At 57.6% G+C, this 108,165-nt stretch overlaps 8 protein-coding genes and 1 long non-coding RNA gene across 19 annotated transcripts; 4 read left to right on the top strand and 5 right to left on the bottom strand.

Moving 5' to 3' along the window:
• Positions 1–3,154: 3,154 nt before the first annotated feature.
• Upf1 (UPF1 RNA helicase and ATPase) lies at positions 3,155–20,826 on the top strand. 2 transcript variants are annotated; one of them, XM_063228021.1, is made up of 23 exons: positions 3,155–3,624; positions 10,299–10,438; positions 11,265–11,354; positions 12,867–13,034; positions 13,156–13,336; positions 13,896–14,057; positions 14,209–14,293; positions 14,424–14,522; positions 14,690–14,819; positions 14,901–15,179; positions 15,365–15,529; positions 15,610–15,724; positions 16,001–16,144; positions 16,252–16,465; positions 17,601–17,718; positions 17,813–17,969; positions 18,135–18,277; positions 18,437–18,611; positions 18,693–18,774; positions 19,011–19,172; positions 19,255–19,472; positions 19,553–19,675; positions 19,760–20,826. In XM_063228021.1, the coding sequence occupies exons 1-22, from the start codon at positions 3,394–3,396 to the stop codon at positions 19,670–19,672; spliced, it is 3,378 nt and encodes a 1,125-aa protein (XP_063084091.1). In that variant the 5' UTR covers positions 3,155–3,393; the 3' UTR covers positions 19,673–19,675; positions 19,760–20,826. The 2 variants fall into 2 exon arrangements, with proteins under 2 accessions (XP_063084091.1, XP_013002977.2); XM_013147523.2 differs by having other exon boundaries at positions 14,711–14,819.
• Positions 20,765–22,670, bottom strand: Gdf1 (growth differentiation factor 1). The gene is made up of 2 exons (XM_003465105.5): positions 21,986–22,670; positions 20,765–21,713 (listed from the first exon to the last, which is right to left on the bottom strand). Exons 1-2 carry the CDS (start codon positions 22,311–22,313, stop codon positions 20,938–20,940), a joined length of 1,104 nt encoding a protein of 367 aa, XP_003465153.1. The 5' UTR covers positions 22,314–22,670; the 3' UTR covers positions 20,765–20,937.
• Positions 22,671–26,305: 3,635 nt separating this feature from the next.
• Positions 26,306–35,701, bottom strand: Cers1 (ceramide synthase 1). Its single transcript, XM_063228026.1, has 6 exons — positions 35,380–35,701; positions 33,305–33,464; positions 29,431–29,611; positions 27,821–27,982; positions 27,492–27,639; positions 26,306–27,358 (listed from the first exon to the last, which is right to left on the bottom strand). The coding sequence occupies exons 1-6, from the start codon at positions 35,626–35,628 to the stop codon at positions 27,245–27,247; spliced, it is 1,014 nt and encodes a 337-aa protein (XP_063084096.1). The 5' UTR covers positions 35,629–35,701; the 3' UTR covers positions 26,306–27,244.
• A 1,816-nt stretch (positions 35,702–37,517) lies between these two features.
• On the bottom strand, positions 37,518–48,523 carry Cope (COPI coat complex subunit epsilon). Its single transcript, XM_003465106.5, has 10 exons — positions 48,318–48,523; positions 43,782–43,844; positions 43,279–43,379; positions 42,606–42,758; positions 41,275–41,328; positions 41,107–41,188; positions 39,873–40,028; positions 38,868–38,936; positions 37,778–37,852; positions 37,518–37,683 (listed from the first exon to the last, which is right to left on the bottom strand). Exons 1-10 carry the CDS (start codon positions 48,441–48,443, stop codon positions 37,636–37,638), a joined length of 927 nt encoding a protein of 308 aa, XP_003465154.1. The 5' UTR covers positions 48,444–48,523; the 3' UTR covers positions 37,518–37,635.
• Positions 48,524–48,674: 151 nt separating this feature from the next.
• Positions 48,675–55,195, top strand: Ddx49 (DEAD-box helicase 49). Its single transcript, XM_003465107.4, has 13 exons — positions 48,675–48,903; positions 49,573–49,696; positions 50,102–50,187; positions 50,288–50,409; positions 50,602–50,789; positions 50,882–51,022; positions 51,839–51,914; positions 52,497–52,573; positions 52,669–52,766; positions 53,302–53,376; positions 54,535–54,623; positions 54,722–54,793; positions 54,871–55,195. The coding sequence occupies exons 1-13, from the start codon at positions 48,789–48,791 to the stop codon at positions 55,039–55,041; spliced, it is 1,434 nt and encodes a 477-aa protein (XP_003465155.1). The 5' UTR covers positions 48,675–48,788; the 3' UTR covers positions 55,042–55,195.
• On the bottom strand, positions 52,290–62,001 carry Homer3 (homer scaffold protein 3). Of its 3 annotated transcripts, none has more exons than XM_013147525.3 (10): positions 61,794–62,001; positions 59,909–59,988; positions 59,666–59,782; positions 59,357–59,488; positions 57,998–58,105; positions 57,695–57,816; positions 57,196–57,352; positions 56,731–56,832; positions 56,564–56,650; positions 52,290–55,996 (listed from the first exon to the last, which is right to left on the bottom strand). In XM_013147525.3, exons 1-10 carry the CDS (start codon positions 61,987–61,989, stop codon positions 55,805–55,807), a joined length of 1,293 nt encoding a protein of 430 aa, XP_013002979.2. In that variant the 5' UTR covers positions 61,990–62,001; the 3' UTR covers positions 52,290–55,804. The 3 variants fall into 3 exon arrangements, with proteins under 3 accessions (XP_013002979.2, XP_003465248.1, XP_023418827.1); XM_003465200.4 differs by having other exon boundaries at positions 59,666–59,822; positions 61,794–61,930; XM_023563059.2 differs by lacking the exon at positions 61,794–62,001 and adding an exon at positions 61,096–61,593 and having other exon boundaries at positions 59,666–59,822.
• On the top strand, positions 57,707–59,274 carry LOC134470961 (uncharacterized). Its single transcript, XR_010040250.1, has 2 exons — positions 57,707–57,902; positions 58,950–59,274. It is a non-coding gene; the product is annotated as an uncharacterized LOC134470961 (long non-coding RNA).
• Positions 62,002–75,927: 13,926 nt separating the features above from the next.
• On the bottom strand, positions 75,928–94,390 carry Sugp2 (SURP and G-patch domain containing 2). Of its 4 annotated transcripts, none has more exons than XM_013147526.3 (11): positions 94,286–94,390; positions 92,489–92,620; positions 87,671–89,266; positions 85,192–85,309; positions 82,285–82,739; positions 81,771–81,882; positions 79,482–80,008; positions 78,860–78,921; positions 77,872–78,008; positions 77,576–77,696; positions 75,928–76,143 (listed from the first exon to the last, which is right to left on the bottom strand). In XM_013147526.3, the coding sequence occupies exons 1-10, from the start codon at positions 94,296–94,298 to the stop codon at positions 77,576–77,578; spliced, it is 3,273 nt and encodes a 1,090-aa protein (XP_013002980.2). In that variant the 5' UTR covers positions 94,299–94,390; the 3' UTR covers positions 75,928–76,143. The 4 variants fall into 4 exon arrangements, with proteins under 4 accessions (XP_013002980.2, XP_013002982.2, XP_013002983.2 ...); XM_013147528.3 differs by lacking the exon at positions 94,286–94,390 and adding an exon at positions 93,958–94,136; XM_013147529.3 differs by lacking the exon at positions 94,286–94,390 and adding an exon at positions 93,917–94,055.
• On the top strand, positions 94,091–106,226 carry Armc6 (armadillo repeat containing 6). Of its 5 annotated transcripts, none has more exons than XM_013147530.3 (8): positions 94,091–94,218; positions 100,643–100,769; positions 101,357–101,439; positions 102,201–102,774; positions 104,337–104,482; positions 104,841–104,972; positions 105,269–105,406; positions 105,632–106,226. In XM_013147530.3, the coding sequence occupies exons 1-8, from the start codon at positions 94,210–94,212 to the stop codon at positions 105,842–105,844; spliced, it is 1,422 nt and encodes a 473-aa protein (XP_013002984.3). In that variant the 5' UTR covers positions 94,091–94,209; the 3' UTR covers positions 105,845–106,226. The 5 variants fall into 5 exon arrangements, with proteins under 5 accessions (XP_013002984.3, XP_013002985.2, XP_013002986.1 ...); XM_013147532.3 differs by lacking the exon at positions 94,091–94,218 and adding an exon at positions 94,270–94,458; XM_023563061.2 differs by lacking the exon at positions 94,091–94,218 and adding an exon at positions 94,505–94,783.
• The last annotated feature ends 1,939 nt before the right edge of the window (positions 106,227–108,165 follow it).

Genomic DNA, 108,165 nt, shown 5'->3' on the forward strand with positions numbered 1-108,165 from the left:
AGATTTAAAACACATTGAAATCTCTTTTGTCTGATACTAATATGGTCAATCACACTTTTTTTTTCTTTTTGGAGACAGGGTCTCACTATGTAGTTCAGGCTGGTCTTGAGCTCACTTGGTAGCTCAGGTTGGTCTCAAACTCACAACCATTCTCCTGTCTCAGCCTCCTGAGTGCTGGGATTACAGGTGTGAGCCACCATGCCCAGCTCCACTTTCTTGTCACTGTTTACAGAAAGTATGTTTTTTCTATTCTTTTACTTTAGGCCTCTTTGGGTTTTTTTGCCTTTTTGAGACAGAGTATCACTATGTAGTTTGAGCTGGTCTTGAGCTCACTTTGTAACCCAGGCTGGTCTCAAACTCACAATGATCTTCCTGCCTCAGCCTCATTTAAAGCAAATAGTTGGACTATTTTGCATTTAAATCCATTATGACAACTTTACCTTTTTGCTCTTTTTTTTTTTAACTTTTTTATCTGTACCAGGGATTGAACTCACGACTGCCTGCTTGCAAGGCGGTGCTTAATGCCACTGAGCTAAATCCCCAGCCCCACACCTTTACCTTTTAAGCAGAGTTTAATCCAGTTTCATTTAATGTAACTACTAAGGAGTATTTATTTATGCCATTTGTCTATGTCTTACAAGTTGCTCATTTAATTTTTTTATTGACTTCTTTGGCATGAAATAGACATATTGTTTTTTTTTTTCCGATAAAGACTTAGATCCCAGAAATAGACATATTCTAATGTATCATCACACTATCATTTTGCAAATGTGTTTATAGGAAATAAATGAAGATTCTTAGATGTGCAGTTGATGGGTCATATTGAGGGAGGTGCATGCGTAGTTAAAACTCTGATCGATCCAGGCCTGGTGGCACATACCCACCTGCAATCTCAGCATGCTGGGAGGCTGAGGCAGGAGAATTACAAGTTCTAGCCCAGCCCAGACATTTCAATGACTTATCAAGGTCCTGTACCAAAATAACAAAGGGCTGGGGATGTAGATCAGTGTGAAGGCCTTGGGCTCAGTCCCCAGTTACCACCCCCCACCTGAGCGGGTATCACCACCAGATGGATCTTAAATAATTGTGCTATTTCCATCAGATGTTTTCCTTCTAAGAGGACTTTGCACTGTATTAAAACTGTCTGTGGGTTTTCTGGGATTCCCACTTAAACTGTGCCTTTCTGGGGGAGGGACTTAAGTTTGCTTATGTTCTGTTATTTCCCCAGTGCACAGCAGAACCCGAGACAGCCAAGAAAGACAGATCCCATCTTCCTGTCATAAGCAGGAAGCTGGACTAGGGACCATGTCACGGTGAGGAACTGTCCCCTTGGTGCTGAAAGCCGGTAGTCCTAAGGGCTGACTTCAGGTGTCCAGAGAGTCCCAGAATCTTGGATAGAAAGGAAGGTGGGGGAAAGCCATGAACTACTTTATGAAAGTAGGAAACTAAAGCCTCGAGATTCAGTCTCACACACAGCAGATGTCACTGAGTTGAAAGTTCCTACACACTTTTATTGAGGAACTACTGCATGCGGCCCTGGTCTCTGATGTGGAAGGCCATGGTGAAGGATAACCCTTGACCTCAGGAAAGCTTTAGATGCCTACTAATTAAAGGGCTGATTAGCAGCTCATTTGATTCTCATCCCTTCTTAACGACCATTTCCAGGTTCTGCCAAGGAAACTGCAGGCCCAATGGAGTAAAGTCACTTGTGTACGAGTTAGTGGATTTCTTGGGCCCTGTGCTCCTGATGAAACAATTCAGCGAGGACACAAAGAGTGTCGTGAAAGCAAAGCAGGGTTTATTGCAAAGAAAAAAACAAGTGAAAAGCCCTGAGGGAAAGGATGGGCAAAAACTAAGGTGGAACAAACAAAAAGACAAACAAACAAAAAAAACAAAAACTAAGCTAGGTGTGGTGGCGCACACCTGTCATCCCAGCACTCGGGAGGCTGAGGCAGGAGGATCAATGTGAATTCGAGACCAGCCTGGGCTACAACGTGAGCTCAAGGCCAGCCTGAACTGTATAGTGAGATCCTGTCCTTTTCCATATGGGGCAGTCATTCTAGGCTTGAGGAATGACAGTGATTGTCACTGCCCTGTTTCCATGGTGATCATACTCACCCTCCCTCTCTCTGCAAGGTCTTTCACATCCCAGGCCTTCCTTCTGTTTTCCAGGTGGTCCGTGGAGTCCCTGAAGTACACTCCTGTCCCAGGGTACTTAACCGACTCTGGATCAAGCTTTGGCTGATCATGGGTGCCGGGCTCGTTTTGCATTCCTGGGCCACGGGCCAGAGCAGCCAGGTGTGCCGCAGCGTGGCCCTGGCGTCCCCGCTGACCATTCGGTGCACTGTCTGACATTAACATTTCACCGCGCTCTGCAGGGACTTTCGTCTTAGACCTCACAGATGGTTATAAATGCACCGCTCACCCAGGCCTCGATTTCCTTAACTATAATTGGCATGCTGTTTGGATTCCCCTTGTCCCTCAGGCCATCTGATGTCTTACTACCTGCTCCAAACAAGGTCATCGAGGAGGCAGGTCAGGGTTTCACCCAGGAGACTCTGCTTCTGAGTAATCATCACCAGGGGCAGAGCTGAAATACCAGCCTCGGGGACCTGAGGAATGGTGGCACCGCCATCGCGGAGTATCAGGCTCCCCACTAAGAGTGTCCCCGCTCATTTATTGGACCGATGCACCGTGAGTTTCTGCTACGCGCCAACAACCCCAGCTCACAGATGGAGAGACTGAATTCCCGAGGAATGGGCGCATACCGTCCCCGCGCGACCTCTGCATCTGGGCGTCCCTAGTCCGCCGATGGAGGGCGTTTGGCCAGCCCTCCCCGACCGGCGAACGCGGTGGCTCCCCGTGCGGGACCCATCCATGTCCTCCGGCGCCCGCTGCCCCCGCGTCACTGAGGCGCGGCTGGGGCGCGGCCGGGTTCTCTAGCTGTCGCCTCCGCGGCAGTTGGAAGCCCCGCCCCTCTGCGCATGCGCACTGCGCACTCCAGAGTCTCGCTCAGCTGCGGGCTTCGGAGCGCGGTTGGTGGCGCCCGAGAGGAGCGCGCGCGTTTGCGCCGGCGTCGGCCTCGCGCACGCGCACCTGCGCTGGCGTCGGGCCCGCGCACGCGCACGTCGGCGTCGGCGTCGGTTCCTGCCGGGGGCTGCGAGCAGCGGGCAGCTCGGAGGGGAACGGCGGCGCTGAGGGGGTTGACGAAGGCGGCGGCGGCGGCTCGGCGCTCGTGGCTGTCGGCCTAGCTCGCGTCAGGGCGAGCGGTTCGGTTGGAAGCGGGCGCGCGGGGGCGGCGGCGGCAACGCGAGGCCTGCGGCCTAGGCCTCGGCGCGGCGGCGGGCTCGATTGCGGCGCGGAGCCGGCCCCAGGGCCCCTGGCAGGGGCACCATGAGCGTGGAGGCGTACGGACCCAGTTCGCAGACGCTCACTTTCCTGGACACCGAGGAGGCCGAGCTGCTCGGCGCCGACACTCAGGGCTCGGAGTTCGAGTTCACCGACTTCACCCTCCCCAGCCAGACACAGACGCCCCCCGGCGGCCCCGGCGGCCCTGGCGGTGGTGGCGCTGGGGTCCCGGGCGGCGCGGGCGCGGGCGGCGCTGCCGGACAGCTCGACGCACAGGTGAGCGCACATGGCGGCGCCGGAAGCCGCGCTGGTCCCGCCTTTCCCGGCCCGGCCCGCAGCTCGGACCCCGGCCGCCTCTCCGGCGCCCCCTCTCCCGCCGGACCGGACTGACTCGAGGGGCCCTTTCGCCTGCTCCAGCGATCTGTCCCAGTCCCTGGTTTCAGGTGATCTGACCTGGCCCCTTCCGGGTGTGTGCGCGTCGACCTGCCTGGCTGTTCTCCGGCCCGGCCGGGGTGACCTGTCCACGTCCCCGAAGGTCTGCTGTTGGCGCCGGGCTGCTCCAGCCGGGTCACCCCTCCGTCCAGGCCGGGCCGGGCCGGGTCACCTGCCTTCCTCTCTGCGATCGCAGTCTCCGCGCGTCCCCGAACCTGCTTTGAGGCACTGGAGGCGCTCAAGGTTCCATCCCCTTGGCGCGGGGACCCTGGTACACAGAGTGCTGCTAGGCTCTGGCGGCAGAGAGGAGATCTTTGCCTCCCTTAGGGGGAGGTCCAGGCGCTCGCCGGCTCTCAAGATTATTCCGAGGCAGCTTTCGTTTTGTTTTGCCTCCCTGTGTTGATTGCCTGTTGTTGAAACCGACTTGTTACGTAACTTTCCCGTCGTGTAAAGTTGAGTTTTAGTTTGGCCCTCCAGCGGGGCAGCGACGTGAAAATGAGTGTGCCACGCTGGAAACTTTTATCTGGAATAAGGAGGCTGTCAAGCGAAGGCTGCTGAGGTATTTCAAATCGGGATTCGGGCTGTGAGAATTTCCCAGCGCACTTCTTGGGCCTGAAATTCTGCTTGGGCTGGGAGGGAGGGGGTTGCTGATTGAGGCCTAGATGGGCTGCTGGGGGAGTGTGGCCTCGTCCTTCGGTTCTGCTTGCCCTCACACTGGCGCACAGCTCGCTGGGTGCCTGGCAAAGTTTTTTTGAATTTCCAGTGGAGAGGAGTTGCAGTGTCTCCTGGTGCTCTGGGTTTAGGGGAACCACCCATCCTCAGCAAGTGAGCTCTAGCTCTGTCCCAGCAGGGCGGGGGCTTGCTTACTAGGTGGTTGAGTCACTCCTGTGGGTTGAACACCCCCTTGGGTTCTCCTTTAGCCCCTCTTGGAAGAAGAAGACACTTCACTCACTCTTAACTCCAGGTTCCCTAAGATAATCTGCCGAGTTGGGGCATCGGGTGCACCACTACGAGTTTTCCTTTTTCAGTTTCACTTGTGTTGGGCTACTGGAGATGGGCGAAGAGGAGTTCGCCCAGAGATTGGGGGCAGCTGCAGAGAGCTGTGGTTTCTTGTGGTTCCATTCCCAGTGCCAGTGCAAAGACCACTCTGCTCCTCTTTAAAATCTGGGGGTGGCAGTTACCTTTTTGTGCCCTCTAAGTGTGAGGAAATCTGGCTCCCCAAGCAGATGCGCCTGAAGGCTTTAGGCTGCAGTGCAGGATGAGGGGAGCAAGCATGCAGCTTTCACTGGGTACCCTTTTACCTGCGGCGCACAGGAAACGCCCGACCTGGACACCACCTGGACGGCTTTGCCTTCTGCTGTGTTCTGTTGGCAGTTAACAGGGGCAGGGTCCCTTTCTCTTGAAGGAAAGATAACCCATTGGCTTTCCCATCCCTAACGCTGAGCTGGGGAACACAGTGTGCCAGAGGGGGAGTCCTCCAGAACTTGCAGCTAGTCCTGGGTGCCTACCCACCTGTGGCTTAACCCTAGATTCACATCTAGGGGACTCAGCCATCCCTTGTGTCACAAGAGGAGGACCTGGTGTGAGGGCGCATAGTGGGTGAATACAGCCTGAAAGGGGAAAGAGGTGCTTGTCCTCTGTGCCTGCTGGTGGCACCAGAGAAGTGTTGCTGGTTCGTTCTTAGGGTGGCTGTGTGACCACCAGCAAGGCTCAGCTGCTGCTCTGCCTTTTTTTTTTTTTTTTTTTTTTAAAAATAACTTTTTTTTTTTTTTTTAAATAACTTTCCTGAGCTCCTTAGGCAGCACAGCAGAACTTTCCAGAGGGAAACTTTGCACCTTATAGCCCTTCCTCAGCCCTAGGAAACCACTGCTGTTTAGTTTTCAGTGTATGGATTTGTCTCTTCTGGACATTCCTGTTGAAAGGCTGTGTTGAATGGTGGTGTATACCCAGCTTTAGTGTGTGTCCTCAGGGTGCGTGTGTGCTGTGCTAGGCGATTGTCCTACCAGCGAACTGAGCCCCCAACCCCCATTCGGCTTCTCTCACTCGATAGAATGTTTTTAGAGTTCGTTCACATGGTGGCATGGGTAGGTGTGCTGCATCCTTTTCATGGTGGAGTAATCTTCTATCCTGAAGATGGACCACATTTTGTTCATTAGCCTGTTGATAGCCCCTGGGGCTGCCTGCCGTTTGCCTGTGGTTAAGAGCTGTGCACACAGGTGTCCAAGTGGCTGCGTTAACATGTGTATTAGGTGGTGTCTAAGGGCTTGGGCCACCTCTGCATCTGAGCCTTTAAGAGGACCACACAGCTCTCCAGTGCCAGCCTGTCCCAACACCAGGTCTGCTTTCACATGGCGGATTTTACCTGGTGGGAGGATGCAGCACAGAGAAGGGGATTCCCGTCAGCCCTCAGGGGTTCACAGAGTGCCTGGAGACCTGGGGAGGCCCCAGGCTGTAGCTCAGCAGCACCTGCCTGCCTGGCCAGCACAAGGCCCTGAGTTCCATTGCCAGTGCCAAAGAAAAGAGTGCAGAGACAGTTGTGCTGAGCAGCTCAGCCTTTCCTGGGCCCCTGCTTCCTACTATGAAGGTGCCTGGGCAAAGGTGGCCTGCAGAGCTCCTGGCCTCCCTGTTGAATAGTTCCTCCTGAGCCCGCTCTCGGGTTTCCTCTGCATAGTGGAAGGAGGGTGGCAATACAGAGGAGGAAACACTACCAGTAATGGAGAGGACTGCATTAGCTGTGTGCTCGCCAACTGGGGCGCAGCTCAGAAGATCACAGACCGAGAAGCCTGCTGACAGGGTACCAGCGCCTTGGTCCAGCTCACTTCCTGTTCTGGGGGTGCCAGCTGGCTGCTGCTGGGGAGCAGGCCCTGGGAGCGGGGCGGGGCCGGAGTTGAGTGGTGGCCATCAGTAAGTTGCCTGTGGACCTGCATTGTTGCTCATAGCATTGTCAGTTGTGAGCTTTAAACACTCCCCAGTAGCATGTGTCACTTCATGCCTCAGCAGGACTGTTTTGTTTCATTTTTGCTGTTTTATTTGGAGGCAGGGTCTCACTATGTACTCCAGGCTGGCCTTGAACTTGGGGCGATCCTCCTGCCTCAGTGTTCTGAGTGTTTGGATTCCAGGTGTGGGACACTGTGTTCTGAGATATCTTAGCAGAACTGTTAGAGGGATCCCCAGTGGTTTGGTTTTTATGAAGTCCCAACATGCTGCCCCTGTGTGGACACTTGGCTGGTGGGACAGTCCCACAGCAGAGGCATAAAAGCCCCATCCTTATGGGTGCACGGAGTGAGCCCCAAGCTGGGCGCCCATTGGTCTGCAGGTGAGGGGGCAGATGGGGCTCTCCTGGGGTGGGTGGGGGCCTCTGATCTGGTCAGGTTGGACCTGCTGAGCTCTGGTTGCCTTGTGCCCCGCCTCAGGTCAGGTCCCTGTTGTGCTCCTCCCGGGCATGGGTGCGGGCGCCAGCGCAGACACAGACACTGCTTCGGGGTAAGAGCAGGCTTGCCCCCCATGAGGACAGACGCCTCGCAGTGGCCCCTGGCCAGCCTGATGTCCCTGTGGATCCTCTCAGGGCCACCACACTCTTTACCCTTTTCACTGTACTTCCCCCTGCTCTTCTCTCAGTAGAGTTGGGCTGGCTTTGGCTGTGACGGAACACTTAGGGTGCTGTGCTGGGTGTGCAGGGGCCCAGGCCAACTCTCACTGGGCCTGCTTGGTGCATGGCTGGGGCTGTGGAGTGGCGGCGGGGGAGTGGGGCTGGCAGTGCCCAGTGCTACCTGTGCAGGTCCCTAGCTAGTGGGAGAGAGCTCTTCCTATCCACTGCCCTTGGCAGGTAGAGCAGGTGGCCTGGCCCACCCTGGTCCCAGCTCCATCTCAGCTCTGCACTGTAGGAGCTCCGAGCCCCTAGAACCTTTTGGTCCAGCGTGGTCCTTGCTGTGGCAGGTGGTAGGGAGCAGTGCAACCTCTTCTCTTTGCTTCTCTGAGGTCCCTGCTCATGATACACAACTTATTTATTTAAGTAAATTCCTAGAGTCCTGTGTGCCTTGTGGGCCACCTGCCTGACTACCCTTCCCTCTGCCTTCCTCTTGGTCCTGCTGCTGCGTGATGCAGCCCCTGGATATCCCTCTCTGGTGACTCCATCATTTGCACTGGCCCTGACCCGGGTGTGTTTGGTGGTGCTGGTGGGTGGCAGGGCCTGGGGCACTTCAGAGTCCCAGGTGGCCGGGTACCATGAGTGCCCTCATTGCCTCATCCCAGGTTTGTGCACTGTGGTCCTAGCACTGCTGAGGTGCAAATGCTTGGCAGGGGTGCTGGACCCTGTCGTGGGGAGCTGGGGGAACTTGGAGCAGCGCCCTGGGTTGGCAGGACTGCACTGGGGCCGATCAAGCCCACCAGTCACCAGGGAGGGTGCGGTTGTGCACCCTCTGGATGATCCAGCAGGCAGAGACAGGCTAGCACTTGGGGCAGCTAGGTGGTAGGTGTGACCAGCCCTGGTGCCCTTCACAGCACTGCCCTCACACAGGTCACAGCCTCAGACTTGCAGAGTGCTTTCCTCAGCAGGCTGCATGCACCCCCAGTGCCCCTCTGTGCTGCCCTGGTGGCAGCTGGGAGCTGGCAGCCAGCTGGCCTCAGGACCCTGTGCCAGGCTCCCATGTTGACAGGCAGGTGACCCCCATTGCCTGGTGGGCTTGGGGTGGCTCCTGCTTGGGGTGTCGGGGCTTGAAGTGCACTGAGCACAGTGGCTAGGGATGAACCCAGCCCTCCCTCTGATCAGTGCCGCCTCCTGAGTATATGAGGCCACAATGACCTGGCCCTGGACTGCCCCCGCTTCTCGTGACGACATTGAGGATGGGTCATCTGACTGTGGCACAGACCCCAAGTTCCTCTTCACCCCTGGTGGTCCTGTGCACCAGGCTGTGCCTCCTCCCTTTTTCTTAGTTATTCACTTGGAGATGGGATCACACCAAGTTGCCAGGCTGGGCTTGAGCTTGCCACTCTCCTGCCTCAGCTTCCCAAGTGCTAGGATTGCAGGTGTGCACCAGCATGCCTGCCCTGCAGGGTTTGTAGCATATGTTCTCCGCCGTCCTTAGCGGTGACTTAGGTCACCTTGGACTCGAGTTTCTCTGTGGATAGAAGGGGTCCAGTGTGGCAGGGACCTTGGTCTGCAGATTACTGCACAGCAGCCCCTCCAGGGTTCCTAGGCTGCTGAAGCGAAGGAGGCCTGAGTGGCTGTCCCAGGCATGGTAAGTGGAGTGCAGGGCTTGCGGCCCTGCACAGAGAGGGGTGGGCAACAGGCAGAGCCCAGTTGGGACCCCTGTGGGGCAGGAATATGAGGAGTCTTGTTTGTAGGGCAAAATTGGCCAGAGTCCCAGCGTGACGGTATGTTTCAGAGCGTAGTCATGTGCCAGCTCAGGATTGGTGGAGGAGTGGCCCCGGGCTGCTGAGGGGGCCTGTGTGTACCTAGTTACCTGGTTAGGGCTTTCAGCCTGTCTTGTTGAAGTGTCCCAGAGTGGGAGGAGAGTGCACAGGCCGGCTGTGGGCAGTAGGCAGAGGGCTTGCATGCGTGTGCAGGGAGTGCACTCAGCCTTGAGCCCGAAGGAGCTCAGACTGAGAGCAGACGGAGGTTTCCTACTCTAGGCACCAGCACAGGCTTACTCCTGCTCAGCCCTGGGCAGGTGCCAAACCAGGGTCCTTAAACCCATGAGTAGTGAAATTTTCTGGACAGACGCACCTGTTCGGCTACTGGTGGCTGCTCAACCTGGCTGTCCCCAGACGTGGAAAATGCCACCAGGACATGTATGGTGGTGCACATCTGTAATCCCAGCCATTCGGAGGCTAAGGCAGAAGGGTTGTAACTTGTAGGACAGCCGCCTGCACTACTTAATGGAGGGCTAAGGCATAGCTCATGGCTTCCTGGATTCGGTCTGTGATACTGCCAAAAAAGTCTGAAAGTTAATTTTGGTCTTCCTGCTGGGAAAGAAATTCTGGTGATGTGTGCTGTTAGTCCAGTAGTTGCCAGCTAAGAAATTGTGTTAAAGTGGCTGGCCAGCGAGCAGGTGTCACGGTCAGGCCCCCATGGTATGGACAGGCTTCATGGTATGGACAGGCTTCATGGTCTGAGGTGGAGGCTCTTCTTGCCTACCTGGTCCGTGGGGCAATGAGTCTTTTGTGGGGCAGTGGGTCTCTTGTCCTCGGGCTGGTGGCGTGCATGTTCACAGGGCTCAAGCGGCCTCATGCAGGCTCTCCTGCTGTGTCACCTCCCTTTGGCCCAGGCAGCTTTCGCACCTGTGCTGCTTGGGGTGCTAGGTTCTCCCCTGTCCACAGGGGAATGGCGACATGCCGTGCCATATTCATCAGATCTTCCTGCCACTGTGGCCCTCTGGCACGGGAAGTGAGCGTTTCCTTTGCCACTCTGTCATGGCCAGGGACTGCATACAGGCTTTGTCACTGTGGGGCCAGACCCAGTGCACAGCAGGTGGGGTCGGGGTCCCAGAGCCCCCACCATGACACTGCCGCCTCTCCAGGTGGGACCTGAGGGCATCCTGCAGAATGGGGCTGTGGACGACAGCGTGGCCAAGACCAGCCAGCTGCTGGCCGAGCTGAACTTTGAGGAGGACGAAGAGGACACCTATTACACGAAGGACCTCCCCATCCATGCCTGCAGGTGGGCAGAGGGATGCCGCCAGGGGCCCCAGCCGTAGCCCTTGCCCTTGGGGCTCGTTTGTGTCTATTCCTCAGATGCCAAGGAATCGAGACCAGGGAAATGAAAGGGTTTCTCAGGACTCCCGGCCAGTCAGGGCAGTGGAGGGAGGGCCTGGCCTCAGCGCAGTGGCCCTATGACGTGGTCCCCTCTGGTTGCTCCCTGGCGTGCTGTGCAGGACAGGTGCAGCACTGCCCTGCCTCCAGGGCTACCTGGCATGTTGGGGCTCTGTGGGTTCTGACACCCACACAGAGAGAGAACTGTTAGGGTGTGTGGGGAGCTGAGGGAGGCTGAGCTGTGAAGTGAGGCACCCCTCTTTGGAGTTGGGTCTGGAGCTGGGCTGGGTTGCATTCAGGTGGAGCTGGACCTGACTTTGTTCTGAGGGTGCAGAGCCCTTGGAGAGCCAGTATTCTTGTGGAATTCAGAGAGCCTGGGTGGGTGGGGTGGATCCCCTACTCTGTCCTTGGGAGCATAGTGCCCTCTGCTGGAGGATGCTGCACAGAGGCCCCCTCATTGCTGAGAGCCTTGGGGCCTGGAGCCATGTAGGGCCTGTAGTTCACCCTGGGGTGCAGATATCCAGCCTCCCCCACCACCCTGACCTGGCCAGCAGGGCCTCTCCACCCAGTGCCCGGGCTGTCCGACTTTAGAGTGAGTCGGCTCTTCCGGGGCTTGAGAATGTGTTTAATGAAAAACTTACAAATGTTGTAAGAGGGAGGAATTTTACATTCTGCCAAATTAAAACCAGTGCGGCTCCAGCTTGGCTCTAACCCCTGGTGTCCGCACTCTTTAGTTACTGTGGCATCCATGACCCTGCCTGCGTGGTCTACTGCAACACCAGCAAGAAGTGGTTCTGCAATGGCCGCGGGAACACCTCTGGCAGGTAGGGCCGCTGTGGGGCGCTGTGGGCCACGCGGGAGTGGGGTGCAGTCAGGCTGGGGGTTTGGCCTCTCCTCTGCCATGACTGACTTAAGCTGAAACAGATGGTGGCGTGCGGATGCTGTCGTGTATTTACCCTTGATTTACTCTGTGGCTCTTTTATTATGCAGGAGGCTTGGCCAGTTTCTCTTTCCCACTGTTTATTTCTCTGAGTGAGATGAGTGCAGCTCTGGGCCCTGGGGAACCGTCTGGGAAGGGTTTCCCTGGCCCGGCCCTGGCTCATGCCACCTTGTTCCTGAGTCACTCAGGCACACAAAGGGTCACCTGGTGTCCTTGAGGGCTTCAATCACCTGCTGCTGACCCCAGCACTGTGGCAGTGTGGTCTTGGATCTGGGGTGCGATGAGTGTCTTCCCAAGGGGGTCCAGAAGGGGCACACCTGGCTGTCCCTGATGGCTGGTGAGTCCCGTGGGCTGTAGGGACAGGCAGAGTCCCTCCATGGCTGTGGAGCCAGTGGGGTCTGCAGGTCCCAGGCTCTCTGTGGCCAGCAAGGAGCAGCCTCTTGTGAGGATAGAAAGCTCCCCGTGCGCGTGCAGAGGGAAGGGCACAGAGGGCAGCGCTCACATCGTCTCAGCAGGTGGGGGTTGAGGGCTGGATGCCTTCAAGGGGGCTGGGGATTTAGCTCAGTGGCATAAGCACCTGCCTTGCAAGCAGGTGGTCGTGAGTTCGATCCCTGGTACTGATAAAAGTTAAAAGTGTAAAAAAAAAAAAAAGTAACCAGGGCTCTGGTGACCATTCAGAATGTTCTAGACAACTTAAATGTTGCTCTGTTGGCATGCGTTCCTCTCGTGCAGGAAAAGCAATTAAGTCATACTCTTTAGCTGGCAGCCCTTTCTTCCAGTCAGCACAGCCAAGAGCAGGGAAGTAAGCAGGACCTCTGAGCAGAGCCTGGGGAGCAGGTGGTAGGGATGGAGGCTTCCCACTGGGCAGAGGGGGAGCACAAGGCAGAGTGGGGCAGCTGGCAGCCCAGGCTCAGTGTGACCCCAGGGGGGCCCAGTCCCTTGGCACTCTGCTGGCCTCTAATTTCCCCTGGTGCAATTAGCAGGCAGGTTCTGATGCCCGGTGAGCAAGGGGGGCTGCGGCTCCCAGGGTTAGCAATGGCTTTGAAAGACCGAAGCCTGTGGGGGACAGGAACCCTGCCGACCTGGGCAGCCTGGGCAGCACTGGGAGCGGGCTGAAAAGCCAACTGGGAGGGCACCGGGTTGGGAGGTGCCCCCAGGAGCTCAGCACACCAGGCTTAGGAAGTTTCCCTTGCAAAGGCTGGAGCCAGAGCCAGCTCTGTGCTCAGGGGGATGCCGCCCATGGGGCTGTGGGGCTCAGGACAGCAGATGGATGAGGTGTGACTGCCACTGCTAATGGACCGTGAATGGAACCGGGACTTCTGACAGGGGCCCGGAGATTGCAAGTGGTGAAAAGCCAGACTTTAGGTGTTAACTGTTTGTCATTTCCTGGTTTCAGCCACATTGTAAATCACCTTGTGAGGGCAAAATGCAAGGAGGTGACCCTGCACAAGGACGGGCCGCTAGGGGAGACAGTACTGGAGTGCTACAACTGCGGCTGCCGCAATGTCTTCCTGCTCGGCTTCATCCCTGCCAAGGCCGACTCGGTCGTGGTGCTGCTGTGCCGGTGAGCGGGCTCTGCTCAGGGCTCTGCGGGGTGTGCTCTGCTGGGGCTCTGAGGTCCCCAGACACTGTCGGTTCGGAGGTATGAGGGCTGTCACAGATGGCCCCATCCACTGCCCTTGCAGGCAGCCCTGCGCGAGTCAGAGTAGCCTCAAGGACATCAACTGGGACAGCTCACAGTGGCAGCCCCTGATCCAGGACCGCTGCTTCCTCTCCTGGCTGGTCAAGATCCCTTCGGAGCAGGAGCAGCTGCGGGCACGGCAGATAACGGCCCAGCAGATCAACAAACTGGAGGAGCTCTGGAAGGTGGGTGCAGCTGGGCCCCTGCATGCACCCACCGAGGCCCTGGCCTGGCCGGGCCGGGCCCACGCGGCTCTGCATGCCTCAGGCTTTGTTTTCTTGCTGGGAGAGGGTGTGGGGTACAGGCAGAGTTTGGGCCAGGGCCCAGTCGGGCAAGTCCATGGGTGGCAGTGAGAACTCTGGGAGCACATTACGGGGTAGCCCTTAGGAGGCTGAGGCAAGAGGATCCCAGCCAAGGTCAAGGCCAGCAGGGAAGCTCAGTAAAATGAGTCTCAGAGTAAAACCTCAGAAGGTTCTGCGCAGCACCTACCTGCATGCGTGGGTAAGCTGTGGACGTTGGGAGGAGGGCTGGCCAGTGGGGGAAGAGGATAGGCCCTGGGCAGGGGCAGTGTCACCCAGGTGCTGGGGCCATTACCACAGTGCAGGCATGTCAAAGCTGGTAGGGGACACCAGGGGGGCTGATCTCGGGCAGGTGGCATACTCTGTCCCTCGGGTGCCTGCTGGGCTCCTGCTGCCTGTGTGTGGGTAGGAAGGGCCTGAGCTTGGCACTGCTCCTGCCGTGTAGGAAAACCCCTCAGCCACCCTGGAAGACCTGGAGAAGCCAGGTGTGGACGAGGAGCCACAACATGTGCTTCTGCGCTATGAGGACGCCTACCAGTACCAGAATATTTTTGGGCCACTGGTCAAGCTGGAGGCAGACTATGACAAGAAGCTGAAGGAGTCACAGGTGATGTGGCCCACACAGGGTCTGGCATGATCCTCCAGAACATCCAGCCTGGGTGGCTCCCACCATGCCTCAGGGCCCGGGCCACCCTACCCACACCCCTGTGTGGGCCCCGGTGACTAGCTGACCTGGTCCTTGTCTTCCATGTGTTCAGACACAGGACAACATCACAGTCAGGTGGGACCTGGGCCTTAACAAGAAGAGAATCGCCTATTTCACCTTGCCCAAGACTGACTCTGGTGAGGAGGGTGTAGTCCTAGTGTGGTTGAGAGGTAACTGTAACACTTAAGTTCGTGCGGCCACACAGAACATGAGGCCGGGCCTAGCCGGGTGGCATCGCAGGACACTGAGCCCCACTCTCTCCTGCAGACATGCGGCTCATGCAGGGGGATGAGATCTGCCTGCGCTACAAAGGGGACCTTGCACCCCTGTGGAAGGGCATCGGCCATGTCATCAAGGTCCCCGACAGTATCCTTCGCGCGCAGTGGGGCTAAGCCGCAGGCTTGGCAAGGCCTCCGCCCTGGGGAAGCCCGGTGCACAGGCTCCACTCGGCCCGGGGGGGAGGGGGTGGCGGTGGTGGAAGGCAGGCAGACACAGGGCCGCCAGACAGGGCGTGTGGGCTTTGAACAAGGAAGCAAACTTAACTCAGCGCCCAGATTATGGTGATGAGATCGCCATTGAGCTCCGAAGCAGTGTGGGAGCACCTGTGGAGGTGACGCACAACTTCCAGGTGGACTTTGTGTGGAAGTCCACCTCCTTCGACAGGTGCGGTGACGGCCTCACTTAAGGGGCCCGGGGTGGGCTCAGGGTCTGGCAGGCAGCTTCTCTGACCATAGCTTCCCCCAGGATGCAGAGCGCGCTAAAGACCTTCGCCGTGGATGAGACCTCCGTGTCTGGCTACATCTACCACAAGCTGCTGGGCCATGAGGTGGAGGACGTGATTGTCAAGTGTCAGCTGCCCAAGCGCTTTACGGCTCAAGGGCTCCCCGATCTCAACCACTCCCAGGTGTACGCCGTTAAGACTGTGCTGCAGCGGCCACTGAGCCTCATCCAAGGCCCACCTGGCACAGGCAAGACGGTGACCTCTGCCACCATCGTGTACCACCTGGCCCGGCAGGGCAACGGGTAGGCACCGGGGCCTGAGGTGAGGGGGGACCCATGGTCCATGTGTCCTGTACTCTGTCCTGCCTCTGTGTCTTGCGATTCTCATCGCTGTTGTGCAGATGGGAGGCTGAGGCTGTGGAGGACAGAGCCAGCTGGGAGCCGGGCCTGGCTCCTCCACACACACTTGAGTGGTGGTCTCACCACAGGCCTGTGCTCGTGTGTGCGCCAAGCAACATTGCCGTGGATCAGCTGACGGAGAAGATCCACCAGACGGGGCTCAAGGTCGTGCGTCTCTGTGCCAAGAGCCGTGAGGCCATCGACTCACCCGTGTCCTTCCTGGCCCTGCACAACCAGATCAGGAACATGGACAGGTGCGCATGGGTTGGGCCCGGGGCCCCCAGCCCCCAGGCCCAAGCCAGGCTGCTAACCCACGCTCTGGCTGTGCCCGCAGCATGCCGGAACTGCAGAAGCTACAGCAGCTGAAGGATGAGACTGGAGAGCTGTCATCTGCCGACGAGAAGCGGTACCGGGCCCTCAAGCGCACAGCCGAGAGGGAGCTGCTCATGGTGAGCCCTGGGGCAATGCCGCCCATCGCATCCCGGGCCACGTCCCCTCCTGCTGTCCTTGCTGCTCCTGCCAGCTCTCAGGGACTGGGCCTGTGTGCCCAGGTCAGGAGGGAGGGCCAGCTGCTGCCGTGGCGCAGGTGCTCCAGTGTGGTTTGCCGGCCCAGGCGGGGCTCTGAGGCTTCTGACTAGAGGACAGCCTGTAGGAGATGTTTCGGGGGGTGTGGGAACAACCTGGAATGTGGCTGCATGGCACCTGATGCCTCTGTCACCCCCCAGAATGCTGATGTCATCTGTTGCACCTGCGTGGGTGCGGGCGACCCACGGCTTGCCAAGATGCAGTTTCGTTCCATCCTGATTGATGAGAGTACCCAGGCCACGGAGCCTGAGTGCATGGTTCCCGTGGTGCTGGGGGCCAAGCAGGTGGGCCTGGCACAGTGGGTGGAGGCATGGGGCCTGGTCAGTGGATGCGGGGGGGGGGGGCCCTGTTGCATGCTTGAGGTTCCCAACCTCATGGGTCCCTCCCACAGCTCATCCTGGTGGGTGACCACTGCCAGCTGGGCCCAGTGGTGATGTGCAAGAAGGCAGCCAAGGCTGGGCTATCGCAGTCCCTGTTCGAGCGCCTGGTGGTGCTGGGCATCCGCCCCATCCGCCTGCAGGTCCAGTACCGCATGCACCCCGCACTCAGCGCCTTCCCCTCCAACATCTTCTACGAGGGCTCGCTGCAGAATGGCGTCACTGCAGGTGACGGGCTTAGGGCTGGGGGTGGCTTGGCGTGGAAGGCAGAGTCCCTGAGGGGTGTCCCAGACTGTGGGCCTATAGGGTACTTCCTGAGGAGCCACCCCACTCGGCTTCTTTCTGGGCAGTGGCACAGTGGTTCTGGAGCTTCAAAGTCCCCTGAGGTCGGCAGTGCTCTGATGACCCTGCCCACCTCCCACTGCTGGTGAGGGGCTGGGACAGACTCCCAGGGCCGTGGTGAGAAACCAGCCCTAAGCAGCCATCCTCCTTGCCAGGTGATGGGTGGGGTGCTCGGCACACACGTGCCTCAAGTTTTCCGGGTCAAGGAGGCTGAGGCAGGAAGCATGCAGCTGATCATGAGGGCTGGTCTCAGAGCACAGCACAGAGAAAGCTCTAAAGATGGAAGTGGAAGGGGGCGTTTATGGGATACCCACAGTGCCTGGGCAAGTTTGCTGTCCTGGGCCTGACTGGTCTTTGTCGAGGGCTGGCGGCATGTGTTTACTGTTAACTGTAAAAGCAGTCCCCACGGGAAGATCTGTGAGACTGGGACAGACACTCCCCACTCCACCAGTGCAGGCTGTCGCAGTTGTGTGAAGGCCACAGACCTGTCCTGCCTACCGGCAGGATCTAGGTGTGGATAACTGCACTCGGTGGACAAGAGTGGCATCCAGCCCCGTCACCAGCAGGCTCTGCGGCCTCCCCTCCTGTTCTTGGGAAACAGTTAGTTTTTGGGAAACCGTGTTTCTCATAATGGGTCTGTGTGGGTACCCCACTAGGGTTGAGCCCTTTTTATTTTGAGACGGGCTCAGTGGGTCTTGCCTTAGTTGCCCACATTGGCCTTGAGCCTGTGACTGTCCTGCCTCTAGCTCCCGAAGGGCCTGGGGTTACAGGCATGCACCTCTGTTTCTGGCCAGGTTTATTTCTAAACTAATTAACAGGTCCTATAGGTTTCTGGCTTAGAGACACAGTGATTGCTATAAACACAGGCTCGGCCTCTCCAGAGCAGGGACTGCTGCTGAGCACTCATCCAGGGCCCTCCGGAGCCCATCCCAGCCCCATGTGGGGCCGCTGCCTCTACGGGGTCTCTGGGAAGACCATGACTTTGTCCCCGAGGTGACACATTGCCTTTCTCTGGTGGCAGCCGACCGGGTGAAGAAGGGTTTTGACTTCCAGTGGCCCCAACCTGACAAGCCCATGTTCTTCTACGTGACCCAGGGCCAGGAAGAGATCGCCAGCTCGGGCACGTCCTACCTGAACAGGTGAGCAGGGGCTCTGTATGCTCCTGGGCACCTTGGCCTGGCCAGCACTGCCCTGCTTGCCCCTGCCCCGCTCAGCCCTGCCTTGCCTTCACAGGACAGAGGCTGCCAATGTGGAGAAGATCACCACGAAGCTGCTCAAGGCTGGTGCTAAGCCCGACCAAATCGGTATCATCACACCCTATGAGGGCCAGCGCTCCTACCTGGTGCAGTACATGCAGTTCAGCGGCTCACTGCACACCAAGCTCTACCAGGTGGGCGGCACGAGGGCTCTGGGGGTGTTGGGGTCACTGCCGGGTTTTGGGGAGGAGGGGTGGTGGTTGTACCAGAAGCAGAGTGGGACCTGAGACGACAGCTGCATGCGGGAGTCAGGTCCCCTGCTCCCCACAGCCCATACTCACGGCTGCCCGGGCCTACAGGAGGTGGAGATTGCCAGCGTGGACGCCTTCCAGGGCCGCGAGAAGGACTTCATCATCCTGTCTTGTGTGCGGGCCAATGAGCACCAGGGCATTGGCTTCCTCAATGACCCCCGGCGGCTCAATGTGGCCCTGACCAGAGCTCGGTAGGCAGTGCGGCCTCCCACTGCGGATCCCCTTGGACTGGGCCCTGATGGAGTGTGACTCTCAGGTGCACGTGGTCTCCGGATCCTCATTGCCACCCCAAGGGAGGCTGCAGCCCAGCCCCAGCCCACTGTTCCCAGTGCCCTGCCCTCCCCCCCCAGGTACGGCGTGATCATCGTGGGCAACCCGAAGGCACTGTCAAAGCAGCCGCTATGGAATCACCTGCTCAACTACTACAAGGAGCAGAAGGTGCTAGTGGAGGGGCCGCTCAACAACCTGCGCGAGAGCCTCATGCAGTTTAGCAAGCCACGCAAGCTGGTCAACACCATCAACCCGGTGAGCTGTGCTCTGCCCTGCTCTGCCCCAGGAGGTGTCCCTGCCAGGTGACACATTCCTCATGGACCTGCCACTCCGCAGGGCGCCCGCTTCATGACAACAGCTATGTATGACGCACGCGAAGCTATCATCCCTGGCTCCGTGTATGATCGCAGCAGCCAGGGTGAGTCCCCGTGGGGCGTGGCCTTCTCATGCCTGGGTGGCCTCACCCAGCAGCCTGTGTAGCTGGGGCCACAGCTCTGTGATACTGCTGGGGGCTGGGCTCTGCTGGCTCTTGGGCCTTCCTCTAGCTGTTCCCCTCCTCTGACCCCTGCAGCGTGGTCCCACCCCCACCCCCGGGCCAGCATCTTGGCTCAGGTTAGTGGGGCCAGACTGATACCCCTGCCTGCCCGCCCCCAGGCCGGCCGTCCAGCATGTACTTCCAGACCCACGACCAGATTGGGATGATCAGCGCAGGCCCGAGCCACGTGGCCGCCATGAACATCCCCATTCCCTTCAACCTGGTTATGCCGCCCATGCCGCCACCTGGCTACTTTGGACAGGCCAACGGGCCAGCTGCAGGTAAGCCCGCACCCTGCCCTAGCCGCAGCCCTGACCCTGGGCCCACACCCTGCCACTCACCCTGTCACCGATGCCCTTTTAGGCCGGGGTGCCCCGAAGAGCAAGGCCGGCCGGGGTGGGCGTCAGAAGAACCGCTTTGGGCTGCCAGGACCCAGTCAGGGCACTCTGCCCAGCAGCCAGGCCAGCCAGGACGTGTCGTCACAGCCCTTCTCCCAGGGCGCGCTCACACAGGGCTACATCTCCATGAGCCAGCCGTCGCAGATGAGCCAGCCTGGCCTGTCACAGCCCGAGCTGTCGCAGGTATGTGCTGGGAGGGCCAGGGCAGGGATGTGAGCCAGAGCTGTAGGCCACACCCCTCACCCCACCTGCCCTATTTTCAGGACAGTTACCTGGGTGACGAGTTTAAGTCCCAGATCGATGTGGCGCTGTCGCAGGACTCCACGTACCAGGGGGAGCGAGCCTACCAGCACGGCGGTGTGACAGGGCTATCCCAGTACTAGAAGGCGAGCATCTCCACCAGCGGGGTGGGGGTGGGGGTGGGGGTGTCCCCCTATCCCTGCCCCTGACACACTCAATGCCCTCTGCAGGTGGCGGCGGGAGAGCTAAGCGCCGTGGCTTAGTGCGTCAGCGTCCTACTCTGGGTAATAAAAATAAAAATAAAGGATACCTGTTTTCCACTGCTAAAACTGAGGCACCACTGTGTGAGCGGCAGGAGGGGCAGCAGCCAAGGGAGAGCCGGCAGCGAGGCCCCTGCGGGCACGCGGCAGCGGCGGCGAAGGCGACGGCGACGGTGGCACGAGGAGGAGAAGGGAGAGGCGACGGAGGTGGCGGCCAGGAGCCCCACCTGGAGGCCCGGCTTGCTGCGCCCCGGGCCGCGGCTGGCGGAGGCGAAGACCCTGTCTCAGAGTAGCCCTGCCCCGGTTCCTTCTCTCTCTTACCGAAGGGGACTACGTTTCCCAGGGGACATCGTGGCGGCTCCGGACTGGCCGGGCCGGCCTGCGTCCCTAGGTTTCACTTAAAGAAAACATGGTGTTTTGGGTTTTTCTGGTTTTTTTTTTTTTTTTGGTTTTTTTTTTTTTTAAAGATTTTTTCAAAGAAGTACTGAGAAATACTTTTCTAAGTTTGTCTCTAAGATCCTAGCGGCAGACCTGGGAGCGGCTGGCAGCCTTGCATCCCAGGCCCGGCACTGGAGCACGGAGGAGGAGCGCGGATGGGGCGCTGCCCGAGGACTCAGAAGCCGTGGACACTGCGCACCCTGGGCCGGGATCCGCAGGGCAGGAGGGCATGGCCCGGACGGCTCTGTTCGCAGGAGGCAGACAAAGCTGGTGGTGGAGCAGGGCTGCCCGTCCCGCAGGCACCTAGAAGGAAGCGGGCAGGGCCAGCGGCACGGCCCTGCCTCCCCACCCTGCAGCCTCCATCAGGCTGACTTGGACGCCAGGCCAGGGCGCGGCGCCCCCATCGCAGGCTTCAGCCCCAAGTTCTTCAGGGGCCAGCAGTGGCCAAACTGCCCGCCTACCCGCTTTGCCTCTGCTTGGCCCTGTGCTTTGCCCCCCACCGTCCGGCAGCAGTCAAGCATCCATACCAAGGCAATGTAATTTGATTTTTGGTCAATATGTTTTAAGCTCTTTTGTCACCAATAAAATCTTAATAAACAGTTCTGCCTTTATATGATACTGGCTGGACTGCCTGGGCAGCAGAGTGAGGAGGGGCATGAGTGGGGATCCCCGCAGGGCGCCCCGACACGTGGAAGTGGGTGCTGCTTCCATCAGCGGCAGCCGCACTTGTCCACCACCATGTCCTCGTAGTGCCGCAGGACCACGTTGTCGCTGTTATCGAAGAAGAGCACGGAGATAGGTGACAGGCGTGCGGGCACGCAGCAAGGCAGGCCGCCAGGACCCGGCGCTGCCGCGTGCATGAGCGCACGCAACACAGCGTGGTTGAGCGCAGGCGGTGCTCCGGGCCCGGGCAACGCGGCGGGCAGCGTGCAGTGTCCTTGGCAGTAGTTGGCCAGAAAGCCGCGCGGCGCAATGACCCAGCGGTGCCAGCCCACCTCACGGAAGCTCACGTACAGCCGCCGCGCGCGACATGCACCTCCGGGGATGCCGCCCGCCGCGGGCTCGGCCTCACGCCTCAGTCGCACCAGAGGGTGGCACAGGCGCGGGTCCAAGGTCACCAGCAGCAGCGCGGCTTCGGCCAGGCGAGCGCAGGCGGCAGCAGGCGCTTGGGGCCGCAGTGACAGCACCAGGCGGAGGCTGCTCGGGGCCGACGCGTGCCCTGCCCACAGGACTCCTGGCAGCTCGACGCGCACCGGTGGCCCCAGGGCGCGCACCTCCTGGCGGAGCAGCACCGGCCCGGGCTCCGCGGGCGCCACGCTCAGCTCCCAGCCGTCCGCGGGCGCTGCCTCCGCCGCCGCGAAGCGCACCTCCAGGCGAGCGAGGCTTGCGCGCTCCACGGGCTCCACAGCTGACAGGTCGAAGTCCACGGTCCACTCGGGACACGGCGCCGAGGCCGAGGAGGGCTCCGGGGGACGGGCGCGCGCACCTGAGAGGCCACAGGGAAGGAAGGTGAGCGTGGGTCCTCGCTGGGCGCTCCCCGCCGCGGGACAGCTGCAAGGAAGGGGCGCTGCAGGGGGTGGGCGCAGGGACTTCTCCCGGGCGGCTGGGGCTGTGTGAAAGGCGGGGGCGGGAGTCGGGGTCCTCACCAGCAGGGGGAGGAGGAGGAAGGAGGGGCGCAGCAGGGGGCTCAGGTCACTGGGGGCTGCCTCCTCCTCACCATGCAGGAGGTCCGGGCCCCAGCCACCCTCTGGCACTCACCACGATCCGGGATGTGTCGCACGATATTCCCGGCGACCCCCAGCTCCTCCACATGGCACGGTCGCGGAGTGGCCCACGGGGAGGTCCGCCGCTGGCCGGCCCTGGCCTCCTGGGGGTTGCTGCGGCGGAACAGTCGCCACATGAGCGGAGGCACGGGCCGGGCCTTGGGGGCTCCCTGGGGCGCATCCCGCAGCCCAAGCGCTTGCAGCAGGGCAGCGGCGGGGTCCGGGGGCGCGCGGCCTTGAGCCGCTGTCACCGAGGGCAGCAGTGGCGCCAGGAACAGGAGCAGAAGGAGGTGGCAGCGGGAACCACGTCGTGGCGGTAGCATCTTCGAGGGAATGGCCGGAGGACGGGGGTCGCCGAGTCCAGACAGGGCCGGGGGCGGGGTCAGGATCTGGTTGCTCGGGTGGGCGGGTTTTGAGGGGCGTGGCGGCTCCGGGAGGTGGGGCTGAGTCTACTAGGGGCTCAGGGGCGCTTGTCCACCAGGCCGTTCTGCAGTGGCTGCCTGGGGACCACAGTGCAGCGCAGCTTAGCTTGGCCCTGCGCTTTGCGCAGGATCCGGATTCTTCCACTGTTCCCGCTACCCACAGTCCCGTCCCTAGTCCCTTCTGGCCTGGCCGTGGCTCTGTCTATGGGCGCATTGTCCTTGCACCTCGCCCCAATACCTTTCCCCTGTACCTGCCCCAATCCTCCTCCCGGTGTCCCCCCCATCCTCCTCCCTCTGCCCCCTCCCCAGTCGTCCCCCGCACCCCTGGCCTAACCCACAGAGCAACCTGGGCCTGACACCTCGCCGGGTTTCCCAGCCGCGTGGTGCAGAGCCCAGCTCAGGCAAGTTCTGCAAACGCGCACCATCCCCAGGTGATGTCCACCTTGGGCTCCTGGCAGGAGCGCCCCATTGCCTGCGCGACAGGGATGTGGCTGCCCGGGACTGCGGAAAGGTGTGGCCCCACCTGTGCCCTCTTCCACCAGCAGAGCCCATGTCCTATAGTGGTGGCCCAGCTGCACATGACAGAAGCTCTATCCCTGGTCCTTGCTGCAGTGCCCTCAAGGACCGATGTCCCCTCATTGCAGGCCCTGCCCCGGGGTCACGGCAGTCAGCCCCATGCAGACACATGAAGGCTGGGGACAGGCCTCACCCGTAGGCGTCAACACTGCATGAGGCACTGTCACAGCGCACCAACACCACCTGCGTGCTGCCCCCTGTGCCCACTGTCCTTGTGGGATTCCCAGACTGACAGCCCTGGAGGGGTCTTCAGGCTTTTACAGTCTCCCCATGTCCTCCAGGCTTAAACTCTTGGTCTCAAGTAGACCTCCTGCTTCAGCCTCCTGAGGTGGTGATACCACAGGTGTGTGTCATGGATTACTTTTGTTTTTGTGGTACTGGAGACTGAGCCCCAGGCCCTTCCACTGAGCTACAGCCCTAGACCTTTATGGAGTCTTGCAGAGTTGCAAGGTTGAGCTCAAACTTGTAACCCTCCCGCCTCAGCCTCCTGAGTGTGGGGATGGCAGGCTGTCTAGTTGGCCGGGACTTAAGTCTCTGAGCCCAGGACTTTCTCCCTTTCAGTTCTGGGAGACTCTGCAGCTCCTCTTGGACTGGTGTCTTCAGGGTTTGGAGACGGGGGTCTCATTGAGTCATCAGGCTGCTCTGGGCCCTCCTGCCCCATGCTGGCTTCCTGCCTCAGCTTCCGGAGTAGCTGGGACCACAGGTGTTTTGTAGCGCTCCCAGCTTGTTATGCTTGTTTGTGAGACTGGGGACCAAAACCAGACCTCATTTGTGCTAAGGCAAGCCCTCAGCACTGAACTGCACCCCTGGCCTTTGTATTTTGAGATGGGGGGGTCTCACTAAACTGCCCAGGCTAGCTTGGAACTGCAGTCCTCCTGCCTCAGCCTTGTGAGTAGCCGCGATTATAAGGGTGTGTGACTGAGCCTGGCTCCCTGCACTGTTTTGATTCCTATACATTGATTTCTTTTTAAAGAGAGTTCCCTATATGGCCTAGGCTGGCCTCCTAATCTTGGGGTCACATGATCCTCCCTTTCCCAGCCTCCCAAGCAGCTGGGACCCAGGCCTGTGACTCCTGGGTCTACAGCAGGGAAGCCTGAGGCAGGAAGGTGAGACATCCGAATGGGAATTCCCAGGGGAAGGTGAGGGGGATTGACTGGACTTCCTGGGGCTCCCAAGACCTCCCCCTAGGTGCAGGCAGCATGTCCCGGAGGAATGTGGGAGAAAAGGGGTACCCAGGTGCTGGACAGCCAGCCTCGGCAGGAGAGGAGACCCATGCTGGCCCATGCTGATCAGGCTGCTGGGGAGCAGTGAGACCAAGCAAGACAGCTGGGGGAAAGGGACCCACAAAGGATTTTGGGGGCAGCTCGCCTGTGATCCCAGCACTCAGGAGGCTGAGGCAAGAGGAGCGCTGTGAGGTCGAAGTTGGGAGCTCAGTGCCAGTCTGGACTACAAAGTGAGACCCTGTCTTAAAAAAAGAAAAAAACAAAGAAAGAAAGAAAGAAAAACTGGGGGTGGGTGCTGGGAATGCAGCTCAGTGCAAAGGGCCTGGGGTTAGCTCCTAGTGCTGCAAAAATAAAAATAAAATAAATAAATAACAAATATAAATTAGACACTTAAAACACAACAGGGCCACAAATCCATGGACTCAGGTGACCCTCCTACCTCATCCCCCTGGTGGCCGGGGCTCCAGGCTGCACGAGCAAGCCTGGCCTTGTCCCCAAGCTTCTGACCCACAGAGGTCCGAGTGTTTCTCCCCCGCTCTGTATTTTAGGGTGCTTTTCCTACTTGCTGCCAATTGCTAAGATCTGGAGACTGGGCGGCAAATTCCCTTCTTCCTGCTCGTTCTCCCTCCCATCTTTGCAGGATTTCCGGTTGTCACTTTCATCCCACTGTCCCCTGGTTCTCCCACTTGTGTGGGAGTGGCTGGGGGTGATGCCCTGGGCGGGAGGATGGTGTGGGGCCCAGAGGCCTCAAGGCTCATCCTGCCAAGGATTTGTGTTGTCACACTGTCTCGTCTTGTCATCTGGTCCTCTGCTGGAACTCCAGCCATTGGCTGATCCCTGCCATCCCAGCTTCCCCCCATCACAGACATCCGAGCTGTATTCAAGTCATTCATTCTCAGTGCTCAACACATTGCTTCTCTTCCTGCGTATCTGAGACTCCAATGGGCAGTAGGTTGAATGGCAGCCCCGAAAGAAAGCCTGCTAAGGAGGCTGAGGCAGGAGGATCTCAAGTAGGAGCGTATGGAGGGAAAGCAGGTCCACTGACACACACACACACACACACACACACACGCACACACACGCCCAGTCTCAGCCCTCCATGCAGAACTTGGTTTTCTTGATTTAAAACGACTACTCAGTGTGAGGTTCTTCGTTACAACAGCCAAAGGAAGAACTACAGTATCAATTCCATTTTTTATGGTGTTTCCTGCTTTTTATTATTTATTTTTTGAGACAAGGTCTCTGTGCAACGCAGGCTGGCCTGGAACTCACTGTGTAGCCCAAACTGGCTTTGAACTGCAGGTGGTCCTCCTGCCTCAGCCTCCCAGCCCTGGCGTTATGGGCGTGGGCCACCACAGCCAGCTCCTCAGCCTTTTATTTTGGAAGAATTCCAGTTTTGACAGCCCCTCCCTTTCATTCCCCCCTCCCTCTCTCCGTCCCCACCCCGTGTTTTTCTCTTTTTTCTTTTTGGTTTTGGAGACTGGGTCTTGCTCTGTAACACAGGCTGACCCTGAAGTCATGGTGCCTCCGGAGCACTGGGGTGACAGGCATCACCACCACGTCCGGCTCCTGTTTCCATCTGCATAGTCTGGAAGGGAGGCTGAGCTCTCTAGAACTCGGGGGCAGCATCCCGGCCCCTGATGGTGACTGTTCTAGGAAGTCCTGAGATGTCCCTGGGCCTCATGGGTTCCACCCTGCCCCACTAACTCTGCCCACCCTCCAACAGGTGCCCTGGGCCGGCCCAGCAAAGTGTCAAATACCATTGGCCCCAGGGACATTCCAGCTGTTTGGTGCCCCACCCGCCGCCACCTGTCCTGACCTGATGTCTGTCTCTGAGACAGTGCAGGCACGGGCGGGAGGCCTGGCTCCAGCGTCACATTCTATGGCACGAGTACCTTGCCAGGACAGATCTTTTCAGTCTGGGTCCCCTGCCCCATATGCTAGCTGCTGGAAGCCTCTGGAATCTTCTGGAAGGTCCCTCGGTGAGGCTGCACTGAGCTCACCTCATGAGAAATGCAACACCCTGCCAGCAGATACACGGGCCCTGCCCCGGCGCCAGGGCCACGAGGAGCATTTTGAGGCAAAAGTCTTAAGTTGTCTTTGATTCTTTTATTTCCACTTCACCCACATCCAAAGCAAGACAGGCTGGCTCTGCTTTCTGCACAGCCCTGTCTGCTTGCTGCCCGCCCGGCAGGGATGGACCTGGGGCCAGCTGGGGCCAGGACAGGACGTCACCATCGCCCAGCCCTGTCTGGGAGTCACCCCGTCCCCACACTCTATCCTGGACCTCTCTGAGGCCCTGAACCCTGCATCAGTAAGCCCAAGATGCTTCTAGTCAGGCATGGGGGCACACACCTATTATCCCAGCACTCTGGGAGGCTGAAGCAGGAGGATCACAGTTTGAGCTCAGCCTGGGCAATGTAGTGACTTAGCAAGACCCTGTCTCAAAATTTAAAAATTTAAAAAGGAGCTAAGGGTATGGGTCAGGGTGGAAGCCCTAGGTTCAATCCCTAATATCAAGACAATTTCCCCCTCCGGCCAAATAAGAGGGCCGGGCCGCCTGCCACCTTTCAGAACCATCTACAGCCTGCTGCCTGGGGGGACACTGCTGTCACCCAATCCTGCCCCTCTGCAAGTAGGTTCTCAGGTCCGACCGTGGGAGCCGCTAGGCTCCTGCCTGCACTTCAGGAAGGCTGCTGGGGGTCCCTCGCCTCCTACAGGGCCGCCGCACCCCTGGGAGGGCTTGCCATGGATGAGCATGGTCCTGTCCCCTGGCCTGGATCGCTGTCCCCTGGCGTGGATTGGGATGGAGTCAGAGTTCACTGTCAGCAGTGAGTCCCATGACCCACGGCTCCGCCCCCACGCCCCTCCCCAGACCACTCTGCCCCTAAGGCGCCGCCAGATCACCACTTCTGCAGCCTCCTCGTTGGACGCAGGCTAGGGGACAACGTCAGCATTGCCTCATCCGCTGCCCACAGAGCCTGCTGGGACTGATGTCGCTCAAGGAAGGAACTCGGGTGCCGAGCCCCGCACTCACTCGGCTTTGCTGGGCTTGGGGCTGTGGGCTTCGGCCCAGTCGTACTCCCGCAGATCGCTCACCTCGCGCATCTGGCCCGTCAGCACCTTCACCGCCAGGGCCACGATGTACTGTGGGGGGAAGCAGGCAGTGTGGCCACAGGCCCTTTATGCATGCTCCTGCTCTGGCCCTGACCTGTGGGAGCACAGCTGCCCGACGGTAGGGACAGATTGGGACTGCCTGGCCAGCCCGGAAGCCACTCACCAGGAACCAGTACAAGTTCATCACCGTGAGCAGTAGCAGGAGCGCGTTGAAGAAGAAGTAGAAGGGTATGTCAGGCACCGATATGAGACTGGTGTGCAGTGTGGCATATAGGACCTTGAGTGGGAACCAGTACAGCCGGAACCAGAACCTGGGGGGCATACAGGAGGATGCAGGAAGAAGGGGGCCAGCAGCCCCCCCCAGGACCCTCGACGCCAGCCTCGTCTGGCCCCGCCCACAACCAGGCACCACCCCTTCAGCCTGACCACGCCCCTCAGCCCATCCCTTCCCAGCATAGCCCCACCCCTCCCCTGGAGGCCCCGCCCACTGACCAGCTGACACAGAAGCACAGGCAGCCCAGGTCCGCCAGCAGCCCATGCAGCCGATGGTAGGTGCCGCCCGCGGCCTTGAAGTAGGTGTTGAGCTTGGTGAACTCCAGCTGCACGTCGGTGATGTCGTGCAGGAAGAACACCAAGAGGCCCACGTTGTGGTACCTGGGGGGGCAAGACGTGGCTTGCACTGCACCCCACATGCCTTGGCCTCCTTGTCCCCATCCCCACATGGCTGGGGCTACCCGGTCCCCTCTCCATGACCTCTGAATTCCATGACCCAGACTCTGGGGGGCCTGGACTACACGGAGTCCACATCTCTTATTGAACCATCAGGCCACGCTCTTGATCCCAGCTCCGTGCACTGCCCGGGAACGGCTGCCAGTCCCGCTTGGGTTGTGGGGTGTCAGTGTGTCCCCAACAGCACACTTGCTCCTGCCACAGGCCCTTTGCATGGCACTCCATCCCCATCTGTCACCTGATTATAACCTCAAGTGCCACCGTCTCTGAACCGTCCTTGAACTTTCCAGCATTGCAGGAATGTTCTACATCCCTACTGTTGCCCAAAGCAGCTGCCAGCCTTACCAGGCTACCCAGCTCTACCACTGTGGCCACTGCAGCTGAGAAACAGCTGGGCCTTAATTTAAGTTGGGTTAAAGTGGATACAAGACAGATGGCCCAGGCCTGTGGCCTCAACTGTTCAGGAGGCTGAGGCAGGAAGACTGCTTGAATTCATGGCCAATGTGGGCAACACATGGAGAAACCACCTCAAAAATACATGCATGGACTGATGAACCCAGTGTGTGCAAAACTCTGTCATTTCATGGATAATCAAGCAGGGCATGGTGGTGCACACCTGTCATCCTAGCATTCAGGAGGTTCACTGCAAGTTCAAGACCAGCCTGGGCTACAAAGTGAGCTCAAGGCCAGCTTGAACTGCACAGCAAGACAAAAAAGACAAGCAAGCCTCAAAAGACAGAAAATACACACACACACATATTATACACATATTATATGGCATAGTAGCCCACACCTGTAATCCTAGCACTCAGGAGGCTGAAGCAGGAGGATGGCTTTGAGTTCAGGGCCAGTCTGGACTATACAACCAGACCCTGTCTCAAAATACTAGAAAAAAGAAATGGAGCCATCACATGGACTGACAAGAATATACTTTTCACCTTGGTTTGAAATGGGTTGTTTTTTTTTACTTGCATATGAACAGAGAGCATAGCAGATGGGGGGTGAGGGCCACACTGAAGGCGGAATGCAGGGGGCGCTGCGCTAAACCCCAGCTCCCTGCATTTCACTCTGAGAAAGGATCTCAGTAAGTTACCCAGGTTGGGCTCAAATTTATGACCTGCCTGCCTCAGCCTCCTGGGAAACTGGGATTAAGGCATGCCCCACTGTGCCCAGTCACTGCTGTAGGTTCCAGAATACCAGGGTGCCTGGTGTCCATGGCCAGGCCTCCAGTGACGCCTTCAGGGCTTGGGCATCACCCAGATCGGGGTGGGCGGGGTGCTGCCCTCTGGGCCCGACCCCAGTCCTTCCAGGGCCCCAGGCTCCCAGCCCTCCCCAGCAGCCCTGGCTGTGCCCACCCAGCACTCCGCACTCACCTAAAGGCGTAGGAGCAGATGATGAGGGCCAGTGTGACCACGTGGTGGGCGAGCATGACCACCGAGTCCCTGCGCCAGGTGTCCATGTAGAGCGTGGCATAGACGGAATGCCCATAGAAGCTGCCCTGCAGCAGGTACTCGGCTGCAATGTCCTGGGGCACCGCCATGCCCGGCATCCAGTCTGGGGACAGCAGCGCCATGGTCAGGAAACTCTGGGGCCTCCCTGGCAGCCCAGCACTGGGAGACCACAGTGCCCCCAAGTGCGGAGGAGAAATGACACTGGTTTTCTTCTGCTTTTGTTCTTTTGAGACAGAGTCAAATGTGCAGCCCAGGCCGGCCTCACACTTGTGATCACACTTGTCCTGCCTCAGCCTCTCGAGTGCAGGGATCACAGGTGAGCACCACTGTACCCAGCCTGACCACTGATTTTCTATTCCCAAATCCTCCTTTGTAGCCCAGGCTGGTCTTGAACTTACAATGATCCTCTTGCCTCAGCCTCCTGAGTGCTGAGATGACTGCTACCAAGCCCAGATTCTATCCATCTTTTTTTTTTTTTTTTGTCGTTTTTGTTTTTATCGGTACCAGGGATTGGACTCACAACTGCCTGCTTGCAAGGCTGGCGCTTATGCCACTAAGCTAAATCCCCAGCCCCTACCCATCATTTATTAATAGCCCCCAGCCCCACCCAGAACCCCCATGCTGGAGCTCAGTGTTTTCCTTTTTTAATTTTTTATTCTGAGACAGGGTCTCACTGAGCCATTGTTACCTAGACTGTGCTCAAACTTGGGATCCCCCTGCCTCAGCCTCCCACATTGCTGGGATGACAGGTAAACACCTCTAACAGGCCTTTTTTTTTTTTTCTTTTGAGCAGGTTCAGATTTCTAGAAATTTCCAGCAGGTGGCAGAAGGGCTCACACTCTGCCACCTCTGCAGTACACAGGGGTTGCTATTAGGGAGCCTACAGGTACACACATTTTCTGTAAACGATGAGGTGTCCCTGTGTTCTTTTTTTTTTTTTAGCCCAGGCTGGCCTCAAACTCACCGTGACCCTGCCTCAGCCTCCAAGTACTGGAATGACAGGCATGCACTGCCATGCCCAGCTCCTTGCTTTCCTCTTAAACCAATCCTGGGCTCTGCCCTCCAGAACCGAAGTCCCTCTCCACTGTGGCCCCAGCTTGGTCCCCATGGAAGCCAGGCTGGTCTCTCACCCCGGGCTCCCCACATCTGTGCATGGGGCCCCCGCTGTCACCTGAGCTACCCCATTCCATCCTTGGCCACCATCAATGAGACACACAGATGTGCAGACCCCAACCCCGTGGTGTCCCTGCCCTCACCTCAGCAACAGCCCCGCTTCATCAGTGACCCAGGCCTGCGCCCCCATCATCCTGCTGGTCGGCCTCCCCTGGCCACCTGGCACATTCGAGGCCAGATCTGTGCCCCAGGGGACTGGATGGGCTTCAGCTGGGTGTGGAGCTGCACACTCGACTAACAGTCCAGCTATTTGTGAGGCTGAGGAAGGAAGATCACAGCTAGACCTGTCCCTATTAAGAAGATGGAAAGGGTGGGGGCGTGACTGGTGACGAGCACTGGGCAGTGTCCCAGCCCTTTGGCAAAAATAAGGAGGAACCACAGACACACAGGACCTGGGCATGTCCTCCCTGTCCACAGCAGCGCGACTGCCACCGCCAAAGGCAGAGGAGCCGCAGCACCTCAGGCCCAAGCAGCAGCAGGGAGGGGTACAGCAAGCCTCACTCGGCCTTGGCAAGGGGATAGGGTGCTGACTCCCCACAGCCCCTGAAAACGTGAGGTGAAGTCACACACTCCAGACAGGAAAAGTCGCATGGTATGTGGTGCCATTGATGGAAGTGTCCCGAGCACAGCAGGGCTGTGTGTGTACATGTGCACACCACACATGTATGATCCAGCACTCTGGGAGGCTGAGGCAGGAGGATGGTGAATCTGAGTCCAGTCTAGACGAATTAGTGACATAGCGAGACACCATCTCAAGATAAAAAAAAAAAGGGTAGGTGTGATGGCACCTGCGGGTCATCCCAGCACTCTGGAGGCTGAGGCAGGAGGATCTCTGTACCTAAGATTATGTACCTTGGATACATAATGAGCTCTAGACCAGCCTGTCATAGCGAAACCCTGTCTCAAAAAGACAAACAGAGGCCAGGCGTGGTGGCTCATGCCTATAATCTCAGCACTTGGGAGGCTGAGGCAGGAGGATCATTGCAAGTTTGAGACCAGCCTGGGCTACAAATTGAGTTCAAAGCCAGTCTTGACTGCATAGAGAGATCCTGTCTCAAAAACACAAGAAAAGAAAATAAAAGAATCAGAATAAAAAATATAAAGGGCAAGGGCTGCAGTTTCTGTGTGAAGGCCCTGGGTTCAGTCCTGAGTACTCCAAAACCTAACAAAAACTGGACCACATCAAGTAAAGGGCTTCTTCACAGTGAGGAAATGGTTGGTGGCTGAGGACAGCTTACCCTGTGGGAGGGAGCACTGTCCTTTACATGCAACTATTTAGTGAAACTGGCCAATGTTCACATTTCTCAAACAAAGTATCCAACCGAGGACACGCTGACTGCTATGAACCCCCAAGCCCTCAGCCACTGGGAACACACTCTCCCCTCACTCCTGCCACTTCTTGCCAAAGCTCAGGGTCTTCTTTAGTTTTTTTGAGACAGGGTCCTGCCATTAGTGCAGGCTGGCCTTGACCTCACTGTGTAGCCCAGGCTTGCTTTGAACATGCAGGGATTCTCCTGCCTCAGCCTCTTGAGTACAAGGATTCTAGGTGTGCACCATCATTCCTGGCTGTAATAAAAATTTTTAAATGGAAGCTGTTACTGTATCTTTCCATTCTGTATTAGGAGCTCAAAAATCTTAAGGAAAACACCAAGTAATACAATTACAAACTGGACAAATTGTTGTCCCATGAGTGCAGGTTTATAACCCTGACTACTTAGGAGGCCGGGGAAGGAGGGTCACAACTTTGAGGCCAGCCCAGGAAATAAGATAATTAATTCAATAAAAGTAATCAATGAGTCCATGGCTGATTTGTTTTTGAACCCCAGTGTGACGTATTCACCATAGACCAAGCGCCTGAGCCAGCTATAGGTTTGGCAGTGTGTGGCTGTCGCTGCCACTGTCTCTGAGGGCTCTGTTCCTAGGGACGCACCACTGGCAGGGACCTCGTGGGAGATAGTCCACGTTTTCCTGCCTGGCTGGGAAGCTGTCGGGAGCTTCACTTGTACTCACTCCCGATCCCGGTACCTAGTAGTCCTGGGGCTCTGGCCCGGCCCTTCTATTATTATTAATTACTATTATAATTAGGTGCCTGCTGTGTGGTGCCTCTGTGTCCTGCACAAGGCCTGGAATACTCTATAAACGCTTGATAAACACATATGTAAAGACACGGCTCTCTGCTGGGAGTGATGGAGTACATGCCATGCGCCTGTGATCCTAGCACTTGAGAGGCTGAGGCAGGAAGATCACTGTGAGTTCAAGGCCAGCCTGAACTGCACAGCAAGCACCTGACTCAAAAAAACAAAACAACAACAACAACAACAAAACACTCTGCAAAATAAAGTAAAAATAAGGGAACAAAAACAAATGAATAAATTTTTTTTAAAAAAGGGCTACAGGCAAAGCTGGAGGTGCTGAGCTCCTGGGGATGAGGTAGTCCGCCTCTGCCTGCATACACCTGGGGGCCTTGGCGTGAGCCGCCCTGGCACCTCTGCTGGCTGGGTTGGCCAAGTCCCCTCCTCCTCCTGGAGGCCAGGTGCCCCTTCTTGCCTCCAGAGTCCCGCATAGGGTTCCTTGCCCTGCGGGGCTTGCACACACACACCCCCCCCCCGTGCCCCAGGCCTACCATAGAAGACGGAGGGTGGATCGTGGAAGAAGGGGTAGTCGGTGCCCAGGAGCAGGTAGGCGCTGTAGCTCCAGCAGCCCAAGTAGACCAGAAACTTCCAGGCGCTCTCTGGCATCTTGGCAGCATCGCGGGGCAGAAGGTGGCAGCGCTTGGCCAGGGGCTGCGAGGGAGAAGGCCGAGCAGTTGGTGCGGCTCAGGCCAGCAGGGGACGCCAGGCAGGCAGGGGACGCCAGGCAGCCTGCGGGCAGCAGTGCACAGCGCCCGTCTGTGCTGGTTTTGCCAAGGCCCAAACCAACTGCCAGGGACTAAATTTAGCACTCAGCTGTCGATCGCCTCGGAGAGGGGGACACGGGACCTGAGGAGAGGGAGGCCCTGGGGTGAGCCTCGAGGAGCCGGGGGCTAGGGGTTGCAGGACAGAAGGTCTGAGAGAAGAGACAGGGTTTTGTCAGAAAGGGAAATGTGGGGTTACCTGGGGAACACAAGGCTGGCAAAGCCAAAGCACTCTATGCAGGTGCCAGAGATGTGGGGAGAAGTGACTGCAGGGGTAGCTGGGGTAACAGCAGAGAACTAGAGTGCCTGCCGCGTCCAGGCGAAAAGGGGGGGGACAGGGGGATGTGTGCCTGTGTCCCATCGGGAGCCCCGGTGGGAGAATGACGTGGTGCAGGAGGCAGTGGGGAGGCCAGCTGAGTCTGGCAGGACACCTGAGGGTTGCAGGGGTGCACAGCGACACAAAGGCAAAGCCAACAGAAAAAAAGGCCTGGGAGGAAGAATATGATGGGTGGGCGGGGTCTACGGCCTGGAGGCGGGGCCCCCATGCAGGATAAGCCCCGCCCCTTCCCCCACGCGGGCCAAGGGGGCTGAGGAGCCCGAAGTGGTTGTCATGGAGATAGCCAGCCCCCCCTACGGTAACCCTTGGCAACCAGGCTGCTGCCAAGATGAGTTTGGAAAAGGGGCGAGCTCTCTACCCACCTCTTGGAAAAGACGAGGCTGGAAACAGGGAGGGGCCCCCCCCCAGGCCCGGCCAGCTCCAAGGCGGAGGTGTCCCGGGCCTCACCAGCCTTGGGTCCCCTAGGCACGTGGGGATGGCTCTATCTGCCAGCCCTCATCTCCACGGCCTCCGGCTTCCTGGCTGCCATCTGGGATGGTCATACCCCGTCACACCGCCCCCCTCAGCGTGCAAGGTGGCGGCCAGGGTCTCTCTGCGCCCAGGGTGGGCACAGCGCGTCCAGACGACACCCCGGCTCCTCCTAGGCCTAACAAGGGCCGGCCTCTTTCTGGCCAGCAGAGAAAGGCCCCTTTGTTGGCGCTGGCCGCTGTGTCCCCGATCCCTCTCCCACTTGCAGTCGGCCTCGGGCGGGGCAACTCTGCCATCCACGGGGAGGGGGGGGTCATAGTCATGCTCGTGGTGACCCCAACCCTTCCACTAGCTCCTGCCAGAGGAAGATGACGGTGTCAAGAACCAATGTCATCATCGTGATCACTCTCCTCGGCCTCCCAGATTTGGAGCTCTTCCTTGGTTGCCCCCGGAGAGGGCACCGTCCAGGGCAGAGACTGCACCCCTTTCATCTCCAATGGAGGGGCCAAAGTGCGGTGCCCTGAGACCCAGGCCTTTGCGGCGCCGGACCGGAGGGGGGCGCTGACCAGGGGAGCGCAAGGCGGCAGCCGGGCGGACCCCGCACTGTCCTGGGCGCACCGCCAGAGTGCGTGGCGCAGGCGCCCTGTGCGCAGCCAGGCCCCCAACCAAGGTGCTGGGCGCCGGATCCCCAGCATCGCACGCAGCGGCTGAGCCCCCACACAGCAAGGGGTCTCACGTGCAGAACGCTCGACCCGCGCACCCCTCCCCCGGACCACACCTCTGCACCACCCCGCCCTCCACCCCGTGGGATGGAAAGGGGCCTCCGGCACTCCGACCTCTCCCGCTCGAGGCCCCGCGTTCTGCTGCCCCCAACGAGGCCCGCACCGACAATTAAGCGACGTGGCCCTGGGCCCTGAATCCCCCGGCCGAACCGCCCACCCCCCACTGCCACGCCCGGGGTCCCCAACCCCCGCCTCCAGCCCTGGGCGGGCGCACTGACCCGAAAGAGGCGCGCTGTGGCTGCGGAGCGCAGCGCGGTCCAGCCGATCGCACACAGCGCCAGCAGCAGCAGTTCGGGCGGCGCCAGGTGCGCGTGCTCGGCCAGGCCGCGGCGCGCCAGCCCCCAGCCGCAGTCCGCGCAACCCCGCGCGGCCGCCAGCGCGCTGCCCCAGCCCCGCGTCACCAGCTGTGCGTAGCTCGGCATCGGTTCGGGTGCAGCGGGCCCCGCCACCGCCGCTGCCGCCGCCATGCTGTCCCCGCAGCCCGCCCCGGTGGCCGCCGGATCCCAGCGCCTAGCGTCACGCGCCGCCGCCGGGCCGGGGGCGCGCGGCCCCGGCACCAAGGACGGAGGGGCGGAGCCTGCTCGAGCTCCGCCCCGGCGGGGGCGTGCCGCGGCGCACCCCTCTTCCAGCTGAGCAAACCAGGGGAGCAACGGGACCCCTGCGGACCCGGAGCGTGGAAGCATCACTCCTCGCCGATCCTGGGGCCCTCACACCTCCTAGACATGAGGCCAGGCGCTCATCGCAGTCCTGGTTCACCCGATGGCCTCTCCACATCAGGAGTGTGGGATACACGAAGGCTCCCCCGCAGGAGTTGCAGGATGCGGCCCAGGGGACCTGCGACATTTCCTGGTCCCGCTCTGCTCTTCAGTCTGGGGCAGGCTGCTGCGGCTGAGTGACTGAGATTGGAGTGGTGAGGCTGGGCCAGGCCGGGTCACTATGGCCCAGATGGGAGTCAGGGGCTGGGGCACAGCAGGGAGCAGGGTAAACAGCAGGATCCTGATCACCATGGTAGCCAGGGGTGGCGGCAGGCCTACGACCCCAGAATTCTGGGAGTCCAAGGCAGGGGATTGCAAGTTTGAGTTCAGTCTGAAAAATTCAGAAAGACCCTGTCTCAAAAAGTAAAGGGACCAGGGACACAGCCCAGTGCAGAGGCCCCGGATGATGTCTCTAATGCCACTTGCAGGGCACTTCACTGAGAACCCCTCAAGTGACTGTCTACTGCCCAGGCCCAATGCCCTCCCTCCTTGCAGTGATCCCAGCCCACCCGCCTTAGCACGTGGTGGTTCTCGGTCTTGGCCTGTGACCCTGGCTCCACCCTCCCCCACCCCTTTGTAAGACACTGGTCACCGACTAGGGATTTAGCTCAGGGGCATAAGCACCTGCCTGGCAAGCACAAGGTCATGAGTTCTATCCCAGTACCAAAAAAAAAAAAAAAAAAAAAAAACGTGGACATTGCTATCTACAGGGCTCTGGGCCTCAGTGCTGCCCAACGCCACCTGACCCATTTAAATCCCACCCTGCCTGGCCTCATCACAGCCCACACAGGTCATCAGCCCACTGCCTGTGTACCCTCGTAGGGGCTGAGGAACAGGCTCTAAGGCCTGGCTGGAGGCCACCACACTATCTGGTAGCCATGGTCCCTGGGGTAATTGGAGAGCCTGCCCTGTGCCCAGCTCGGTTTCTCTCCTGTGGCAGATGTGGTGGGGTTCCAAGGCTGGCATAACCACCCCCTCAACGCCCCAGAGCTTATCTGGGACCAGCCTGGGGTGCTACTGCCCAGGGAGGCCATTGGGCCACGAGGTCCCACCACCCTGCCCCATGCTGGCTGCCAGGGAGGCCTTGGCTGGAAGGCAGGTGCCCAAGGAAGGCAAAGGCAGCACAATTGCAGGCCACCTTATCTCCTCGACAACAGCTAACAGGCCCCAGTCCAGACCAGGTGGGTGGCTGGGGGGGGACAGGCCAGCCAGTACAGGCGGCTCTTGGCCCCAGACCAGTGTGGCTGGCAGCCAGGGCTCGGGAGCTTGGGTCTCGGAGCATCTTTGTTCCACTGGCAACACTGGCAGCTGCTAAGATGAGGGGCCTGAGGCTAATGTGTCCCCAGCCCCTGCCACCTGGAACCAAGGCCAGGAGGCTCCCACTGAGGGCCCAGGCTGGAACCCTGACACAGGTCACCAGGGTACAGGATGGATGGGGCCTCAGTTTCCCTTGGTGCCAACCTAGGGTCACTGTGGGGCCAGGGCAAGGATGAGGGGCCCACAGTTCTCCCGCCTGCAGCTCAGGGGCACAAGTGGGGATCCCTTGGAACCTTGGTCTCCCTGCCCATTTGCCCATACACCTGGCAAGGTGCAGACACAGGGACAAAGACAGCAGGGTGACATTTATTGGAAGAGGAGGGCTTAGGTAAGGAGAGGGAGAGAGAGGTGGGCAGGGTCAGGCCGGCGAGGTGGGGCATGGGCCTAGGTGTCCTGTAAGCTTCAGGCGCTAGGTGTGTATTGCAGTGCCAGGCGGTCGAAGTCATTCTCCTTCAGCAAGAAAGGATGAGGACAGCGACAGGGAGGATACATAAGCTGGTACCTGCGCCATGGCCCATCCCTGGGGCCATGGCACAGCTCTCACCTTGGCCTGGTACTCCTTGATAAAGGGGTGAGATCCGTGGGCATCCTTCAGCTGGGACAAGTATCGGTTTGTCACCTGCAGGGAGGGGGCCAGGTCAGCCACATGGGGATCTGCAGGTAAGAACCAGGTGGGCCAGGACACAGGAGCAGACAGTGGCCAGGGTGGTGGGGACGAGTGCAGCTCTGGGTACATGAGCTCGAGGAGGCACCAGCCGCCCTGCCTTTGGCCCCAGGCTGGCTTCTCTGTCCCACAGCTGCCCCCACCCTAATGGGCATGGAGTCCACTCCCCCATTGGAAGCAGCCGCCTACCACCCCTGCCTGTGACACAAACAGAGACCACTGCAGGGACTCTGCAGCCAAGCACTGCACAAGCCCAAAACCTTGGTACTCAGGGTGGCCGAAGCAGGGTGACTGCAAAAGTCCAAGCTCGGCCCAAGCAAGTTATCGAGACCTTGTTTCATAAGGAAAATAAGGAGGGCTGAGGCTGTAACTCCATGCAATGGCCCTGCACTGCAAAGACTAAAACCGCAGGTAAAAACCCAGGAAGTCAGTGTGTCTGTCAGCATCCTGGACGCTAGACAGAACTCCTGCAGAGCAGCAGTGTGGGGTCCTGGGAGCATCTGGGAGGCCTCAGGGCAGCCCTTGGCTACTATCCTGCCCTTACCACTCCTCCCCACCACTGTCCTACTGCTCAGCTTCCTGGTCACTGCGACTGAATGGCTCTGCACTGCAAGACCCTGCGGCCTTAGCCTGAACTTCGCCCCAGCCTTCAAGCTTGTGGCCAGGGAATTGTGTGCCTGCAGGGGGCACTGGCGAGGACAGTAACCTTTTACTGGTTGAGGTGCGTCTGACTGAAGAGTGGTGACACCAGGCCAGGACGCCACAGTACACTGTCCAACTGTGCTCAGAGGTCTGAGCTGCCTGGCTCGACCATGGTCACCTGGGATCCAGGGCCAGCGGTACCTCATGAGTCAGGAGCCACCATGGATGCATGCAGTCCTCTCGCGGGACCAGGACAACCTGTGGACCCTGCTCCCTGCACAGTGAGCCAGGGACCCCACGCCCTTGCCTTGGTGTTGGCCACACCTACCTCGGGGGACTTGCCCAGGTGCTGCGACAGGACCACAAGGTTGACCAACGTCTCAGGGTGGCTGCTGTCCTGCAGCAGAAGAGGAGGGGGCACGTGAGGGACCCATGGTCCTGAGCTCAGCCTGGGTATCAGTGCACAGGGCATCTCCTGACTGTGCCCAGGGGAATACAGGGTGGGAGACACCACCTTGGGGGGTCATCCTGGGGGGGTCATGTCTTAGCTGCTGCTGGCTTTATCACCTGCCAACTGCAGGAAGCCCAGGACGATCCTGGTGCCACAAGCTCCAGATCTAGGGAACACGGTACGCAGGTGACCCTGAGGGTTGTTGAGCTGCAGCAGCCACCTGTTGGGGCTGGGGTGACGGTCAGTTTGCTTATTACTTCTTGAGAGTGCTGGTATGTAGCTCAGGCTGGCCTTGAACAAGAGATGATCCTTCTGCCTGTCTCCCGAGTGCCAAAATTACTGAGGCCTTTGAATTTCTCATCTTGAGACAGGGCACTGCTAAAAGGCCGAGTCTGAACTCCAAACTTACAATGCTCCTGCCTCTGCCTCCACTGACGCTGGGTAACACATGGCTTTGGGCACCTCGTCAGGGAACCAAATGCTTGGTGCCTTGGTGTCCTTGGAATGAGACCATGTGTGCAGATGCCCCACTGAGGCAGTGCTCCGGGGTGGGGCACAGGGAAAGAGGCAGGACGGGCTAGGGTACATGGCATGAGGCCCAGGGACCATTTGTGGGTATGGACAGGTGCAAGCCAACTGTCCAAGTAGCCAAGCAAGGTGACTATCACCTGGGGGCATGATGAGAGCCCCAGGATGTGGCCACAGAAGCCCCTGCTGTTCTCAGGAAAGGTGGGGCCGTGCACTATGTGGATGGCAGGGAAACAGCCTCAAAGTAAAACCTCAGTGCCTTGTCATGCACATGGAGGACCTCTGTAGCCCTCCTGGGCTGCCCAGAATCCAGGAAGGGGTGTGGCCTCGGCTGCCCCCCATCGCTCCACCCACCTTGTCCAGCGCCTCCTGCAGCACCGCCTCAGCTGCCTCCCAGCGGCCTTGTGCCATGTGGCAGGCCGCCTGGCCCATAAGCAGCAGCAGTGTGGATGAGCACTTGTCCGCCAGCTCCTGGAAGGTGTAATAGGCATCCTGCAGCTTCTCGCCACCCTGCGAACATAGCCTTGGTCATGGAGGGCCAGCCCTGTGTCCCTGGAACATTCCTGCCCGGGTGCCCTTCTGCACTGCAGAGGCAGAAGCTCAGTGCACGATAGCAGGGATGGGGCTGTGTGTCGGACCATGGGGTCACAGGGCCTGGCCTATTCCCTTGATCCCTTGATCATGAGAGTGTGGTACTTGTCAGGGAACCCGCGTCCAAGAAAGGCTCGAAAATCAAATGACAACATGAAGCCAGGGGTGACGGAGCACCTGGAAGCATCAGCTACTCAGGAGGCTGAGGCAGGAGAACCACTCCAGCCCTGGGGTTACTTTTCTTTTTTTTTAATTTTTTATCGGTACCAGGGATCGAACTCATGACCACACGCTTGCAAGGCAGGTGCTTATGCCACTGAGCTAAATCCCCAGCCCCAAGCCCTGGGGTTTCTTTCTTTTTTTCTTTTTTTTTTTTTTTTTTTTTGTCTTTTTCCTTTTTATCGGTACCAGGGATCGAACTCATGACCGCCTGCTTGCAAGGCAGGTACTTATGCTAAATCCCCAGCCCCTAGCCCTGGGGTTTCTAACCCAGCACTGCCACAAAGTACAAAAAGCTGCTGCAGTGATGTAGGCCTATTATCCCAGCACTCAGGAGGCTGAGGCAGGAGGATCAAGGTCAGCCTGCCTTAGGGAGTTCAAGGCAAGCTCAAAATATATAGCAAGATCCTGTCTCAGAAAAACCAAAATATAACAAGTAATTTAAAAAAACACTCAAAAAGAAACACAAGGCTCACTCGGGAGGCTTTGGCCCTGGCTCCTCTGCCTGAGGCTGAGGCACCAGCCCCCGCGAGCAGACACTGGGCGCATCTGAAAGGACTGGGACAAAGACAGGCCTGAAAGAAGGCCAAGTCCCAGGGACCAGAAGGGGCGGCTGCTGGGGGCGGGGGCGTTCGTGGGAACAGCCAGCCTTTACCGCTGGGACTGGGCACAGCGCCAGGCTGCCGGCATGGGGTGTCCTGTCCCTGATGGCACTGGCATCCGCAGACCCCATCCAGGAGGAAGGCCAGGGGAAGAGCGGGGGAGGAGCGCAGCTCACCGCGGCCAGGTGGACCCAGGCAGCGGCCAGCTGGGTGAGCGTGGCGTCCTCATCCTGGTCCTGCATCTTCTTCAGCTCCTTCCTGGGGACACAGAGACTGCTCTGTGACTGGGCTGGGAGCCTTCCACAGAGAAACTGAGGCACAGAGCGGGTGGGGGTGCAGCTCACCGGGCTAGGTCCAGGCGGTCCAGCTTCAGCAGGATCTGCACAGTCATGGCCATGCTGTGGACAGGCAGGGCGTCAGCAGGCAGCTGGATGCTGGGTTACCCTTCCTGAACATTCCTGCTCCCCCACAGCCTGCCTGGCACCACTAGGGATGGGGGCGACCATGAGCTGTGTGTAGATGGGGGTCCATGACAGGAGCAACTGCCCACCCACCTCCTCCTCAGATGCCTCGCACGCCCCTTGTTTCCAATTTTCTGCCAGGCAGGGGCCAACAGCTGACACCTGAGCCCCTGCTTCTGGGTTTTTTTTCCATTTTTGTTCTTTGGGATAGGACCTCACTCTGCAGCCCAGGCTGGGACCAAAACCAAGACAATCCTACCTCAGCCTCCAGAGTGTGGATGACAGTGTTTATGTGTTCCACTGAGACTTAGACGGCCTGGGGCCTCTTGGGCTGAGGCACAGACGCATCCTTGTATCCTGTGTCCCCACTCTGCCTGTACAGGGCAAGGGATGCCCACCATGTCCCCAGGAGGTGTGTGGCCCAGCGCACAGAAAGGTGCCTGGGGCAGTAGAGGTGGCAGCTCTCTGCTCTGCCCATAGTTGCCAGGCCTTGCAGATGGGAATGTCCTTGCCCCAGAGGTACTAATCCCATTCACCCACCCACTACAACGGCTGGCAGGGGGCACTTGCCACCCTCACACCCCTAAAGGTCCCTTCCAAGACTCCTGCCGAAGCCCATCTTGTCCCCCTTTGTTTTTTTTGGGTGCTGGGGATCAAACTCACAACCTCGAGTTTGCCAAGCAGACACTTCTGCCGCTGAGCTAAACCCCTGGCTACCCTCCCGCCACCTAGTCTTGATCTTTCTGGGTCTTGGTTCCGGCAGTTTTGGGGCATCTTCTGGTCCATAAGCTATGGCCTTGCCCTTTAGATTCTGAGGCAGAGTCCCACTGTGTAGCCTGCACTGGGCTCAAACGTGCAATCCTCCTGCCTCAGCCTCTAGGGACCAGGGAATTGGCCCCCAAACGTCAAGTGGACCAGACTTTCTGTGGAAGTCAGCAGGTACCTGAAGAAGAGGAGTGCACACATGACAGCTTGAGGCCTGCCCTTCCACCTGCAGTGGCCCTCCGGACCCATATCTGCTCCCCCTTCCCCACCTGGCAGCAGTCACACAGGGAAATGCACCAAGATCATCCCCATAGTCGGGCCACATGTGTGCATCTGCGGCTCGGCTCCTGGGGAGGTTGAGGCAGGAGAGCTGCTTGAGCCCAGGAGGTCAGGTGTGGCCTGCATGGCAAGCAGAAGAACCAGGCACGTGAGCATGGGGTGGCACTCACCATTCCAGGCTGTCACCCTGGTGAAGGGTACGCAGGGCCGCATCCAGGTTCTGGTCGTGGAAATAGATGGACGCAGCCATGAGTAGGAAGGTGGTGTTGGTCACGTCCACACTCCTGCTCATCTCCCGGTCCAGCTCAGCCACAATGGCATCCCTGTGAGACACGGCCACTCGGGAGTGTCCTGCCCCCCACCCTGCATCCACTGGTTACCTACCCAGCAGGGACAGAGACAGGGTTGTGCAGGGTCCCTGCAGCCCGACCCCTGCTGACCCCGAGGCCTGGGGCTTGGGACAGGGCCTTTCGAGGGCCTGCAGCAGCCTCTGGGCTGGTAGGACTAGAGGCTGACTCCTAGCTATCCTTGTGGGTATCAGGCAAGGCCTGCTGGCCACGCGGGGCACTGAGCAGCACCCAATGTTTCCAGTGGGGATGAAGACAGTGCCTCAAGGCTGCAGGGGGCCTGACACGCTCGGTCTCCGTCCCCCGAGCACCACCAATGCATGCTACTTCTGTGGTGGATGGAAACCAAGACTGTGTACACTCACACACACCTCACAGGTGAGAGAAGCTAAGGTACAGGAAAGAGGGAGCAGAGAGGAGGGAGGGGGAAGGGAAGAAGCAGAGGCAAGAAGGAGGAGAGAAGGAGGAGGGAGGGCCCAACCACCGGTGGTCTCACCTGCGGGCCTCGTGGGCCAGGTACTCTGCAAACATGCGTACGGCCTGCAGCTCAGGGGCCGAGGAGGGCCTGATCTCATCCAGGACCACACCATACTTCCTCTGTGAGGTACACACATGCAGTCAGCCCTGCTTGGCCTCTGATTAGAGACCAGACCTTGTTAGGTCACCCAGGCTTGCCCCCAACTTGAAACCCTCCTTCCTCAGCCTTCTGAGTAGAAATCCCAGGTGGATGTCTATGTTCCTGGCGCAGTTGCCAGCATGAAATCAGGGTCCTGCCCTGCCCAGAAACCTCTAGCCCCAGCTTGGGTGACACCCTTGGCAGTACCCCAGAGAGGCCAGCAAGGGTCACCTATCAGAGGTGGGCAGCGCCTCACTGGTCAGCCCTCATGCCCTTCTCCCTCCTCCAGGGTGGAAGCCCACCCATCCTGGCTGCCTCCCCTGGTGCTGAGGGGACAACAGCTGCCGGCCACCCCTGCCTAGGCTCTTGCCGCCCACACTCACCTGTGCAAGGTACGCTCTATACAGGAAGACGTCCCGCTCCACCTCCCGCTCTGTGCTGGTCAGCTACAGGGACACAGACACACAGGTCAGAAGCTGCTCCTTTCCCGCCTCCAGGGAGGCCATGTGTCCCATCCCAGGCGGAGGAGGCCTGACCCTAGGGACTCAGCTCGGGGTCAACCAAGAGTCCCAGTCACAAGGCTGGGGATTTAGCTCAGCGGCATAAGCACCTGCCTTGCAAGCAGGCAGTCGTGAGTTTGATCCCTGGTACTGATAAATGAGGTCACCAGGGCCAAGGGAAGGTCAGGTCTGCATGGCTTCCCTGGTGTTCACACTGCAGGAGTCTCGTGAACCAAGAAGAAAGCCCATGTCCTCTGCAGCCAGACAACGGGAGCCTGGAGACAGCTTCAAAAGAAGCGAGGCCATCTCAGCACTCAGGAGGCTGAGGCAGGAGGATAAGTGTGAACTTAGCGAGATTCTGACTGAAAATAAAAAAGTACAATATGCATGAGGCTGAGGCAGGAGATCTCTGCAAGTTCAAGACCAGTCTGGGCTACAAAATGAGCTCAAGGCCAGCCTGAACTGCATAATAAGACCATCTCAAAAAGACCAAAATAAATAAGTTAATAAAAATTAAAAAATGAGAAGGGCTAAGGATACAGCTCAGGTAAGGCCTTGGGTTCAGCCCTTCCTAGTGCAAAAACCACAGGGAACATGAAATAGGGCAAGAGGCAAGTGTTAAAGCACCAGGCTCAGGACCTGTGCATTCCAAGAGGTCAGAGTGTCCATGGGCTGGGCCTGGGTCACCATGACTAGGGACACTGTGACCAATTATGATGAAAAACATGGTTACAAAGAGTGGAACCAGCATCACCTGGGAGGTGAAAACCTGCTGAAGCTTCTTGGCAGGGACACAGGGCAGCTGCACACACAAGTGGCCAAGGAGACCCTGCACACATGGAATTGGGGGCCACCCTTAGCTAGGGCTCCTAGTGAGCCAGGCTCCGGACCTAGTAGTGACAGACAAGCTCCACTCTTCCCTTCATCCCAAGCACAGGTCTGGCCACCAACCTGGGCCCTGAGACAGAGCCAGGCCCACCCCAGTCCCAGCAGGAGACCCATCAGGCATCAGCCCTTTGGTGCCTGGGGAGAGGCCTTGCCTCGAATGGACAGCAGACCCAAGGCAATGCCCACCAGGGCAGAGAGGAGGTTGTAGGCCCACGCAGTAGCACTGTCCCCACCTGTCCTGGTCCCAGCCCTAACCACTCCATTGCATGTGGTCCCCTCGGGTCAGGTCCCATTTGCACCTGGGGAGGCTTGGCCATGGGGGCAGGGACTGCAGCCAGAATCCCCAGGGGCTATTCTCAATGCCCTACGCTTAATGGGTCACCAGAGCCACTTCAGAGGTCACCACAGCCATGGACCACAGGACTCTGATGCCCAGGCAGTGCTACAATCTGCTGGATGCTTGATACATATCTGCCAATGCAGGAAGCAGCACCAGGGTGACAAACAGGACCGACCTAGTGTCTCCTGGGGTGTCCTAGCTGGGGCTAGGGCTACTGGGTGGCAGACTCAGTTTACAGAAAATGGAGATCTATTCTCCCAGGGTCCTGGAGGCCAGAGGTTCAAAATCAAGTAGCCACCGGCTAGAGTCCCTCCCAAGGTTGGGTGGGGGGTGTCTCCCTGTGCTTCGTCTAGTTCTGGGGCTCCTGTGGGGCTGCATCTCCATCCCCGTGTCCCTTTGCTTCCTCCCAGGAGACACTCAGCATCATCCAGGGATCCTTCACATTCTCAAAGACCTCTTCCCAAAGAGACCCACTACCTGGCCAAGGTCAGACCCAGCTTCAGGGACACCACTGAACCAGTGCTGCTGGCTTGTGGCCTCGATGACATCAAGCCACACAGCTCACTAGGGACGATGCCACACTACCACGGTGCCAGGCACGTGACAACATCTCAGCTGGGTGATGGGGTCCCCAAGACAGGGCAATGGGTCCTGGGTCCACCCTGAGTGACTAGCACTCCACTGCCTACGTCTCTAGTCTGGGTGACGTGGCACCTAGGAGTCCCCATCTTATAAGGTGGGACGGTTCCAGCTGCGTGTTGCTGCAATGCAAACTTCAGGCAGAAGCCCAAAGCAGACGCTGCACAAAGCGCAGCCACTTGCCATGACCCCACTTATGGGTGGCATCATTCACGTGTGACAGAAGGGGAAACAGGCATGGTGACACAGAGCTGAGTTTTTAGTGCAGGTGGCAGGCTGGCCTTGGTCCTAGTGCTTAACCCTGCCTCAGAGCAGCTCCAAGGAGCTCCAAGCGACCCCCTGGCTGATGCAACAGGCACATACCAGACCAGCTGGCAAGAAGCCCTGGGAGACACAGCCTGGCCACCAATCAGCTCAGCCCAGGGAGGCACAAGGGCTGCTGGCCTGTACAAGCTGGGAGGTAAGGAATCCTGAGGTCTCCATAGTCACTGTTGTCCCCCACGTGTTCCACATCTATAAGGTCAACAGCTGGCAGCAGGAGGTCAAAGGTGTTCAAAACAAAAACTGCATGTGGCCGGGCATGGAAGCACACACCTGTCATCCCGACACGGGGGAAGCTGAGGCAGGAGGCTCGCTGTGAGTGTGAGGCCAACCTGGCTGACATAGTAAGACACTGTCCCAAAATGCCAAAAACAAAAACCCTGCTTCTGCAGTGAAGAGGTACAGGTTTCTTTCTCCTGCCATTATTCACTAAATAACATACGAGACATCTATTCGGGTAGTATTTAAATTGTATTAGGTATTTTCAGTCACACAGAGATGATTTCAAAGCTATGAAAGAACAAGAGTAGATTACATGCAAATATTATGTCTTTGTCTTTTGTTTGTGACACAGCATCTTGCTATGTAGTCCAGGATGACCTAGAAGTCTTGGCAATCCTCCTGCCTCAGCTTCCCCCATGCTGGGATAATAGGCCAGCACGACCACCCTGGCTAAGATAAAATAAACACAGAAAATATATGGAAACAGTGTTTCAACATACCCTAACAGCTTCCTGAAATCTGCCTGAGGTTTCATCTTGGGGGCTGCGTGTATGCACATATATGTGTGCGTGTGTGGGAATGAACCCAGGCCTTATACATGCTAAGCACAAGTTCCACAGAGCTACCCCACCCCTTTTATGCTGGGGCATCCTGAGCTCATCCCAGCCTTGGCCCAGCTGTGGGAATTTACAAGGTCATACTGCAGTGTCAAGGTCAAAGGCGCCCAGAAAGGCCTGGCCTGCTATGCCCACATGAAGCATGGTGGGTTCTCCTATCAGTCCTTGGCCCCTCACCCCATGGTGCCCATCTCAAGCTGTAATTCCATAATCACACCCCACTTTGCTCACTTTTATTTTTATTTGCTTTTACTTATATTTTTTTGATGCTGGATACCAAACCCAAGGCCTCACACATGCTAGGCAAGCACTCACCACTAAGCTGCACCCTCCCCCGCCCTGCCTGTTTTAGGACCTTAGACCATGACAGCAAGCAAAGACCCTGCCACACACATTTGTGCCCTGTCACAATTTTCAACAGCTCAACCTCAAGATAACAGAAACAAGCTGGGCACAGTGGCACACACCTATAATTTCAGTAATTTGGGAGGTTGAGGCAGGAAGATTGCCAGTTCCAGGCTAGCACAGGCAACTTGGGCAGAGACCTTGTCTCAAACTGAAAACTTCTAGGGCTGGGGATGCGGCTCAGCAACAACACCACATTCCCTTCTAAGAGATCTGGCAAGAAACATCTCCTGCTGATCTTCCTATTAATGCCAGCCCTCAAATGGCCAGGCGTTACCCAACTCACTATCTCTTCTCGTTTCCTGACTTCTTTATTTTCTTGTTCACGGTTTGTCTCCGCTGCTAGGCTGACTTTCTAAGCGAGCTGCGATTTTGCCTATTTTGTTTCTAAGTCTAGGAGAAATGGTGTCCAATTCATATAAACATCAAACATGAATGAATGAGCGAGGTTTGGGAGAAATATCCAGAACAGCCTAGAACAGTAACATCGGGAAAGCCATTTTCCATACTGAAAACTTGGTGTTCTCATCAGAAAATAAAAATAAGCAAACGTTCCTGTCTTAAGGGTACTGAGGTTAAGGTGGGATATATTATCATAAACATCATTAACCAGGGCAGCGGCACACTTTAATTCTCAGTTACTTGAGATGCTGGTAGGCTGAGGCAGGAGGACCGCTTGGAGTTAGGAGTTCAAGGCCAGCCTGGGCAACCCTGCAGGACCCCAATTCAAAAAGTTTTTTTTTTACATTATGGTGACATAAGTACCAAGCTAATTCAAATATCGTTCAGGACGTCCAGGAAACAACTTTTATCGGAAAAAATAATACTTTCCCTGCTTTGCTCGGGAAAGTGACTTTCTCACTCACTGTGGAGAGGTGTGTGGAGAAGACTGAGCAAGGGAACAGGTTTTATAAACTGAGAGCGGCAGGAGCCCGGCCACCAGGAAGCCTCCCCGCCTCCACCGGCCCCGCCCCGGCGCGCCCGCACCTTCACCCGCTGCGCCTCGTTGATACATTGCTGGTAGCTGCCAATGTAGAAGGAGTTCTTCACGTCGAACAACTCGTCCACCTCCCCAGAGGTGCCGGAGGCCGTGCCGGGGGCTGGAGGGGCCATACCTCAGTCCCCTTAACCGCTGTTCTTCCTGAGAGACACGTCGACCGGAAACAGAAGTCCCACCACAGAGCACTGTGGGAAATGTAGTTTACTCGTTTCCAGTGGCATCGAATGAGCCAATGGGAGGCTATTATATGACACTAAGGGGGAGGAAGACGCAAGCGCGTCTCGCAAGGCACTGCGGGAATTATAGTTTCATTCGGTCCTAAGAGTGTGGAATTCGGGGAAATACGAAGTGGGTAGGACCACGCAAGAAGCGGACCCAATAAACGGGGACTAGTTCGACAACGCCACAGATACGCGCCGGAAGCACTACTCCTAAGGCTTTCAGAAGTGCCGGCGAGGATGGGAGGCTTCGCGGAGCTTGGACTATCATCCTGGCTGGTGGAACAATGTCGGCAGCTCGGCTTGAAACAGCCCACACCCGTGCAGCTCGGCTGCATTCCAGCTATTCTGGAAGGTGAGTGTGGCCCAATTTCACCTTGTAGCGTCTTGTTCTTTTCGCCTTCTTTTCCTCCTCGAAGCCTTTGCCCAGACAGGTCCCAGGAGGCTAGGGGCACCCTCGTGTGTCACGGGCCAACCCGGACTCCTGAGGCCGAGCAGGCATTGATGGCATTTATTCTGCACCGCTGACTCGCCACGTGGAGGTGATGTCATCTCCGAAATTTTCTTAGATTCTCAGCTCGAGGAAGTTTCGCAATAGCACTGCGAAAAATCCACAGAACCGATCACTTGACAAATAGGAATGGGGGCTGTCAGAACTGTGCCTGCCAGCTGGATGTGAGTTCCATTCGAACCTGCTGCTCATCAGTTGCGTGTCTTGGGCGAGCCTTTGAGCCTCGGTTTCCCCTTTTATCAATGGGGACGATAACAGCCTCTCTCTCCTCACTAGAATTTGTGAGTTGCCCCCAGTGGAAAGCTATCAATAACAGAACAGGAAAGGCATTGTACGGGGCTGGGTACCGAGCAGCTGTCGTGGGCTGGGGCTTAGTGGCAGAGCTCCGAACACGAAGTGCTGGCTGGATCGCCAGCATCAATCAATCAATTGATCATCAGCATGGGACATCGTGTTCAGGGGACCAGCTGTCTGTGCCTGGCATGTGTTGACATGGCTTTGCCCACTGTGCAGGTCGGGATTGCTTGGGCTGTGCCAAGACAGGCAGTGGCAAGACGGCAGCTTTTGTCCTGCCCATCTTGCAGAAGTTGTCAGAGGATCCCTATGGTATCTTCTGCCTGGTCCTAACCCCCACCAGGTAAGCCTCGCACTGTCCCCCAGGAATGGGTTAACCTGTGTTCTCGCAGGCCAACACTTTGAGCTCTTTGAACCACACTTTCCCCATGAAAGGAAAATCAGGCCCTGCCGCTTTGGGGCGCTGCAGAATTGAACAAGGTGGCATAAGTGGAAAGCAGTCAGGGTGCATGCTGGCCAGACAACCAGGCAGAGGGACCTGCATCAAAGCATCAGAAAGGCATGGAGCACAGAGGTCTCCAGGACCTGGCACAGTGCTGCTGACTTGTGCAGGGCCTCGATGCCAGGTGGAGGGTTAGCTCTGACCCTGAGGGTGCACACAAGAGAAGCTGGGGCTCAGGAAGGAGCCCTGGGATGGAGCTGACAGAAGCAAGCAGGCGCAGCACTGGCACCCTGCTCCCGCCCACAGGGAGCTGGCTTACCAGATCGCAGAGCAATTCCGGGTGCTGGGGAAGCCGCTGGGCCTCAAAGACTGTATCATCGTCGGTGGCATGGGTATGGCTAGGGGCTGGGGACCAGGGTAGGCCCTGGGCATGGGACTCCCATGACTTCAGCAACCCCAGCCAAGCTACTTTCCGCCCACCCTTCACCCCAGATATGGTGGCCCAGGCCCTGGAGCTCTCCCGGAAACCGCATGTGGTAATCGCCACACCGGGGCGCCTGGCTGACCACCTCCGAAGCTCAAACACTTTCCACATCAAGAAGATCCGTTTCCTGGTCAGTCAGCGGCCATGAGGCATGGGGTGGGGCCTGGGGCACCCCGTCATTCATTCAGGAACCATGGGTCCCCCAGTTTGTCCAGGGAGGAGCTAGAAGTAGTAACAAGGCCAGTTCAGGGACCAACCCAACCCTTGAGCCTCCTTGCTCTGGCCTCCCAGCTCTACCACCCCTACCCCCCACCCGCCTCAGGTGATGGATGAGGCAGACCGGCTACTGGAGCAGGGCTGCACCGACTTCACGGCAGACCTGGAAACTATCCTGGCAGCCGTGCCCGCACAGAGGCAGACACTGCTCTTCAGTGCCACGCTCACAGACACGCTCCGGGAACTGCAGGGTCTGGCCACCAACCAGCCTTTCTTCTGGGAGGCGCAGGCCCCGTGAGTCCCTGGGCAACAGCATAGTGGGCCAGGGCACGCTAGGGGCTTCTGGTGATTAGAGGGGAAACTGAGGCTTGCCCCAACTTCCTCAGTGTCCGCACTGTGGAGCAGCTGGACCAGCGCTATCTGCTGGTCCCTGAGAAGGTCAAAGACGCCTACCTGGTGCATTTGGTGCAGAGCTTCCAGGACAAGCATGAGGACTGGTCCATCATCATCTTCACCAACACTTGCAAGTGAGCACAGAGTGACGCCGCCACTTGGGTGCCCTTGGGCTTGCTTAGGCCTCCAGGGCGTAGTGATGATGCACTATGGGCTACCCTTTGTGCCTCTGCCACATGCAGAGACCACAAGGGTGGCCCGCACAGCCCCCCTGCTCCGGCCATGGAGGGTGACTGTCAGGTAGAAGAGAGGAAGCCAGGCTCCTAGGAGAGAAGAGCTTGGGTGCAGGATGGCTTCCGGCCTGGCAGGCTCCAGCAGCTTTCAGGCGTATGCTTTTGGTGGAGTCTGGGGGGTCTGGGGTATGCTGAGGATTGAACCCCAGGACTGCGTGCATGCTGGGCACAGCTCTTACTACTGGGACCCACCCTGGCCCGGTACCAGTTTTATGTGGGAATTCTGCGTGCTAGGGGGAACTTGGGCCACGTGCGTGCTCAGCAAGGGCGCTACCCCCAGGACTGAGGCTTATGTCCCTCAGGTCTGGGGAGGGGACAGCAGAGCTCCCAGAGCCCCACGCAGTTTCTCATGGTTTTCATTTGGGATTTTTGGTGTTGTTGCTTGTGTTTTGGTGTGGGGTTCTTTTTGGTGCCAGGTGTCAAACTCAGGACCTTGCGCTTGCCAGGCAGGTGCCGTTGGTATGGATTTTTGGGGGCAGTGTATCATCATGTAGTTCAGGCTGGGCTCACGCAAGGATGTTTCCACCTCAGCTTCCTGAATGCTGGGATTAGAGGCATACGCTCCTGCGTTCTGTACTCCTTCTCATTTCTAAGCTGCACAGGGCCATTGTGCTTGGTGTGGCAGGGACAGGTCAGCAATCACCTCTGTCCCTCTAGAACCTGCCAGATCCTGTGTATGATGTTACGCAAGTTCAACTTCCCCACTGTGGCACTACACTCCATGATGAAGCAGGTGAGGGCCGCCCGGGTGCTCCTGGCCTAGAGCCTTGGTACAGACCCCTGCATCTGTCTGGGCCTGTCTGGTTTGGTTTGGTCTTTTGGTTCTTTGAGACAGGCTCTCGGGCTGGGCTGGAAGGTATGATCCTCCCGCCTCAGCCTCGAAGAGTGCTGGGATCACAGCAGGGGTCCTTTTTGTCTCCAGCATCCCTGCTGGGCACAGCCTTCTCCCTGTGTGTCTCCCGTCCTGCAGTGTCCAGGCTGGTTCCAGGCCCAGCTTCACTAGGAAGCTAGTGAAGCCTAGTGAAGCTTAAACCAGGAAGGTGGGGACTGTCCCGGGTTTGGTGGTTACTTTTCCAGCGATAGGACAAAACACCCAACATCCACAATGTAGAGGAAGAGGGGTTTATTTTGGCTCACAACTTAAAGGACTCAGTCTATGGGCAGCCATCCCCAGGTGGCCAGGAAATGGGGAGAAGAGAGGAGTGGGGACAAGAATGCCCTTCCAGGGCACAGCCTGTGATCCTGGATCCCCCCACACACACACAAGGCCTGAGGACACCACCACTCTGACCCTGATGCCTTCTCGGTCCCACAGAAAGAACGCTTCTCAGCCCTAGCCAAATTCAAGTCCAGCATCTACCGGATCCTGATTGCAACAGATGTAGCTTCTCGGTGAGTGGCACTGGTCAGGCAGCCCCTGTGCCACTGCCAAGTCAACCCCGGGGAGCCACAGCCTAGTTTCCCCACTGAGCAGTCTCTGCCTACAGGGGCCTGGACATACCCACGGTGCAGGTGGTCATCAACCACAATACCCCCGGGCTCCCTAAGATCTACATCCACCGTGTCGGCCGCACTGCCCGAGCAGGTGAGCCCGTGTGGGTCCAGGGGTGCTAGGGTGGGATGCAGCCCATGACACCAGGCGCCCTGGCCAGTGGGGGTTAGTGGACTCCTTCAGGAGCAGAGGGGAGTTGGTGCATGCTCACCTAGCAGACAGGTCCTGGGTTCTACCCCAGTATCCTCAAAACACCAAAGGCCAAACCCAGCCTTCCATCCTGACGCTGGGGTCATGGGTCGGCCACATGCCCCCATCCCAAGCCTCGTCTCATGATGGGTGATAGGCTTGGCGACTGTCCTAGAAGTGCAGGGCAGAGAAATGGGTGTAGAGATCCAGGCCGAGGCCTCTTGGCTCCTGTCTGATGTCACTTAGCCTGTGCTCCCTGGCTGCCAAGCCGTAAAGAGAAAGCAGCCCCATCTCTGTCTTTCTCACATACACCTGTGGGTACAGCTATCCCACACCAGGCCCCACAGCCCCCTGGGCACAGAGCCACTGTCCTGTTACAGGTCCTTCCTCCACATAGCTCCAGGCCCCATAATCACCATGTGACCTCATGTCCCCTCAGGGCGACAGGGCCAGGCCATCACACTGGTGACCCAGTACGACATCCACCTGGTGCACGCCATTGAGGAGCAGATCAGTAAGTGTACAGTCAGCGTGGGCCACCCGGAGCCCAGTTAGGAAAGCAGAGCTCCCCACAGAGACCATGTCTCCCATGCAGGCCCAGGACCACTGCATGCCAGCAGCCACTGGGGCAGGGTAGCCACACACTAGCCCCTGCAGATGGCCTATGTCAGAAAGCACCACTGCTTCTTGGTTTATTTCTTGGGAAGAAGGGATCTTGTGGTGTCTTCCGGTCGGCCTCTAACTTCAAGGCTCAAGCAATCCTTTGCCTCAGCGTCCCCAGTAACAGAGACTGCAGACCCACACCACTGTGCCTGGCTTTCGCTTTAAAAACATCAGTGCCAAGAAACAAATAATTGGCCCCTGGGTTCCTCAGGGAATGTGTTCCAAGATGCCCCCATGAACACTGAAGTCTGGCAACAGGAATTCTTCCTGTGAAGTATTGTGGTGGTCTCGAAGGTGTCAGGCACATCCGCCCATAGGCTCAGTCACTCTGCAATCAGGACTTGGCGATAGGGCAGGGGCGGTGCGATGCAGCAAGCTGGCTGTGATGCCATCTGGGGGAAGATGGCCGAGGGCAGAGGTACCTGGGGTGTGGCTCCCAGAGGAGAAGCCTTTATGTCCAACAGGGGTGCAGTTGGGCTCTTTTTGAGTATTTTCAGCCAGTGTCTGGTTTAGTCATAGACGCAGAACCCAAGACAGAGCCCAGGCAGGTTCTCAGCCCAATACGCAGGGCAGGTTGGTTGTTTTTTCAGGCAGGGTCCCACTATGTAGCCCAAGGTAATAAAGCTGAACTCAGGGTGATCCTCCTGCCTAATCCTCTTGTGTGCTGGGATTACAAGTGTAGGTCAATACACGTGCCTGGCTGTCTTTTTATTTGAGGAATTAGCAAAACTATGCACTGGGGCTGGGTGTGGGGGTGCACACCTGTGATCCCAGCACTGGGGAGGCTGAGGCAGGAGGATTGCAAACTCATACTTGACCCAGACAACTCACCAACACCATGTCCTAACATACAAAGTGGTGGGGATGGGGCACAGCCTGAAGGCCGTTCCATCCCCAGTACTGACAAAACCTAGAAGGCCAGCAGTTGGTACCCCCAGCCCTGCACCCCCTCTCTCCGGGAGCTCAGGACAAAGCTGAGCCTGTCTCTGCCATGTGCCCCCCTCCCCAGAGAAGCAGCTGGAGGAGCTGCCAGTGGAGGAAGCCGAGGTGCTGCAGATCCTCACGCAAGTCAACGTGGTCCGCAGGGAATGCGAGATTGTGAGTGTCTGCAGGGGCACCCGTGTGGGGGTGCAAGGGCGGCATGTTCCCCCCGGGCCCTGGGGACCCTTCTGTGACAGCTCACCCCCATATCCTAGAAATTGGAGGCCGCCCACTTCGATGAGAAGAAGGAAATCAACAAGCGGAAGCAGCTCATCCTGGAGGGGAGGGTGAGTGTGGGGCCAGCCAGGGTGGGCAGTGTGGTCCTGGGCCCGGACACCCGCTCAGCACCCTGCGTGCCTCTCAGGACCCCGACCTGGAGGCCAAGAGAAGGGCAGAGCTGGCTAAGATCAAGCAGAAAAACCGGCGCTTCAAGGAGAAGGTGGGGCAGGCCCTGCAGCGGCAGCAGAAGGCCGGCAGGGCGGGTCGTGGCAGGCAGCTGCCCCAGACTCCAAAGGCGGCCCCAGGCCCAGCCTGAGTGCCCATGGCACCCTGCAGATGGCACCCCACCTCGGCAGGACTGTGGACAGACACACTGGTTGGAGGTGCAAAGGACAGCAGGCCCTGAGCATGGTGTGGGCCCAGGAAGACTGCCTGGGCAAGGCTGCTTAATAAAGGGTCTGTCCACCTGCTGGCTGTGGCTGTGATTTTTAGCACACACCCCTCCCCCTCTCCATCACAAGCCTGAAACTTCACAGATACCACTGGCCTGAATGGCAGTGCCAGCCACTCTAGCCACTGGGCGTTGGGGCACAGCCTTTCCTCTGGGCCTGTTTCCCTGCTCAGAACACAGCTCAGCAGCCACTGTGTTCTCCAAGCCAGCTAGAAGGCGGCAGTGGCAATGCCCTTACCCCTACCAGTGAGCACAGCTATACTCTAGGTGCTTCCCTGCACACCCACAGCCTGGGCTTCACATCAGGCTGAGGAAGTCTCTGAACAGGGTCCACTGGGGAGGCTGAGGCGGGTGGATCTCCATGAGTTCCAGGCCAGCCTGGACTACACAGTGAGATGGTGTCTCAGAAGCACAGAGGCAGGCGCAGGGGCAGCAGGGTTCCAGTGCCCACGCTACACACACAGTCAGACTTGAGAAATGTAATGTGGGCGCAGTGTGTGCCCCAGGATCCTAGAGTCTACACAGTGAAACTGGAGCCCAGCTCCACTACCTCAGCCTGGCATATATGCCCGGCAGGGCCAACTCCTGCAGGACCAGCCCTGAGGGCCCGTGGGACCCAGGCACTGGCTCAGGGTGTAGCCTCGGCCAGCCTGGCCAGGCCTTCCCTAAGCTCACTGAGCTCGAAGAGCCGCACGTCCAGCAGCTGTGCTGCCCTACCCACTTCGGCCCTCGCCCGCTCCCGCTCCAGCCGTGCCTCCTCCAAGCTGCGCTCTGTTGCCTGTAGCTGTTGCTCCAGCTCTGCATTGCGGGCCTCCAGGTCCTGGGGAGGAAGGGACGGGCACAGGTTCAGGGTCATTGGTGCCCAAGTGCCATCCACACAGCCCCAGCCTCTGCTCACTGCTGCAGCAGCCCCCTTGCTCACCCAGCCTTCCTGCAGCTTCTTTTTTTTTTTTGGGGGGGGGGGTCTTTTTCGTTTTTTTATCGATACCAGGGATCAAACTCACGACTGCCCGCTTGCAAGGCAGGCGCTTATGCCGCTGAGCTAAATCCCCAGCCCCCTCCCTGCAGCTTCTTAAACCCTGGTTTCCTCCCACCCCAGGGACTTTGCACATGTGCTGGGATCACAGGTGTACACCCCCACACCCAGCCCCAGTGCATAGTTTTGCTAATTCCTCAAATAAAAAGACAGCCAGGCACGTGTATTGACCTACACTTGTAATCCCAGCACACAAGAGGATCAGGCAGGAGGATCAGCCAATATTTCCAACCTTCTGCCTCAGCCTCCCAGAATATCGGGCTGGCTCAGCTCTGATACCACTTACAATGATGGCAAAAGGGTGGGGTGGCAGGTCCCCTCTCCTATCTCATACCCTCTGCCCACACCCACCTGCACCTTCTGCTCAGTCTCCTCACGTTCCGCAGCGTCTGAGGCCTCTCGGGGTCCCCCAGTTTGATTCTTCAGCGTCTGGATCTCCTATGGCAGAAGAGTTGCTTGGGGGGGTCCCGTGTGGTCCTGTGGCAAGGGCAGGCAGAATCCGGCCACACCCGGCTCACCTGGTCCTTGGTCCTCACCAGCGCCTCCAGCTTCTCCAGCGACTGACCAGGCGCCTCTTCCACGGCCGGCTCTGCAGCCACCTGTGCTTCTAGCTCTGCCACCTGCACCCACAGGACGCTCAGCCCAATCCAGCCCGCAGGCACGCGGCCCACACCGCGCCCTCACTCCGTTATGGGGCAGCTCAAAGTAATTTTTCTCCACTGACCAGTAACTCCAGCTTCCCCCTCCCCCCCAATAAGGGTTTCCAGGTTCCCAGATTGGGCTCAAACTTGTGATCCTCCTGCCCAGCCTCCCAGAGGGGTGGGATGTGAAGCGTGCACAGCAGCTGGCTAGAGCATCAGAGCACGATAACCCTCATAAGGGATCCCAGAGTTCGGGAAGGGACCCGACCGAGAGGAAGGTGGGGCTGCACAGCCCCAGCTCCATGGGCACCACTGCCAGAGGTCTGTGAAGAGCGCCCTCACCCGCTGCCGCAGCCTCTCAGCCTCCGCACGCTGGGCCTCCACCTGATGCCTCCACTGGGTGGCTGCAGCGTTGGCCTCACGCAGAGCGTCCGCCAGTTTATTGTTGCTGTCCTGCAGTGCGAAGAACTCCGCCTCCCACTGCACTTCGCCCACCGAGCTAGGGGAAGGCCAAACACCCCGCCTTCAGGTGCAGAAATAGTGGGGGCGGGGCAACGCGGAGAGGGCGGGGGCTAACCCGTGATGTGGGCGGGGCAGCGCCGGGGGGCGGGCCCATGCCTTCTGTAGGCGGGACAACGCTGGAGGGTAGGCTATGTCGTACTGTGGGTGGGGCAGCGCCGGGGGCGGGCCCATGTCGTGCTGTGGGCGGGGCAGCGCGAAGCTAGGTGGTGCCTGGGCTGGAGCGGTCGGGTTGAGGAAGGGGCGGGGCAATACTGTGGTGGGCGGGGCCACCCCTGCTAGAGGCAGACCAGAGTCAGCGCAGAGGCTGGGCGCCCCTCACCCCTCGGACAGCATCTTCTTGAGCCGCTCGCGCTCCGTGGGGCCAGGGGCGTCGGCGCTCTGGCTGCGGAACAGCTTCTCCTCGCCAGGGCCGTTGGCGCTGACCAGCGGGCTCGGGGGCACCTGTGGATGGGAGCAGCATCCCGTGGGGGCACACCTTAGAAGGTCCCCACGCGGTCTGGGCGGAGCTCACCAGGGTCGTAACTCCGGTAGGTTGGGGCTGGAGGGCGTCCCTCAAGGCTGTCATTTCAGCCACCTGTCAGTCCCGACATCAGCCCGGTGTCCCCGACATCAGGGTGCTGACCTGGTGGGACAGGAGTCCCAGGGCCGGGCTGGTAAACTCCCCTCCATCCTGAGATTTCTCCCGGGCCAACCGAGCTGCCTCTTTGACCTCCTGGAACTTCTCAGCAAACTGCATGTACAGAGGGCAGCAAGCAGTCAACAAACCCTGTAGCCCCCTCTCAGCCTCCACCAGTCCTTGGCCCAGACCCTGCCATGTTAGCTCGGAAGGGACTCTGGGAACAATGTACATTCTTGGAAGTCAGAAACCAGAAGGGGGAAAAGGTTTAGACAAGGATGTCCCACGGGCAGCATGAGTACAGGTGTCCTTTAGGCAGCTGGGACAGTCACAGAGGTGGCCTTAAATACAAAGAGGCACAGCCAGGGCCTAGTGGTGCACACCCATAACTCCAGCACTCTGGGAGGCTGAGACAGGAGAGTCCCAAGTTCCACTATAGCCTGAGCAAGTTGGTGAGACTCTGTCTCAAATAAAAAAATTTTAAAAGGGAGGCTTGAAGTGTAGGTCGGTGCAAAAGCTTTGGCTTCAATCCCTAGTACCACAAAAAGAACAACAAAACCAAAAACAAAATCTTAACAGGCATATACCACTTGATTCACACAAAGGCAAGGTAAATCACTGCAGGAAAACAATCTTTTTAAAACAACCCCATGGGGGGCTGGGGATTTAGCTCAGTGGCATAACCACCTGCCTGGCAAGCATGAGGTCGTGAGTTTGTTCCCCGGTAGTACCACAAAAAAAAAAAAAAAAAAAAATTGGTTCAATCCCCAGCGCCACAAAACAAGCAAACAAACAAAAACAGCCCCCAAACAACTCAGTACTCATGCTGTGCTTAAACAAACAAACAAAAAAACCTCAAATCCTACCTTGTACCACCCACAGAAATTAATTCAAGATCTAGCGTTGAAAGGAAAATTATAAAACTTCTAGAGTTAAACGGAGGACAAAATCTTTGCAGAATGGAAGCACGAATCATCCAAAGAAACAATGGATACAGACTCCCCTCCCCTCCTGGAGATGGAACCCAGGGACAGGAACAGACACACACACATACAAGGCAAGTGTTCACAACTGAAATGCTTCCCTAACCAGCTCTTTATATACATTTTATTTGGAGACAACGTCTTGTTAAGCTGCCCAAAGTGGCCTTGATCCTCCTGCCTCAGCCTGCTGAAGCACCAGGATTAACAGGCGTGTGCCACCCCTTACAGGCTCAGGCCATATGGAAGTAGGCAGCAGACGGTGGGGAGTGGGGGTGACAGAAACCCAAGTGGCTGACAGAAGCAGAGTAGCAAGGGCTCCTGGCTCATCCAAGTCCCATGCCCATCCGGGTCCCAGCCCCACCCCCTCCCTTCCAGGCCCCACCTGGGTCAGATGTTGCTCAGAAGCAAAACCTAGGCCGTAGACTGTGTTGGCACGGCTGTCCGCCCACTGCCCGAACTTCTGTGAGGTTTTGGTGAAGGTCATGTTGGGAGTGACAGTACTGTTGATGATGGCCTGAGGGAGAGGGCAAAATTCAAGGTCAGCAGCCCCAAGTGTGCTGAACACGTTCCCGGTGACAGAACAGGGCCTTGCATTAGGGCCTCAGGGGCCCCTGCTACGGTCACTTGAGGAGCATATTAACACTCGAGGTTCCTTGGTCACCAGGGCCCCCCACCCCAGACCTGGCCTGACCTTGGTGCCCCCAATGCTGATGATGCGGTAGACGTTGCGGGTGGCATCGTAGAAGTAGGAGACGGTGAGTGCGTGCTTGCCTGCAGGGATCCAGTTCCTCTTGGTGGCTGGATCGATCTGGAACACGTGTGCCCGAGTGCTGAAGATCGGCTGCTCCCTGCGGGGACAGGATGTCAGGGGAAACCACCCCTATCCCGGGATACAAGGAGGCACCATGTGGGGAAAGACCCACTGAGAGCTCACCTGGCTGTGGACATTGATCAGCCCAGGCTGGACAGGCTCCCAGGGGGACCCGAGGGTGACGAGAGTGGCCAGTGTGGGCCCTGGGGAGAGAGTGTCTCTGTGAGTGTGTCCCCAGGCTGGGCTGAGGGGCCAGGCAGGTCCCATCCAGCCAGCTGCACTGTCCCCAGGGCTTCAGTCAGAAAGACAATCAGTGTAAGTCACTCAGCAAGGTGACCCCATCCTTCTCTGACTGGAGGGAGCCCCCATTGCACTCCCAAGTGGAGCCACTGGAGCCTCACACTAGAACTGGGCTACATAGGGCTGGGTGTGCCCCCCTTAACCACCCTGTGCATCCCTAGCCCCAGAAAACCAACATCATCAACATCATCATCATCATCATCATAATAAAAGCCTGGCATTGCCAAATGCCTGCGAGGAGACCAGCGCCCACTCACTGTACCCACAGAGACCCCTGAGCACCCACCCTTGGGCAGAACTGCACCTTGGAATTACAATCCAAACCCTCAGGCAAACCCCCAGCCCACCTAAAAAGACAAGTGATTGGGTCAGGGATTTAGCTCAGGGGCTTAAAGGTTCGCCTGGCAAGCTCGAGGTCTTGAGTTCGATTCCCTGTACCAAAAAAAAAAAAAAAAAAAAAAAAAAAAAAAAAAAAAACACAAGCAATCCCTGGGGACGTCGAGGCACGATGATCGATTGAGCCCTGGAGTTCAAGTCTAGCTGTGGACAGAGATCCCAGTTCAAAAAATTAAACCAAAAGATTAAAGAGAGGTAATGCAGGTGGGGTGTGATGGCACACGCCTGTCATCCCAACACTCAGGGAGGCTGAGGCAGGAGGATCGCTGTGAGTTTGAGATCAGCCTGGGCTACGAAGTGCACCGAACTGCAGAGTGAGACCCTGTCTCTAAACAAATAAATAAAGAGAGGTGATGCAGCTGCCGGTCCATCAAGGGTGGCCGCGGCAAGCACGGGAAAACAGGAAATTAGGAAAACAGTTAGTTCCCCACCTCCTACTGCCGGGGGTGCTGCAAAGCCACCAGCCCAAGATGCCAGCAAAGCTGCTTCTACACTTCCTGATGCGACCTCTGTGTCCCCAACTGCACCCAGGGTACCCGCAAAAGACCCAGGAAGGGCTTGGAAGAATGGGGTGGGGGCTCCCGACAGGCCGCATGGGGCTGGAGGGTCCCCACCTTGTCCTGGGCAGCTGTTGTCCGGGTCCCAGAGTCTGGAGCCTGAGCCCGGGATAGGGAAGGTCCTGGGCCTGGCTGGGGTTGGGGACGCGGGGATCCCCAGAACCCAGGTCCTTCTGGCCAAGTCGCTCCTGCCGGGACTATGGCGGCGGCGCCGGGAAAGTTACCGACTCCGCGAGTCACGCGCCCGAGAGGGCGTGGGGCTGGGAGAAGACGCCCCGAATGTCCAGGACCCCTCGGGCCCGAGCCGGGGCCGGCGGCGAGGCCTCCTCCCCGGCGTCCCAGCCAGGGGCCCGGGATCTACGCGGGCTTCGCCCCCTCCTCGACCGCGGGCTCCGCGCGCCCCAATTTCAGCGCGAGCCGCCAGACTTGGCAAGTTCCAGGAGCCCGCGCCGCCGCCCGGGACATCGGGGTTCCCCCTCCGCGCCCCAGCATGGAACTCCGGGGACCCCCTTCCTTCGCCCGCGGAACTTTGGAGATCTCGGCCCCGACTCCCTTAACCACCCGCAACTTCGGGGACCTGCTTCCCCCTCGGCCACCCCGCACCCCGGCCCGGAACGCGGGGACCTCCCCCCGGCACCTTCACCCCCTCCGGGTCTGGAACGTGCGGCCAGCACGCGCTCCGGGGCTCGGGGCCCTACCGCGGCGAGCGCCGAACTTTGGGGTCCCCGGCCCCGCCCGCCTGCCCGCGCGCTCACCCTGCGCTCCGTGCGGCCCAGCGGCTCCCCGCGCCTTTGTCTGCGCCGCTGCCGCTGCCGCCTCCGGTCCCATCGCGGCGACGGTCCCGACGCGCTGCCGCCCCGCCTCCCGGCCCGAGCGCCGCCACGCGCCCCCTGCCGGCCGGCCGCGGGGGGAGGGGAGGGGGAGGGGAGGAGCCACAGGGTGACGTCCCATGACAGCGACCCGGAGCCCAGCCACACAGGAAGCAGATGGACACACACAGCTGGACACGCGCACGCCCTGGCAGGCCCGGCCCTGACCCCTAGGGTCACCACCCCGCCCTCGCTCCCTCCTTGCCTGGAATGGTGACAGGGACCCTGCGAGGGTCAGGTCCTCCCCACCCCGCACAGGCTGGGGACAAAGTGATGACCTCTCAGGGCAGGTGGACACTGTCCACCTTGTCCCTTCCTCGGAAGCCACGGTGGTCAGCACCCAGTGCTAACGCGGAAGCCCGGAAAGTGCCAGAGCAGAGGATCCCTAGGCCCCGGAGGTCACAGGCTGGGGACCCCACAGGGACTCCGCGGCCCCTCCCCGAGGTTATTCCAGGAGGCAGCCCGGTGGCCCCCACTGTGGGTGAACCTCCAGAGTCAGCCTGCACCTGGGCCGCTGATTCTCTGCTCTCCCCACAAGCCAGGCTGAGCAGTCAGCGGCCTCCCTGCTAGGATCCTGAGTTGAGTGAACTCCAGGCCTCGAGATCTGGAGGGCTTTGTTTTCTGGGGGGTGTTTTGTTTGTTTGTTGAGACAAGGTCTCACAGGGTAGCCCAGGCTGGCCTGGAACTCCTGGGGACCCTCCTGCCTCAGCCTCAAAAAACACCGGGATGACAGGTGTGTCCTTTGGACCCACTCCCTGGTGTCAGGCTCTACACTTCCCTCCCTGCTCTCTGCTTGTGCCTGGGGTGGGGCGCCCTCTTCCACCCAGATGCCACCCGGGCCTAAGGGCAGCTGGTCCGTCAGTGGGGTCCGGGCCTCAACCTCCCCACCATTCCCAGTGTCATTGGCTCCTGCACGGGTGAGCACTTGGCTTCCTCCTCAGGCCCAAAGCCATGCAATGATGCAGCGTAGAGGACAAGGCAAACACCGTCTGTTCCTTCAGAGTGACTTTTTCCACTTAGCGTCATTAAAGGAACAGGAAGTAAGTGGGACAGGTGTCAGCCAGGCTCCTGCCTGGGCCCAGTGCCGGCTGGTGGTGGAGCAGGGCCATGTGGCCATCCTGGGGTGTGGGCAGCAGGCACGGGACCCCTGCCAACTCCTGTGTGGGTGGATGGGTGGATGCATGATGGGCTTTGGCCCCAGCCCACCTAGGGCTTACCTGGAGCACCCTGGACCTGAAGCCTTCTCTGTGTCCTCACCCGCTCCAAGAATGTGCTGATGACCCCGGGCTGACCATGGGGGAAGGCTGGTGAGCTGGTGGCCGTCCACCCAGGGGTGCTGATTCATGGGGCATGGGGCGTTTTCCCTCAGAGACGGAACCCCAGGGCTGAGACCCAAGTTTTCCTCGGGGGTGTCCGGGAGTGAGCTTGATATTCAGGAGAGGTGCAGCAGGGCAGAGCTGTGCCGGCCAGGGAACTTCCTACCTCACTGCAACCCCAAAGAAGCCACTTTCCAGCTTATTGCCTCAGTTTCCCCACCCACACTCAGAAGATGCCTGCTCTAAATGCTTGAAGCTGCAAATGTCATGTTTATTAGAGGTGAGGCAGGCGTGTGGGTGCACACGTGTCATCCCAGTACTTTGGGAGGCTGAGGCAGGAGGATTGCAAATTGCAAACCCAGCCTGGGAAACTGGGTGACGTAGCAAGATCCTATCTCAGAGGACAAAAAGGGCTGAGAGGTAGCTCGGTGTGTGGGTCCAGGGTTCAGTCCCCAGTGCTGCGAGTGACAAAATAACAACAACAATAATAATAATAAATTTGTGAGGTAGATTTTGACCCTGAATCATTTCTAAAGAGCCGGAGATGGAACTCACCACTCTGCCACTGAGCTCCAGCCTGGTTGGTTTCTTCAACCACATTTTTTATTTTGTTTCTTGTTTTTGTTTTTGCTTTTCATAGACAGGCTCTCACTAGGTAGCATAGGCTGCCCTCAAATTTATGTTGATCTTCCTGTATTATCAGCCTTCCTAGTGCTGGGATTATGGACCTATGCCATGATACCTGCCTTTCTGAGCCAAATTCTTAAGATTTTCTTTGTCAAGGATTGAAGTCAGCCATAAGTTCCCAGAAATTGCTTCAACCTGGCATGATATTCTCAATCTTTAGCTTGTGCCCCTCTGCCTACCTTCTTCCTGCTCCCCTTTCCTTTAGCCATAGGTAGTTGGACCAGCTGCCAGATCTTAGCTTCTTGAAAAACTCCTATTCCTCTCTCAGAACCCCATCTGTAATCCCCACCTCTCCGTAAGTACCTATTTTCCTCCCATGGACCTTCCCTGTCTCCTTTCCTTCTGTTCTAGCCCTCTTGTCAAAGGACCAGGAGTGTCTGTGTCCATCTTTGGCTCCCAGAGCCTGAGTGCATCTCAGGGCACAGAGGGTCACAGGAGGGCCCAGGGAAAGACAACCTGGTGACTCAACAGTTCCACTGATTTTGTATCACTCTAGGTGATCTGGCTTGAACTAGAATGTGGCACAAGCAGATTACTTGACTTTGGGGCCCTAGGAAGGAACAGGCTGGGGAGGCGACTGGAGCGGGGTCTGGCTAATCTGCAGATTTGTGTGCCCAGGCTCAGGGGGTTGGGGGGCCAGCAGCCCCTGGCCAGATGGAGCTGAGTTCCCTCGGACCACACTGGCCCAGTTCTCAGAGTGAGCTAATTACCTCTGGGTGCCAGGTGGTAGGGCGGGGCGGCCCATTTCCCGGAGCTAGGTCGCCCAGGTATTTTTGGAACCTCCGTTCTTGAGGGCTCCGATATTCACTGTACCAAGGTCAGAAAGTGGGGCGGAGAAATCACGGCCACATCAGGAGGGACCCAGGTACTGGGGCCCAGGGGACTGGGGACTCTGGGTCCAGGGCCTCCAGGGAGGGTCTTGAGCAGTGACTCTGTGGAGGCCACGAGCCAGCCAGGCACAGAAGCCTGAGACCCCATGGATCTGAAAGTCTATTTTCTATTTATGTTTTTGAGACAGGGTCTCACTGTGTAGCCCAGGCTGGACTCCAGCTTGTAGGGATCCTCCTGCCTCAGCCTCCTGAGTGCTGAGATCACAGGTGTGTGCCACACCACTGGGGATGATGAAATGGGGGGTTTGACTACATCTGGGTGAGAATCCTGTGACCCAGCAGCTTGCTGGGGGACCCTGTGTGTGGAGCCATCAGGAGGGACCCAGATACTGGGGCCCAAGGGAATAGGGACTCTGGGTCCCATTTGTCCTCTATCCTGAGCCATGAAACAGGCTCGTTATTCCTGAGGGTGCCCTGGGCAATGGGGATGGCAGGTGCAAAAGTCCTGAGGTTGGGACAGGTTGGACCTACTGGAGGAACTTGGGAAGGGCAGAGTGGGAAAGGCAGAAGGCAGTGTTCTGCGGCGGGGGCCTGTGGCCACTGCCACATGCATAGTTTGTCCAGTGTTCAAGAGAGCCATGGGGGACTCTGGCTCCCGAGAGGGAGGGATGTGATCAGCTCACCCTGCAGTCCCCAAGCAAAATCTCAGTGAGTAAGGAAACAAGGCATCTACCTGTACCTGTGCAGCCCAGGCACAACCCCCGGCCTTGGCCAGAACCTCAGTTTCCCCACTTGCCCCCCCCCCCGGGAGGCAGAGCCCTCAGCCAGGAGAGCCCACAGCCCACCCAGAAGCTCCCGGATCCGGGCCAGGCTGTGGCAGCAGCCTCCGCCCCTGCACCCTGTGCCTCCCACGCTCCGTCTGTGCCCGGGACAGCCGGGGGCTGGGCTGTTCCACTGCCCACGGCTCCTGCAGCTCTGAACCCCGCATGTGGGATGGGCCGCCTGTCCCCGCCCCCTCCCTGCACCCCGAGGCCACGGCCATTCCCACCCTGACCCTGGCTCACATCTCCCTGACCCCCAGCTGCCCAGATGCCAGCTGCAGGTCCCCACCTCTGTGAAGCCTGCAGGCCTACTGCCCACAGCACTGGCTTCACACCCTGCAGCCTCTGCCTTCTGTCTCCTGGGAGCCTGGGATCCCCGCCTCACCTTCAGACCCCCTCTTTGCCCTTTGTTCCTGTCTTGTCTGTCTCTGTCTTTCAGTACTGGGGATTGAACACAGGGGAGCTACACCCCCAGCCCTTTTTTAATTTTTATTTTGAGGCAGGGTCTCACCAAGTTGTCCAGGCATGGCTATAATTTATGATCCTCCTGCCTCAGCCTCCCCAGTTGCTGGGCTCACAGGCATGCATGGCCACTCTTGGCTTGCACTTACAGAAAAGAAATAGAGGTTAAATCTGTTCTCCCAAATAAATAAGATGAGAGAAGGCGGGGCCCAGGCTGCTGGGGTCTGAGAGACCCACCCTGCTCTCTGTAGCCTTCGGACTAGGATGGCATTAGCAGAGGTGCAAAGGCAGGGGGGGTCCAATTCCCCAGCCATCACCAGGAGTCAAACAAGGGGACACTGTCAGGTCTGCTCCTGAGTGCATAGTAAATACCTGTACTTGTTAGAACCCTGGGGCCAAGGCAGGGACCGAGGATGAGACAGTGGGCCACATCTGCATGGCAGCTGAAGAGGACGGAATCAGGTGTGTATAAAGGTCCTGAGGTCAGTGTGTGCAGGGGCCTTGGCGCTGTGGATGTGCATGTGGCCGATGCAGAAGCAGTTCCCAACGGCACAGGGAGCCACACAGCGACACAGCCATAGGCTGGGCATCAGGTGTCCTTGTGCCCTGGCAGGGAATCCAGACTTTACATTCAGAGCACTGGGGAGCCTAAGAAGGCTCTGGAACAGGAGAGGGAACCTTCTGGCACTGAGTGCATACACAGTGGAGACACAGGGTTGGAGTGCCCCTCTGTATCATTCTAGCTGAGGTGTCCAGGTTTGAGGTGCCTCCCGGCAGGGGCTCCCTGTGGGCTATGTGTGTGCTTGGCCATGGGAGAAATGCTCACATGGGCAGGGTGATGGGGGGGGGTGGTGGTACAGGAGCCAGGGCAGAAGGAAGCCCCGATGGTGATGGTTCCTGCTGAAGACGATAAAGGCCACTGCTGACTCGAGGCTGAGTGGAGGCCGTCTGCACGGCCCAAGTCCTGGGGTCCATCCTAGCGCTGGGAAGAAAGACATTGGCCAGACACAGTGACCCACGATGGGGACCCCAGCTGCTCAGGAGGCTGAGGCAGGAGCATCGCAAGTCCAAGGCCAGTCTGGGCATCTCGGTGAGACCCTGTCTCAAAATAAAATGAGAGCTAGGGTAAGCTGGCAAGCGGGGCCCTTGGGGAGCTGGCTCTACCTTAGGGGACATCACCTTCAGCTGGGAGCCCGAATCCAGGAAAGAGCTCGTGTTTGAACCACAGCCATCCCCCCACCCGCCCACTTGTCTACCCACCCCTGTTGTTCGCCCCTCCAGCGACTCCTATCCATCCAGCTGCCCACCCCTCCATCCTCTCATCATCCCTTTACCCCAGCCCTCTTCACCCCTCCATTTCCTTCCCCATCCTCCCTGCCCTAAGCACCTCTTCGTGTCCCTGATCAGCTCTGCGTGCAGCACCCTCACCCCACCAGGCCAGCAGGCTCCCATCCTGGAGGGCCTTTCTCCTCCTTCCCTCCCAGGCCAGTCCTGAGGCTGGGCTGTCGGCGCACAGGGCTGGTGAGAGGCCAGCAGTGTCTGCCTGGGGCGCGGGGTACTGAGTGACACCCCAGCCCTTTTTATTTTTTTACTTTGAGATAGAGTTGTTCGAAGGTGTAGAAGCTAGATTTGAATCTGAGATCATCCTGTGTCAATCTCCTGCATGGCTGGGATTACACGCCTGAGCCACCACACCCGGCTTCAAATAGCAGTATTTTTACAAGGTTGAGGGTATAGCTTGGAGGGGAGGTCCTGGGTTTAACCCCAGCCCCACCAAGAAGCAGGGAGTGTGAGACAGGGCGCTCTGGGCCGTGGATTGTTGGGTAAGGCCTTGTGGGGGGGGCTTCAGGTTCAGGAATTCTGACCTTGGCTTGCTCCAGCACACAGCTGGAGCTCGATAAATGATTGCTTAGGGGACACTGGTGATGAAAGCCTGGGGAGGAGTTTATTCGGGGTGCATGAGGCCGATTGTATTTCAGTTCCCCGCCCCCGCTGTTGCGCAGGAGGAACCATTTAGCATGGAAGATGCAGTCACAGGAACCAATGAAGAATAAGTGTGATCGCTTTGTGGGCCTAGACCTGTGGGAGGGGCGGGATTATGCTAATACATGGGTGCAACGGGCGGGCCCGCGGCAGAGTTTGGGTTTCATTGGCCAGGAGCTGGGGCCCTAGGACAGGTTAGGGGGAGGCCACGGGGATGCTGGGAGGCTTGGGGGAGGAGGCAGAGGCCGGTGCGTCCCCAGCTAAGAGGGACTGCGGTGGGTCCTGGGATCTTTCTCTGGGTACTTGGGAGGCCGAGGCAGGAGGATCGCAAACTGGACCCCAGTCCCTGGAAACTAAAGAAGACTCTACCTCAAAATGAGAAGGAGCGAGGGCTTTGTGGTTGCCTCCAAAGTGGCCGAGGGAAGGGCTGGAGATTTAGCTCAGTGGCATAAGCGCCTGCCTTGCAAGCAGGCAGTTGTGAGTTCAATCCCCAGTACCGATAAAAAGGAAAAAGACAAAAAAAAAAAAAAAAAAAAAAAAGAAATGGCAAAGTGGCCGAGGGTGTTCTGGGCGAGACGGAACTGGCATGTCAGAGCGCGCTGGCGCTAGGAACAAAGCTGCCCATGTGTTGATTTAGTAATCTGCTAATCCCTTCATCCCCACAAGGATTCACCCATTCATCTGACTCTGCCCTCAAAACCCAACAGGGCCTCACCTCCAAACCCCATGAACCAGGCAGTGCGGGCCTAGTGGTGCAACAAGGGCACGCAGTGTCGGCCCTCCAGGCTGCACCAAGGGCTGCACCCTGAGACAGGCCCCCACACCCTGAGCCCCAGCTACAACAGACATGATGCCTGGGAACCATTCATTCATTTCTTCCAGGTATTTAATCCGGACCCTCCCCGTCTGGCCAAGTGTGGGGGCAAGCGTTTATAATCCCAGCACTCTAGAGGCTGAGGCAGGAGGATCCAAACGTTAAGTCCTCGCTGAGCAATTTAGTGAAGCTCTGTGCCAAAGTGAAAACTAAGAAGGGCTGAGAATGTAGTTCATTGCAAAGGCCCAGCACTCTGTAGGCCAAGGTAGGAGGGTCGCTGTGAGTTCAAGGCCAACCTGCACTGCACTGTGAGACCGCATCCGGCACACAGTGACTGGCGTGGGGCCGAGGGGACCTGTGGAGGTCAGCAACCAGCAGGGTTGCTTAGGCGACTCAGCAGTGACAGTACTGGGAAGACACATTTTTCCGTTTTGTTTTTTGTACTGGGAATCAAACTCAGGGCTCGGGCTTGCCAGGCAGGCGCTGTGCTACTGAGCGACATCCCTGGACCAAGACACTCTTTTAGAAAGGGCCAGTGGTGCTGTCCCAAGACCGAATCTGCCATAGGAGGAAACTGAGGCAGGGGCTGCACATGGCAAGCTTGAGGGGAGCTGTTCCCGCGTCCCCGGCACGGAGTGTGTGTGTGTGTGTGTGTGTGTGTGTGTGTGTGTGTGTGTGTGTGTGTGTGTGTGTGTGTGTGTGTGTGTGTGTGTGTGTGTGTGTGTGTGTGTGTGTGTGTGTGTGTGTGTGGCGCCGGCTGAGCATGCGCGAGGCCCTGGGTTTCCCGCCCTAGCGCTGTGCAGTAAGAGCGCAGCTGAGCAGGGGCCGGGGGCGGTGACATGCTAATATGAGGGCGGGCCCTAGGGGGACGGAGCCTAGTGGGTGGGGCGTGGCTGCTGGTGGGCGGGGCCTTTGGAAGCTTTAGTGCTGGGCGGTACAGGATACAGCCCGCAGAATACAGTGCCAACCTGAGCTCACCCCCCCCCCCGCCCCGTTCACATTAATTCAGGCCGCGTCCCCTCGCCGCACCCTCTCTAGCCTCTTCTGGGGATGCCCGGAGCGAGGGTAAACCGTCTAGGCTCAGGGTTCCAGTCACTTCTCTCTGGTCAAATGTTAGGCATTTTTCTGTTTGTGATGGGGTGGGATTTGTACTTGGTGGGCCCTGCTGCCTCCTCTTCTACTGGGGATTGAACCCTCGAGTGCTCTACCACTGACCTCCAGCTTCAGCCCTTTTTACTTTTTCCTTTGAGACAAAAATCTCTCTAAGTCACTAGGTTGCCCAGGCTGGGTTCTAAGTCTTGACCCTCCTGCCTCAGCCTTCTGAGTGCTGGGACTACAGGCCTGTGCCACTGCACTGGCCGGGACTGTAGATTTAAGCTTGGCCAGACCTTTGAGCCTGTGCAACTGAGATAGGCTGGGGTTTGCAGCACTGGGAGGGGTGAGCAGGAGCTGGTGGCTGTGATTGTGACCTTGAACTTGGCCTGGCTGGAGCCCGCTGCTTAGGCAGCACCCACAGGGCTTCTTCCTTACCAAAAGGTAGAAATAGACAAACTGTGAGGAGGAGCTGGAGAGCAGCGGGCTGGGAGTACTAGTGTCCTGCAGGAAGGAAGTGCGTGGGCCGGCCACCCCACATCCTGGACTGTGGCCTTCATCCTGACCTCACACAGCTGCTTCTGCTGACAGAGCTGTGTGTGTCCTTGTGCAAGGATCAGCTCTTTGGTGGCTTGTCCTGCAGCAAGTGTGTTAACGACTGGACCTCCAAAACAAAGACCAGGGATGGAGGGGCGCAGCTGTCATTCCAGCACTCTGAAGGCTGAGGTGTCACTGTGAGTTCAAGGCCAGCATGAACTACATAGTGAAAGCCTGTCTCAAAAATAAGTAAGTCAGGACTGGGGATTTAGCTCAGTGGCATAAGTGCCTGCCTGGCAAGCACAAGGTCATGAGTTTAATCCCCGGTATCACACACACAAAAAAGATAAAGATACAGGCTGCTGATGGAGAAGCTGCTCGTGGGATAGAACAGGTGTGTCTGACTTTGAGGAAGGGCACCTGTGACCCCTGCAGTCATACCACAGGTGAGGACGCTGGGTGTCTTTAGCTCTTGTAGATGCTATACTCACTATCATTCTACTTGTTGAACTCCTATTCATCCTTCAATGCCCAGCATCATTCCCTCCTCTCTCTCATCCCCCAAGCCACAGCCAGCTTCCCGCTCACACATCCCCTGTGCCTTGCCCCATGGCAGTAGGGTCATCTGTGTTTGGCTCTGCCCCCAAGCTTGGAAAGATGTGAGGACAGATGCTGTCCATGGCTCTGTGCATCCCAGAGCTCCTGTGTCCCTTATAAACTGGTGACACTGTGAGTGCATTTGGCCTGGATTCCAGAAATTCTCTTCCTCTTCCTGGAGAGCTCCTCAGGTCGGTTGTCCTCCCAGGCAGAGGCTCTGACAGGGCCCTGGATGCCACAGTAAAGCTGTGAGGAAAATTGACAAGCACAAATGCTGTGGGAAGGCCAGGGGGAGGCCCTGTCAGAGCCTCTGCCTAGGTCTGCTGTCCCCACGAGGCATCTGACACCTTGCTTGCAGGAGTGGAGGTGGAACCCAGGGCCTCTGCACTGAGCCACATTCCCAGCCATTTTTATTTTGAGATGTGGTCTTTATATAATGTGTTCAGATTGGGATGGAACAGGAGCTCCTCTTGCCTCAGCCTCCCAAAACACTAGGATTACAGATGGAAATCTTTCTAAAACCAGGAAAAACTGAGAGCAGTCGCAGACCCAAGCAGAGAAATCTCATCAGATCAGTGTTCATCTCTCACTCCAGGCAGGGACAGGGAGGGCAGGAAAGGGAACTCCTCGAATCAGCAAAGCCTGTGCCCAAGGCAACAGCTCGGCTCTGGTGACAGCATGACAGAAAGCAAAAGACTTGACAGTGGTGGTCACAGCACCAACCCCAGAGCTTCCCTGATCAGAGGCCACGCAATTGCTTGTCAAAGGAAGACAGAGCCGGGCTTGACAGTGCCCGTCCGCCATTCTAGCTACTCAAGAGGCTGAGGCAGGAGGATCTCAAGGAAGGAAGGGAGGAAGGAAGCCAGACTCCGAACCTTCTCTGAGTGTCCAGAATGCCAGGTGGCTGGGTCCTGGCTCTTCCTCTCTGTGTGGAGGGCCTGGGCCTTCGCGGGTGGTCACAGACAGAGGAGGGAAAGAATGACCTTATTTGAAAGTACACGGACTAGGGGCTGGGGATTTAGCTCAGTGGCATAAGCGCCTGCCTTGCAAGCAGGAAACCGTGAGTTCGATCCCTGGTACCGATAAAAACGAAAAAGACAAAAAAAAAAAAAAAAAGTACATGGACCTTGGTGGAAACTGCGGCAGAAAAGGGGCCATGCTGGGAGGCAGAGGAAGCCTAGAGCCACCACTCGCTGTCATCCCAAAGGTTCCTTCTCATTGTCTTCGACCCCACGGGATCCCCGACTGCTCCCTGAGCTCGTGACGCTCCTGATGACCCACGAGGACAGAGGAGACTGCCGGTGGGCATTCCTCACGTCCATCCATCATCATCGCTGACAGACAGGTCTGTGTAGTAGGAATCAGCTGAAGGGACAGAGCCGCTGGCCAGACCTGGCCTCTGATTATTGGCTCCAATCCACCCAGGTTTGCCCACCGTTGATGTCTTTGAGCCACTATGATTGGTTCAGAGCTGGGTATCTGCATGAAACTGGGCCAATCAGAGGCCACCTGGTGCTTCCGCTGCAGCCATTGGACAGCAGAGCTCTGCGCCGGTAGAGAGGTAAGATCCAAGTCGTTAATCTTTCAGAGCTTTCTGGGCCTGTCGGTGGCCTGTAAACTCAGCGCTTCTGCCTCAGTGTCTTCATCTGTAAAATGGGTCTAAGGTCAAGCGCGCCCTCGCCATCCCTGCCTGATGCCAGACTGCCTCCCCAGGGTGCCTGGCCCGACTCCTTGGTTCCTTGAGCTCGGAGAGGTTTTTATCAAGTCGAGGTGGACGCCCCTGCCTATCTGCTGAGAGAGCTGCAGGCTGGAGGGAAAGTGGGGCACAGAGCCTAGGGCTTCTGTGAGAGGCTGGGATGGCACTGGGGACAGGAGACATTTCCAGAAACGGCCGGAGGGCCCCGGATTCTTTGGCCATGACCTTTCTGGGACTCAGGGATGGATGCAGCCTGTGCCTGTCTGAGCCAGCAGACTCACTGTCATCCAAGAGTGCTGCAATGGCCATGGCACCCGCAGCCTCAGTGGGACAGAACGCACGCATGGATGCATTATGGCAGGGAAGACGCCGCAACTGGTTGGGACACAGGGAGGCGTTCCGGGCAGGGTGGGCACGAGGGCCACTGATTCTGGTGGCTCTAGCTATCTGTGGGCCGTCAGGCACTGGACACTGGTAGCACAGAAACTGAGGAGGCTGATGCCACCCAGGAGTGTGGAACCTGCAGCTCCCACCCCCTCACTTCTGGGCCCCCCCTTTTAGTTTTGAGGCAGGGTCTCGCTAAATTGCTCAGGCTGGGCTCCAACTCTTGATCCTGCCTCAGCCTCCTGAGTAGCTGGGACCGCACACAGCGCAGTGGCTTTCAATACGGGGTGGGAAGTTCTCGCGGGAAAGCGCGACTAAAGGCTCCTCAGAAGAGTGGCGCAGGATTGCGGAAGAATGGACCCACAGACGGTGTAGTTGGCCGGGTGGCATCAGGGACGCTGGCGACAGCTGGGGACAATGGCCTGCAGGAAGCGGCTGATGGGCTTTGGATCCGCTTTCTTGTCCCAGCACAGCTGCCAGGAAGCCCAAGCCACGATCCCAGCGCACGTGAGGCGGCGCCCACTTCCTCCAGCGTCTTCTGGGTGGAAAGGCACTCCTCGCGAGTGCGCAGGCGTGGCCCGGCTCCAGGAGGCGCGGCAGGGCCGAACCCCGCCAGGCCGCGCAGTGTGGGGAGCCCTGGCTGGCTGGCGCGGGGCCCCGCCCCGGCTCGGCAAGCGCTCCCCGCCAGCGGCGCCCAGCCACCGAATACAGAAGGGAACCGCACGGCACCTCGCGAGCGTCCCTCACTCTCCGTTGCATTTTATAGCCAGAAGGCTTGGTTTTGTCCCAAGACGGAGTTTCCATGTTCCCCGCGCGGGCCTTTAACTCCTGGGCTCCTGCCAGTTACCGCCGGGAGCTGCATGCCCGCAGGGTCCTCCCGCGCAGCCCTGTGGACAGTCACGCCTTGCCCTGCGTGGTCACCCCGCGGTCTGCCTCCTGGGGCACCTGGCTTCTTTAAAATCAAGCAAGTGGGGGCGGGGTGGTGTGTGCCTGTCATCCCAGCTTTGCAGAGGCTGAGGCAGGAGGATCCCCACAGTGCTCGGCCTGCTGAACTACAGGGCAAGATCCTGTCCCAAAAAAACAAAACAAACACCAACATGAAAATCAAGTGCCTAAGGGTGTGTGTAGGTGTAACCTTGTAGCCCCAGCTACTTAGGAGGCTGAGGCAGGAGGATGGCAAGTTTGTGTACTGCCAGCCAATTTAGGGAGATCCTGTCTCAAAAAAATAAAACAATGGCTGGGAACGTAGCTAAGTGGTAGGGCACCCTAGGTTCAAGCCTTAGTACCCTAAACATAAGCTGATAAAGAGCTGGTGACAAAGCTCCAAGGCAAAGTGCTGACCTAACATGCATGAGGCCCTGGGTTCCATCCCAGCACCATAAACACAAAACAAAAACCCAGTCTGTGGAGCTGCATCCACCAGACACGCTTAGCTTTAGGGTCCCCCTGAGAACCTCTGCATTCCTGAGTCAAGGTCCCCAGGGCAGGAGTAGGAACTGGACTTGGTGGGAATCAGGACAGGGTACACAGGCATTCAGGCTGGCATACACATTGGGGACGCTTCCGTTTCCCACTGGAGAAGGGACCACCTCCCACAGGATACAAGGATTCAAGTCCAGCAGGGCCAGGCACAGCCAAAGGCTCATCGCAGCACAGGGGCTATGCTATAGACCCTGCGGGCCACCCTTTGTGCCTCCCTTTTTCGTTTTTTTTTTTTTTTTTTGTCTTTTTTTTTTTATCGGTACCGGGGATCGAACTCACGACTGCCTGCTTGCAAGGCAGGTGCTTATGCTGCTGAGCTAAATCCCCCAGCCCCTTTTTCGTTGTTTTTTGAGATAGGCTGTCACTGTATAGCCCAGGCTTGTCTTGAACTCAGTGATCCTCCTGCCTCAGCCTCTGGAGGGCTGGCCTCCTGCTCAGGGGTGGAGTGGACCTCACTGAGCTGCACCCCAGCCCCATGCAGAGTGCAGGGAGCAGGATTGTCCATATATTAAGGGTTCTCTCTCAAACCAGTTGTGTCTGTCTCACTGTTGCTGGGTGAAACACCCTGAGAGGGGCCCTGTCATCTGTTCATGGGTCACACAGGGACACCGTGATTTCAGCCAGGTGTTAGCTTACAAAATAAACTCTAAACCCAGGCAGCAGGCAGCAGCCCTTGTGTTTCTGGGCCATGTGCTCTGCGTTCCTTGTCCCAAGGTTAGGGAACCTGCGCTGGGCCCTGCCTGCTTCTTCCACTCCTCCTGCAGTGCAAGGTGGCTGAGCCCAGGAAGCCCAGGTGATAGCTCCAGCCAAACTTTGGTGCTCCTGGCTTGGCCTCCTGAGTGCGGGATCACAGTTTTGGCAGCCCCCTGTGGGTGGCTGCTGGTGGTTCACAGAGACCATGCTCCTGCCAGATGGTGTGCATGGATGACTATCACCACCACCATGGTCCCAAAGGAGGGCAAGGCATGGCACAGGCCGGTGACCAGGTCTCCTCCCCCAGGGCCACACCTCCATCTGCAGGGGGAATGGTCTTGAGGTCAGTGGCTTGCTTAAGACCCATGTCACCTCCACAGCCTGGTCCCAAGGCTCAGCACAGGAGGGAAACACCACAGATGCCAGGTCCCATGTGCCCTCGACTGTCCCCCACCTGTCCGGGTGACCCTCCTCATGCATCTGTCCTTGTCCCTGCTGTGTCTGAGGCCTGTGGATGTGCAACACTGTCTGGGTACCAGGGAACGGCCAGGGCAAGCACGGCACAGGCTGGGGGGAGCAGGGATGGGGACAGGACAGGCTTGAGGACGGGCGGGGAGCACTGAGAGTCTTGTTCCACTACGTTTATTGCAACTGCTAAAGACCACAACATCACAGCCCTGCTGCCCCAGGTGGGGCTCCCAGCCACAGCATGGGTGTCTTCTGGGATTCACCAAGGACCCAACCACTAATTCCCTACGAGGTCCCGGGGATGGCATGAGCTGGGGACAGTCACACGGGGTGGCAGCACAGTGTACTTGGATGCTGTCATCTGCATGGGGGCCCTGCAAGGGGAAGGACAGAGATGACAGTGTGACTTGGAAATGGGGCCTGCAAGTGCAGTGTTCCTCACAGGGACTGCACTGGAAGGGGACAGGGACAGGGCCCCTGTGCTGCGTGCTGCAGAAGCCGCTGCTGAGCCCACAGGCTGGGGAGAAACCCTGGCTAGGCACTGCACAAGGCCCTGGCCTTCCCACTGTGACACACCTGGTGCCCATGCCAGAGTGACAGGAACGACAGGTGGTAATGTACATAATGGGGCAGAGCGCCAGACATGTGCCAGGCTTGGGGCAGTGGCACTCCTGTGGACCGCAGGATGGGGTGACACAAGTGAGTGGCCGGCACTGTGCCTTGGGAGGAAGTGAAGGCAGCCCAGGCAGGCTGCGGCTCTGCAGCAGCTCCCTCCACACTCTGGTCACTGCCATCCCCAGCCTGAGTGGTAGGGTGGGGGGACACACAACCTTGACGTTCACCAGGCTGCAAGCGGTGACCAGTTTGGCCCGCGCAGCCTTCCTGCCTCAGCTTCCAGATGTGGGGGACATGGGTGCACACCACACTTGGCTTCTGAACAATGCCTGCTTCAGCTCCTTGCGTAGGTGGCCTCCCGGGGCTCTGGGGACCCTGTGGCCGAGCACTTGCTTTCCTGGCTGTGCCTTCTCGGGACAGCAAGGCCCTGCTGCCACTGTAACCTCACCCAGGATGGGGACATGGATGCCCTGAGCGCTAGATCAACACAGTGTCCCCGAAAACTCTGAAGAGGTGGTGGCTGCATCTCCAGAGCACTGTCCCTCAGCAGGAGCCACTTCCTGAGGAGAAGCCAGGACACAGCTTCTAGTGGGCGGTACTCACAGGCAGGGCCTGGCAGGTCGTGGGCACGGGGCTTAGATTGCGTTCCATGCCTGCTGGGACCGGGACAGCCTGTGCCCTGGCTGTCACCATTGAGACAACCTGATCAAGATGGGGCCAGCAACACCCTGGTCCTATGTGAGGCAGCAGGAACAGCTGGCAGGCAGGCACTTCCCCAGAGTAGGGTGGGCACAGCTGGCACCACGGAAAGGCCAGGTGCAGGGCACGGCTGCATCTAGAGGCTCTGCCTGCCTCCCAGGATGAGATGATTTTATTTATCTAGTATTTATTTTTCATTTTTGTTTTTTTTCAGAAAGCATTTTGGTATGTAGTTCAGCCTGGCCTTGAATCATTTTGTGGCCCAGGCTGGCCTGAAACTTGCAGTGATTCTTCTGCCTCAGCCTCCCAAGTGCTGGGATTATAGGTAGGCACTACCATGCCCTGCTTTATCTATCTATATTTTTGAGAGAGGGCGCTGCTGGGTAGTCTGGGATGGTCTTAAACCCATGGCAACCCTCCCCCTTTCTCAACCCCGGGATCTAATTTCCCTCGAGGCAGCTGATGTGTAGTTGCCTGCTGGGTCCCACGCACCTATTTGTTGGCCCGCTTGTGTCTGTACATCTGCATCATCCGCTGGCGGAAGACGTCAAATGTGTCCTCCTGCTGCTCAGGACCATCGGCACCCAGGCCCTCACCCTCCGAGGCACTGCCCCTGTGGAGGAAGCAGGGTCAGTGTGCAGCAGGGACCCGTAGCACAGCCATCACCGGAGGGCAGAGCCAAGGCCTGGGCCAGGGAGGTGGACACCCGCCACCCACAGGGGTCTAGGTCCCTGGGGGCCCACTGGTGGCAGTGGGATCTTGGGCCCCTGGTGCTGCCCGCCACATACAGGCTGACAGGCTCTCGGATGCCTCTGCCGCAGGAGCCCAGGCCCCGGCCCTCCTTCCAGCCCATCTTCTGCAGCATCTGGAAGCCCACATTCTTGTCCGTCAGCTTCTGCTGGGCAAAGTCCAAGTCCTTGGGCTTCTGCGGAGAGACAGGGACCAGTCCAGGGCAGTTTTCATAGGGTCACCCTGTGTAGTGGGAAGGGCCACAGCCAAAGCCAGGCACGGAGTGCACACCTGGGACACCAGCACCGGGGAGGCCGAGGCAGGAGAGCTGGCCCAAGCCTGGGGGTGCACAGCGAGTATGCAGGCAGCCTGAACTATAGTGGGAGCTTGTCTCATCACAGTAAAGAAAAAAACAGCGAGAGCCCGGGGAACCAGGTCACTCCACACCTGCCCAGCAGCCTCCTGCTCACCTGGGCCCCTGGGCTTCTGCCAGGTCGTGCCCTCGGCACCTGTCTGCAGCAGTGCGCCCTGCTTGGGACACCCTCTCCGGCCCTGTTTCACACCTCATCATCCCCTGGGCCTGTGGCACATTTATAAAGCCACACGGACAAGCAACTGATGTGCACCTGGCATCCCAGCCCCTGGGAACCTGGGGCAAGGAGATGGGCTAGGCAACTTAAAAACCATAAAGTACAGAGAGTAAGGGGCAGAGGTGGACATCTGCTGAGCAGCCGTGCAGCCTGGGGCTCTGTCCCCAAGTCAGGAGGGAACTGTCTCCATGGGAAGCTCCACTGTGATGAGTCCAAGAATGCCCAAGTCTGAGACATGACCTGGTTTTCCTCAGGGACTGGCCACGTGGCCCAGGCTGTCCAGTGAGCCTCCTGCCTCAGCTTCCAGAGCAGCCGAGGCACTGCGGGGGGGGGGGAGCATCCCACAGCTGGCTTCGGGACGTGATCACAATCTAAGCACAAGTAGCGGGCAGTGCCCTTTGAGACCCAGTACTGGCCACATGCAGCCTGGGTGAGGCCTATGGATGGGGGTACTCACCTTCTTTTTGGACATGGGACGTCCCCGAGGCCGGTCATAGGCGATACGCACTGGCTCATGGACTATAAGACAGAGAAACACATGAGCACACCCACACTCCTCCCCTCCTGTTGCAGGGAGAGCAGGTGCCTGGGCCACCGAGGATGGCCTGGCTGGCAGTGAGTGTTGGGCCCAGGTCCCTGTATCACAGAACCCTGCTCCATGGTGGTGCTAGCGGTGGACACGCGACAGTGTGGCTTCCACAGAGAAGCCGCCCTGGCCTTCCAGCAGGATGCTGCAGCAAGGGTGGCATCACAGCACTGTTCTTGCCACGCTCTTGCCGGTGGCTTAACCTCTGCGCCCACTATGTCCAGAGCGAGATGCTCCTGGGGGGTTGAGATGGATGGGCGGGCCGTGGCAGGCAGGCCTGGCACTGCTCCTAGGAAGTGGATGGTCTCCCAGGGCTGCAGCTGCTGCGGGTTTGGACTGGAAGCAAGGACAGCCATACCCCAGGGACACTGGGTCTGCACTGAGGCTGGGCTACAGCTCAGGGAGCCCTGCTCAGCCCCACACTGCGCTGCCATGCTGGCCACCCTGCGCCTCCCAAGCAGGCCTCCAGGCCCCCCTCAGGGGCCCTACCCACCTTGGGGCTCCTGGACCAGGCACACGCGCTTGGGGGCAGGGATCATGCCCACTTTCAGGGACTTGCTGCTCATCCTCTTCCGGGGAAAGCAGGTGCCCACGGTGGCCTGGGGCAGGCCCGGAGCTGCGGACATGTCATCCTCGGCACCCTCGCCTGGGAGGCCATCGGTGGCGGGGGGACCCTCGGTGTCCCCCACCTTGGCAGCCCCTGCTCCCGGCCTGGTGGCTCTGTGGGCAGCAGCCCCTTCCACCCCCTCCTCGTCCTCCTCGTCCTCTTCATCACCCTCCTCCTCCTCCTGCGTCCCCTCTGGGCTCCCCAACTCTGCCTCCTGTGCAGGGCCCTGGTTGGCTGGCTCCCCTGTCCCTTCTCCAGGGCCCCTGGGGCTCTCCTGAGAGTCCCCACTTTGGTTGCCACTGCTGCTGGTGGGCAGGGTGGGAGGCGACAACGTGAAGCGGATGGAGGGACACAGTTCCAGCACTTTCTTGCGGTAGAATTTGAAAGCGGAGCTGTTTTGGTCATGGAGAAACCTGGATCACAGATGGAAATGTGTGGGTCAGGAGAGCAGTGTGGAAACCAGCCCGGATGCCCCGTGTAGGAGGACTCTGTGGGGCACTTGAGTCCCTCACATGGCTCCCTCAAGTCCCAAGGCCTTGGGCACCTTGGGCAGTGCTTGCTGAGGCCACCAGGCTCTGGTCCTGGCCTTCTCCATTTCCACTTCAAGACAGGGTGTCACTGAGTCAGTAACTGCTTGGGCTAGGCTTGAATTTGCCATCTTCCTGCCTCAGCCTCCCAAGTGCTAGGATTCCAGGCTTGCAGCACCATGCCTGGCAACACATCTCCTTGTGTGAATTTTGGAAAATGTATAACACAATATCCAAGTGTGGTAAAAAAAAAAAAAAAAAAAAAAAAAAAACTTTGGCTCTGATGAGCACATAGCTTTTTTTTGGTACTGGGGATGGAACTCACAACCTTGTGCTTGTCAGGCAGGCGCTTATATGCTAAACTGGGGTAAAAACACTGGGGTTGAAAAAAACACACAAAAACAATAACAAAAAGTTGTTTAATAAAAACAATAAAACTCAATTTTTTTAACCATCAAAAAAACATAAACAAAACTAAACAAACAAAAAGATGGGGCCAGCCAGTGACATAGCTCAGTGATACACTGCCTGCCTGGCAAGTGTGAGGTCATGGTACAAAACAACAAAAACAAAAAAACACTGGGGCCTTGCAAGACAGACTATAAACCTAGGCCCACCTGGCCTGTCCGTCCCAGCCCTGCACAGCAGATGCACAGACAAACCTTGGCGGGGAGGCCAAAGCAAGAGAGTATCAAGTGCCAAGCTAGCCTGGGAGCTTGGAGAGACCCCGTTACAGAATGAAAAATAAAACCAGTGAGGATGCAGCTCAGTGCAAAGGCCCTGAGCTTTACCCTTGCTACAAAAATCTATGACAACACAAAACACAGGAGGGGCACAGAGCAGGAGGGCAGAACTGATATGAGCCCGGAGTGCGAAGCATGTAGGTGGAAGGCAGAGAAGGATGCCTCAGAGCTTGCCCTCCAGGATCTGTCTGCAGTTCTTTTTGGTCTTTTTATGCCGGGTCTTGTTATGCGGCCCAGGCTCACTGTGTAGCACAAGCTGGTGTCAAACTTGCAAACTCTCCTGCCTCCTGCCCGGCCATGTATGTATTTTTTTGAGACAGGGTCTTATTACGTAGCCCAGGCTGGTCTTAAACTCATGGACATTCTCCTGTCTCAACCTCCTGAGTGTTGGAAAGCTTCTGTGATTTTTACTAGAACAGTATGAATGCTGTACTTAAAAAGGGAAGACAGACAAAAGAAAAAGCCTTAACACTGGATCTAAATGGAAATGAGTGATCTCATTAGGATTATGATGTGGTCACATCTATACTTGAGACAAAGGACTCGGAGGGACAGAGCCATTCAGGTTTCCTGTGCAAAGAGACTGCTGTGCCATGCTGGCTCACTGTGGGCCTGGTGCAGACCCCAGCAAGCGGGAGGCGGCAGGGCCGGTCACAGGCTGAACGTGGAAGCCCCAGTGAAAGCACCCCGAGTGTCTCTGCAACAGCTGTTTCCTTGGCTTTGGCTCCAATCACCACTGGGTGTGTCAGCAAACACTTCATGCTGCTACCACCAGGCCAGGTGATGCCCAGCCGAACTCCCAATTCCCTAGCGGAAGCACCTTCTGCACTGCCCGGGACACCCCAGTTCCCCTCCTCTCCTCCAGGGCCCTCTCCCACAGCGCGGCCAGCATGGCAAGTACGCACCACAGATCAGGGTTGTCTGCGCTGTTCTCTATGCTGAATTGCTCGATCTCTGGTCCCACCTGAGCCACGAACCTGGCCAGCTTCTCTGCAGTCTCCATGGTCTTGGCATCAACTGAGGAATACAGCACTGTCACCGCCCCGGAGTGGGGACCCTGGGGGCTCTGCAGCTGTCCTAGGAGCAGTATTTCTGGCTCTTCTCCTTTAATGGGCTGATAGGCTGTGACAGTCAGGTCCCCTATCTAGGGACCACACCTGGCATCACCTCGGCCACCAGCACTGCCAAGGCGGCCCTGGCATGGTGGGGAAGGGCTGAGGCAGTGAGCAGGTTACAAGAGTCACATGTTAGCTGCAGCTCTGGGGGGCCAGGAGGAGGCGGGACAGGGGCCACAGCTGGCTAATGAGTTCAGCTCCAAATTTGACCCCAGCACCTTGCCACAAGACTTGAAGCCTGAGAGGACAGGAACGGGTTCCCACAATTCACCCTCACCCCAGCCACCAAGTCCTGAGTACCCACCATCATCAGCAGGGCAGCAGAGGGAGGAGGTGCCTGGGGCTGTGGTGGTGGCATCAGCTCCTGAAGGCTTGGGGGACCGAGGGGCTGGGCCCGGGGTACCCGGGCTGGCGTCCCAAGGCGGTAGGGCTCTGGTGGGGTCCAGCGGGGGCAGTCTGGGCTGCCGGCCAGGGGCCCGTAGCCGGGCACCAGAGGACAGCAGTGTCTGGGTGCCAGTGGAGGCGCGCCGGGCCTTCCATCCTCGGGGGCCCTGGGTACGCAGCAGCCGCCGCCTCTGGCCTGGAAGCAGCCTGCGCTTGAGGCTCTGCACGGCGCGTGCATACAGCATGGCCCGCACGGCACACTCAGCCGGGGCCACCCTGCGATCTGTGCCCACTGGCGCCTGGCTCCCGCGCTGCACTTCGGCCAGCTTCAGCTTGTAGTACTTGTGCTCCAGGCTGCTCTCATCTGATAGAAACCTGGTGAGGCAGGTAGAGGGTATGTGAGGGCCAGCGGGGCCCCAGGTCAGGCCAGCACTATGTCCTCTTCATTCTGAGAAGGCCTCTAAGCTGCTGGCCCGAGCTCGTGGTCCTCCCGCCTCAACCTCCCCAGGTGGTGGGGCTAACAGGGTCACCACCACTTCCAGCCCCAAGAGCCCTTCCTAAGGCGGCACCGGGCCCTCTGCCATATGCTGGTTTCAGGCCCTCCTTGGGGACCTGGCAGGGCCCAGGACAGCCACCCGCCCAGGGTGACTACCGCACCACTGGCCAGACTCCTCACTTTGAGACACTCACAGCTCGAGGTCCTTGCAACACAGCCCCCACTCACCTGGGGACAGGGAGCTGCCCCAGGCTCAATGTGACGGGCACGTGGCAGGCACCTGAGCCATTCTGCAAACAGCCTCATCAGGGTTGGCACTAGACTGGGGTGACACGATCTACACGAGGGCCAACAGGGGTCTGGGCACAGGAGCACATGGAGGGGTGACACTGGGCTGTGGCCCCATGGCAGGAGGCCATGGCTTCCTCCCAGCACTAAGGGACATGGTGATCACTAGTCCACCCGGCTTTCTGCTCCGCCCCTTGCTTCTGATAAGCGCTCTGCAAGTTACACTTTCTCCCAATCTCGCCCCCTTCCCCCACCAGGGCGCCATGCCCCACCAGGCTGTTTCTCTGTGTACTCTGAGCTATGCAGGGAGCTGTTACTCAGCAGGCTGAGGCAGGAGGATCACAGGTTGGAGGCTAGCCTGGGCAACTCAGTGAACCTGTATGGGTTAACCAGGTGCAGGCCTGCAGGGAACAGTGAGTCACAGGGATGCCTGAAGATGACTGACTAGTGAGCTGGCACTGGGGACCTGCCCCAGACTCAGTGGTGCCACCAGGGGCTCACTGGAGAAAAGCGTCTGTGTGAGTGCGCCCTCTGCTGACAGCATCACCCTGTGTCCCCAGTGAGTTCCCAGGCCTCCTGAGAGTCCACTAGGCATCCTGGCCCGTGTCCCCTGCCTGTGGGAGGCACTGCCCCTCCTGCCTGATGCTGTGAGGGCCTACACGTTACTTCTGCCATCATACACAGATTCCTGCTGACCCTGTCCTGCCAGAGAACCCCAAGCGATGCAAACAAATACAAATCATTCCAAGCCAGGTACAGCAGTGGCCCCTATGGCCCCAGCTGCTCAGGAGGCTGAGGCAGGAGGGTCACCAGTGCCTAGGAGTTTAAGGGAGCCCAGGCAACACGGCAAGATGCTGGCTTTCAACACACACCCTGGAGGCCTGGCCTGCCCGACTCTCTTACAAGGCATCGGGGTCTCGGGTAAGGTTGTGTGTAGGGGCTAGAGGGTGGCAAACTCCCTGAGTCAGCTCCTTGGCTGGCTCAGATTTTGTGTCCGAGGCTACAGTCTCCTCTTACTAGACCATGATGGGGTCCCCCATGACTGCCAACGTCACCTCCAGGATGTGACGCCCTCTCTGCCTGGCTCCCTGTCCATCTGTAGAGTCAGCTCTTGAGCGGCTCTGCCACTGGGTGAACCCTACCACTGCTCTGTGGGCATCAGTCTCCAATGTACCCATCTTTTCAGGCCAAGCTGGGATGTTCTGTACCACCCTGGCTGTGCGGGAGCCTATGCCTGCGGTCTGCCATCCTAGCCATCCCATGTCTGGCACAGGAAGTCACCTTCTCCTGTGCCTTGAAGCCCACTGCCCAGGGAGCTTTGACTGGAACCTGAAGCCACCTACTCTGGCATGGGCCCTGAGCTCAGGGACCTACGATATGAATCTCAGCTGCTTCTCAGAAGGTGGAAGGAACCAGAGACTGCATTCCACCGTACCCACAGGCTTTTCCTTGTATGGATAAGGAGTATCGTAAGTCCCAATCCTCTTGCATCAGCCTCCCAAGTAGCTGCGGTTACAGGGGTGCACTACCGCACCTGGCCTAAGTGCACCTTTTTTTTTTTTGTCTTTTTCTTTTTTATCGGTACCGGGGATCCAACTCACGACTGCCTGCTTGCAAGGCAGGTGCTTATACTGCTGAGCTAAATCCCCAACCTCCTAAGTGCACCTTTTAAATTGTGCCATTTTCATTTTCCCTGGAATTTAGCAGAATATAACCCACTGAAAGCCAAGCACCACTGGCACTAAAGGCGTCGCAGTGTGGAGCGTATGGGCGGACTCCCCACTCCCCACTGCTTTTCAGTTCCTTCAGTAAATGAGGATCAAGCAAACCAGAAGGGTAACATGCTAGTCAGTGGCCAAAAGGAGGCTGGAGGGAGAGACAGAGAGTGGGGTGACAGAGCTCGGTGTCCACTGGCAGCCCTGTCCTGCTGGTGGCCGCAGCCCAACAACAGCACTCAAGAGCGTACTGTGGCAGAGCTAGGGCACCATCTCTACCAGGTGCTCTTCCCACAGGGAACCCCCGTCTCCATGCCCACAGACCTACCAGTACTCAGGGTCCTCCTGGAGAGCTGCTCGCTCCCGGGGAGACAAGGCGCCTCCCACGATGCGTGCCACCAGATGCTCGATGGTGTCTACCACCCTGGAGTCTGCTCGCTGCGGCACTGCGGGGACAGAGTGGCTTTCTCAGAATGTAGTGGACAGCATGGGAGCAGCCTTGCACCATACCTAGGGAGCACCGTAATCAACGTCCTCACCATGCTAGCGCCACTGCCTAGGGGAAAGCGGCTTCCAGAGCACCTAAAGTGGACAGCACAGCAGACAGCGAGCCCTGGCCCCCAGCACCACCGAATGGTAATAAACAGGTTTCAGTTTATGACTCTCAGGATGTGGACAGAAAAGGAATAGAAATAGCCAAGTGTGGTAGTGTAGTCCTATAATCGCAAGATTCAGGGAGGCTGAGGCAGCAGAGTAGCGTGAGTTCGAGGCCAGCCTGAACTACACAGTGAGACCCTGTTTCAAAACAAAACAAAACAAAAAAGGCACAGAAATAGAGAGGCCACGGACACAGCTCACTGGTATAAGTGCCCCCCTGAAAACTGCAAGGTCCTAAGTTCAACTCCTGGTACTGGAAAAAAATAAAAATAAAAAGACTTTTCAAAAATAAATACAGCTGGGTGCATATGCTGGTAAAGCCAGCACTTGGGCAGCTGAGGCAGGAGGATGGCCATGAGTTTGAGTCCAGTGTGGACTACACAGCAAGACCCTTCTCAAAAGAAACAAACAAACAAAATCTAAAAGAGGACATTGGAAAGAGGGGCTGGCTATAGCTTAGTGGCACAACACCTACCTGGCAAGAGCATGGTTCTGAGTTCAATTCTCAGTACCCACAAGAAAAAAACGAAAAAGGAAGAATATATACTAGGATAACCGGTTTTCTATAGGCAGTACATTTATCAAGGACTTAATTTTCTTTATGCTTTAATCTTTTTTTTTTTTTTTTTTGTCTTTTTGAGACAGTGTCTCTCTATGCAATTCAGGCTAGCCTTGAGCTCACTTTGTAGCCCAGGCTGGTCTCGAACTCACATTGATCCTCTCACCTTAGCTTCCTGAGTGCTGGAAGGCATGTGCCATCACACCCAGCTCAAGCTAATGTCTTATAATCAGAAAACATATAAATTTATAAAGAAAAAGCCCTTTGGGGCTGGGGATTTAGCTCAGTGGCATAAGCACCTGCCTTGCAAGCAGGTGGTTGTGAGTCTGATCCCCAGTAACGATAAAAAAGAAAAAGACCAAAAAAAAAAAAAAAAAAAAAAAAAAAAGCCCCTGATTAATTTTTAAAGAGGTAACAGCACAGAGTGTTTTTGTTTGCAGCCCACCCTCCAGGGAGCCACGAGGCCCTGGGCTTGGTGGGCACATGGGGTGCGCTCTGCAGAGGCTACCCTAAAACTGGCGGCTGCCGCAAACTATTTCCTCTGCAAAACTGCATTTTCCCCTTGCTGGCTCTCGATTTACAGCGCTGCCTGCTTTCCATGACTTTATGAAAGAATCTGAAGCTCATGATCAGAAGCCATGCAATGTGGGGGCTGTGGGGAACATGGTCACTTCCCTCAGGGGGGCCACAGCAAGGGCCAGAGGGGACCATGAGGGAGGTGAGTGGAGCCCTGCTCCCACCTACACACCCCTGCAAAGGGTAATAAAAAAGATAAAAAGGAACAGCGCCAATGGGAATGTGCACTGTAGCCTTGCCCCTGACACGGGTGGGGGCGTGTGGGTGTGGCGGCTTGTGGTGGTGGGTGTTGGGCCCAGTGGTGTAAACACAGCCAAGGTGCAGATGTGCAGGGGTACAAAGACTACTGTCCAGGGACAGGTAAGGGTCTGCTCCCAAGGGTTCAGTGTCTCAGTGCTGCCAGTACCACAGTGCCAGGCACTCTGCTCCTTTGGGGCACCTGACTACCGTGACCCAGGGCCACATATTGGTAGCCAGGGCTCCAGGGATGGGGGCAGCAGGGAAGGGGAGCTGGGACCAAAGAGCTTCAGAGGCTGCAAGAGTAGGAGAGGTATGTGTGCTGCATGCCAACCTGGGGTGGCTGGGCACTGTGAAAGCTGAGGCCCCAGGCATTGTGGGCGCCGCCTGCTCGGCCCTCGGCTCCCAGGGACTCACTCCCGCCCGCTCTCCAGACTCCATCCCAGGAGCCTCTGAAGCACTGTCCTGAGGTTTTCCCAGGCACAGGGTGGGCACTACAAGAGGGATCTTAACCTTGATCATCCTACAAAGAGCTCAGGTCAAACTGTCCAAAGACATGTGCGCTTCTCCAGCAGCGGCCACAGATTCCCACAACACCCCCAGGGCATCAGGGTGGGGAGAGAAGAGCCCTCACACAGATTCACAGGACAAAGGGTAAGTGTGGTCCTGGCTGGCATCAAACCTTGGTTGGTCTCAGGTGACCCAAGGACGTCTGCAGGGAGATGTGGCCCTCAAGGGGAAAGCAAGGCAGGACACTTGGATCCCATGCTGGCCTTACCGTCACTCAGAGGCTGCACATGGGCCTCAGGCTTCACGGGCAGGGGCACCTTGTCTTCCTCCCGAGGGGGCTCAGGCCCTGGCCGCTTTACCCGCAGGGGACATCCACTGGCCACCAGCCAGGCTTTCAGGTGGTCGATGTACTCTCTCCCAAACAAAGTGGAGTCCTCGAAGTTGGGGAAGGAAGCTGGTGAGGGGGCTATGTCTTGGAGGCCAACGGCCTCCAGGATTTTCTCTTGCCGGAAAGAGGAGGCCAAGGAGAAAGTCTGTCCCAGGAGCGCCAGTGACTTCCGGCAGAGGGAGTTGGTGGTCTCGAGGGCCAGGGCTAGGTCCAGGGGGCTGGTGAGCGTCTTCAGCTTGACGCTGAGCTCATAGGCATTGCAGGCCATGAGCAGGGGTGTGACGCTCTTCAGCAGGCGGTCCTGCAGCCGCATGATGTACTTGTCGAAGGGCTTGATGACTTCAAAGAAGCAGTTTTTGGTCTTCACAGCACCTTTGTCTAAAAGCATGTTTAAAAACTCATTATCAACTCGGGGCGTTTTCAGAGCAGAGTGCTTTAAAAATTTGATAGTAAAAAAGCAGAAATCTCTGTGCTCAGGTTTGAGGGAACACTTGAAGGAGGCGAGTGTCTTGGCACAGGTCTCCGTCTCAAGCTCGAAGAGTGTCTGGAAGAGCTGTGAGAACTTCACGTCATCCTTGATGGTGTGGAACCCTGCCCACTTGATGATCTCAATGCCGAACCTGGAGAAGACGTCGGCCTTGTCTATGATGTCGAAACTCATCTTCCTCCGGGGGAAACGGATGTTCTTCAGGTCCAGCCCCAGGGGAATCTTCGGGTGGGGGAACTGGAGGTCCTCCACACTGGGGTTCATTCTCAGGGCCACATCAGGACTCGGGGTGCTTTTCTGGATCTGGTTAGTGCCTTGAGTTTTGGGGATAACACGATTCAGAGGGGGCATCTTTACTGTGGTGACATTTCTCAGTGCAGCAAGCTTCCCAGCCCCGGCCTTGGCAGTCAGCAGGCCCTGCGTGTCCCCCTTTCCTAGGAGGCCACCCTCCTGGCTGATGCTGAGAGTGTGGGCTCGGGTCTGGCCTTGGCCACTGGCTCTAGGCCCGGGGTCTGCCTCCCCCAAGTGGTCCGTGTCATACTCCCGACTCTCCTTCTCCAAGTGCTCTTTCTCCAGCCGCCTGGAGGAGCCCAGGTCCCCGAGCGCAGCGGAGGGACTCAAGCCAAACTCTTGTGCCCAAGAGGACTCTTGAGAGACTGGATGGCCCACGTCCTGCTCCCAAGAGCCACGGAGAGCCACTTTCCAGTCCTGAGAGTGGAAGTGTCCCAGCTTCCGGTGGCCAAGAGCTTGCTCCCGGGAGTCAGAGTGCGTGAACTCCTGATCCCTGCTGCCCTCCTTACGAAAGTAGCTGTCGTCACCAACAGAGGTGCTGCCTGCCCGGAAGGAGGGGCCTGGGAACGCGTCACCCCGCAGGGCTTCTCTGCTGGCGTCTCGGGAGTGTGCTGCAGACCCCCCAAGGGGGAATCTGCCGTCCCCATGAGTGTCACTAAACATCTCTGCTCTGGACCTTGGGACTGTCCTCAAGAGATCTGAAACACAAGACCCGGAGACAACACGAAGTTAGAGCAGGATGGGAGCACCTAAAAAGGCAGCACTTTGCTGACATGAGGGCATGCAAGGCATCAATGCGGATGGGAGTGCCCAACTGTTCAGAGCCACTTCCAGGGCGCAGCTGTCAGGCTGCCTGCAGGGGTCAGACCACAAAGTGCGCACAACTGCTGGCATGCAGCTTGGGCTGCACCCTGAGGATAACCGTTCTCATAATCACCAAGACCTGGGCAACCCAGGACCACATCTATCCTGACCATCCAGTGATGCTGGGCAGGGGCTGCCCTGCAGACAGGATTGAACTTCACCCACAGGTCCTCTGGCCACTGCCTACGGTCCCCAAACCTGATGCACTCTGACCCTTTCCGCACCTTCTACAGGAACCGGTTCTAGACCAAGGAAGGGAGACTTGGTTCCACATGAGATGGATGTCTTTTTGTGTCTGTGTGTATGGTGCTTGGGATTGACCCCAAGGGCCTTGCACGATGTTGCCAGTCCTTTTTGTTCTTTGAGACAGGGCCTCTAGAAGTCACTAAGTTGCCTAGGCCTGGTTCAAAATTGGGATCCTCCTGCCTCAGCCTCCTGGAGTCCTGGATTACAGATGTGCCCCATCATGCCCAGCTGAACTCAGACCTCTTTGCAACCAGCTGCCCATGCTCAATGCCTCCTGAGAGGAATCTGCCAGAGCCATCGAGCTGTCACTTCTCTTGCCACGGCTGGTGAGGCCACAGCAGAGGTGCTGACCCCAAACGGCTGAAATTACAGATCTTCAGGGCCAATCAACCAGCTCTGGCAGTGAGAACCGGAGACTGAAGCAGGGGTGTGGGAAGGCACAAGTACACCAGCTGTACCAAGAGTGGCCAGGGACCCGGACAGGACCGACTTCCGACCTCCTGGTGTAGAATGGGGAAATGGTTCTGCAGGGCCACCTCACATGGAAAGGGGCTCTGTAAGAGACCAGGGACAGTGAGCTGGGCAGGTCTTGGGAGTTGCTTTCTCACATTCCAGGTTTCCAGTCAGACATTGCAAGCTAGTAAGAAACAAAAGCCAAGGCTTTGTGCACAACAAGCTCATTTGCTTAAGGAGTCCTCACCGAGTGTCTCCTGCACGCCAGCACTGCAGGAGGCCATGACACTGGTCAGGGCAAGGGAAATTCTGCCAGCCTTGCCAGTCAGAAACAGACCCAGGTTAGGGTCAGCAAACATGGAGAAGATGGCAAGCAGGGGACGCCATCTGCAATGGGCGGGTTTCAATCCCAGGCAGGGGCCAGGTGACTTGACAACAGGACGACGAAGCCCCGGGCGAAGGCCAGACAGTGGACAATGACCAGAAGCATGGCAGGAGGGCTGCACTCTGCCAGGGACCCTCATCCAGGACACTCTCATCTAATCCAGGGGGACTCAACGCAGGTACCAGGCTTCTTTGAGGTCGGGGACAGAACTGACATGCAACCCAGCTGGGGACATATGGTGACGTGAGCCACCTACAAGGCACGGGAGGGTGATCAGATCAAGACTGCTACGGACACACTCCAAAGAGATGGCACCGCTGAGAGCACCGAGCAGGAGGAGGACCTTGCTGGCTGCTACTCGGGGAAGAGTAGGGTTACAGGGGCTCAGGAAGTTCGCAGTGACAAGGTGCAGTGATCAGGTTGAGGGGCTAGAGTCAAGCGTGGCAGCCAGGCTCTGCACGGTGTCTTTTAGTGCCTTGCTTATGAGAAAGAGGCAGGGACTGTGCGGCTTTGTGACAGAGATGCTCTAGAGGCCGCTAGCATCCTGTACAGGTTCCAGCCCTCGCTCACTATTTGTTTTTCTTTTTTGAGATAACTAAGACATTGCCAGGCCTGGGGGCACACAGCTCTAATCCTAGCTATCAGGAGGCTGAAGCAGGAGGACTGTCAGAAGTTAGAAGTCACCCTATGTACTGTACATAGCCAAGCCAGGAGTGGTGGCCTGTGACTGTCATCCCAGCACTTCAGAGATTAAAGTAGGAGGACTGCTGTGAGTTCAAAACCAGCCTACCCAGATCCTGTCACAAAAGAGGTATGTGCTGCGGCTCAAGTCTCTAGATAAAGAACTGAAAGCTACATCTACACCTCATATACAAATGCTCAGCATCACAGTGAGGTAACAGTAAAAGCAGTGCAGGACACAAAGATGGCGCAGCTACACAGAGCTATGGAGTGCAGGAGGGGGCTGAGGGGATTCCTCTTCCTCAACTTCCTGTTCCACTTTGCAAAAACACCTTCTGTGTGCTAGTTGCTGGAGTGAAGCCATCACTCCATGCTAAGTGCATTCTACCCATCCCCCCCACTACCATGCATCCCCAGCCTAAACTACCGGAATCTCAGAATTTAGAGTCAATCTCTAAGCCTCAGTTTCTCCAGGGCAAAGGTGCAGCTACTATACTCCCTTGGAGACTCATCATGGACTCAACTGGGTGACCAGCCAGGGCAGGGGAAATGGAAGGAGCATACATGTCTGGGACAGGGCAGCACCTCAAGGGGCCCTGAAACCGAATGCCTGAGGCAGGAGGGAGGCCCTCTCTTGTGCTGTCCTGTCTCCAAGTGAGCACTGTCAAAACACCAGAGGGGAGTTCTCAGGAGACCCTACCCTCAGCAGCTCCATAGGTCTTCTCTGCCTCTCTCACACACAGCTGGTATGTGGCTGTGTCTGTGCTTTTGGGAGGGTGCACAGTAATTCCATGATGGCAGCCCCAAGAGTATACAAAGGCCAGGGGCCCAGAAGTAGACCTGTGAGGCTGCTAAGGAAAGGCCAGACCTGAGGAAGCTGTGACAATGACCCATGAAGGAACTGGCAAGTCCTGATACCTAGGCAGGACAGTGCCCAGAGACCGGCTTTACAAGGCTTCTTTATAGATATGGGGACCATTAATGAGGCCCTGAGGCCACTACCCAGCACCCCCATGCTCTTTTTTTTTTTTTTCCTCTTCTTTTTTGTCCCAGCAGGCCTCAATTTCAGGATTCTCCTGAGGGACCAGATTGCTGGGGTGCCCCACCTTGGCTTCACGGAGGTGGTTCCAGGGCCTGGCAGCCCTGCGATCTGCACATGACTGGGGCTCACAGGTAAATGAGCACAACAGGGAGCACACAAGGATCCCAGCAGTTTGTGTAACTGTCCAGGTGCTGAAACTCCACCCCTGCGCCCAGGCAACCCCTCCCTTCCACATCCACTTCCACTTACCCTGCGCTTTAAATGGAACAGTTTCAGGGATGACCTCACCACTAGGGTTTGTGTGAAATCTTTTTGCTTTTTCTTGCAACACAGCGTCCAAAGTCTCCTGTGCGATCCGCCTTGCTGCCATGCTTTTGTGCCCTGCAGCAAGAGAAACACATGCTGAGTACAACCTCATGCACAAGACCGTCAAGACGACTGGGCAGGAATCACAGCCTTGGCCAGCACTTCAGAGGCCCTCTGGCTGCTCCTCTAGAGGGCTCTGCCACTGCCCCCTGCAGCCCACAAGTGGCCCTTCCTGAGCCGCCTTCTTGGAACGTGTTGGTGCAGGCTCTGACAAAGCAGTGCTGTTTCTGGAAGCTGCTAGAGGACAACAGAACCAACATACAAAACAACATCACAGGATGGGAACAGTGGGGAGAGAACCCCGGCAAATGGTAGTTACGAAATGGTGTTCAGGTTCTTTTCCCGTCTCTGACTGGGAAAGACATTCAAAGCTCACTTGGGACACATGACTTGAGAAACCTCCACCAAGTGACAATGAACTAGGTCCTTGTACGATTGTGCACTCTCTCTCTTTTTAAGACAAGGTCTCAATATGTAAACCACGCTGGCCTGGAACTTGACCAAATCCTCTTGCCTCAGCCTCTTGAGTGCTGGCATGACAGGCATGTGCCACTAGGCCTGGATGGATCTTTTCTGCTTCTTGTAGCAGCCCCCTGAAGAGATGGCCCCCTCGTCGACGACATTACACAGAACAGGAGGATTGGGCTGTATGTCCCACCCAAGGTCAGACAGCGCAGACCTAAACCTGATCACTGGCAGTGGCAAAGGAACAAAGCCCTAACTAATGAGTTGTAAAAAGGGCGGCAGCAGCTTTGGGAGTTACGTGGTGGTGTCCCTCATCACCATCTCCTGCTGGGTGACACCTCCCGACTGCCAAGACGCCAGCCTGCCTTGGAGTCGTCGGTGCAACCAATGCCACCATCCCGTTCCCACCCCGAAGGCTTTTTCCCGAAGGGCTCCTTGTTCTCCGCGGGGCAAGGTCTCCAGATCAGGTGCTCCAGGCTCAAGGCAAGACACCTAACCTTTCTGCGCCCCCGCTTCCCAACTACGGCCAGGCGGCTGCACCGGGCCTGCCGAGGCACCGAGCCGGCTCCAAGGGGCCGAGGCGGCGCGCGATCGCCGTTACCGCCGAGCCGCGTTGGCCCAGAGCTCGCGCGAATGAATGAACCCGGGTTCCGGCTAGCAGTCCAGGAGCTGCCCGGCCCCGCCCCGCCGGCATTGGAGGCCGGGGACAAGGGGAGTGGAGGCCCCGGCTGCAGCACCCCCCAGACGCCTCGGCCTGCACCGGGCCGACGCCGAAGGCCAAGGGCCCTGCTTCAGCGCCATCGCGAAATCTGAGTCCTCAGGGCCGAGCCTGGGCCCCATCCCTACCTCGGGGCCCCCCACAGACAACGCCAGGGCCCGGGCCTCACCCCGAGCCCACTGCGCGCGGAGCCGCCCCCGCCGCCGACGCCGCTCGAGGCTCCTCACCCGCGGCCGCGCGGGGCGGAGACATGCAAATGAGCCAACGGTCTCCGCAGCGCCGCGCCGCGCAGGCGCAAACTGCGACCTCGCACTTGTGCGCAAGCGCCAACCGCCGCGGCCTCGCCTTCCTGCGCAGGCGCGCTTTCCGCTGTCTCTCGGGGGGACGCTCCCTGAGGCGAAAAACTACCCCACTGGGGTCAATGACAACGGTGAGCAGCCAGGAAAAAGCAGCAGAGACACCGCTATGGTGCGAATTAGTGGCTGTCTTAGCTTTACCTGTAGTCGCCATTACCCTTGATTACTCCGGGAGCGATCTGCCTGCCTAGGGGAGGCGGAGGCGTCGCGGCTCCATTGCGCCTGCGTGCGTACGGCGGCCGGAAGGGGACAGAGGCAGTGCGGCTGGTGACAGCTGCTTGCCCCACCTTACCCCACGTGGCTGCAACAATCGGGTGAGAATTGGCGGCTACGGATCCTGGTCGCGCGCGGAGTAGGGAGTGGGCGCCGCGGGGAAGGGTTGGTCATTGCGGCGCCATTCTCCGGGACCTGTTTAGGGCAAGGGAAGAGTAACAGAAGTCACTTGGGTCCAAATCGCCCACTGACTTGGCGTCCGCTTCTTTTCATTCATTTTATTCCTTCATGGGCTCCGCCCTAGACCATAGAACCAAGGAGGCTAAAGCGGACAGAAGGATAAATAAATAAGTCGAGTCGCCGTAGACTTTGCAAATAATAAAAGAACGATAAGATGTAAAGCGGGGACGGCTTTCAGCGGCCTAGGTTTGTTTTTGTTTTGCTTAGTTTTGCAGTACTGGCAATTGGACCTGGGGGCGCTCTACCTGAGCTAGGTCTGTAGGTGTTTGTTTGTTTTTTTGTACTGGGAATCAAACTCATGACCTAGCACTTGCCAGGCAAGCATTTATGCCGCTATGCTAAACCCAACGGCCCTTTTTTTCTTCTGTTTTGAGATAAGGTCTTGCTAAATTACTCAAGCTGTCCTCAAACTTGTGTCTCTCCTGCCTCAGCCTCAAGTAGTTGGGACCAGAGTGGCTTTGAAGTTTGTCTCTTGGGCAGCTCACCAGGATGAGAAAGACAGGGCTCTAGGATGGAGGCTGGAGAGAGGCAGGAAGCCCACTGAGAAGGCGCCCGAGGTGACAGTGGACACACATGCTGTCAAGGCCTTCAGGTGGTGTTTGAGGGAGAAGAGGGGCACAGGAGTGGCAGGTGAGGCCTGTGGGGCAGGATGGTGCCAGAACCATACGTATCAGGGCTAGCAGAGGGAAATCACAGGAGACCTGCAGTCAGGAAGCATTTTCTCGGTGAGCAGGGATACTGGCTGTCAGCTGAGGGCCTCAATAGCCCTTCTCCTTCCACCAAGTTCACCCCAGAAGCATCTCCCGACTGACAAGGCTCTGACAGTGTCGCCTCCCGCTTTTAGTCCAGGCTGGGTCCCCATGACCACCTCCAAGCACCATCGCGGTGCTGCATTCAGATCTGTGCTTTCAGCCCCTACTTTCCTTGTGCACTGGAGGGCTCCACTCAGGAATGGTCAGCTCCAGACCTCCTCAGTTCAGCGAGCTCCAGACAGGGAAGAGGGGCCTTTGTGGGGCGAGAGAGCACAGATTGTGAGTGGCAAGATAGAAAAACCCTACGGAGGACTTGAGTGTGGGGACGTGTGACACAGTTGTGGCCAGGCCCTGTGCTGCCTGTGGGACCCCCATGGGCTCCAGCAGGATGTGCTCCGTGTCCAGAGAGCCCTGCCGTCTGAGGCTGAGGACTGTGCCACAGCATGCCTGCCTTCCTCACCTTTGAGCCCAGAAATCCTCAGCAACTCTTCTCAGGCACCTGACCTTCTGGGACTGGTAGGTGGGCGGGGCCAGCTCCCTCACAGGAGTGAGGTGGGGAGTCTGATGCCTTGTGCCCCATCCTGGAAATATGCTGGCCAGTTGACCACTTCAGCACAAAGAAAGGCACAGATTCCTGGTATGTATGTATGTATTTATTTTTCTTGGTACCTGGAATTGAAACCAGAACCTCAAGCTTGCCAGGCAGGTGCCATGCCCCTGAGCTGCCCCTGGTATTTATTAAGTGCTGCCTCTATATAAATCCTCTTCCCAGTGCTCTGTGGGGTCCTGGAAGGTCACTTTTGCCTCAGACCTGATGAGTCAGAAAAGGCCTGGCATCTGAGTCCCACAGGCCACCCCTGCCACTCCAGGGATACAGATGAAATGTTCACATCCTGTGCCACCTTCCCCAACAGACATGTAGGCCAGGGTGCCTGTTTCTCACATGGCCTAAAATTACCCTGGGGCTTTTGCCAGGTTCCCCCCATGTCATCACCCACCCACAGACATTTTATGTAATCTGTGATTCTAGAATGCACAAGACAAGAAAATAAACTCAAATTGTTGAGAGAGAAAAAACAAATGATCCCAAAGACAACATTCGTACAACTGAGAAAGCAAATCGTGGACTGTGTATTAGAAAACAATATCACAGGCCAGAGGTATGGCTCAGTGGTAAGCCCTTGCCTAGTATGTGGGGCCTCGGGTTTCCTTCCCATCCCCAACAATAATAATGATAATGATAATAGCAATAATACTGTATGAATGGTAAATTTCTCATGTCAGATTTCACTGGCAGCCAGACATAGTGGTGCACACTTACAGTGGCAACACTGGGAGGCTGAGGCAGGAGGATCTCAAGTTCAAGCCCAGCCTGGGCAACTTAGTGACTTGGTAAGACGCTAAGTAAAAAAAGTTTCATTTATGCTGTGGGGTAGTAGTAGATTTACCTTTTCTTTTTTGGTACCGGGAATCAAACTCAGGACCTCATGCTTATCAGGTAAGTGCTGTGCCCTATGATATGGTATGAAAGAGAAGGCCTTTTTAAAATCCATACTGATGTTATTAGGAGGGATGAGATCCTATACCTGAGACACACTTGAAAGTGTAGGTGTACAGTGATACACAGATCAATGTGGCATGATGACATATGCTTGTAATCCCAGCACTTGGTAGGCTGAGGCAGAGGATCACCTTGAGTTGGAGGCCTACTGGGGCTACATTGTAAATTCAAGGCCAGCTTGTACCACACAGTGAGACCCTGTCTCAAAAAAAATAAATAAATAAAACTGTTTTGCCAGGCATGGTGGCACATGCCTATAATCCCAGCACTCAGGTGGAAGGAAGAGGCAGGAGAATTGTGAGTTTGAGCCCAGCCTGTGCAACTAGTGAGTTCAAGGCCAGCCTTAACTGCATAGTACCCTGTTTCAAAAGAAAAAAAAAATTGAGATAGAATCCTATTTCTTTTTTTTTGTTGTTTTTTGGTACCAGGGATCAAACTCAGAACCCCATGCTTTCTAGGCAGGCACTGTGCTGAGATAGGATCTTACTAAGTCGCCCAGGCTGGCCTTTAATTTCCTTCTGCTTCACTTCCCTGCCTCAGCCTCTCAAGCAGTAAAATATATTTTTCCTTCTTTTTTTTTTTTTTTTTTTTTGAGACAGGGTCTTACTCCATGGCCCAGGTTGGCCTTGAATTCACACTGGCAGATGATCCTTCTGCCTCAGCCTCCTGTGTAGTTGGAATGATTAGCCTGTGCCACCAACCTGGCTGAGGTTTCTCTAGGACAAAGTGAGCTCAAGCTTTGAACATGGTTCCTGGCCAGCCTTCTTTGTCATGATCCACTCAGATCCCCTCCCCTTGGTGGCTTTGCAGACCTCAGGTTCATCTCCTTGATTTGTCCAGCTGGCTGGTCAGCTGACATTGACAGGAGACCCTTTCCTTGTCCTTCCTTTATGACCTGGCCGCCCTCGTACAGGATGGGCTGGATAAGTGCTGAATTGAAAACTGATTTGTGATGCTGAGAAGGAAACCCAGGGCCTTGCACATGCTGGGCAAGCCGCACCCTGCCCCTAGTGCAGGATTCTTTTTTTTTTTTTTTTTTAAATCGGTACCAGGGAACTCACGACTGCCTGCTTGCAAAGCAGGCTCTTATGCCGCTGAGCTAAATCCCCAGCCTCTAGTGCAGGATTCTTAACTGGCCAGTTTTCAGGAAAACATGCTGGGTTAGCTTTAGTAGTATGAACACATTTTGATTTTGATAGCCTCTGGATTTCTCAAAAATGTGGGTTCTGTTTTGAAGGTGGGAGTCTGCCTATGTTGTCCAGGCTGGTCTGGAACTCCTGGACCTTAGCTTCCTATATAGGTGGGACTGGAGGCACTCACACCCAGCTGAATTTGTTTCTAAATGCTTACTTGGCCCAACTTTTGTTCTTTTGTTGTTTTGGTTTGGTTTGGTTAGGTTTCCCAAACAGGATCTGGCTGAACTTACACTGTAGCCCAGGCTGGCCTGGAACTCTCGACCATCCTCTGCCTCAGCCTCCCAAGTGCTGGGATGATATCATACATTTGAGGAAGCCACATATATTAAGTCTTAGGAACAAGAGAGGAAGGGTATACCACCATGCCCAGCCAAAATACACATTTGGTTAGGGCTGGGGTTAGGGTTAGACCCAGGCTGGGCCTTTCTCTTAGGAGGAGGCCCAGATCCTCTGTAGGAAATGATGTTTAGGGACCAGAGCTAGTGTTGGGGTGTTAACCTGACAGTAATGTCATGGCCTCTGGCATTTTCAGTTAATATTACTAGAACACTGGGCTTGTATTTGCTTACTTACAAAAAAAAAAAAAAATACATCATGAGTTCGTGTTTGTCTTTCCAGTTCAGGTTTAGGAGTTCTGAAATATTTTCTCCAACCTTACTGAAGCTTGCTTATAGTTAATATGTATTATGTACATTTTGTTCTATGCATGTATCTCAGTCACTCTCGTTGCTGGGCCAAAATACCTGATACCCAGAGCTTGGAGAAGGGAGGTTAATTTGGGCTCAAGGTTTCAGTCCTGGGCGGTGGCTTAAGGTGGAAATAGTGCATGGAAGGCTTGGAGGAGGAAAGGCTCACTGCTCTGAGGCCTGGAAGCAGGGGGAGAGGGGCAGAGCTGCAGGCTGGGCCACGCCCAAGCCCCACCTCTTCTGGTCAGGCCCCGCCTCCTACCTGCACCCAGTTGGGGATTCCTGAGATGTCTACAACAGCTTGTTCTCCTGGCAGCGCCCAGAAGCCCTGCCTCTGAACACAGCACAAAACAGTAGCATGACTAATACTGCTCTTACAAACACCAGCAAGCTTTTCTTTCGAAGTTTGTACTCTTATGGTACATCTCAGTCAAAAGATAGACAATTCTCCACCAAAGACAGTTTGGCAGAACAATTTTCCAACCTAGTAATATTTTGCAGCCAGATGTGGAGGCATTTTGGAGGCTGAGGCAGGAGGATCTGCATGAGTTCCAGGCTATCCTGGGCTACCTAGTGAGTTCATGGCCAGTCTGAACTACACAGTGAGACCCTGTCCAAACAAAATGAAACCAAGCAAAGCAAAACACCACACAGAGTTTTTGTCATGAGAAGACACAGAAGCCAGTCTGGAGGCCAGGCTGCACTGGGGCTGAGAGGAGCAAAGCCCACATCTGCCAGGGACCCCAAAAGTCAGTGATCTCCGGGGTGCAGCAGTCTGTTGGGTGGTCATTAGATTCTACAGTGAGATGGGGTAGCTCTCAAACATGAGCTGGAAGCTGAGGTGATGCCGATGGAGTGGGGTCTTTCTTATCCTGGCCAGGGCTCCCTGAGAAGTAGGGGGTATGGTGGGGAGCACTGGACTCAAAACAATCTGGAGCTGGAGACCATGAGCCGAGGAGCAGGTAGAGCACCAGCCGCAGACAGGTGCGGGGCTCTGTGGTGGCCCTGGGGCAGATCCCCACACAGACTGGGTGTGCACAGCACTTGTGATCTGTATGGGGTACAGAGGCCTCGCACTGGTCCTGTGGCAGGATACAGGTTTATGATAGAAATATAAGTTTTATTTTTATTATTTTTTTGGTACTAGGAATCAAACACAGGACCTTGCACTTGCCAGGCAGGCGCTTGTGCAGCTGAACTATGTTCCCAGCCTGAAAATCCAATTTTTAGAAAGCATATTTGTAAGTTTGTGGAAAGGGCCTGAGAGGTCTTGGTGCGCAGGCCAAGTGGTTACCACTCTGCATGGTCACCTCAGGTTATTATTTAAGTGGAGCAGCCATAGGCTTGTCACACATGCCTGTAGCTCTGGATGCCGGTGCGCATCCAGGGCCTTTGTGCTGAGCACCATCCCCAGCCCTTTTTCACTTTTTATTTTAAGACAAAGTCTCACTAAGTTACATAGTCTGCTCCTGTTTTGCAGTCTTCCTGCTTCAGCCTCCCAGAGTATGTACCACTGAATTTTTTCTATTATTATTATTATTATAAAGACACACTGTATTATCAACCGGACTTTCTTGGGTGAAATAGTGTTTGTGTTTTGAGACAGGGTCTCCCCATAAAGTTCAGGCTGGCGTCAGATTCACAGCAATTTTCCTGCCTTAGCCTGAAAGCTGAGATCACAGGCATGCACCACCAGGCCTATCTTACTGGTAAAACAGTGACCAGGCTGAGGTGTGGCTCAGTGGCCAGTGTTTGCCTGGCTCCTAGTTCTTCCCAGGTGGTGGGGGCCCTGCGTGTCCTGTCCCCCTAACCAGGCCCTGCTGATTTGCCTGTCACTTTCTTGGCTATAGGCACAGATGGCCTCCCGGCATGTCACCCAGGAGACCTTTGATGCAGCCGTGCGAGAGAACATGGAAGAGTTCGAGATGGGGCCAGAGGAGGCTGTGAAGGAGGCGGTGGAGCAGTTTGAGCTGCAAGGTCAGGAGGCTTGCGCACCCTGTCAGGGGACATGAAGGCCTAGGACCTCATAGCTCGCTCTTTCTAGGCCACTGTCACCCATCCCCCAACATAGCTGCTCGTGCCTGCTGGGCTGGGGCCGGAAACAGTGCTCCCTGCCCTCTCTGTACTTCAGCTGGGGGAAAGGTGGCCGTGGGGAGCACAGTGAGGAGGGGCTGCCAGCAGTGGCGTTGGTGGGGTCTTGGAGCCCCCAGCCACAGCAGACCGTAGGGCTGAGGGCTGGCAGAGCGATGTTTCCTGGCTTGCTCCATGTAGGAGTCTGGGTGTGCCTCCTCAGGGTGCCCTGCATCCCATTGGCTGCCATAGGGCCAGTGGGACACGAGCTCTGGGAGGCCATGGGGGCCCCACACTTCCCTGGGCACAGTCACTCTGCCACTGTGCTCTGTTGGCTGCACGGGGCACAGGGGTATGGGGTTGAGAGCTGGAAAGGCCCCAGAGGGTCCTGGATTGGGTGACCCCAACAGGAGGGACACAGGATGGGACTCCATGGTTGGCCCAGAGGGTGGGGGGGGGGGCGCCAGGTTTCCAACGTCTCTGTCTCCCCGCAGGTGTGGATCTGAGCACCATCATGAAGGTGGCACCCAGGGCCTCTACTGATGGAGCCCTGGAGCCCATAAACGCCTTGTGGCAGGTAGGGGTGGGGCCTCATCACCTCGTGGGGGTCCTTGTGGCCACATGCAGGCCCAAAGGTCCCTGTCCTCTTAGCCAGCTGGCATTGGCAGCCACTTCTGTGTCTGAGGCCAACGAGGCCACTATGCTGAGATTGGATGCCCTGTGCTCTCAGTTGTCCCTGATTAGGGCCCTGGGGCCGAGGCAGTATCCCTAGGCTCCCAGTGGGAGAGGGGTATGGAACTGCAGGAAGCGGGGGTGTGAAGCTGCCACTCATGGAGCGCCCACTGTCCAGCTGCACTTGGTGTCAGCTGTTTCCCTCCTGTGGTTTTTTTTTTTTTTTTTTTTGTCTTTTTCATTTTTATCGTACCGGGGATCGAACTCACGACCGCCTGCTTGCAAGGCAGGCGCTTATGCCACTGAGCTAAATCCCCAGCCCCTTCCCTCCTGTTTAAAATCATCCTGGAGGTCAACATTGGGGAAACTGAGCCCCGAACAAGGCAGATGGAGCTTATTCCACCTGCTGGGGATCCTGCTGTGTCCTGCCTCGAAGGTCTGAGAATTGCTTCTCTCTTGTCCACTTCTACCTTTTGCTTATGAGGTATGATATCTATTGGAACTTGGTGCAGCTGTGCACATCTGTAACCTCCGCACTTTAGGAGGCTGAGGAAGGAGGATCGCAGCCTGGGCAACGTGGCATCCTAGTGAGGCCCTGTCTCAAAATATAAAATAAAAAATGGGGTGGGGGTGCAGCTCAGTACAAAGGCCTGTTCCCCTCCCCAGGCCCTGGACGACCTGCGGGAGGCTGTGGCCAGCTCCCAGCCCCAGGACGTGTCAGCCCACCTGGCACGCTTCTGCGAGCAATGCCATGAACACCGGGCCTGCCGCTTCCTGGCAGCCCAGAAGGGGGCCTACCCCACCATCCTGGCTGCCTGCAAGCTGGCTGTGGCGGGTGACCGGGACCTCCTACTCAAGGCCCTCAGCGCCCTGGCAGCACTCACTGACGGCCAGCCCGACCTCCTGGATGCTGATGGCCTGCAGCTGCTGGTGGCCACACTGGCCCAGAATACTGACGAGGCTGATGTGACCTGCTCCGGGATCCGCTGTGTGCGCCATGCCTGCCTGAAGCATGAGCAGAACCGGCAGGCCCTAGTAAAGGCTGGTGCACTGCCCCTGCTGACTGGGGCAATCGCCCAGCACGGCCGCCGTGCTGATGTGGTCAGGGAGGCCTGCGGGGCACTGCGGGTCATGACCTTTGATGATGACATCCGGGTGCCCTTCAGCCACGCCCATGACCACGCCAAAATGATCGTGCAGGAAAACAGAGGCCTAAAGGTCCTCATCGAAGCTGCCAAAGGTAGGGCGGCAGCCCCGGGAGCCCCCAGCCCCATAGAGAAACCAAAACAAGCCAGGCCTGGTGGCACATGCTTGTCATCCCAGCACTCTTGGAGGCTGAGGCAGGAGGAATGGAAGTTCAAGACCAGCCAGGACCACTTACAGATTTGTCTCCAGATAAATGGGAAAGGCCCTGGGTTCCATTCTGTGTCTTGTGTACACATACACACGTGTGTGCACACACACAACCCTACAAAGCCTACACTTTTGTTTGTACTTGGCATCAACCTTCATGCACATGTGAGTGCCCTGGGGCAGAGAGCAATTACAGGCAGCACTGACCTCTAGCCCCTGCTGCTCCCCACCCCTGTCTACTACCTTGTAGAACAGGCCTAATAGAGCCCTGCTTGCCGCTGTCTGTCCCCTGGCTCTGCCCCAGGGCCAGGCCTCCGTGGGATTTCACATACATCCACACTCACAATCCCTGTCTGCTGGGAGGCGGGCCTGCCTTAGTTTCCCCTTCACACCTCTGGAGGGAATCAAAACAGGCCCTGACCATCTGCAAAGTCAGGCTGCTTTTCTAAGAAGTAGTTTGCATTTCTCCTGTTTATGTATAGCAGCACCAATTAGTCAGGCTTTACCAGAGACAGACTGGTGGCATATGTGTTTACCTATGAAGGTTTTTTCTTTTCCCGCCTATGCTGGGGATGGAACCCAGAGTCTTGTACATGCTAGACAAGCACTCCACCACTGAGCTGCACCCCCAGCCCACTTTTGTTTCTTTGTTTTGAGATGAGGTCTAGCTAAGATGCCTGGGTCGTCATCCTCCTGCCTCAGCCTCCTAAGTAGCTGGAATTGCAGGCATGCACCATTGCACCTGGCTAATGTTTTTATTTTGAGATTAAGTTTTCACTACATCGCCCAGCCTGGCTTACAATTTGTGATTATCCTGCCTCAGCCTCCCATGTTGCTGTGCATTGGCCGAAATCACAATGTACAAGCATGTTTGTTTGCTTCTTAAACAAACTGGGAGAGGCCCATCCGCAGTGACACATCCCTGTGCTCCCAGCTACTCAGGAGGCTGAGGATGTCCTAGTGAGACCCCAACCCAAAATATATATATTTTTAAAAGGGCTGGGGTGTGGCTGGCTCAGTGGTGGGTGCTTTCTAGCATGTATAAGGCCCTGGGTTTCATCCCCAGTAGTCACCACCCTCCCCCCTAAAAGGCAACTGGTGCCTCGTCCACTGAATACACGGTAATATATCCAGAGAGGTCAGGCGACACACCCTGAATGTTGATGGATGGCCCCAGCAGCCTCTGCTCCCCTGCCAGGCACGAGCTGTGTGATAGCACCACTGTCCTGAGTGTGTCTCTGTGGCTACCGGTTATAACCTCTGGCATTGGCCTGCTATACAAATCTGGTTTGCGTTAGGCCCAGCCAGCTGTGGTCCTGAGTTTATTTGGAACCTGGGTAGTAGGGTGCAGCCTCCAGATGACTGAAGCAGCCAGCAGGGGGTGCTGCAGGCCAGGTCCCCTGAGTGTCCCTGGTCCCTGCTGCCACACTGACTTGAGGTCTCCCGCAGCCTTCTCCAGCAACCCTGGCATACTGGGTGAGCTGTGCAGCACCCTGGCCCGCCTGGCTGTGCGCAATGAGTTCTGCCAGGAGGTGGTGGACCTCGGGGGCCTTGACGTCCTGGTGACCCTGCTAGCCAGCTGCAATGACCACCAGGTGGGGCCCATGTCCTTGACTGGGGCAAACCGTGGCTTGGGTTTCCTGTTTTGATTCCATGAAGGCTCCCGTCCCTCTGGGTCCCAATGAGCACACACCAGCCCCTCGTCCCCTGCACCCGTTTTCTAGAGGATAGGGAAGGACACTGCCAGCCCAGCCAGGCCTCAACCCCAGCCTGTCCCCTAGGGTATATGGTCAGCTGAGGCTGGCTGGCCGGAAAAGCTCCTCATTGCCTCTAACCTGCGGCGTCCCCAGAAGCTGCATAGACCCTCCTCTGAGCCCTGTACCCCAAGTCCTGCACCAGGCACAAGACAGGATGGGGTGGATGTCAGGGTGACTGGGCCTCACCCCCTGCCAGGATCTTGTGAAGCAGGTGCTGAGCGCCCTGCGGGCCATCGCCGGCAATGATGATGTGAAGGATGCTATCGTGCGCGCTGGCGGGACAGAGGCCATCGTGGCTGCCATGACCCAGCATCTGGCCAGCCCCCAGGTACTGTAGGGCAGGAAGGTGGGCTATGCAGGGTCCCAGCCCAGGGTGAGCCAGAGCAGGTGAGCCAGGCTCCCGGATACTGGCCCCAGATGCCCTGGAATTGTTGCCTACACCCCAGGAAGTTCCCACGGGGCCAGTGACTTGTCACCCCTGAGAGCGCTGTCAGTGCCCTTCTGTCATGCTGCAGTCCCCACTGCCATCACACATGTGATGAAAGAGGCTTCTGTGGATACGCAGGGCCTGCGAAAGGGCCAGGGTCTGGTGCTATGCCCAGACCTCCCTCATCCCTGCTGCAGGTGAGTGAGCAGAGCTGCGCGGCACTGTGCGTGCTGGCACTGCGCAAGCCGGAGAACAGCCGGGTCATCGTGGAGGGTGGTGGTGCCCTGGCGGCCCTGCAGGCCATGAAGGCACACCCACAGGAGCCTGGTGTGCAGGTGCGCCTCTGGAGGCCAGCTGGAGGAGCCCCTCCCTGTCACTGTCCCTGTCCCATCCCTATCTTCCCTCCCTGCCCTGCCCTGCCCTGCCCTGCCCCACAGGGGCTTTGCCCTGCCACCCACCTTGCTCTTTCTGTTCAGCCATCTTTTCCCAGGGTTGGGGCTGGGATTGGGATCTCACTTGGGCTGCTGCACTTTGGTCGGCTCATGTCCCCTCCCCTGCAGAGACAGGCCTGCATGCTCATCCGCAACTTGGTGTCCCGGAGCCAGGCCTTCTCCAAGCCCATCTTGGACCTGGGTGCTGAAGAGCTCATCGTGCAGGCGCGGGCAGCTCACCAGGACTGCGAGGATGTGGCCAAGGCCGCTCTGCGGGACCTGGGCTGCCGTGTTGAGCTCCGAGAGCTGTGGACTGGCCAGAAGGGTGACCTGGCACCGTGACCCCAGCCCCTGGTGGCCTTGGCCTTGCACAAGTCACCGGACTTGGGAGTGCTCAGCGCCCTGCCCCTCAGTCCTGTCCCTGCAGTGACTGGGATGGGAGGGGAGGCATTAGACGGCCCAGTACATGTGTTCTCTGGTGTCCCCTGGCAGCTGGCGGGTGAAATGTCACCATCCTGCCCCTCTCTGGTGTAACAGAAACTGTCTTGGCATTTCTTGGGGCAAAAGCCACATCTTCCCACCTGACTCCTGGGGTTCCACTGCCACTGGTTCAGTGCCTGGTGCCGCTCCCGTGGGGCCGATGCTGTGCCCATGGAGCTCAGGTGCCTGGCTCCCCTGGGGAAGCAGTGCAGTGTCCGATAATAAAGGTCATCTGTGAACTCTGGAGGGCTCTCTTCCTGGCTCTGCCAAGCCTCAGTGGCTAGAGACCGGCTGGGGATGTACCAGCCACAGTCACCGTGAGACAGTACTTGGTCATGTCAGGTTGGGCACTAGGAGGGCTTAGTACCCATCCCCCAACTCAGCTCTGCAACCTCGAGCAAGTAACCTCAGCTCTGACACGTTTAAATTGGGGAGTGGGTGACAGCCCTCTGAGTATACTGGGGCCAGACCTGCCACCACCCCAGGACCACCTTGCATGGGCACCATCTGTCCATGGTGTGAGCCTCACTTGCTGGATGGCTGCAGCAGCCCACTCTGGGCCTCAGTTTCCCCACTGTAAGATGAACATCATCACCCAGGACCCCAAGGCTCGCCCCACACCCCAAGCATTCTGGGGTTCCCCAGGCAGCCATGGCACTCACTGCAGCTTCCAGCTCACCTGCCCCAAAGTCACACTTGGAGGTCATGGTGGCCACCGAGCAGCTAGTGCAGTGTCACCTGTTTGGTCTGAACCTTGGGACTGGACCCTCGCAGTGCTCTCCTGCCTCAGAGGAGGCTGCTCCTGGTCTGAGCATTGCAGTCCCTGACCTCCAGACAGATCCCTTCCTTCCTGGACACTTCTTGATTTCCGTGGAAGCAGCTCTGCCCATCTCCCAGGATGGGCACCCTGGTCCTACCTCCTCACAGCACCCACTGAGCCCCATGGAAGGGAGGACCAGAACCCCATCCAGGTACACTGACTTCCCCCAGCTCACAGAGACTCACCTGACCTTGACTTCTGATTCCACCACAGGTGTGGCTTGGGTGGCCCTTGGATGCTTGGTCCTTTGTCCCACAGGGTGGCCTATGAACTCCATGCCTGAGCCTAGCATCTGGCCTGCCCATGGCTCCACATTGTGCTCCACATTGAAACTATGCAGACCCCACATGGCCTGGGTTCAGCCCTCGTCTTCCCTGCAGATCCTCATTTACTGTCTTGGCCACATGAAATCTTCTACCCCAGGACCTGTGCACAAGCTGTGCCCTCTGCCTGGAGCCACTTTCCTTCAGAAACACCCCTGCCACATCACCCCAGGTGCCCAGTCTCTGAACCCTGGAGGTCACTTTGTTTTGTGGCCCCTCCTGTTTGCACTGCCCTTGCCATCTGTGAGCTTGCTGTGGGCAGCCTCTCTCCCCCCACAACCCTAGTTTCTCATCTTTGTTGTCCACTAACTCCTCACCCATAGCCCTGCCTCCTTCCTGGCCCTGGGCTGTGCTTCCAGACAGTGGCTCCCCCTTATCAGCCCTCCCCACCTTGGCTGAGGGAGCCGGTGTCCCCTGTGGGTTCCACAAGGACAGTGAGTAAGGCCCCATTAGGGCTAAGACCTGGACTCTACTGGGCTCACACAGGCCTTGTTTCCCACAGCCCTGGCCACCCCATTCTGGCCACCTCCCCTCTGTCACTTGGCTGGTCATCTGAACACAAGCCACCCAGCTGATCCCCAGCTGGGCCTCCTCCACACCCTTGACCTTGGGCCAGTGACTTTCCAGCCTTAGGACCTTGAGCCTGTGCCTGCCGTGGTGTCCGATGATTGCTAAGATCCCCAAGTGGCCAAGGAGACCAGGAGGCACTGGGGCTGTGCTTGTCCAAGCCGGGCCCTTGGGAACCCTGAGATTGGGGCATCCCAGCTGTCACCAAGGCCACTGCCGACTGCTGTTGGAGGGTAGCAGTGAGCTTGGCTGTCGCCTGCCTGCTGACAAGCGAACAGCAGCCAGAGCCCAGCCAGTGCCTCTGGCACCATCCACAGAGACAGCCAGGACCAAAGTACTGCCCGACCCTTGCCTTACTTGGCACTGACCCCAGGGGCCCCACAGGGCCTTCCAGGAGCTTTGCTACCTCCCTCCAAGGCCTGGCAGGGGATGAGAGCTGCGGCCCCTGTGACACAGATGCCTTCCTCTTTGGC

The sequence above is a fragment of the Cavia porcellus genome, unplaced genomic scaffold, assembly GCF_034190915.1.
Source record: "Cavia porcellus strain 051 isolate PalLab524CR breed Dunkin Hartley unplaced genomic scaffold, mCavPor4.1 scaffold_17, whole genome shotgun sequence".
NCBI lineage: Eukaryota > Metazoa > Chordata > Mammalia > Rodentia > Caviidae > Cavia > Cavia porcellus.

Excerpts from the sequence above, each read along its gene's own strand:
- Gdf1 (XM_003465105.5), bottom strand. The coding sequence starts at position 22,313 with ATGCTACCGCCACGACGTGGTTCCCGCTGCCACCTCCTTCTGCTCCTG. Across the intron at positions 21,714-21,985 it reads GCGACACATCCCGGATCGTG|GTGCGCGCGCCCGTCCCCCG; the intron begins GTGAGTGCCAGA and ends GTGGCCTCTCAG.
- Ddx49 (XM_003465107.4), top strand. The coding sequence starts at position 48,789 with ATGGGAGGCTTCGCGGAGCTTGGACTATCATCCTGGCTGGTGGAACAA. Across the intron at positions 50,188-50,287 it reads TATCATCGTCGGTGGCATGG|ATATGGTGGCCCAGGCCCTG; the intron begins GTATGGCTAGGG and ends CCTTCACCCCAG. Across the intron at positions 52,574-52,668 it reads GCAACAGATGTAGCTTCTCG|GGGCCTGGACATACCCACGG; the intron begins GTGAGTGGCACT and ends CTCTGCCTACAG.
- Homer3 (XM_013147525.3), bottom strand. The coding sequence starts at position 61,989 with ATGGGACGTCACCCTGTGGCTCCTCCCCTCCCCCTCCCCTCCCCCCGC. Across the intron at positions 59,489-59,665 it reads TCAGCATTGGGGGCACCAAG|GCCATCATCAACAGTACTGT; the intron begins GTCAGGCCAGGT and ends CCTCTCCCTCAG. Across the intron at positions 57,353-57,694 it reads AAGAAGATGCTGTCCGAGGG|CTCGGTGGGCGAAGTGCAGT; the intron begins GTGAGGGGCGCC and ends GCCTTCCCCTAG.
- Sugp2 (XM_013147526.3), bottom strand. Across the intron at positions 82,740-85,191 it reads CAGGAGGACCCTGAGTACTG|GTTTCTATCAGATGAGAGCA; the intron begins GTAGGTCTGTGG and ends CTGCCTCACCAG. Across the intron at positions 77,697-77,871 it reads ATCCGAGAGCCTGTCAGCCT|GGGCAGTGCCTCGGAGGGTG; the intron begins GTATGTGGCGGG and ends CTTCCTCCACAG.
- Cope (XM_003465106.5), bottom strand. The coding sequence starts at position 48,443 with ATGGCCCCTCCAGCCCCCGGCACGGCCTCCGGCACCTCTGGGGAGGTG. Across the intron at positions 37,853-38,867 it reads ACCTGGGCAAGTCCCCCGAG|GTGACAAACCGATACTTGTC; the intron begins GTAGGTGTGGCC and ends CCCTCCCTGCAG. Across the intron at positions 37,684-37,777 it reads TCAAGGAGTACCAGGCCAAG|GAGAATGACTTCGACCGCCT; the intron begins GTGAGAGCTGTG and ends TTCTTGCTGAAG.
- Upf1 (XM_063228021.1), top strand. The coding sequence starts at position 3,394 with ATGAGCGTGGAGGCGTACGGACCCAGTTCGCAGACGCTCACTTTCCTG. Across the intron at positions 11,355-12,866 it reads CGCGGGAACACCTCTGGCAG|CCACATTGTAAATCACCTTG; the intron begins GTAGGGCCGCTG and ends TCCTGGTTTCAG. Across the intron at positions 18,278-18,436 it reads GTGGCCCTGACCAGAGCTCG|GTACGGCGTGATCATCGTGG; the intron begins GTAGGCAGTGCG and ends CTCCCCCCCCAG.
- Cers1 (XM_063228026.1), bottom strand. The coding sequence starts at position 35,628 with ATGGCGGCGGCAGCGGCGGTGGCGGGGCCCGCTGCACCCGAACCGATG. Across the intron at positions 33,465-35,379 it reads CCACAGCGCGCCTCTTTCGG|CCCCTGGCCAAGCGCTGCCA; the intron begins GTCAGTGCGCCC and ends TCTCCCTCGCAG. Across the intron at positions 27,983-29,430 it reads ATCTGCTCCTACGCCTTTAG|GTACCACAACGTGGGCCTCT; the intron begins GTGAGTGCGGAG and ends TTGCCCCCCCAG.
- Armc6 (XM_013147530.3), top strand. Across the intron at positions 102,775-104,336 it reads CCTCATCGAAGCTGCCAAAG|CCTTCTCCAGCAACCCTGGC; the intron begins GTAGGGCGGCAG and ends GGTCTCCCGCAG. Across the intron at positions 105,407-105,631 it reads CACAGGAGCCTGGTGTGCAG|AGACAGGCCTGCATGCTCAT; the intron begins GTGCGCCTCTGG and ends CCTCCCCTGCAG.